This window comes from Gymnoscopelus braueri (assembly GCF_963280865.1).
Source record: "Gymnoscopelus braueri genome assembly, chromosome: 24".
NCBI classification, from domain to species: domain Eukaryota; kingdom Metazoa; phylum Chordata; class Actinopteri; order Myctophiformes; family Myctophidae; genus Gymnoscopelus; species Gymnoscopelus braueri.
The window spans coordinates 6264851-6382350 of record NC_137626.1 but is presented as its reverse complement, the minus strand read 5'-3'; the positions used below and the strand labels follow the sequence as shown (position 1 = coordinate 6382350).

Below are 117500 nucleotides of genomic sequence, written 5' to 3'. Positions count from 1 at the left end.
ATGATTGAGCACAACAACAACTCACCGCTAAAGTGTCTCTTCATTCTGTTGTTGGATCCAAACACTGTTTGATGCATTGGCTAGAGAGGCTGTACAAAGATGGCCTCTAATACAGGGGGTGTTCAACAGGGGGTCCGGGGACCCCTATTGGTTATTCCAAAAATAGCAGATATGCAAGCTTGTGCTCGTCACTTCGTAGGCTGCGCTGCGAGCTTGTATATCTGCTATTTTTGAAAAATTGTGAAAGTGTAACCCATTTTTTTTCACCCAGTGCCAATTGCCTAGGCTGTAATCCTGGGCGCTACTCTCCCTCTGGGGTCCCTGGCACAAAGCATTTTCAGATAATTATATATTTTACAGATATATACATATATATATCAATTTGGGGGTCCTTGACACAAAAAGGTTTGAGAACTACTGCTTTAACAAGTCCTGGGTGTTTATTTTTCTTGTTTTTTTTACAATTTTGCTATCTGAGGTATTTGCGGATAGTGCATTGCTACATTTGTTGTGGTGGATTCCATTCAGGGCCGGATTTATAGGAGTTGAGTAATTTTTTAGGCCCCCCACCGCGTGCGTAGCGTTTTTTCCCGTTTATTTCGGGTTTTTGTTACTTTCATTCGGTTAATTCGGTAGGGTTACTTAACAATTTGATCATAAACATTATTTTTATTTTTATTAAAACACGTTTTTTTTGGCCCCCCCCCAGTTGGGGCCCCCTGGGCTGCAGCCCACCCTAGCCCAACGGTAAGTCCGGCCCTGATTCCATTGGATTGCGTGTAGGGTGTCCTGTGCCTGGTGGTAGTGCTGTCAGGATCATGAAATTCTACTCGACGATTACTTGTCATAGGCTACAAATAAGCAACTGTGATTAAACTGTGCTTGCATCGGACATTGGAACCTGACTTTTTCGCACAGGACAGATAACATACACAAACTAGACGCGTCGCAATTCAGGGCAATTGCAGAGTGTGGTTGCGCCGACGCGAGTCGCGGGTCGCTGCCGCCGGGACTCGAGGAATACGCTGGGAGGAATACCGTCGGAGGCTGCGCCAATTACATTGTCACGCAACTCCTGAGATTACTTGCGTTTCATTTTGAGAGGATTGGTCCCCCCAACATATGGTTTTTGCATCAAAAGGTTACATTTTGAGCATTTGTGGCGCCCCCTATGGCGCCCCCTACGGATCAAAGTGGAAATTATTCTGTGGATTTGTTGAGTAAACCACACTTGACATGTGATTTAAATTTGGGATTGACTGGACGTTTAGTTCGTGATTTGTGGGCTTTTTTTGTAAAACGGGCCCCTCCCACTAACTTTGGAAGCCATTTACGGATGAACGGTATGGACTATCAAAATTCTGTTTCGGTCCAGATTATCGCATGGGTCCAGAGATCATGTGTACCGATTTTTGTGAAATTTGGACAAAATATATGGGAGGAGGAGCTAAAAGTGTGTTTTGAAGAAAATTCTAAATGGCGGAAAATCTATCCTGACGTGGCCTATATGGGGAGTTGCGTGACCCAAGGAATCTAGGGAAAAGGAAATTTTGATTTTACGACCTACGGTTCAAGAGTTATAGGCCAAAACGTAAAGAGGGCTGTTATAGCGCCACCATGTGGCCGATTAGTGTAATTACTTTTTCAATAATTTCGGACTGAATTATGAACCTCCCCTCCAAATCTGGTAACTCTAGCTCTTACGGTTTCTGAGAAAAAAAATACTTGAATTTGAGTTTTTTCACTTTTTCATTAAAGTGGATGGGGAAATTTAATGCACTAATAAATCAATATCAATAAAACTATGCAACCAATCTCTTAGCAAAATACAAGCACACGATTCCCGGTGAGGCCGGTCATTTTGACATATGCCACTAAATTGGGAAAAATAAACTGTGGGAGGAGTTACGATTGGAAATAAAGTTGTGTAAGGATTACTATAGTTAGTGTGGTTGCCCTGTTAGGGCAACCACACTAATAAATGATCGGTGCCAATAATCTAAATAAATAATGGGCAAAATAGGCAATATTTAACACGTTGTGAGCTTGTAGATCTGCTATTTCCACTTCCAAAATAATATAATTCCGATTAGGCGATTATGTAATAATTGTGTGGCGTAACGGAGGGGCAGCAAGTGCTGCGGTGCGGGGGGGCCACCAGCAGGCGGGGCCCCGCCTGCGCTGATAAAAATATTTTTACAGCAAAAAAAAAGACAAAAGTTGATTTATATTGGTCAAATAGACCCGAATTAGACCCGAATTAGACCGAATTAGACCCGAAATTTTTCGCGCGCGTGTGCTTCGCGCACGCGCGCAGGTTTTGCACGCACATGCACGCGTGCGCAGCGTGCGTGCATGTGCGTGGGCCTCACGTGAAACTCCCGCGGGGAGGCCCCGCGATTCTGCGTTACGCCACTGGTGACAAACTGTGCTTTAATGTGAGAATTAATCAATCACTGAAATCAAAATCTTCGACGGAAGGTAAAGCCCCCCCCCCCATTCAGCATGCAGCCATGCACGCCACGCACACACACACACGCACACACGCACACGCACACACCTAGCTCGTCCAAGTCCCTAAATGCCCTTTAGGGAGGGTAGAGTAATTTTGGGATGGAATTGAAAAGATTGAATGATTTCACTCCCTTAGGACTGTTCCAAAATGGGATTCCTCTAGAGCTCTGGGAGTGTGTGTCTGTTTGGACGAGAGAGAGAGAGAGAGAGAGAGAGAGAGAGAGAGAGAGAGATGAAAAAGGGGAAATAGAAACAGGGGCGGGAGACAATGCGAGATAGATTAGTGTCTCTCTGGGCCATGAACCTGTCACTTCCTGTGTGTGTGTGTGTGTGTGTGTGTGTGTGTGTGTGTGTGTGTGTGTGTGTGTGTGTGTGTGTGTGTGTGTGTGTGTGTGTGTGTGTGTGTGTGTGTGTGTGTGTGTGTGCGCGCTCATCATGACAGTTCCCGGAGGACACTGGGACAAAGCAGCAGGAGGAGAGACTCGGCCCCGTCCACGCAGCAGTGTAATGGTGATGGATGGATGGCATGAAGCGTGTGTGTGTGTGTGTGTGTGTGTGTGTGTGTGTGTGTGTGTGTGTGTGTGTGTGTGTGTGTGTGTGTGTGTGTGTGTGTGTGTGTGTGTGTGTGTGTGTGTCCATTTACCGCTCTGGGAGAGGTTCACTCCACTGTGGCACATGGCCCTACACATTGCAGCGGTGGAAAGTACATTTACTCAAGTACTGCTTAAGTAAAATGTTGGGTTACTTTTACTTAAGTTTTTCTCAATACTTCTAATCCACTACATCTCAAAATGTGAGTACTTTTATTTCGATACTGTAAGTATAAATTAATGGAAATAGTTATGGAAAAAGTTGTACATTGTGGTATTTGATACTTTCACGTAAGTAAAGGAGAAAAAAAACCAATACCAGAGTACTTCTTCCACCACTAAGTAGCAGATGGTCTCTGGGACATGCACACAGCGGTGGACAGACCCCTCGTGCTGTGCGGGTCGACGCGCTTTGACCGCTCTGACCCGGGAGCGGACAAAGTTTCCGGTCAAAACTCGGTCACCCTTGTCGTAACGACACCTAAAGCACCGGCACATCGCACCCAATACACGCTTTTAACCCATTAAGACCGGGAACGCATCTGTGTCATTTTTTGATTTCTTTTGGCTATTCAAAAATAGCAGATATACAAGCTCATAACGCGGCACCGAGTGCCGCGCTACGAGCTTGTAGATCTGCTATTTTTTTTTAATCGTGAAAATGTTTGCAAATCGTTGAATATATATATATTTTTGAAAGCAAACATTTGTAACTCAAATCTTTGCTTCTGGGGGGGTCCCTGGAACAACATACTTTGAGATGCGGGTCCGCGGCCAAATGTATATTTTGGGGGGTCCTTGACGTCCTTGAACCACTGATTATAGCAACATAGGTTTTTCTTTTAAAAAAAAATGATTTAGAAGACATTTGTAGAATCCCCCAGAAGCAAAGATTTGAGTTACAAATGTCCAGTTTAAAAATATATATATTCAAAAGTGTGCACATTTTCACGATAAAAATAAATAAATAGCAGATCTACAAGCTCATAGTGCGGCACTCTGTGCCACGCTATGAGCTTGTAGATTTTTGAATAGCCAAAGAAATCAATAATGACAGAGATGCGTTCCTGGTCTTAATGGGTTAATGTGTCTCTCAAGGTGCCTGGTACTGCAGATCAAACATGACGACCATGTGTGAGTCGCGAGGACCCCGAGTTTGAGTCCGACTCCCATCCCGTGTGGCAACTTTCCCCTCTCTCTGCCCTATAGGTTTCCTGACTCACTACACTCTCGGTCTAGGTGTGTTCAAATATAGTGTTTTCTGAATGGACCATGCTCTATATGTTGACCATGAAATGGACCAATGGAAAAAGAAACTCCGAGTTATTTTTGCGTTCACATTGTTGTCAATCGATTGTCCTCCTTCTGTGCACACTATAGTTAATTTTTAGTCTATGGCAAACCTTGAGGGATGAAATACAAATGACAAAGTGAACCTGGAGCGTGTTTAGGACCTCAAAAAACAGAGAGGAGCTGAGGATCACGTTAACTTCACTTAGTGGACAATCAATGCTGATTAACAACGAAAATTACTTATTTTCTATCAATGACAATTACACACCACATGAAGCCTTGAATTCATGGAGACTTTTTCGGTTTTTTTCGCACATTCCTGAGCCAATAATTTGATGACCGGCGAAAAAATGCTTATGTCTCTTGTAGGAGGCTCAAAGAGTCTCCATTGAGTCTCCTACCGGAGCTGCTGCCGGTCATCAAATTATTGGCTTAGGAATGCGACAAAACCTAAAAAATATCCATGAATTCAAGGCTTCATGTGGTGTGTAATTGATAGAAAATAAGTACTTTTTTGGGTGAACTATTCCTTTAACACCGGCAACAAGGACACTGACACTCATGACCCAGGACTGAAGTGAGGACAGACTATGAAACGGCAGTATTTATAGTCTCAGGAGCTCATCACTCAACCAGGCTCAGCTGGTGCTCACAGGTGACGGCACTCAGTGCCAATCAGACTCCTGGAGCACAGCGAGGGAGGGGCAGAGGGGCACCGCGGCACACAGTCACATCAGGGACAAAACGGGCACACTGACATCTTTCCACCGGTGGCCACCGGCTTCGAACGCTATCAATGCATTGAATGGGAGATTATCACGTTTTATCAGACCATTGAATGGGCCGAGTAGGGCGACACACTGACCATTTATCAGACCATTCATCGTGCGTAATGAGGAGATACTGACCTACTCGGAGGCAGAGCAGTCCCCACAACATGATTTACCATTCTGTGCCTATCGGTAGCCTACATAACTCGGACGGTGCTGAGTAGGCTCAAGCGAACGTCACAACGTTCGGGACGGCAACTCGCTCGCTTTAGCTCGCTCGGCGGTCCCTCACGTGGTTCCAGTTCGCTTGAGACTGCGCGGCTCCGTCATGGTCCCAAACCAAAACCAAAACTGAACATTTTAAGTCATCTCCGTCGGTAGGTCAGTATGTCTTGATAACAACACCCAATGAATGGTCTGATAAATGGCGGGTAGGTCAGTATGTCGCCTACTTCGCCCATTCAATGGTCTGATAGAACGTGATAATGTCCCATTCAATGCATTGATAGCATCAGAATGGGGTGCACCGGCAGTCATTGCCTTTGGGCTGCGGAATTCTAAACAGCGACAGTGACTCCCTCCCTCCCTCCCTCCCTCCCTCTCTCTAAGGGCCCTTCCAGGCCATTGATCCTTCCAGACCAGTCAGGGCCATCTGGGGGCCCCCCCACCCCCCCCACCTCCCCCTCAAATCAAAGCAGTCCACACTTTGTGCCGAGTGCCAAGTCCCTTGTAATTAACGTCGCCGGGTAGATTAGTCACAAGCCCCCGTGCACTCTCCTCCAGTCACTGATGTCATTTGTCACAAGTCCAGTCAGTCAGCAAATCACGTCTGGGCTAATGTGAAACGAAAATAATGTGTCCCCTCCCTCCCCTCCCCTCCCCTCCCCTCACGGGCTGCTCTGAGGTCTTTCGGTCATACACGAAGAAGGACTCCAGTCCGGTGGTACTTTTTAAAACCCATTTCTTTGTTGCTGTAATGAGGCTGCCATGTTGAAACGGCAGCACTATAACTCAGTGGTTTCCAAACTAGGGATCGGGACCCCCAGGGCTAGTCGCCAAATTATTTTGGGGTGGGGGTCCCCGGATTATTAGCTTAATGTGCAACATTAACGAAAATCACGATAACACTATATATAGATCACTATAACTAAAACTAAAAACATGTTGCAACTCAAATGGATGTCAGCGTCACAACTATAACCACAACTATAGTCACGGGCAAGCGTGGAGATCCCGGGGGGGGGACGGGGGGGATTCGTCTCCCCTACCTTCAGATTGGACCCCCACCCCCCCAAGTCCATTTTAGAATAATACAAATAAATGTTAAAATGATTAAAATACGTATTTAATAGAACCTGAACCGACTTATGCATCGTAAGTAAATTAATAGTGAATAATTAACATAACACAGTGTCAAATTAGCTAGATTAGAGGGAAAAAAAGAATAAATAACTGAACATTTTGAGCACGCGCGCACGATTTTGGCGCCCGCGCACGACCCCCCCCCCAACCTCAAGCCAGATTTCCGCCCCTCACGGGCGATATCGTTTGGATCACTTTCAGCACGTTTTAATGAACGATAGCAAAACATTGACAGCCATTCAAAATTCATCAAATCCACCATCGAGGACATGGAATGCAGTCGGCCTCACTGACCCTCGGAAAGTCTCGTTATAAACGGAGAGACCTTTATGAATAGCTAACGCTAGCTGGTATCACCGCAGGTATAGGCTCACCTGCTCATAATTAATAATCAGTCAAGATTATCCATAATTATATCCCGTCTTTCAGCGCCACAGAGGCGGAGATCTCTCTCTCTCTCTCTCTCTCTCCCCCACCATGTGGGCTGGGCTCTCTGACACAGCTGGACGGTGTTTGATGCAGTGTTTACATAACTTTATGGTTGTTCAGAGTGGACGCCAACCTAATATCGTTATAGTTATAGTGCTTCAGAACGGCCCTTGAAGCGGTGGGTCGGTAATTAAACGCGGCCTGTGGTGGTGGGGGGGGGGGGGGGGGGGGTGTAAACAGGCCTCAGGTGTCAACAGCTTTGTGGTGGCATCCATAACGACCTTGCGGCGTTGCCAGGTTTTGCGAGAGAAATAAGCGACCAGGTTTATGAAAACAGGCCAAAAAGAAGCGACTATTACAGGCCACATGACATGAGCACTTTAAACCTATAGGCATCGGCTATTTGCGACACGTGAGCTTGTAGATCTGTCATTTTCAACACAAATCTTGTTCAATTTTTGAATATATATATATTTTTTAAGTCAACAACACATAAGGTACGGGGGTCCCTGGCACAACAATATGTTTAGATGGGGTGTTCCGTGGATAAATACAGATTAAATTGGGAGGTCCTTGACATGAAAATGTTTGAGGACCCACTGGTTTGCAAACAATATTTAGGAAGCAAACCCAAACAAGCAACAACAATTTTAGAAACAAGCCCAGAAAAAAACACAACCGCAATTAATTGACAAGCAACTTTGCAGAAAGAAAAACAAGCCCAAAAGCTTAGAATAAGTGGACATGGCAACACTGCTGATGACAGGTGTCAGACGCAGGGTGGAGGGAGGGAGGGGGGGGGGTGGTCTTAATGCTTCAGAGAGGAGGGGGGGGGTGGGGGGGACCCCCGGCTTGTCATTAGGTGGTGACGGGTGCGGTCCCATCACAGGGTCTTCTGTGTAAACAACACACAGAGCCCTGTGGTTTGGTCAAGGCGGGGCTCACACAGGCTTAAAGGGACTTGGAACGCAAAGGATGCGGAGAGCGACTCGTCTCCCTTTGTAGTGTAAAGTAACCAAGTACATTTACTCAAGTACTTAAGTACAGCTTTGAGGTACTAATACTGTGATATTTTTGGGGGGAAATAATAAAAAGGTTAAATCACTATATTCTGATAATAGCCATTGCTACAATTTATTCACCTGTTTCCTAGGCTGTGTGTTTTCCACTTCCTGTCAATTTCATTGGTCATCTGACCAGTTTCATTGGATTTCATTGGATCAAATCGACAGGAAGTGGAAAACACACAGCCTAGGAAACAGGTGAATATAGAGCAGTGGTTTTCAGCCTTTTTCATGCCAAGGACCCGCGGCATTCGGTGCCGCGCTATGAGCTTGTATATCTGCTATTTTTGAATAGCCAAAGCTAAGTGGTCGAAATGATTGTGACGCTATGTTAACTCATTTAGCTGGGGACCCCCTGGTACCCCCCCCCCCCAGGACCACTGGTGGTCCCTGGACCACTGGTTGAGAACCACTTGCTATAGAGTGTTTGTTCAGTAACAGGGGTCTCCACGTCTCTCCAGCTCTTCAGTTGTTTAGTGTTCCAGTTCCACTTCCCACTTCACTCATTTCTGTGTGTCACAAAATTCACTTGTTTATCCTGTATTATGTGCGAGATCTCTCTCCTGATTGGATCACATTGGTATCACGGCCTGATATTTTTATTTTCTGTTTATTAAAGAGCCGGAGAGACATTTCTGACTAATAAAGTATTCAGTCAATCAAAGTGATACTTTTACTTAAAAAAAATAAAAAATAACATACTTCTTCCAGCACAAGAGACGCCACAAAGTGCTTTTTTTTTTCTCGCTCTCTGAATGACGTCTGAAACTAAAATAAATAAATAAATAAATAATTAAACGCGCCAAATTGAGTTCGCCGACCCTATTAAAGCGCGTCACCTCTCCGGTCAGCGTGTTTAATTGCATATAAAGCCGTGTGTTGTACAGCCTGCAGGAGGTGGCCTTCATTCTGTGCTGTAGACAGAGAGAGAGACCCATAAGCCATTAACGCCTTATCACCGGGAAAGCATTCGTGTCATTTTAGATTTTAGCTACATGCATATGACACATCGGTTGGCTATTCAAAAATTGCAGATATACAAGCTCATAGTGCGTCACTTCGTGCCGTGCTATGAGCTTGTAGATCTGCAATTTTTGAAAAATTGTGGAAATCTTTGAATACTGAATGTAGATATTGTATACTGTATATATATATATTTTTTAAAGGTAAAATGTTTAACTCTTTGCTTCTGGGGGGTCCCTGGAACAAAATATTTTGAGACTGGGGTCCGCGGCCAAATACATATCATTTTGGGGGGCCTTGACATGAAAAAGTTTGAGAACCACTGATATAGAAACATACGTTTTTCTGAAAACTGTCAAATCAGTTGTTCTCAAACGTTCAAGATTTTTGAAAAAAAAGTTCAAAAATAACAGATTCACAAGGTCGCAGAACGGCCATGAAGCGACGCGCTGCGAGCTTGTACATCTTTTTTTGGTTTTTATATAGCCAACGCTAACATCTAAAATGCCACAGGTGTTTTCCCCGGTTAGAATGGGATAAGCCTGAGGTTGCTGGAGATCCTTAATTACATGGGCATCATCTCACATAATTACTGTTTGGCATGCAGGGGCCAGCCAGAGTTCATGCTATTCAACCTCATCAACCCAACCTGTGATGGACTGGACTCTACTCATTCTCATCATTACAGGGCTGCTGCTGCTGCTGCCTGTGGGCCATTATATGCATCTATCTATCCCTCCCTCCTATCTAATCTTTCTTATCTATCTATCGATCTTGTCTTAGATCTATCGATCTATCTATCTTATATCTATCCATCCATCCAGTATCTATCTATCTATCTAGTATCCATCTAGTATCTATCTATCTATATAGTATCCATCCATCTATCTATATAGTATCTATCTGTATATCTATCTATCTATCTAATCTTTCTCATCTATCTATCTTATCTTAGCTAGATCTATCTAAATTATCTATCTATCTGATCTTATTATCTCATCTATGTTATCTATCTATCTCATCCATCCACCTAACTACCTAACTACCCAGAATAGAGACACTTGTTTCATGTGGTTAAGGCCAGTATTCAGAAGAACACATACACTTTAGTGGGAGACACCAGTGCTTCCCAGTACATCATCAGGTTACTGGGGGGATGTTTGCACTTCATAACAAAACATCTATCTAGGTAGGCAGGTAGGCATCTATCTATCCATCTATCTATCGATCGACCTTTTTATTTAGATTTATAAATCTAACCCGCCCCGCGGGTCGTACCTATAATTCTGTAAAATCATGAAGGTTAGAAAATAATCTTCAAGTATAGACCCCAAGTGTATACAAACTGTTTTATTCTTATTCTTATTAGGAATAAAGACAAAACAAGAGCATGTGATTTTTTCTTTTTTTTTTCGTGTGAGAGCGGCTGACCCGCTCACCCGCAGCCCGCATAATTTCCTCTGAAATCCTGACTCGACCACCCGCAGGTTGACCCGCGGGTTACGGGTTGGCATCACTAGTAGGTAGGTAGGAAGGTATCTATCCAGCCATCTAGGTATCAATCTATCTATCTATATCTATCAATCAGTCAATCAAGCTATCTAGGTATAGGTAGGTAACTATCTAGGTAAGTAGTCAGTCAGGCAGGTAGACAGACAGGACAACATGAAGTAGGTATAACCTACCGCATGCACCCTGTTAGGCATGCCTTTTATTTATCTGTGTGTTTAGCCATCCGTTGATCTGCTTCTGCTCGCTACTTAAAGGGAAAAACTGCTGATCCCGCCGGCACCAACTCCAAGGGAAACACCTTTCCAGACCATTACATCATAGAACACCCCCCCCCCCCACCGTTACTGTAAGCAGCACATGTGCTGAAGCACTGCCACAGCGCGCGCACACACACACACACACACATGGACAAGCCATCAGCAGTGATGAGAGAGTAGTCTCCAGCTGAGCCAGAGGGCCGGGGTTCTGGGTTCTGGGAGGAGGTGATGTGATAGCACCCTGGGGAGCAGAGAGCAGAGGCATGGGGAACTCGTACGCGCCAGGCAGGCAGCGTTGCCAGATCGTACGAGAGAAACAAGCAACCAAGTCTAGTCAAACAAGCCCCAAAAGAAGCGACTTTAGGCCAAGAAGAGCACTTTAAACATAATATACATCGGCTATTTGAAAATAGCTGATCTACAAGCTCACGGCGCTATTTATTTGTAGAGCTGCTATTTATTTTCTTTTTAAAGTAAAAAAATGTGGACTGTTTTTAAAACATTTAAAAAACCCACATCTTGTATGGGGGCGTCCCTGGCACAATATTTTCAGATGGGGGTAAACAGACAAATAGTTTGGGTGTCCTTGACGTGACAATGTTTGAGAACCACTGCTGCTTTGAGAACAACATTTGGAAGCAAGCTCAAATAAGCAACTAAACTTTAGAAACAAGCCCCCCGAAAAAAATTCAATAACCCCGTACCTAGCAGTATATTTACAAGCAACTTTGCAGAAAAAACAAGCGTAAAGTTGCTTATAATAAGCAGACATGGCAACACTGGAGGCAGGGCTCTGTGAAACATTTCTCTGGGATCCTACATGGAGCCGAGGACAGTGTGGAACAGCTGGTATTATTATTATTATTTTGTGAAATGTACCCCCATCCCCCAGAAAAAGAAAAAGTTGCCTATTATCTAATGTGTGGGCCTGGCCAGTCCATAGTCGGGGTTTTGGGCAAAATTCGGGAACATGAGCTCAGGTGGCGCAGTGGTAAAGTGGCTGTCCCACTTTGGTTGTGGGTTCGAATTCACGTGGTGCATCCGGCTTTGTCGAGTGTCTACCCGAACACAATTGACCCGTGTTCTGGGTAGGGAAGGCGGGGTGAGGGAGGGTGATAATTGTCACTACATGTTAGGGCTGGTGAATTAATATTCAAATTTCGAATATTCCTCGAATATGGAGAAAATATGTATATTCGAATATGAAAATTAATATTCAACAGGGACAATACAATTATAAAAACAAACAAAATATATGTTTTATTGGATCCGAGCACTCGATACATTGTTTATTGTATTGTTTCTCTCAAAAATAAAAGAACATTGAAAAAAGAAAATCATATATTTTTTTATAATAATAATATTCGAATATATTCGAATATCTGCAAATTTTTAAGACCAATATTCGAATATAATTTCTGAGGAAAGTTGACAGCCCTACTTCATGTACTCTTACGGGCTGGGGAGCGGGGCCTGTCAGCATGGGGAGTGTTGTGCGGGAGGCGTAGGATGAAGGCTCTACGTTCCTCCCGGCGGGGGCTCCTTAGGTGAGTCAGTAGGATACGACAGCAGTGACGACACAGAAATGTGTGACGGGGGCTCTATTATGCACAGCAGCCATTTTGGAGAGAAATTGGTCCTCTTCCTTACTTCCTTCACAGGTGTTACCAATTATACTAATGAAGGCTCTAGTTCCATACTGGTCAAACAGAGTCAGGGTGCTGATATTGTGCATGTTGGCTCACTAGTAATCTCTCAAGAACAGATTCAGAGCTGCGCTACTGAATCTGTCGAGAGCCCCGTTCAGAACGTGTGCGCGTTAGCTTACAAGTGAGCGTGCTATCAGATCAGGAAGCAGGCCGCGCTTTACCCAATCAAATGTAGTGGGCGGGATTTACGTGTGTGCCGTTCCTTCCCCACTAGAAACAAGCCGAAACACATTTAACAATAGCGTCCTCGAAGCCGACAAGACCACGGAAAGTTAGTAACATTTTAAATTGCTCTTTCATCATAAACAAGTGGGCTTATTACCGAAACGATCCATGTTCTTTGGGAGAATTGGTGTTAGTGTTCTGTGGAGAAATATTGTTAGTGGGAATGAAAACATAGTCGCACCACCGGAAGTGGAGAGCTGAAGGCAGACCAAAAACTCTGGTTTCCTTGCGCACGGGTGCTCCGTTGAGCTTGTCCCAGAGCCAAGTGAATAAGTAAAAAACAGCAGAGGGCGCTGTTTCTGTCCAGCAAGGAAGGGGCCCAATTTCTGTCCAATATGGCTGCTGTGCATAAGGCCTATTGGCATAACGACTAAATTGGGAATAAAAAGGGGGTAAAAAGCACAAAAAATAATCCAAAATCGGGGAAATAGCCACAAGTTCTTGGAGGCATTGGGTTAACGGAAGGTTTACCCAAGATATTTTAAGTGCCTTACTGGCAGATAGAGAGTCCCTTGTTACGGAGCAGTATCATCTTCTACCTCGACGACAACATGTTGTGAACTCGTAGGCTTAGCTATTTTCGGGTCGCTGAAACGCCATGGTGCGACGGCCGGACGGAGCATAAATTGACATAAAACTCCGGGGTCACTCTGCGCCTGCATCACCAGAGAGCCGCGTTGTTGTCATCACAGCTCAGCACAGCGCTGGTTGTTAGCATCCGGAGGCATGCGCCTCATAAGGGATTCATTAGGACGGCTGCAGTCCCTGCATGTCATCACCCACAAGCAGTGCCTGGTTTGGGGAGGGAGGGAGGGAGGGAGAGTGGGGGTGTATGGGGGGGTGGGGGGGGGGTCTTCAGACAACAACAACATGACTCACTTTTCCACTGTAAACATAATGGCCCTTCCTCGAAGCAGGAGGAGGAGGAGGAGGAGGAGGGTGGAGAGGGCTGCGCGCTGGAGCACGTTTATGGGTTAGCATGAAGGATCACTGTACCTGGGGAGGAAATGAAAAGTGCCGCTGGGGGGGAGGGGGGGTTGCTGCTTTTTACCGTCAGACTGTGACACATGAAGGCGTTCTAATGAAGTTTTGATGAGAAATCAACGCCGGAGACAGACCATGCCACGCCGCGCCACACCGCTGACTCGTGGCTCTCGGCATGCTGTCGAAACATGAAGTGCCGACGTTGCTTCCTCTTTACTCTTCAGTGGTTTTATACAAACCCCCAGAACCGAGAGGGAGAAGTGAGGGCGCTAAAGTCATGGTGGCCTATTCTGGTACTGCAGCGTACCACAGCTGCAGGCCAGACACGTGAACGAGCGAAAACGGTTTCGAACCAATGGGCTCGACTCACAAGCTTGCGAGTCGACGCGGAACGACTCGGATGAAAAAAAAATGTGTGCAAATCTTTGAATACATATTTTTTATGTGAACATTTTTAACTCCAATCTGTGCTTCTGGGGGTCCCTGGAAGAACATATTTTGAAATGGGGGTCTGCGGCCAAATACATATCATTTTTGGGGTCCTTGACAAGGAAAAGTTGGAGCACCACTGATATAGCAACATAGTTAGGATTAAGAAAAAACATTTCAGATATTTGGCCGCGGACCCCCATCTCAAAATGGTTTGTTCCAGAGACCCCCAGAAGCAAATATTTCACTTTAAACATATACAAAGATTTGCACAAATCAAGATATTTTTTTAAATAGCTGATCTACTGTACAAGCTCATAGCGCAGCACTCGGTGCAGCGCTATGAGCTTGTAGATCTTGTAAAAATAGCAAAAGAAATCTTAAAATAACACAGATGCGTTCAGGATCTTAATGGATTAATCTCATGTAACACACTGATACTCTTGCACTAATGTCATGATGAACAGTATACATACTCACACAACTCATTCCTAAACCTCATGTACATCATGTTTGGATGGATATGCTGTGCAAATATGTAGTAGATATCTTGTCTTTTTTTGATTCCTTCTTTGTTTTCCCTTCCTTTGACAGTACGTAGAATCGGCCTCAGGTCTAAATGGGTGGTCTGGCATGTTTAGTTCATTGACTATGACTCACTGTTTATCTGCTATATTTACTGCTGACTATTTTCCAAAGCATGCGGCGGTTTGGAGGTCTTTCATTTCTCTAAGGTATACAAATCAACGTGTATAGCCTCTAATGCTGATTAAGATAAGCTAATCAACCACTCATTAAGCACACATTGAACATTGACTCATATAGAAATATAGATATTCATTTCATACGTGTTATGGCGTGTCAGGGACCCCCAAATAGCCATAGCCTCTGGCTAAGAACACTTTTGAGGAACATTAACTTGAATATTTCCTTGTTTTTTTCTCCACTACAATTTACTTTGAAGATGTTGATGATTACGAAACATACATTAACCAATTAATTAACTTTGTCAATTCCAAAATAGCTCACAGCTCCGTGAAAACAGTGAAAACAACCATTATGGAAACTGACAAAACGTTGCATGTGAGCATGTAGTTCCATTTTTAGAAAAATCTTGACAATGACGTGCCCAACATACTGCAACATAGTGCCACCCAGTTGAAAGCAGTTAAAACGGTCACAATAAGCTTATGAATTGAATTGGACAGTTTGAAAAAATGTGCAACCAACAGTTCTCAAAACCTTTTCATTGATTTGTCCACCATCTGAAAATATTTTGTGCCAGGGAAACCCCATACAAGATTTGCACGGTTTAAAAAATATTCATCATTTTCAAGATTTGTTTGAAAATGGCAGACCTCACAATAGCAGACCTCACAATGCGTCGCACTGCGAACGAGTGGTGAGCTTGTAGATCGGCTATTTCCAAATGGCTATTTTCAAATGGCCAAAATGCATATAGGCTGAAGTGGTTAATGTATGTTTTGTGATAATAATCTAAATCTGCAAAGTAACTAGTAACTAACGTTTTCAAATAATTGTAGTGGAGTAAAAGTACAATATTTGCCTCTGAGATGTAGTGGAGTAGAAGTAAAAGTATTGAAAATGGGAAATACCCCAGTAAAGTAAAAATGCCTCAAAAGTGTACTTAAGTACAATACATAAGTATATGTACTTAGTTACTTTACACCACTGGTCATAGCTGCTTTATAACAATCTACAACAATCTCTACAAGTTTAAAGGACAAGAAAAGACAAGTTAAGGCAACAGACTGAGAGATAACAGAACACGTTTATTTCTGCTTGTGTCCATTTGTTCCAAACAACCCCCCCGAGAGGCGTTTTTTTTGTGTTTACGCTTTTCCACAAACACTCGCCATTGTTGTTTTTTAAAGTTCTGTAATTTTAAGGTTGTAAAGGGACTGAAAAAAAGGCATCGGCTGTACTGTGTATTGGGTAGAAAATTATGTAGATTGGTTCCATATAAAATTAAAAAAACAAGAAACAAATAAAACTTTAAAAAAATAATAATAATAAACAGAAGGCTCTGAATTCTAAGACATATTCCTAGCTGCGAGACACACTTTAACACAGCAAAAACAACAAACAGATGAAGGGGTCGGCGGGGGCTTGAGCTAACAGACAATACATGCATTGTGCTAAAACAATTGCACAGAAGGGACTAGCCCCGTACTGAAATCTAGCCTAGCTAATCTCTCACTTTTTTTTTTAATAGAAACCATTAAATACGAAGTAGTGTTCAAGGCGTTGTAGTGATGGTTTTAATTCCGGCTATGATCTAAAAGGGGCGAGAGGCAAAGAACCGCTGTTGGAACATGAGGTCAACAGGCTCTTTGCACAGAGGCCAAATGTTTTTTTCCCAATATGGCTGCTGTGCATATAGAGCCCATTACAGATGGTTTGAGCGGTTTAGGCGAATACACGATCGTGTCCCAGGCAAGTTGTATGATGGACAAACGATACTCTGATACTGTGTGACTATAGTGACCCTCTGGTCCACTTGGAAACATGCAGGACGTTTGGTTTTTGGAGAAGACTTTGAGTGCCGAGCGCTCTTCAGTCACAGCGTTCAGTAATTCAATGATATTTGGTTAAAATAAGAGTTAAACAGCTCTATATTCTGATAGTAATCATTGTTATGGTGTTTTTCCTTTTTTCAGTAACAGGTCTCCCCCGTCTCTCCAGCTCTTTAGTAAACAGAAAAAATAATGCATTTTCAGGTTGCAATTTTATCCAATTGGAGATAAAGAGAAAACTCATACAGAATACAGGTTTAACAACTCGGCAAACCCTCTATAGCAATGGTTACCATCAGAATATAGAGCTTTAACTTTTTAACAATTTTACCCCCAAACAAATATCACGTACACACAAGTGGTTAATAGACTTGACAATGTTGAAGGACACATGAATGCCTCCTCGGTATTGCTAAAGCTTTGCTAAAGCTATGCTATGGAGCATCAAAGGACGAGCGTTGTGGGTCCGGACGCCTCTGGCCATTCACCCATGAGTATTGAAGTCCTGACGTCACAAACCAATCCGTACTCTTGGGCGGTGGGTGTGTTTTTCTGTGTGTGAGTGAGTGGCGACCCGACTCGGACGCCCCCCCAACAGTAAAAGTAGTTTGAGGCGATTACAAAACTCCACTGGGAAGAAGGAACGTTGTGACGTTTCTTAACAGTCGAACGTTATACGAGCCACGTCGGTACAGCTTGCATCGGTACCACACGTGGTGAGGAAATTGGCTGGGAAAAAAAGTTTTTTTGTTTCTTTTTTGTACAAGATCAAGACATCATGCTCATGTAACTGTAAAGTAAGGCACGTTTTGTGCTACTGTACTTGCCTTGTTTTTTTCTAAATTCACTTGTTTACTGCTGCTCAGTGGTGGACAGTAACAAAGTACATTTACTTGAGTACTGTACTTAAGTACATTTTTTGATTATCTGTACTTTACTTGAGCATTGATGTTTTTGGAGCGGGGGATACTTGACTTTCAATCACTTACATTTTCAAAGACAAATATCATAACTATTGACTCCACTCCCATGTCATGATCTTCGAGCTCACAATATTAAAAAGAAAATATACTAATCAATTTATACGTTTGAATTTCTAGAAGCGTGTGCTTTAGAATATTAAAAAACCTTTTTTTTTAAATCTATACTTTGACTCAAGTACTGTTGTTGAGCTCTCTATCCACCACTGCTGCACCAGCGTTTTATTACACACGTTCTATGTGATGAGTCTAGACCAAGGGCTCCCACACTCTTCAGGCCACGACCCTCCCAAGATAATCGAATTTGAACTGGGGACCCCTCCCAACAATCCTATTTGAACTGGGGACCCCCCAAAATAATTGTATTTGAACTGGGGACCCCCCCACCCCGACGAGCACTTTGAATTGTAGGAGTTGAGGCATTACATTTAGTTAGACTAGGTTCCACAGATAAATGTTGTGAAAACAGCCGAACGACGATATCTTTTGCCTCTTTCTTACGTAATATTTGACAAATTGGTATTAAAAAGGTCTTAAAAGTCATTAAATTGTAACTTTACAAATGTGCAGATACCCCGTATACACTTATTCTATGTTATACAATGTTGCACATTAACCCATTAATACCTGGAACGCATCTGTGTCACTTTTAGATTTCTTTAGGCTATTCAAAAATAGCAGATATACAAGCTCATAGCGCGGCACCGAGTGCCGCGCTATGAGCTTGTATATCTGCTATTTTTGAAAAATCGTGAAAAAATATTTTTCTGATTTTTTTCAAAAAACTGTTAGGATTTAGAAAACATTTTTAAGAATCGCCTCAGGTCTTAATGGGTTAATCCAATCATCTGGGGCGGCCCCCCAAAAAACGTATAATTGGGGATTCCCCTGGGTGTCCCGGCCCCCCCAGTCTGGGAACCACTGGTCTAGACAAAACAAACAAACAAACAAACCTGTTTCATTGAGTTGTGGCCGGCCAACGTTTTCCTAAAGCATCCAGTCTCATAGAAGAGATGAATGTTTCAATTACAGACAGCGATTCAGTACAATCTATTACAATCCACTGGGTAGGACGCTCTCTCAGTTCCACCTCGACACATTAGAACACATGAATAAACCATCCGTTTGTTTTTTCGTTTTTTTTTTGGGATCATAAGCGTTAAGTTCCCTACAATTCCCAAATTAATCTCCCCCCCAACCAAGACAGAAATATAAAACATGAAAATATGTACCGTACTTAACAAAAAAACAACAACAACGACCTGATTATTCCGTTTCTCCAAAACGTAGAAAGTAACAGTCCTTTGGTTTCAAAGAAAACCACTTTTTTTTTTTTCTTTGCATAATGAGAAGGCTCAGAAGATAAACACTAAATAGACAAAAAAAACATAGTAATATCTGTAAGGTTTGGGTTTGGTTAAGATAAATAAAAAAAGGAGCATCTGACACAAACAAAAATACCCCACAAAAAAAAGGCGAACGTGAAAGTTCTCGATGCATTAGCGGCGATATTAGATATCCCCGGCATCATCAATTCTTTTCCAGTTTGTTGAAACGCAATATAAAAACAAAAGCACTTCCATTGGTTCTCAGCTTCTATCTTCGTGCGAGGCTCCTGGTTAAAAATGGTCTTTTTTTTATTAACCCATAAAGACCTGAGGCCGATTCTAAAAAAACACCCTCTGAATCCTACCTACGTTTTCTGAAAAACGTTAAAAAAAAAAAAAATGTTGCTATACATCGTCTCTGTCGGGTCCAAAACTGTGACTTTTCCGGATTCACATTTAAAAACGGCAAAAGTAGCAGATCTACAAGCTCGAAACGCGTCGCTTCGCGCCGCGTTTCGAGCTTGTAGATCTGCTACTTTTGTGTGGACGCTGTAGTATGATCAAGTACGGCGTTAACACATTCCCTGCCATTGACGTAAGATCTACGCCATTTCAAATCCAACCGTTGACCGCCATTGACGAAGATCTACAGTACGTCAATAAAAAAAAATTAATACAAATAAATTACGCTAGAGGGCGCTCTTCGCTAACATAATTATGAACGATCCCTTGACTGCGAGCGAACGATGTTAGCAGAAATGACGTCATTCCAAAAAAAAGTCACTCCATCCACTCCCATGTTATGAGATTACGAAAAACACATCAAAGTCGGATTTCTTCTTTTTTTTCTCGAAGAAACAAGCCATATTCAACTGCCGATTACAACGGAACGGACGATCGCTGTAAAAATGTTTTTGGTTCCGTTGGATAGACGAAACCCTTCCCCCTCCCCCAGACAGCCTTTGTTTACACCCGTGTCCACATCGTGGCTTCCGTGGGTCTCAGAGGATCGTCAAAATAAGGTTAAAAAAAACGCTGGCAGTAGCGGATGAATTAATTAACCGTGTTTTCACAGAGTAGCGCTTCGGTGCCGAACACGGTCTGAACCTTGTTTTCAGTCTTTTTGGTTTTTTTTCCACACGGGAGGGGCTGGAGCAGCTCTGGAATCACCCACGGTGATTCTGAAAAGGAAGGGCCTTATAGATCACCGTGCCAAAAAAAACATGGCTCCCCATCCGCTTCCGTTCTATCTCCTATCTCTAAAACCCCTATAACTCCGAAACTTTTTTACGTTTGGGGGAAAACGACTCATTTTGTACGCGCGATCGCTGCGCCATTGTGACCCGCGCGAAAGATGTTAACGTTCCAGGCGTTAGCCAGGACCATCGTGCAAAATGCACGCATGCTTCGTTTCACATGGATTGCTTGTCGTGGAGTCTACAGCTTAAACAGCGCTGCGCAGCTCAACGGTGAGATTTCTGGCACCGAACGTAATCTGTTATTAGAAAATTCTGGCACCGAATGTGTCAATTAATACCTGGCAGAGAATGTGTTAAGTTACGGGGAAAAAACCCGATATATAGCAACAACTAAAATAACACAGAGGCGTTCCCAGCCTGAAAGGCATAACAACGTATACAGTAGGTGTTAAAAGGCCTAAAATGGGTTTTTAAAAAAAAGGATTCCTGGTGGATGTTAAGACGCTCCTCGGCCTCCAAGATCATAATAAATACTACAGGTTGGCTGAAGCTATTAAAAAAAAGGCGTTCAGAAGTTCTTAAAGATCTCCAAGTCCTTCTGAGGCACGGGCGCGTCCTTTTTCCAGTCGTCCTCGGGGTAAACGTCGAAGTTGGACGTGTCCCCCTCGTGGGACACCTTGGGGACGATGGGCGGCTGCGGAGACACACGGCAGGGGGGGGCAAAACAAGTTAATGGAACTGTAGTTGATTTGATCTATTTGTAAAAAAAAAGTCAATCATTTAACAAAATAAACAATGAATAATCAATCACTATCTCAGGCATGTTGTAGTTACTAGGACTGTCACGATTACACATTTAAGTTGAACCCTAGCATCCCTTTTCTGAGGAGAAAAAATAGCCGATCTACAAGCTCGCGAGGCGTTGAGCTTGTAGATCGGCTATTTTTGGCAAAGAGCTATCGGTGTAGAGGGAAAAAAAGAGCAGACCACTTAACCCATTGAGACCTGAAGCCGATTCTACATGTCTCCTAAATCTCAACAGTATTCTGAAAAACGTATGTTTCTATATCAGTGGGGCTCAATCTTTTTCATGTCAAGGACCCCCAAAATTAGATGTATTTGGCCGCGGACCCCCATCAAAATATTGTGTTCCAGGGACCCCCAGAAGCAACGATTTGAGTTAAAAATGTTTCGCTTTAAAAATATATATATTCAAAGATTTGCACATATTTTCACGATTTTTCAAAAATAGCAGATATACAAGCTCATAGCGCGGCACTCGGTGCCGCGCTATGAGCTTGTATATCTGCTATTTTTGAATAGCCCAAAGTGTAAAATAATGCTTTTTAGCTCAAATCTAAAAATGACACAGTTACAGGTCTTAATGGGTTAAACAAAAAAAGTTGAATCTTGAAACACAATTTTATACAGTATAGAGGGGGGCCACTGCTTCATCTCTCTCTCAGCTAGGGGGTCCTTGGGCTGAAAACGTTGAAGACCCCCTGCCTTAGGGAAATAATTGACAGTTGCAGCCCGTAGACAACAGTACGCATGAGTTCAAAAACAAGAACTAAACAAACACACTGATCAAACCATGCCATTCCGTACGCTCTCTAACGCACTGCACTCTAATATCCATTTATATCAACATAGTTTTGGAGAGAACAAAAACATAATGACTCAAAAGGGAGCCATTTGCAAAACGCTTGGGATTGATGCCTCATGCCAGCGCAGATTCAATAACAACATTATTGAGATAAGAGTACACCAGCAATAAACCCACCAAATGCCTATTTTTTTTCTCTCTAAGACCACTGCAACACAACAGAGAGACAGCTGCCTTCTCATTTCAATTCAGCATTTCGAGGATCCAATTTTCCTCTCGGGGGGTAATTGATTCTCCGAGCCGTACGTGGCCGGCAGCGCTAACCTCACAGAAATTTCCCCGCTACTCCCGCCGTTAAAACACACCCCCCAAGAGGTGAACAACTTATTGATTCCACTCATTAAATTAAATGAGCTTCAATCATGGGGTGGATTAAAATGTAGATGAAGGATACAGGAGGATTTTGTCCAGACCATGACGTCAGTGGTGTAGTGGTGATTTTTTAACTGGGGGGGGGGCACTATTTCTAATGACGTTACGTGCACGAATGCACACAGACACGCTCCGATCATCATTATGACATTACATTTTTGTTAGGTTTGATGAATTTCTGTTGATGAACTTTTGTTTGGTTTACGTGTGCAGAAGTAGTTGCAGTTAGAAATGTAAGAAAGTAAGGATAATACAATGCATAAAGGCCCATTGGTTCTCAACCAGTGGTCCGGGGACCACGAGTGGTCCTTGAGGAGTTTCCAGGTGGTCCCCATGCTAAATGATGGAGAGTTGGTAACCAAATGGACCCTTATAGATCTTGATCTTATAGATCAAGAGTTACATTATTGTTAAACATCTGCGTTACTGAATTTACAAGAAGTCTACACAATTAGAGAATTTAGAAGAATTGTGATTTTGACAAAATCTCATCCAAGTAGTCTATGGGTCTAAGAGGCTAGATCTCATCAAACGGTGGTCCGTGGCTCAAATGCCAAATAAATAATGGACCTTGACGTGAAAAGGGTTGAAAATCACTGATATATAGGCTATCAACCTGTGATGGTGGAAAAAACTAAAACGAAGATGGACGCTGATAAGATTAGGCTATCCTGACTTTGGCTTAGGAATTGTGTTTCATCTTTCACTCCATTGCCCAGACCAACTATCAGTTGAAAATGTCAATCGGAACTGGACAAAAAATGGGATTGGGGCAGGGTTCATCGCCATGCCCCCTTGTGGTGGACATTTTTGTCAAAATATTGTATTTGCCATGGACATACACATATTACCAGAAACAGAGCTATAGGCCCTAAATGGGTACTACTAGTGCTGTGGTCCTGAAGGTGGGCTGAGGGACCTTTTTTGTTCCTTTAAGGTGGTCCAAATGGACCATTGCAGGTCTGTAACTCTGAGATCGTACAAATGGAACCAAATGGACGGGTCCATTTGGTTCCATTTGCACACTCTCAGAGTTATGGGCGTCCTTGAAAATTAAAGGTTTGCGAACCACTACACCACAGTAAATCAGTGTCAGACATATTCTGAGGAAAACCTGGAGACTGACATTCAGTAATTGGGTCTTGTGATACAAATACGAACATTATAATGTTCACGGACAAGGACAAGTGTAGCCACGGACACATTTGTCCGTGTAAGGACATATTGATGATAGAGCTGACCTTCGATTATAATTTTTGAAATCGAAGTTGCCTGCCATGAGCGTGAGGCTGCGCTGGACTGCGCTGTTGCCCTATCTCTGCAGTCTGCAGCCAGCTAAATTAATACATTTTACATGCACTGCTAGGTTGGATTGGATATTCTACTTGTCTTAGTTGGATTAAACCCAAACTGACTCAATATTAGCCACATATTCTTGCTAGTCAAAACAAAACCTCTCCCTCCGCTGTATAGCTCCGACAGCGGAGGGAGAGGTTCCGTAGGGGCTATGTCGTGCGCAGTAAATAGCAGATCTACAAGCTCACAACGCGTCACGAATAGGACGCGTTGTGAGCTTTCTGCTATTTACGGCATGTAACACCAAGTATGTTGTGCTCCGTTCCCCCTCTCATTAATTTATGACTTAAAGTAGCACGGATTTACCACTGTGAAGTTATGGAAGGTTTCCAAAAGATGAAATCCCAGGAATAATGGAAGACACTGGAGTTTTAAATCGAAAGTGGATTACGCCACGTAGGATCGAATTATTTGTTGACATGGAAGGACCAGCAGTAATAGCCCCTTTCGGGACCCTTTTTGTATTTGGGAAGGCGGTATCCAGGGTCCCTTGACGCTCAAATCACTCTCTCTCTCGTACTCGCGGCTACCACTGTCTGGTCTTGGGCAAATAGCTCGTCGCTTATAAGTTGCAGAGATTTCTCAAATTACCCAGAAATGCAGTAGTAACGCGCAGAAAGCTGCATTGATCCGCGCGGATCGGCGTTGCCGTTTAACATGTTTAATAAATTAGTAAAACTTAAACTCCTCTCTCACACTCTTCTCCACTGCCCATGTCCCGCCTCCCCGCGTTGTGACTGTCATGTAAGCATGTAGGAGCTCGGCTAATCAGAGGCAGTAACGTAGGACGCGCAGCTTGTCAGTCACAACCCCCCCAGTTCGCCCTGGAATGTCACCAGTAAAGCTTACCCGCTTGCCTCACATGTTAACTAGGTGTCCGGAGTATTTGTGCAATATATTAGTCCATATTTTTCAATTAAGAAGTGTTTAAATCCCGTCTGTGACCGATTCTGTCGGAAGTTCCCAATGGGCGGTACTGACGGGGCGCATCCGGTGAAAGCCGGAATTACACACAATGTAAACAGGAATTAAACGAGGAGGGAAAATGGCGTTCGTCCACAGACGGGATTAAAACACTTCTTTATTGAAAAATATGGACTAATACATTGCACAAATACTCCGGACACCTAGTTAACATTTGGGGCAAGCGGGTAAGCACCTTATATTTTGCATTTGTACATGTTTGGAGAAAAAAATATCAAATAAAAAAAAAACGGCCAATTACTCGATAAAAAAAAAAAAAAGTTTGAATCTTGTGCCATCGAACGAAGCTTCGAATATTCGAGTTATTTGGGTCAGCCCTAATTGATGACCCCTGGATTGGGGTGGTCAGACTCTCACCTTGAGTTTTCTCAGAGGCACCGCCTCCCAGTCAATGGTCTTGAACCACCTGTGTTTCTTCACGTCATCTGCCCCGTTCTGACAACAACAAGAAGAAAAACACATCAGTGGAATGTCATGCACAGTTAACCAAATTAATACATGTAATCTATTATTTAAAGCAAATCTATTTTAAAGGTAGGGTAAGAGATATTTGCTGGTATTTTGGGGGGGTTTTGGTTAGAAAGGTTAAAGTACTATATTGTGATAGTAATCATTGCTACAGAGTGTTTGTTCGGTCACAGGGGTCTCTCCAGCTCTTTAGTAAACAGAATATAAATACATTTTCAGGTAGGTGACAACATTTAAGCCAATCAGGAGAGAGCACTGAAAATGCATTTTCTGTTCATTAAAGAGCTGGAGAGACATGGGAGACTCCTTTTACTGAACAAACGCTCTAAAGCAATGAGTACTATCACAATATAGAGCTATTTAACACTTATTTTAACCAAAGTAAATCACTTACCCTACCTTTAATACAAAAGAAATAAAATAAAAGATACTAAGTACATACATATACACTAGGGGTGGGACACAAAAAAAAGAAAGAATGTATAACACTTATTCTAACAATACAAATGTCCCTTACACCACCGTTATGTGATCAGCACCAGTGTAAAAGAGCGATCTGACAGAGTGACCGGTGTGCGTTTATTGGCAGCCTTGAATCAATATCTCAAAGTGTGGTCTGGGGGACCCCGAGGTGGTCCTTGAGGGGGGGGGGGGTTCCAGGGGGTCCCCAGCAAAATGTGTTAATAGCTTCACAGTAATTTTAACCACTATAACCTTTTATACTTTATACCGCGCTATGAGCTTGTAGATCTGCTACTTTTGAAAAATTGTGAAAATGTGTGCAAATCTTTGAATATATATATATTTTTCAAGCGGACATTTTAACTCAAATCTGGAGGGGTCCCTGGAACAAAATGTTTTGAGATGGGGATCCGCGGACCAAATACATATAATTTTGGGGCTCCTTGACATGAAACAGTTGGAGAACCCAGTGCCTTTTACACCACATTTATGTGATCAGCACCAGCGTGCGATCCGACAGTGTGAATGGATATCAGCAGCGTGTCTGCGTGGTGGAGTAAATCACACTGCTTAGACCAGCATTCGTTGTATTGAGGGGCTGCTGTTATTTACCCCTGACTTTTTCATGTGCTTATTGTTATTTTTTGTGAGTAAAGTCGATTCAAGCACTCTTCTCCTTCGGTTTTAATCCAGTAAGACCGGGAACGCATCGCTGTCATTTTAGATTTCTTTGGCTATTAAAAAAATAGCAGAGTGCCGTGCTATGAGCTTGTAGATCTGCTATTTTTGAAAAATCGTGGAAATTTGCACAAACGTTTTTAACTCAAATCTTTGGGGTTACTGGAACTAAATATTTTGCGATGGGGGTCCGTGGACAAATCCTTATCATTTTGGGGGTCTTTGACATGAAAAAAGTTTGAGAATCACTGATATTATAGCAACATACGTTTTTTTTTTCCCCCAAAAAAACTGTTAGTATTTAGAAGACATTTGTATAATCCCCAGAAGCAAAGATTTTAGTTAAAACAATTCGCTTAGAAAAAAATATATATACATTCAAAGATTTGCACACATTTTCACGATTTCCCCCCCAAAAAATAGCCAAAGACATCTTATGCATCAGATGCGTTCCTTTTCCGGTCTTAATGGGTTAAATAGGGAACACTTATCCACGCTGATGAATCAGGAAAATGGCAGGCTCGCATGCAAGGCCAGGCAGCCTGCATGAAACCGACACGCTTTCCAATTTTCCACTCTGCAATTCTCTCACTCAATTGCTTTGGGAATAACAAATAAATAAACACAATAAGTCTTGCAAATCCCGCCGCACACATAGTGACACGAGTCAAAAAACTCTAACCGACTCCCAAGATGCTCCCCCCCCTTTTAAAGATGTGGTGAAATGAACTAATAATTTAATAATAATAATAATGTTTATTGTCCCCAAGGGGAAAATTGTCTTCACAAGGTCTGTTCGTTAAGACAACAAAAACAACATATCACAAAGACAAAGACACGAGGTCCCCACTGTACACAGAAAACCCTCCTATGGACGGGGCAGTTGGTTAAATGCCGCGACGGCTGAGGGGACACAACTCCTGCTAGAACGAACCTTTTTCCACTTTAAGGTTCTGTATCTCCGACCAGATGGCATGAGGTCAAAGTAGCGATACAGGGGATGATCAGTGTCACTTGTTATCGAAAGTGCTAAGCGTGTGATGGCCTTATTGTTCATATCAGCAAGTGTGGGTGTGGGAAGTCCGATGATTTTGGAGGCAATACGGGTGATACTGTAAAGTTTGTTTCTGGTAAAAAAATTACCTGCCAACAACGAGTATAACCGTTGTTGAAAAATACACCCGTTTACTGCCAACAACGAGTATAACCGTTGTTCCAAAAAAATATATATATATATATATATATATATTTTTTTTTTTTTTGTCTTTTTTTTTTCAATTTATCCACACAGAACCAGAGATATCACGATCCAAAGATTTCTAGCTCCATTCACTCCTTGGTTAACTTATTACTTTAAAATCCTGTATCTCGGCTCCTGTGTACTTTTTTTTTTTACCATGTTATTTTGGGAAAAACATGCTATTTTCAACTGGCTGCAATTATGGAACGGATTACCGCAATCGGATTATTTTTTTCCACGATTCTACGAGACTCCTGTGTGTGTGTAATGAGGGGATCACCGTGAGGACGGTGATCACGGAAAATATTTTGTGACTACTTAAAAAATGTTTTTTTAACATTGCAAACAATGCTGGCAGTGGGGGAAGTAAAAAAAAAAAAAACCCTCTGGCAGGGAATGTGTGGGTTAAACTGAAACAGTACATAAAATACAAATATAAAAAGGTAGACGCCTCCTCCTCCTCCTCCGACTCTGGGGCGTCTGTATCACGGCCGCAGTATTAGAGGAGGCGCGCTTCCTGACTGCTGGCCAATCACAGCGCGTCTTTTCCCGGGACTTGGCAGAATCTAGTCGTATAAAAAATATATAATAATATACAACTAGATTGTGTCAAGTCCCGGAGAAGACGCGCCGTGATTGGTCCAGTAGTCGGGAAGCGTGCCTCCTCCAATATGGCGGCCTCGATACAGGTGACCAATGAGGTATCTAGGTTTCTATTAGGGGTGGGACGATATGGGTACCTCACGATACGATATATATCACGATATTAGGCCCACGATAACAATATATATCACGATATTAGGCCCACGATAACAATATATATCACGATATTAGGCCCACGATAACAATATATATCACGATATTAGGCCCACGATAACAATATATATCACGATATTAGGCCCACGATAACAATATATATCACGATATTAGGCCCACGATAACAATATATATCACGATATTAGGCCCACGATAACAATATATATCACGATATTCGACAATATTCGATATATTGCGATATCACAATATTCAATATATATTGCAAGAAATTTCACCAACGATATATCACGATATCTGAAAATATCGATACATTGCGATATCACGATATATTGCATGAAATTTCACCAACGATATATCACGATAGTCCTTGTATTCAATTCATAAACACATAAAATAGCACCAAACAGTTCAAAATCATCATTACACAAATACAGAGTAGGAAAAACAACGTATCACAAACTTTAAAAATAAATAAATAATAATAATAATAATATCGATATTTTTCGGCAGTATATCGATTAGTTATCGCGGGAGAAAGTATATCGATATATCGTCCCACCCCTAGTTTCTATATCTATGGATGGGGGGGGGGGGGGGGGACACCTTCCGATTGGTTCAGAAACACACAGGCTACCGTTTCAGACTGAAACTTCAAAACAAAATCACAGAAAACCCCATTTCACCAGGATTTAAGAAATGGAGTTTACTGTATTTATGCAAGGCAGGAGTCCGAGCAGGTTGGGACGGGGTCGCACGGGGTCAGAACCGCCTCTGTGGGCTTCCAGCGAATATTATCCGGCGCTAAGGCGTCGTCATCGCTATTTGAGCCATTTGAGTGAGCAGTAGCTCCCTGTGTGCAGCGCTGTGGGTTATTGCTGCCAAAATCACACTCGTGCAAAGACTGTGTGTGTGTGTGTGTGTGGCGTCGGAGTAAAGATTTCATTCCACTGAGAGGAATTAAGGGTTGTTTTCAAAAGAGGAATAGCTATATTTACTTGCCAAATAGGTTACCGTCATTGCCACACACACACACACTCGCGCACACACACTCGCGCACACACACACACACACTCGCACACACACACACACACACACACACACACACACACACACACACACACACACACACACACACACACACACACACACACACACACACACACACACACACACACACACACACACACACACACACACAGTGCAAGACGACCTCTTCTGCAAGCCTCCCTGAGCATCCAAACTAATTGGAACCAAATGTAGACGTGTAGTCAAGTCTACTGACGTCAAACTACCTGCTGAAGTCATCACATAATCTATATTGGAGGGACACACACACACACACGGACACACACTTACCTTCATGTTGCCCAGCCGTCTGGCCCGGTCGATCACCAGGAACTTCTTGATGAGGTCCCTGCCAGCAATAAGAACAACGCAGGCACGTCAGCACAACCACAAGTAATCAGTGTCGATTTCGTCGACTAAAACTATGACGAAAAAAATCTTCATCGACTACCATTTTCCACTGACAAAAACTAAATAAAGACTGAGCTACGATGACTAAAACTAAGACTAAATATATCGACAATTTCGTCAAAAAATGAAGACTGAAACGTTAGTGAGATCCGGTAGAACTAAAAGACAAGTCTTTTTATGTTTGGTTGCGCTCAGTGTTTGGTTGCGCTCTGAAAATAGCAGATCTACAAGCTCACAACGCGTCGCACTGCGACTGCGTTGTGAGCTTGTAGATCGGCTATTTTCAAGCGCAACCAAGTGTTAAATCAGCCATTACGACGCCATCAAAGCCCGTCAAAATAATTTTTTGTCGGCCAAACTGTATACTTAGTCGACTATAGTCTTATGATATTTAGTCGACTAAAACTAGACAAAAACCAAAACATTTCAGATGACTAAAATAGGACTAAAACTAAATGGAATTTGATTCAAAAGACTAGGACTAAAACTATATGCAAAAATTGCTGTCGAAATCAACACCGCAACAAATATATATATATATATATAAAAAGACGGAGAAAAAAAAGGTAAAAGTTCCTTCCAGAAGTGTCAAGATGACAGATGCTCTAGCGGAGGCCCGTAAAAAAAGAGAGGTAGCCGAGGAGGAGGCCCGGGGGTAAGTGAGTTGTGTCCCTTTGACAATCTTTTAATTGGAGAAAGTGAGCGTCCCCCGTCCCCCCCCGCCTTGTTTTCCTCCTCTCCCCCCCAAAGCGGACAGGAACTTTTTCTATGACCGTAAAGATGGGAGAACCTGTGATTCACGGCGGCTTAAAAATGACACAGTGTGTTACTGTAGCGCTGTGTTTCTGATGAAATGTGATACCTGCCTCTACGAGGGAGGGAGGGGTGGGGGGGGGGGGGGGGTTCAATGGAGGCAGCGTTATTATGTGGCTGTCGGGGGGTGAGAATACCTCCTATGTCCAAAACTGTTACTTTACAATGAAAACGGGGAAAGAAAATAACCTGTGTTCCAATGAGTCCAATGTTCTTGTTAAGATTTTCATCGTTTTCATTGGAGGAAACATCATTATGTCTAGGGGTGGGACGATATGGGTACCTCACGATACGATATATATCACGATATTAGGCCCACGATAACAATATATATCACGATATTCGACGATGTTAGATATATTGCGATATCACGATATTCGATACATATTGCAAGAAATTTCACCAACGATATATCACGATATCTGAAAATATCGATAGATTGCGATATCACGATATATTGCATGAAAATTCACCAACGATATATCACGATAGTCCTTGTATTCAATTCATAAACACATAAAATAGCACCAAACAGTTCAAAATCATCATTACACAAATACAGAGTAGGAAAAACAACGTATCACAAACTATAAAAAGAAAAAAGAAAAAAACTTTTTTTATTTTTTTATTTTTTAACACATCCACTGCCAAGGGCTAATCTCATAATGTACTCACCAGTGCCAAGGTGTTTTTGTTGTTTTTTAGTTTTTTTCATGTCGCCATAGATCTTGTTAAAATCCTTAAGATTGAGCGCTACACTGTCTGTTTACATCCGCGAGATCTCCCTGTATCTCCCAGTGAAAACCACGTGTCAAACGGGGCAAACGGAAGTGGATCAAAAAAATTCCGAAAGTGCACCCGGACCGCGCATGCGCGAAAAGACCGCAGCCCGTAGGGCTACGGTCTCGGCGCTTAACAGTTGGATTTAACGGCCCGTAGGACTACGGTCTTGGCAGTTAATGTGTTAATATCGATATTTTTCGGCAGCATATCGATTATTTATCGCGGGAGAAAGTATCGCGATATATCGATATATCGATATATCGTCCCACCCCTAATTATGTCCAAAACTTTTCAGGATTCAAATTCAAGAATAGCAAAAGTTTTTGATACGTTTGTGTGACACTGGCCTCGATCTCCAGGCTTTTTTTTAACCCATTGAGACCCGAAGCCGATTCTACATGTCTCCTGAATCCCAACAGTATTCTGAAAAAACGTATGTTTCTGTATCAGTGGTGCTCAATCTTTTTCATGTCAAGGACCCCCAAAATGATATGTATTTGGCCGCGGACCCCCATCAAAATATTTTTTTTCCAGGAACCCCCCAGAAGCAAAGATTTGAGTTAAAAATGTTTCGCTTTAAAAATATATATATTCAACGATTTGCACACATTTTCACGATTTTTCAAGAATAGCAGATCTACAAGCGCGTAGCGCGGCACTCGGTGCCGCGCTATGAGCTTGTATATCTGCTATTTTTGAATAGCCCAAAGTGTAAAATAATGCTTTTTTAGCTCAAATCTAAAAATGACACAGTTCCAGGTCTTAATGGGTTAAAAGTACAATATTTGCCTCTGAGATGTAGTGGTAGAGTAGAAATACTCAAGTAAAGTACAACTACCTCAAAATGTACCTCAATTACAGTTACTTTCCACCACTGCACTCTTGAACAACGAAGTAGGGCATCGATTTACGAAACAAAACCATAAAAAAGTTGAAAACATGGAGATACAAGGTTACTGCCTGACAGACACAATATCTCACGTTCCCACCGGCTGCTGACAGGCCCATAAATACGCCCAGGCACGGATATCGACACGTCAGCTATTTTCGCCAGAAATTCATATTTTATTTTATTTTATTTGCATTTAACCCATTAAGACCTGAGGCCGCTTCTAAACATTTTCTAAATCCTAACAGTTTTTCGGAAAATAAATATAAAAAAAATAATTTTCACGATTTTTCAAAAATAGCAGATCTACAAGCTCGTAGCTTGTATATCTGCTATTTTTGAATAGCCTAAAGAAATCTAAAAGTGACACAGATGCGTTCCAGGTATTAATGGGTTAAATCCCTCCTGTGCTCAAAGTGTTCCGGGTGATAATTTACTGGGAAACATTAAATTAAATTAATTACAAAATATATATGTAAATCAGCCTGATTGGAGAGAGTATTGATATTTTATATATCATATTTGATCTTAGCCTCACACTTTTAATTGCCTATTCTGTTTCAAATCATGAATACATTATATTATATTATATTATTATAATTACATGTTATGAATTATACATTTAGTATTATGTATAATTAATTGTAGTATACGTTATAAGACAGGAAATGTTCAATATAGCTCAGCATATTATATCATACATTGCAGTCTATTGTATACTGTTTTTAATAAATAAATACAATAAATAACTTGAACAGAAACTATTAAATTGAAGCTGATAAACGCTCTCTCTCCTGATTGCATAAAATTAGTATCCCACATGAAAATGTATGTTCCGTTTATTAAAGAGCTGGAGAGATGGTTACTGAACAGACACTCTATAGCAAAGAGTACTATCAGCATATGGAGCTTTAACCTTTTATGATGAGACGCGTTGTGAGCTTGTAGATCTGCTATTTTCAAATAGCCTGTGTATAAAATAGGGCTGAAGTGGTTACTGCACGTTTTATAATATAATTATTTATATACGCAAAGTAACTAGTAACTAAAGTTTTCAAATAATTGCAGTAAAATATTTGCCTCTGAGATGTAGTGGAGTAAATGTACTGACAACTGGAAATACTCCAGTAAAGTAAAAAAAAATACCTCAACATTTTAAGTACAGTACTTGAGTACATGTACTTAAGTTACTTTCCACCCCTGCCAACTACACACACACACCCCCCCACAGAGCGTGCCGAGCCTGTAATCTCATCACATTCCTTGTGCCTTCCAGCTGTTTGGGTAATAGCGGCGCTCGAACCGGCAGGGGGAAGGAGCAGAGTCCGGATCATTAGCGTAGCCGCGGCGCGCTCTGCGCTCCAGCCTAGAGAGAGCGTCTCTTTAACTCTATAACTGCTGAGCTAATTGACTCTCCCGCCCGTTAGGGAGCCGCGGCCGGTCGAGGCGGTTAAGAGAGAGCCGCCGGCGTGCGGCGTCTGGCTGGGAACCGCGGCCCGCCTGCTTTTGAAGTGCTAATGTAGCCCCGCTTTTAGAAAAGGGTTGGCGTGCTGGTTTTGATGAGAGGCGAGGAGTTGGTTTGAACGGCCTGGCAGGCATTCGGTGCAGACCAGTGGTGTAAAGTAACTAAGTACATTTACTCAAGTAGTGTACTTAAGTACCATTTTGAGGTATTTGTACTTTACTTGAGTATTTCCAATTTTTCCAATACTTTTACTTCTAGTCCACTACATCTCGGATCCAAATATTGTATTTTTACTCGACAACTTTAGTTACTAGTTACTTTGTAGATTTGGATTATTATTACAACACACTTCAGCCCTATATATATTTCGGCCATTTGAAAATAGCAGATCTACAAGCTCACAATGCATCGCGATGCGACGCATTGTGAGCTTGTAGATCGGCTATTTTCAAAAGATGTTTATACATATGAAAACTTTAAATGGGACCTTCTGCATAATTAGTACTTTTACTTTTGGTACTTTAAGTACACTTTGATGCCAATACTTTTGTACTTTTACTCAAGTACATTTTGAATTGCAAACTTTTACTTGTAACAGAGTTTTTCTACATTGCAGTATTGATACTTTTACTTAAGTGAAAAATGTAGTACTTTTTCCACCTCTGGTGCAGACACAAGTACAGAACAGCTAAAAAAAGGTACAGAAGAAGACCATGGCTCACTAGGCCTGGGCGGCGGTATGGAAAAAATAGAATTCACTATATTTCTGGTGGAGATTCTACCTCAATATCAACAGTGACGATACTGTCACAATGCTGTCGTATTGTGACAATAATATCAATGTGAAGGACCCCAATGGAAACAAGCCTAGGCTTTCTTGCGTTTAAAATCCTCTCAGCAGACCTTGTATTGAACTGTACTTTCCTGTGCTTTCTCTTGCAAACTGCTAATAAAGTATTCAATCAATCAATCAATCTAACCCCACCCCACCCGTGAGCTTACTTTACGTAGAAGTCCAAATGTCGGGGGAACTCCAGCTTCCCGGCCAGGATCTTCTGATAGATGCCAAATGGATTGTCGTCAAAGAACGGCGGGTACCTGTCCAAGAGGAGAGAGAGAAGAGAGGAAGGTCAACTCCAGCAAGCTCTATTACAACACGGGTTCCCTGATCTTTTCAGGATTGAATCGGGGACCCCCCACCCTGACAAGCACTTGGAATTGTAGGAGCTGAGGCGTTTACATTTACATGTTGCGTTTAGTTACAGTTTGACTCGATTGCACAGATAAATATTGTGAAACTACAAGATCAGAACCAACTACAAGATCAGAACGCCTCGCAACGCGAGGTGTTGTGAGCTTGTAGATCTGCCATTTTCACAATGTTTGCCTCTTTCTTACGTGATATTTGACAATTTGGTATCAAAAAGGGGTGCCAGAGGTTTATTAAAATATTATACGTTGAGTGCCGGGATTTTTTTACAATTTTTGAACCTTTTTCAAGTAGTCACAAAATATTTTCAGTGATCACCGTCCTCACGGTATAAGGATAAGGATAAATCCTTTTAACAGGTCGTTCATGAAAGTCCTTGCGGTCTTGTTTCCAATGAGAACCTGTGAGCAATTGGGGTTAAGAGTCTTGCTCAGGGACAAATTTCATATCATCGGCACATATGCTGGGATAGCCTGGAATCGAACCTGGGGCAACCAGGGCCTCTGGTTCCCTAGGCGGGCTCACTAACCACTCAGCTATGGCTGCCCCATTACGGTGATCCCCTCATTACACACATAGAGGTCTCGTACAATCGGGGGAAAAAAAATTAAAACATTCGGTAATCCGTTCCATAGTTGCAGCCAGTTGAAAATAGTCAAAAATACATTGTAAAAAAAAAAAGTACACAGGAGCCGAGATACAGGCTTTTGAAGTCATAAGTTAACCAGGAAGTGGATTGGAGTCTAAATCTTCGAAAAATTATATCTCCTGGTGCTGTGAAGGAAAAGATTTAAAAAAAAATGAAAAAAATAAAAAAGAATTTCTTTAATTAAATTTTTAAGTAAATATACGTTTTTGGCACTCAGAGGGTGTATTTGCAAAAACGTATATATACGTTTTTGGCACCCTTGTGACTTAAAAAATGTGCAGATACCCTGTATACACTTCACTTATACCAGGGTTCCCCAATAGGCGGCCTGCGACGACTCCTGTCATAAGAAAAAAAAATATATATTTTTATTTTTTTACTGGACTTATTTTTTTCAGTATGTACAACCGACTGCTGTTAATCATCTGTATTACTTTTTTTTTTTTTTTTTTAGCAGACTGTAACAACCAAATATTTTAAGTAAATGGTTGATTCTCAACTTATTTTGTTTCCAGAGTGCATTTTTTCCATGTGTGACCCTCAACACAGGATTTAAGAATCCCAGGCCTAAAATAACACAGTGTCAAATTAGCTCGATTAGAGAAAAAAAAAACGAATACAAAACTACAAATGTTGCGCGAGTGCACGATTTCGGCACAATGCCCCTGGCCCTCGGCTTGGTACGCGAGACATAATTTGGCCCTTGGGGAAAAGTAATTGGGGAACCCTGACTTATACTGTATGTTGGTTTGTTTACTGTTGAGTGTACTGTTTGGGGTGGTCCACCCAGGGGTTCCCGACCCACAGCTTGAACACCACTGTATTACAGCACCCCTCCCCTTCCACCTGACCCCCCCCCCCGCCCGTTCCCAGATATAAAGGCAATACAGACACGTAGTACAAGGTACCAGGTCACCGTTACGCTCCGCGGGGTCCCTGACAGATCGGAACCTTGTGAAGGACCCTCGCCCTGCCAACACAACCCCCCCCCCACCCACACTACCTCCACGGTTCACTTCTGCTCGGCGGCCACTCGCCATTTCTTTGTGTGTGTGTGTGTGTGTGTGTGTGTGTGTAGGCGACGCGCATGTGTGTGTGTGAGCGTTTGACCGGAGATCACCGGTCCAACGCTCCCTCCAGACAGAGTGTGTTGTTAACACATTACGATCGGGAACGCATCCTGTGTCATTTCAGATTGTTATAGCTATAACCCATTATTTTATACTTTGGGCTTAGTATTCAAAAATAGCAGATCTACAAGCTCCCGCGCTACAAGCTTGTAAATCTGCTATTTTTGGGGGGGAAATCGTGAAAATGTGTGCAAATCTTTGAATTTATAAAAAAATTTAAGCGAATATTTTTAACTAAAATCTTTGCTTCTGATGGGGATTCTACAAATGTCTTCTAAATCCTAACAAAATATTATGTTGCTATAATATCAGTGGTTCTCAAACTTTTTTAATGTCAAGGACTCCCAAAATGACATGTATTTGTCCGCGGACCCCCATCTCAAAATATTTTGTTCCAGGGACCCCCCAGAAAAGATTAAAAATGTATATATATATATTCAAAAATGTGCACACATTTTCAATATTTTCTTTTAAAAAAAAATAGCAGATCTACAAGCTCATAGCGCGGCACTCGGCACTCCGGGAGGGAGGAGGGAGCGTGTGTGTGTGTGTGTGTGTGTGTGTGTGTGTGTGTGTGTGTGTGTGTGTGTGTGTGTGTGTGTGTGTGTGTGTGTGTGTGTGTGTGTGTGTGTGTGTAATGGCCTGAGTGCCCCCCAGGACCCTCCGCTCCTGCTGTTCTACTCTGTGCTGTGGTGGCTGTGACCATGTTGGGCCTGAGTGATTCACCTGCAAACACACGTTCTGTCTGCTTTCTTTTCTCTCATCTTTTACCTTCTCTCTCTCTCTCTCTCTCTCTCTCTCTCTCTCTCTCTCTCGGTCTGTCTCTCTATCTCCGTCTCTATATATCCGTCTCTCTCTGTGTGTGTCTCTCTCTCTCTCGGCCTGTCTCTCTTTTTCCGCCAGATTTTGCGAGAGAAACAAGCAACCAGGTCTATGAAAACAAGCCCAAAAGAAGCGACTATTAATAGGGTCACAAGAGCACTTTAAACCTAAATGCATCGGCTATTTGAAAATAGCAGTTCTACAAGGTCACAGCGCGTCGCACCGCAGAGCGCCGTGAGCTCTTATATCTCAAAAGAAAATCTTGGAAAAAAAACTAAACATTTTTAAACATTTAAAATTAAACAACACAAATCTGGTATGGGGGTCCCCTGGCACAAAGCATTTTTAGATGGGGGGGTTGATGCACAAATACATATTAATTTGGGGGGTCCTTGACATGAAAAGTCCAAATAACTAACTACACTTGAAACTAGAAACAAATCCCCCCAAAAAAACACAACCCGCAAACTACCAATATTTATAAACGACTTTACAGAAAGACAAGGACAAAGCCGCTTATAATAAGCAGACATGGCAACACCGTCTCTCACCCTCTGTCTATCTCGCTCTCTCTGTCTGTATATCTCTCTCTGTCTGTTTGTCTTTCACCCTCTCTGTCTCTCTCTCTCTCCCCTCAGGCCTGGACAAGTCATTACCCATAGATTACATAATGGGAGCGGGCCCTGAATGCATCACGCATGCAGACAGACAGACAGACAGACAGACAGACAGACAGACAGACAGACAGACAGACAGACAGCCGCATAATCGCACCAGAGAGCTTGTCACACGGCGCGGCGCGCCCGCCGTGCCGGTTGAAATCCCCCAGACTGACTACCCAGGAGGGAGGGGGGGATGGGGGGGGGGGGGTTGTGGGGTATAAGAGCCGTTCTCCTCTGACGAGAGTCCAGTCCCGGAGAGACACTGCATGGATAGCAGTGTTGTAAAGTAACTTAAGTACATTTATTCGATTACTGTACTTAAGTTGAATTTTGAGGTGTTTTTTTTTTACTTTACTGGAGTATTTCCAATTTTCTGTACTTATACCTCTACTCCACTACAATTACTTGAAGACTTACTTCGTAGATTTTGTTTATTATTACAAAACGTACATTAACCACTTCAGCCCCCATATACAATACATTTCGTCCATTTGAAAATAGCAGATCTTCAAGTGAGCATGTACATCTGCTATTTTCAAAATAGAAAATTATACATTTGAAAACTTGTGAAACGGGACATTTCTGCATAACGAGTACTATCTACTGTTGGTACTTTTAAGTACATTTTGATACCAATACTTTTGTACTTTTACTCAAGTCAAATTTTGAATTCCGAACTTTCACTTGTAACAGAGTATTTTTCTACATTGCAGTATTGATACTTCAGTAAAAAAAGGTGAGTACTTTTTCCACTACTGATGGATGGATGGATGGATGGATGATGGATGGATGGATGGATGGGTGGGTGGCGTCATAGCTGGGGAATCTGGGTCATTACGGAGGGGAGGGTAGGGGACGGGGGGGGGCTTGATAAGACACAGCCGTTTTCAGCAGAGCACAGTCGCAGCAGTTTGCAGGAATAGGTACTGTATCTGTATCACATGGTAGTCACAACAAAGACTGTGAAACCAAGGCATAACTAAAGGGAAAGTGAAAGAGGGTCGACGTGCGGAGGAAGAGAGGAAGATTCCTTAAGAGCTGTTGCTTCTCAAACCTTTTCCATGTCAGACAAGGACCCATCCATAAAGATATGTATTTGGCTGTGTGGACCCCCATCTCAAAATGTTTTGTTCCAGGGACCCCCTCTTCCAGAAGCAAAGATTTGAGTTACAAATGTTGGCTTTAAAATATATATATATATATATTCAAAGATTTCCACAGATTTTCAAGATTTAAAAAAAAATAGCAGATCTACAAGCTCATAGCGCGGCACTCGGTGCCGCACAATGAGCTTGTAGATCTGCAATTTTTTTATAGCCAAATAAATCAAAAAATGACAGATGCGTCCCCGGAATGAATGGGTTAACTAAATTCAAATGAAGAATATTGAAGAAAAATAGCAGATCTGCAAGCTCATAGCAGCTTGTATATCTGCTATGTATGAATAGCCAAAGTATAAAATATGGTTACAGTGGTTAAAATGATTGTGACGCTATATTAACCCATTGATACCTGGAACGCATCTGTGTCACTTTTAGATTTCTTTAGGCTATTCAAAAATAGCAGATATACAAGCTCATAGCGCGGCACCGAGTGCCGCGCTACGAGCTTGTAGATCTGCTATTTTTGAAAAATCGAGGAAAAAAATTTGGGGTTTTTCTTTCAAAAAATTTTTAGGATTTAGAAGAAATTTCTAGAATCTTCTCAGGTCTTAAAGGGTTAACTGGGGACCGCCACCCTCAAGGACCCCTGGGGGTACCAGGACCCCTAGTTTGAGAACCGATGCCTTAGAGCCAGACCGATATATCAGTCTGATATACATCGCTCATGAGGACATCTGTATCTGTGATTATGAAGCCTATGTTTTCCGTGTCAAGGATCCCCAAATTGCATAAAAATGTATATGGGTCAGGATCTTATATTACTGCTGCTATTCTTTTTTGTTTTAGTGCAGGAAGCCAGGCGACTGCCAGCGAGTGACATGTAATGACATTAGCAGCAGCGTTGCCAGAGATTTGCGAGAGAAAACAAGCAACTAGGGTCTATGAAAACAAGCCCAAAAGAAGCAAAAATAAACCTACATACTTTGGCTATATCTGCGAGCTTGCACACACCTGCTATTAAAAAATATGTCCCCAAAAAGTCCCCCAAAAAGTTATACATTTTGAACATTTTAGAGACATTTTAACAACACAAACATGGTACAACATATTTTCAGATGGGGGTCTGTGGACAAATATATGTATTATTTTGGGGGTCCTTGACATGAATGTTTAAGAACCACTGGTTTAAACAATAATGAAAACAAAACAAATTGGAAGCTAGCCCAAATAAGCAACTACACATTAAAAACAAGCCACACAACTACCAAATATTTACAAGCGACTTCACAGTATAGCAGATCTACAAGGTCACAAAACTTCGCATCGACACGCGTTGTGAGCTGTTTTAAAATAGCCAATAGTGTTCATTTGGCCTATAGTCACTTCTTTTGGGCTCGTTTTCATAGACCCGGTTGCTCCCGCAAAATCTGGCAACACTGGAGGGAGGGAGGGAGGGAGGGAGGGAGGGAGGGGCAGGTTTGGAGGCGGGCCAGGACAGTCAGCCAGGCCAGCAGCTGCTTCAAGGAGGAGATGGAGCCAAGCCTCCTTTCTCCTCAATTCATTCACAATTTTCCACTGTACAGAAAAAAAACTAAACTGCCTTTAACCTAGGGGAAAAAAAGGAAAAAAAGATCCTAGCACCACGTTGGAGCGGTACAGAGATGGCGTTTGTTTTTGTGTGTGTGTGTGTGTCATGTCAAGGACCCCCAAAATGATATGCATTTGGCCACGGACCCCCATCTCAAAATGTTTTGTTCCAGGGACACCTCTCACCTTCAAAGATTTGCACACATTTTCGAGATTTTTTCAAAAATAGCAGATCAAAAAGCTCATAGCGCACTCGGTGCCGCGCTATGAGCTTGTATATCTGCTATTTTTGAATAGCCAAAGAAATCTAAAATGACACAGATGCGTTCCTGGATTGAACGGGTTAACTAAATTCAAGTGAAGTTGGTGGTGTTTTGTGTGCGTGTGCGTGTGCATGTGCATGTGTGTCCTCTGCCATGGGTTCCCAACCGCTGCAGATTTTGAATGGAAATCTTCGCGAGGAGTTTCGGATAAATTAAGACAATAAGAAAAGAAAAGGCTGATTTGTATTCACACCTTTTGTTTAACAGGATTACATTAACACCCTTTTTTTGGGGGAACCACAAACGTAATGAATATGTAAAAAAACACATTAACTCATTCAGTGCCATTCTTATTTATGGCAGTTTGGTTCTGAGTGCCACAGCCAAAATTCATTGTAAAAAAAAAAGTGCTTAGGAGCCGAGATACAGCCTTTTTCAGTAAGAAGTTAAACAAGAAGTGAATGGAGCAGCAAATCAGAATATCTTGGGTTCTGAAAAAAAAATTCAAAAAAAGAAAAAAATTATGTTTTGTTTTTTTTCCATGACGTCTTAGATGTCACGTGGCGCTCAGGGCGCTCAGGCCACGACGTCTTACGTCATGTGGCACTGAATGAGTTAACCCATTAAGACCCGAGACGATTCTTAAAAAAAAATCAAATCCTAACAGTTTTTTGAAAGAAATATCAAAAATCTTTTTTCACGATTTTTCAAAAATAGCAGATCTACAAGCTCGTAGCGCGGCACTCGGTGCCGCGCTACGAGCTTGCAGATCTGCTATTTTTGAATAGCCAAAGAGATCTAAAGTGACACAGAAGCGTTCCAGGTATCAATGGGTTAATGGCTTCAGAATTCATGGCTGAGACATCAATAGGTGTAATTGATGTCACAGAACAAAACACAAAAACTCTTTTAAGATTATGAAAATCTCTTCTGGGTTTTGGGACCATTCACCACTTTCAACACTAGGTTCTAGATAGGATTTAGAAGACAATTTCAGAATCGGCCTCAGGTCTTAAACCACTGTGTCAGGCTCTGAAAATAGCAGACCTACAAGCCCATAACTTGTATAGGTCTGCAATTTTCGGTACGTGACGACATCGGATAAAGTATAAAATCGGGGCTTTAGATACAGAAAGACAGCCCTCCCTTCCCCCTCCCGCCTGCTAATCATCCAAAGCTGGCCTGAATGAACCCAAGCGGGCCGTTTTTTTTCTTCCTAAATACCACTGGAAGCCAAGATCAGTTTGGAAAATTGCTACCATGCATCACCTAGCTTCCACCTCCAATACTGAAGATTGGTTTATGTGCAGCTCAGAGAGAGAGAGAGAGAGAGAGAGAGAGACACTAGCAGAAATAATACAGAAGACTACGAGAGAGAGAAACAGAGAAAGAAGCGATAAAGTGAAAAGGAGAGGAAGGACAGGAGAACAGAGAGATGAGAGAAAGAGATAAGAGAGGAAGAGAAGAGACTAGAAAGTCAATAGAAAATGATCCAAGAAAAGAGATGTGGAGGAAGAGGAGAGACGAGAGAGAGAGAGAAAACTAATACCTGTCATGTAGACAGATGCCAGGCTCATTTTGTAGACCTGGTATCCTATAGTGTGTGTAGTTTCAATGAAATGTACATATTTATGTTTAGAGTAGATTGATGCTAGGTTCTTGGTCTATACCTATGATCCTAGATTACTGAGGCACTACACTGTCTTCGTGTTTACCTTGCTTTGCCGTAAATCACTCTGGATCATGTCTAAAATTGTAAAAGGAGAGAGAGACAGAGACAGAGAGAGAGATGAGGCGGTGATCAGGAGAAAGATGTCTCCTCTCCTCTCTGGGTTACATCAGAGGAAAGGGGGATATTGCGTCCCCTATAAAAAGTGCAGTGTGCAGGTTAACACAGAGACAATGGAGCGCCTGTGGTAAGAACATGTCATTACACCCACCAACTACAACCAGGCTGACTGGCTAATCCTGAATGCTCCCTGGAGTAAGGCAGCACTGGTGCAGCGCACACACACACACACACACACACACACACACACACACACACACACAGGCTGGCTTTCAAAGAGGAGGGAAATCGGCCCCTTAAAAAGGTAGAATTAATTACAGGAAGACTTAAGTCATGTAATCACACACACACACAGGCCAGAGCTGCGTTTTGTGACGCCATCGCGAGGGGGCCTCAGGTGGAGGAGAGGGGGGCCCCAGGATCCGTTCACTTTGTGCCCCCCCCCCCCCCCCACCCCCACCACCACCACCACTATGCACTCGTACCAGGAAGCAGAAAGGCGCACCGCCATCCATTGGGCTTTTGAGACGCAGCCGTTACATTCTTGGGAGGGGGACCTTTGGCCAAAAAAAAAAAGAAAACGGGGCGCGATGCAGCCAGGAGAGGCTTTTATGAAAAGAGAGCTCTTTGTTCTGGGATGGGGGAAATTTTGGGGGGGGGGGCATCAGCGGCTCTGAGCCTCGCCCTACATTAGCCAGGACAGGAACCACTTCACAGGAACCCCCCCCCCCAACTTCCCCCAAAGGAGGTCACATTCTTCCGTCTACCGGAGGTCACGCTACTTTTTTTCCTCGCAGTACATAAAAAAGAAATGGATGGAGGGCAGGCACACACACACACACACACACACGTGTGTAGAAGAGGAGAGGTCCCATTACTTTGACACCATGAGGACAGGTCCAGGGAGGGAGGGGGTTTTCCCCAACGATTCCACAAGTGTTTAGCCATGTGCCACCATGCACGTGGTTTCAGGGTTCTAACAGCTGTGCCACTAGGGGGCTTGCCATGGGATTAGAACCGACCCGCTCAACCACTTAACAGCGGATGGCCACTGGTCTGAAACTTAAAGGTTCTAACTTCTATGACATTCATTTTCACTTTTTTTTTTTTTTTTTTTTTTTTTTTTTGGGGGGTTTTATGACCTCAATTACATCCAAAAAAACGGAACTTTGAACATTCAGTGGATTTTCTGTGGTCTGGGGTTTTCTGAATAATTAGGCTGAAAAGTAATCTGAGATTGGCCCTTGGAGTGTGAAGTCACAGGCCATTAATCCCGCCCACTCTCCTCCTCGCCCCTCCCCTCCCCTATCCTTTCCATGGGGGGGGGGTTGGAGCAGAGGTGATGATTGACATGCAAAATCCCTCAACAGCGTCACCCGCAGGCAAAGATTTCTTTGTTCGTTGCAGTTGAAAAGGCTTTAGAAATGTGAGAGAAAAACACCTGCAATGGATCACTGGAGTGGAATTTTCGGTTAAAACTTTTTAAACACGTTTGAAGGACCATGACAAACACTTTTAATGTATTGTAAAACTGAATGTCATGAAACCTTTAAAAAGGTATATCTTCTGTCTGTCTGTCTGTCTGTCTTCCCCAGGCCGTCACGCTGATGAGACAAAGACAACATGGACAGCACAGCAGGGCTGGAGGACGGCGCCATCGACTGCATCCTCCAAACTCTGATGAGACCAATGGCTCATTTCAGCTAGAAGAGCTTAGGCCTCGTTTAGACTGCCAGCCAAATCCCATTTATTTCTCAAAATAAGTGTACAACAGGGTTCCCCCAATTACTTTTCCCCAAGGGCCAAATTCTGTCTCGGGTACCAAGCCGAGGGCCAGGGACATTGTGCCCGCGCGCGAAGCCCACAGAGCTCGAAGCGCGCGGGCGCCGAAATCGTGGTGCGACGCGTTGTGAGCTTGTAGATCTGCTATTTTCAAATAAAATCTTGGGGTGAAATTATAATAAGCAGATCTGGCAACACTGATCACAACACACACTCAGCTGCATGTTGGGAGGATGCCGCACATCCAATCGACCGCAATGTTCGTACTTTCTCCATGAGACAAACGCATCACGTGCCGCAAGGCAGGAGTCAGGAGATACTGTACTACCGGTGATGGACTGCATACTCTACCCTCTGCAGGTGATTGAATTGTTCGCTATTTAACCCATTGAGACCTGGAACGCATCTGTGTCATTTTTTGATTTGAGCTAAAAAAGCATGAATTTACACTTTGGCTATTCAAAAATAGCAGATCTACAAGCTCGTAGAGCGGCACCGAGTGCCGCGCTAAGAGCTTGTAGATCTGCTATTTTTGAAAAATCTTGAAAATGTGTGCAAATCTTTGAATTTATATCGTTTAAAGCGAACATCTTTAACTCGATTTGATTAGTTCGACTAGTCTTTCGCCCCTATGCCCTGGTCGGACGACCGATTTGCACGTCAGGACCGCTGCGGGCCTCCACCAGAGTTTCCTCTGGCTTCGCCCTGCCCAGCCATAGTTCACCATCTTTCGGGACATTTGTAGAATCGGAACCTCAGTTCTTAATGGGTTAATGACTGCGGCGCCTAGAAAAAATAAAATAACGCCTCTAACCCCAGCAGAGGCGTTCCCCTCTGTACTTGGCATCCAACACAGCCTTCTGCATCTCCTACCTATGTGGCGGGATGCCATGAATGCTGAATAGCAGTGTGTGTGAGGCCCTTTGTTGGATTAGTGCCACACCTGGGACCTATATTCCACACACACACACACACACACACACACACACACACACACACACACACACACACACACACACACACACACACACACACACACACACACACACACACACACACACACACACACACACACACACACACACACACACACACACACACACACACACACACACACACACACACACACACACCTGTTTACCTAATAGCACAGCTGGCCCGGTGATGTAATGATACGCTATGAGCAACATTCGCGCTAGCTAGGCCACAGATGGCCCGGGTTTATGTTTTTTTTTCTGATATTTTGGGAATAATATCTTTGTGGTCAGAGCCTGAGGTGGGGCTGAGCCTGTTCCTTTTCCAGATAAAACAGAATGATTGAGCATTACGGAATAATAAGTCATAAAGTAGGACAAAGGCTGTGGGAACTAAGTGGTTTTCCCCTCCTCCTCTGTCTGTCTCTCTCTCTCTCTCTCTCTCTCTGAATGCCTGCTACAATATCCAGTGGTGTAATGTAACTAAGTACATTTACTCAAGTACTGTACTTTTACAAGTTTTAGGTATTTTTTACTTTACTGGAGTATTTCCCGTTTTCAGTACTTTTACTTCTACTCCACTACATCTCAGAAGCAAATATTGTACTTTTACTCCACTACAATTATTTGAAAACTTTAGTTACTAGTTACCTTGCAGATGTAAATAATCACATCATAAAACATACATTAACCACGTTAGCCCTATTTGGCTATTTTATAGCAGAAAATAGCAGATCTACAAGCTCACAACGCGTCACATCGCGTCGCGTTGTGAGCTTGTAGATCGTCTATTTTCAAACATTTTAGTCCTTTTGTACTTTTTCCACCACTGCACACATGGAATCAAGCAAAACTACATATCACGACTGAAAATGTAACGATGACGTTCAGGTATGATCAGTCATTCTAAACCTATATTGCTGCAGACATAGACATTGCTGCTACATAGAGACAACCCGTTGAAATAAATCACAGATTGAAGCTTTTTATGAAAAAATGTCTGAGGCCATTCATGTTTATGCATTTCTGAACATGTATTCTATTGCTAGTTTGACCACTTCAAATAACGAATAACCAAACATAGCCGATCTACAGGCTCACAAAACGACACAGCGCAGCTTGTTGTGGGGTGGTAGGTCCGCAGCCAAATACATATCATTTGACAATTATGAAAAAGTTTGAGAACCACTGATATAGAAACATATGCTTTTCAGAAAACTGTTCAAATATATATATATTCAAAGATTTGCACAACATTTGTGCAAACATTTTAGTGTTCAATGTTCATGATAAAACCAACAAATAGCGAATCTGCAAGCTCATAGCACGGCACTCGGTGCCACGCTATGAGCTTGTATATCTGCAAAAAAAATGTATAGCCAAAGAAATCAGAAAATGACACATATGGGTTAACCCTAACCATAACGTTTGTCTGACCATTGGGACGTCGGGAATAATGGGAGGCCGGCATTACGAGCAAACCCCTGGGAAGAGATACGGTTCCTCTAATCAAGTTAATTGTGCTTTGACTGGACAGACCCGATAATCACACGGACGGAGTCCCATGATATTAGGCTTACGTGGATGAGAAGAATCCCGTGGGACTTCACTACGGGGCTAGGGTACACAATTCTCTCTGCTCCAGTCAACTTCCTTCTAAAAGGGGGAGATTTCGTCATCCCACGAGAGTTGTGTTGTTTCCCTCCCGAGTCGACCGACCGGGCGTGCAGAGTGTTTACACGGTGCACGTCACAACTCTCTGGGGGGGAGCTTCAGTCATCTACCTGGAGCGGAGCTGCTCTACAGGAGAGGACAGGAAGACGTTTCACAGCCACACGCAGCAGCAGACAGTGGGCCTTGCTCCCAGTGTTGATTTTGACAGCAAATTTAGATATAGTTTTAGTCATAGTCTTTTGAATCAAATTCCATTTAGTTTTAGTCACATTTTAGTCATCTGAAATGTTCTAGTTTTTGTCTAGTTTTAGTCGACTAAATATCATACGATTTTAGTCAACTAAATCTACAGTTGATTTAGTCGACTAAAATGTATGTTGGCGGTGCCTTGATGGCGTCGTAATGGCTGATTTTACACTTGGTTCCATGCTGAAAATAGCAGATCTACAAGCTCACAACGCGTCGCACTGCGACGCGTTGCGAGCTTGTAGATCTGCTATTTTCAGAGCGCAACACCCGAGCGCAACCACACAAACATTTTAGTCTAGTTTTTATTTGTTGGCAAAATTGTCAATATATTTAGTCTTAGTTTTAGTCGTCGTAGCTTTTTATTCAGTTTCTATTTAGTTTTCGTCAGTGAAAAAAGGCAGTCGACGAAAACATTTCGTCACAGTTATTTATAGTCGACGGAATCAACACTGCTGGCTCCTTCTCCGTGTGACCGCCGCTACCGAGATGGATCGGCAAACGCTACCCTCTTGGCAAATCTAATTGTCTGGTGTGTCGACCTGAGGCCCATTCTAAAAAACCACCTTCTAAATCCTGACCCAAGTTTTCTGAAAAACTTCAAATATTTATTCAAAAATTACAACAAATGTACGTTTCTATATACTGTACATAGCAACAAGAACCCCAAAAGGGCTTCCCGTCCTGAACGGTATAGTTACAAATAGGGGTTCCCGCCCAAAATGGGTTAAAGCTCGCAGAAAGATCGCCCAACTGAAAAGGTTTGTAATGACCAAGTCTCGGTTCCAGATAAATATTGTGTAAACTACAAGCTCACAAACGCCCCTCAGTTTGCCCTCTTTCTTACATGATATTTGATCATTTGGCCAATTTGGTGTTAACTCTTTGACTGCCAGAGTATTTTCATAAAGTACTCCCCCAGTGCCAGCAATTTACGTGTTTTTTTATTTTTATATTTTGAATTTTTCTCATGAAAATAATTTAAGGACACATAATTTAAAGACCCAGCACAAATCCGCCACTAGAGAGCAGCACATGACAGCTTGATCAGGTCGTTGGGTCTCTCTCACCCTTCTTGATAGATTAGACAGGGAAAAACATGAAAACGGATGTGACGTCGTCCCAGATTGTTTTGATCGGCAAAAATTACGATGTGATACACGACGGCGATGACTGATCGTCACCCAGACCATAGATTATAGAAGAGAACCTGTCCGTTTGTCCGTTATACCGTGTGAAAAATCGTTTATTTACCTATTTTGGACGAAAATGACTGGGGAAAAAAATCAAAAACCGGAAACGGAATCCAGGTCATGAAACCGGATGCAGATGTCCGTGAAGTAAGCGGAACTCGAGAATAACATTGAATATAAAGCAGCATAGCGCAATCAGAGATTAAACAATGAACGCGCGTCAAGCGCGTAGAACGCGTCGACGGCCAACTGGACAAAGTAGCACTTGACGCGTTATCGCGTCGTCCGCAGTCAAAGAGTTAAAAAGGTTTTAAAAGTCATTGCAACTTTAGCAATATGCATATGGATACCCTGTACACAATTATAATGTATGTTGGATTGTTTACTGTTGAGTGAGAGAACGATATTCCACATTAACCCATTGAGACCGGGAAAGCATCTGTCATTTTAGATTTGAACCACTTTAACCATTATTTTATACTTTGGCTATTCTAAAAATAGCAGATCTACAAGCTCATAGCGCGGCACCGAGTGCCGCGCTATGAGCTTGTAGATCTGCTATTTTTTTTAAACTCATGAAAATTGGTGCAAATCTATATATTTATATATTTTTTGCGACTGGGGGTCCCTGGAACTAAATATCCACGGTCCGTGGCCAAATACATATAATTTTGGGGGTCCTTGACATGAAAAAGTTTGAGAACCAGCTGGTATTATAGTAACATACATACGCGTTTCAGAAAACTGTTAGGATTTAGAAGACATTTGTAGAATCGGCCTCAGGTCTCAATGGGTTAAGCTTATCATCTGGGGACCCCCCAAAATTATGTGGGGACCCCCCCATGGGGGTCCCGACCCCCAGTTTGGTCACCACTGCCATAGAAAACATGCATGGCTTCAATGGCATCCAAATGACTGAACTCAGTCAGTCAGTGGCGCCTGAGAACTTGAATCCATTCAAGAGTGACTGTGCTCAGCTGAGCCACAGGTTGCTGTGGTGGAGGGAGGAGGGCGCCCCCTGGTGGGGGGGGAGGGAGGACATACAGTAACAGTAACAGCACGTACCCGGCCAGCATCTCGAACACCAGGATGCCCAGGGCCCACCAGTCCACCGCCCGGCCGTGGCCCTTGCTTTGGATCACCTCGGGGGCCAGGTACTCGGGCGTGCCGCACAGCGTCCATGTCCTATAGGGGGGAGAGAGAGGGGGAGAGAGAGAGAGAGAGAGAGAGAGAGAGTAAGGTAAGAGAGAGGAGTTGAGAAGAGAAAAGGAGAAAGGTTATGAAAGTCAAGAGAAAAGGAGAAGAGAAGGGCAGGGAAGGGAGTTGTGGAGAGAAAGAGTGAGAGGTGGTGGTCAGAACATTAACCCTTTAAGACCTGAGGCCGATTCCAGAAATGCCTTCTATATAATCAGTAGTTCTCAAACTGTGTTGTGCCAGGAACCCCCAAATTAATGACATGTATTTGGCCGCGGACCGAGCTACCTTTTTAACTCAAATCTATGCTTCTGGGGGGGTCCCTGGAAGAGAATATTTTGAGATGGGGGTCCGCGGCCAAATACATATCATTGTAGGGGTCCTTGACATGAAAACGTTTGAGAACCACTGATATAGCAACAACTTCTTTTTCAATAAACTGATTTGTAGAATTTGAATATTTTCAAATGAACTAAACTGAGTATGGTATTAACCCATTAAGACCTGAGGCGATTCTTAAAAATGTTTTCTAAATCCTAACAGTTTTTTGAAAAAAATGCCAACGTTTTTTTTCGTCAAGATTTTTCAAAAATAGCAGATCTACAAGCTCGTAGCGCGGCACTCGGTGCCGCGCTACGAGCTTGTATATCTGCTATTTCTGAATAGCCCAAAGAAATCTAAAGTGACACAGATGCGTTCCAGGTCTTAATGGGTTAATTCCGGGAAAAAAAAAACACAGTTAGAATAAGGAGATAAGAAGTCTACAGCGACGATACATAAGAGTATATCTTGTTCTTGTGTCACATGTCTAAAGTGAGGTTTCCCCGTTGAACGAATGAGGTTGCCCCGCCCCTCTTCCCCGCCCAGCTGCTGTGTGACATCTGCATGTTATTCATGTCCTCCAAGACCAGAGCTGCTCTGACCGTCAATAATTCACAGCCTGCGTTTCCCATCCCTCATGTCGTAAAAAAACAGTGGGTGGAGGTGGGGTCTCCCGTTAACACTGCCGGGGGTGGGTGGGTGGGTTGGAGGCGAACGCATGTAGTTGAAGCACAAGGGGGCGGGGGGGCGGGGGGGCGGGTGGGGAGAGAGTCAGCGCACTGAAGTCAAGGCACAGACTGCTGTGTTGTTGACAGACAACGGATGCACGCTTATGAGAAACAACAAAAATAAAACCTGGCAAAACAGTTGCGTGCATTAGCGCAAGATGAGGGTAAAGGAAACATTCAGTCTAAATGTCCAGTAATTCGCACGCGAAAAGGAAACATTAATGTCCAGTTTGCTAATCCACAACTACTGTGCCAGATAATCACCAAGAGAGTTAAAAAAGAAAAAACGTTTCAGTCATTCAGTCCGACTTCACTGTATTAGCCTATATCCTTTTCATAAATTATAATTTGTATTAGGCTGTCCTGAGAGTTTATAATATTTAGAGAAATGTAAAGTTTCAAATACAAAAGTATTGGTAGTAGTTGCGAATTACTGGACATTTAGACTGAATGTTTCCTTTATCCTCATCTTGCGCTAATGCACGCAACTGTTTTGCCAGGTTTTATTTTTGTTGTTTCTCATAAGCGCGCATCCGTTGTCTGTCAACAACACAGTAGTCTGTGCCTTGACTTCAGTGTGCTGACTCTCTCCCCACCCACCCCCCCGCCCCCTTGCACTTCAACTACATGCAAAAAGGCCGTTCGCGGGTTGGAGGGGGGTTTGGCGGACGGGGGCAGGGGACATCTTCAGGTAGAGTAATCCCCAGGGTGCCATTCCACCATTCATTTGTTGTGTTTGTCCACCAGAGAGCAATATTGCTTACGTAATCATTTATAGAATCTCAGTGGAGTTACGTGAAAACTGAAATGAAATTGAAATTGTTTTTGCTGGTTTGTTTTGTTATGTTTTGTTTTGCGTTGGAACCCGTTGTGTGAGCTTGTAGATCTGCTATTTTTGGCGTAATCTATTTGTGAAGCGTGAAATAGGAGCTCTTTTTACAGGGTCAATTTTAGAGGGTTTAAGAGGTAGTGAATTTGCAGCTGAACACAAGCTAATTCATCCTAGTTAGACCCTCCAGAAAAATGCGATTATTGCGATCGCATAATTTACAGCATAATCAGCAAAATGGCGCATAATTATGCGGGGGTAACGTTTTTTCAAAAAGGCCGCATCGCATAATATGCGCATCGCATCGCATAATGTGCACATCGCATAATATGCGCATCGCATAATGTGCACATCGCATAATATGCGCATCGCATCGCATAATGTGCACATCGCATAATATGCGCATCGCATAATGTGCACATCACATAATATGCGCATCGCATCGCATAATGTACACATCGCATCGCATAATGTGCACATCGCATAATATGCGCATCGCATCGCATAATGTGCACACGCATAATATGCGCATCGCATCGCATAATGTGCACATCGCATCGCATAATGTGCACATCGCATCGCATAATGTGCACATCGCATCGAATAATATGAGATTCGCATTGCATATTTCACAACTTTCCGCATCTTTCACAACTTTCCGCAATTTCACTGCATAAAATTATTTTAAAAAAAGCATTTTGCATCGCAAAATCTTTTGCCTGCATAATCAAGGATTTTTGCCCGCGTTTTTTCTGGAGGGTTTGCCTAGTGTAAAATCTCTGCGATAAGATTATTGTGAGTGTTTTTTTGTTTTTTTTTATATCACGATAATAACGATAATAACGATCATCGTCCCACCCCTACTGCAGAAGGAGGAGTGATAGGTGTGTTCCCTCCTGGCTTGTGTTGCAGAGCCACTGTGCTCCCATCCCGGCCGGGCTTGTGTGACAGAGAGAGAGAGAGAGAGAGAGAGAGGCTGATTGACGGCAACCAGTGCAGCGTGTAGCAGCACTACAACACTACAGAGTGAACATCCTGATGAAGAGCCTCCTTCACTGTCTGCCTGTCTGTCAGCCATATCACCTGGATAATCACCCCACCCCCTTCTGCTCTGCCCGTTGCCACGACGACGGTTCATTTGTATGGAAATGACAGGAGAGGGGCGGGAGGAAGGGGGGTGTAGCAGGTAATCAGAGGGTGATTACCAGTGGTGGAAGAAGTACGCGTCGCGATGTGAGCTTGTAGATCTGCTATTTTCAAACATTTCAGTACTTTCACTTTTGGTACTTTAAGTACATTTTGATACCAATACTTTTGTACTTTTACTCAAGTATTTTTTTTAATCCCGGACTTTTACTGACAGAGTACTTCTACATTGCAGTATTGATACATTTACTTAGGTAAAACATTTGAGTACTTTTTCCGCCACACACACGCACACACACGCACACGCACACACACACACACACACACACACACACACACACACACACACTAAAGTCCCACATCCACACAGCAGGGGTCACTGTTGCGCAGTGTGTGGAGTGGAGGGCTGCAGCTACAGCTGTTTAAACCCCCCCCACCCACCACCCACCTCCTGAAACAGGCAGCAGGCTGAACCAAGTACTTGTCTCTCCCCCACCCACCCTCACCCCCCCCCTCCCCCCTCGAACCCTGTCTCAGGCAATTCCGCTGTCCTCCATTTATATAAGTGGGTCACTCTCACATCAGAGACATATCAGCTCCCCATCTGTTTCTCACTTGCCATCGAGTGTGTGTGTGTGTGTGTGTGTGTGTGTGTGTGTGTGTGTGTGTGTGTGTGTGGGGGGGGGGGGGGGATGTAATCTTACATTGTGTTGACATGTCAGCGGGTGGGGGGTTGGGGGGGGGGGTTAAACTCGGACAGAGCTCTGGTGTGTGGATGTGACACTGACCATATAGACGCCGTCTTCGTCTCTCTCTCTCTTTCACGGTTTCTTTCTTTCTCTCATTTTCTACCTCTCTCTCACTCTGTTCTCGGTCTCTCACTCTCTCCATCTCTCTTTCTCGCTCTCGGGGGTGAACTTTCCAATTCCGCAGAGGTCAGCGCAGGGGTCAGCTTCGGCGTACATCTAATTCAGACTGAATGACATAAATCGGGAGAAATTTTGTCCTTGATACGCGACGTGGTGGCTGGGGGGAGGGGGGATCCTCGGGGGGGGGGGAGTATTCCCTCAATTTCTTCAACTGCCACCCCTTCCCACACAAACATCCGTCCTCTTCTCCCAAGAACAGGATCGTTCTCCCATTCCCCTCAGTCCAACCAATCGGTAACCTTGTTCATTACAGCGTGTGTCACGGTGGTCAAGATGTTAAGGGAATTGTGGGGGGGGGGGGGCAGTGATGGAAGAAGTACTCACATGTTTATTGTAGGAATTGTCCGGTATGAAAAAATTACTTAAAGGGATACTTCACTTTCGGGCCGGGGACACATTTAAAAAAAAAATTAAAAATAAATGAAAAAAGTTATGGAAAATTCATGGCCCCCTCACACATTAGTAGGACACTGCGTGTCGTGAGGGGGCCATGAATTTTCCATAACTTTTTTCATTTATTTTTAATATTTTTTTTAAATGTGTGTCCGAAAGTGAAGTATCCCTTTAAGTAAAGGTATTTCGACAAAAAGTAAAAGTACTCATTATGCAGAATGTCCCATTGCACAACTTTTCAAATGAATTAAATGTATAAAAATCCTTTGAAAATGTCAGATCTACAAGATCGGCTATTTTCAAATTGCCAAAGTATAACACCGTAGGTCTGTGGTTTTGTAAAAATAATTAAAATCTAAAGTAACTAGTAGCTAGTTTTCAAATAATTAGAGTTGAGTAAAAGCACAATATTTGCCTTTAAGATGTAGCGTAAGTAAAAGTATTGACAATTGGAAATACAAAAAAAAAATTGTACTTAAGTACAGTACTTGAGTAAATGTACTTAGTTACTTTCACCACTGGGGTGGGGTGGGAGGGGGGTTGCAGGCAGAGCTTGGATGAACACAAAATGAGTTTTTCGGGTCATGGGGGAGGGGCGCAGAATATATATATTTTTCATAGGTCTGGTGTTTTTGAGATAAGCATCACTTCAAGCTTCAAGCTCTGAAGTGCTTTCATTATCTCTTGTCACGAGCAAAGGCATTGGACACACACACACACACACACACACACACACCCCCCCACCCCCCCCAGGTTCCCCGTCTAATCGCGCAGCCGCCTCCTCTAACAAACTTCTGAAGAGGCGACTCACTAAAAAGTTAATCAGAGAACAGGATAGTGTTGCCAGACAACAATTAAAAATTGAGCGACTACTTTCATCCTTCGGAAGAAAAAAAAAGAAACGCTGTGCGGCCGCGCGGCTTTCTTTCTTTCTTTCTTTCTTTCTTTCTTTCCCCGCGACTGGCAGACTGGCGGGACTGGTGGCAGGACTGGCACGGGGGTTTGAAAGCGATGCCACCAGGTCTCCACGTGGAAGAGGAGGGCAAGGGTGATGAGACGAGACGGGGGGCTGGCGTCTAGCTTCACATGAAGTGGCTTCTATGAGAGTAAGATTATTTAATTTGTCCCTTAATTAATCAGTTGGATAAGGAAACGCTCCACGTCCACGGGAGACCGCAAAGGCTTCCAAGAAGCTCGCGCGGGGGGGATAAATCTGAAAGATCACACGCTGGTGCGTTGACTTAACCCATTAAAACCGGGAAAGCCTAATACGTGTACACGTTTTCCACCCGACAACGACATCATAGCAACATGATTTAAAATGACGACGATAATTTGAATCAAAAATAGAAGTTCTTCAGAACATTTTTTTTTTAATCAGCCTCAGGTCTAAATGTGTTAAAACATTTGGGAAGAGGATGTGTTTTTCCATCAGCACAGATGAAACAAGCGCGTGCTGCTAGGCCTCTACAGTGTGCTAAATAACCATCAAAAACAAGAACTACAGTAGGTTTGACTTCATACTTATGTTGGCTGATGATACTGGTCTTCATTTTTTGTTTCATGTTTTGCTTTGGCAATGTAAACATGTGTTTTCTCATGCCAATAAACACCCATTGAATTTAATTGAATTGAAACGATACTAAAAAAAAACTACAAAGGTAATTCATTTTTAGTGGGCTTTTTATGCTTTTATTAATTTAAAACGGTACCAAAAAGACTACAAAAGGTAATTCATTTTTAGGGGTCTTTTTATGCTTTTATTGATAAGACAGTAGTTTGACAAGAAATGCGGAGAGAGAGCGAGAGATGGGGAGTGACACGCCTCAAAGGCTGTCGGGATCGGGACTCGAACCAGGCTACATTGAGCCCAGGTGCCCGGACCGCTACGCTAGCCGCCCGGGGCCATACGTTATGATTCTACTTAGCTGTACTCCATTACGTTTTGTAGAATATTCTATATTGTATTGTCTGTATCATATATGTATCGCTGATGAATTGAGTACAAAGGAACACAATGGAAACAAGCCTCTGGGGCGTTGTCCTTTGTAGCATTAACCTTTGACTGTACAACCTCTACTGCTAATAAGGATGTTAATAAAGTAATCAATCAATCAATCAATATGCTTCATTGACCCCCAGGGGGCTATACTAGGCACCCCCTCTAAACAAAGATCAAAAGCTCACAGCAGGTCATGCTGTGATGTGCTGCGAGCTTGTATATCGGCTGTTTTCACCGGGAACGCATACGTGTCATTTTAGATTTTCGTCATATTCATGCTTTGGCTATTCAAAAATAGCAGATCTACAAGCTCGTAGCGCGGCACCAAGTGCCATGCTACGAGCTAGTAGATCTGCTGTTTTTGAAAAATCGTGAACATTTGTGACAAGAATCTTTGCTTCTTGGGGGGGGGTCCCTAGAACAAAACAGTTTGAGATGGGGGTCCACGGCTAAATACATATCTAAAATTGTTTTCTAAATCCTAACAGTATGTTGCTATATCAGTGGTGCTCCAACCCCCAAAATGATGTGCACTTGGCCGCAGACCCCCATCTAAATTAGTTTTGTTCCAGGGACCCCCCAGAAGCAAAGAATTTAAAATGTTCACTTAAAAAAAAAAAAGATTTTCACAAATGTTCATGATTTCTCAAAAGAAATATAGCAGATCTACAACCTCATAGCACGGCACTCTGTGCCAAGCCATGAGCTTGTATATCTGCTATTTTTCAATAGCCAAATAAATCTCAAAATGACACAGCTGCGTTCCCGGTCTTCATGTGGTTAAAGCCCCTTCCATTACGGTAACGAGGGACGTCTAAATAGGATTGACACACGCCAAGAGGGAAGACGGATCCACTGCGGGGCTTCTTGGCAGACAGTGTGGGAGGGTGACAGCTGCTTTGTTAACCCTTTATGGCCGGGAAGGGAAACATGTGTCATTTTAAGATTTATTTGGGCTATTCAAAAATAGCAGACCTACAAGCTCATAGCGCGGCACCGAGTGCCGCGCTATGAGCTTGTAGATCTGCTATTTTTTAGAAAAATCCTGAAAATTCGTGCAAATCTTTTATATACATTTTTAACTCAAATCTTTGCTTCTAGGGGTCCCTGGAACAAAATGTTTTTTTAGATGGGAGGGGGTGGTTTGAAAACCATTGATAATATAGCAACATAAGGAAGAAAAAAAAAGAATACAAAAAAAACTTTGGAAAAAAGTACTTTAGGATTTAGAAGACATTTGTAAAATCCCCAGAAGCAAAGATTTGAGTTAAAAACTTTCGCTTTAAAAAAGTATATAAATATTCAAACTAAAGATTTGCACACATTTTTTCCCCCAAAAAATAGCAGATCTACAAGCTCGCTATGAGCTTGTAGATCTGCTATTTTTATATAGCCAAAGAAATCTTAAAATGACACACAGATGCGTTCCCGGTCTTAATGGGTTAATCGCTGGCATCAAACAGTGGTTTTTGAACAAGAGCACAGCGGTTCACCTCGTACCACAAGGAGCCAACAGCTTGCCCTCCTATCGCTGCGCCAAATTATGTAAAAAAAGAAACACAGAAGAAGGGGAAGAGTCCTAGGGATGCCAAGGAAGTCAGAATGCAAAAACAGGCAACACTTTACTAAAGAGGTCGGGTATATTATGCATTCTAAGCACATTTATAAGGCATTATGTAACACTCGTTATACATATTTATAATCATGTACAGTGGTGGAAAAAGTACTCAAATGTTTTACTTAGGTAAAAGTATCAATACTGCAATGTAGAAGTACTCGGTTACAGGTAAAAGTCCGGATTTCAGAATTTAATTGAGTAAAAGTACAAAAGTATTGGTATCAAAATGTACTTAAAGTACCAAAAGTAAAAGTACTAAAATGTTTGAAAATAGCAGATCTACAAGCTCACTGCTACGCGTTGTGAGCTTGTAGATCGTCTATTTTCAAATAGCCTAGGTATAAAATAGGGAGTATAGACAATTGGAAATACTCCAGTAAAGTAAAAGTACCTCAAAGTTGTATTTAAGTACAGTACTTGAGTAAATGTACTTAGTTACTTTACACCACTGAGTATGACAACGTATAACAATATTTATAATATTATATTAAGATCAGGTCATAATGCATTATAAACTCAGTGGCTCAGCACATTATAACTACCTTAACTTAGTTAGTCATAAAGTGTCTTTGTTATAAGTTGTTATGCATATTTACAAACATGTATAACGTAAGTGTTATAATTCCTTATAAGTGCATCGTAATGATGCGTTGTAGACCAGACCTTAAAATAAAGTCTTACCCAAAAGTAATTGAGGAGGGAGACCACTGCTCAATGTAAAACAAATAGTTTGAATGCCTACAAACAAACAAACAGCTATATTTCACTTGACGACCATGCAGTCTCATGCAAAGGTTAGAATGTCATTTAGATAGCATGTTATTTAGACAGATGCTAGATGCATTTGTTTCCCTGGCATCCTTTAGTTTCTATGGTTTCAATGTACAGATTATTATTGATTTGATATATTGCTTAGAGACTGATGCTTGGTTCCGGGTTTACCTATGACCCTGGATAACTGAGGCACTACACCGTCTTTGATGCATGCCGTTTACCTTGTACAGCATGTCTCTCTGAATAAAGACTGTCTGCTAAATGCCTAAATTGGAAGGAAAATTGTACTCGAAACGCGTTGCTGATTGAGTCTGTCATTTTAGATGACGCTTTTTTCAGAACACTCTTAGAACAGTGGTTTAACAGATATAGCAGATTTACAAGCTCACAGCACGTAAAAATCTTCAAAAAAAATCTTATCTTCTGAGGGGGTCCCTGGCACAAAACATTTTCAGATGGGGGGGGGTACATATCAATTTGGGGGTCCTTGGCTAAATATGTCTTTTTTTACACAATAACCCGGCGTTTTCTTTATTATAATTTACAGTAGCCCTTCTAGTCCCCAATAACTCACATCTGGCCATCAAAGACCACAGGACCTTTTTTATTGTGTAAAAAATGCATATTTAGCCACCGGACAGAATGCCCCCACCCACTGTAAAAAATATCGTGAAAATTGCTAAAACTATAGAAAGCAGTAAATGAAAAGAAAATAACACTCATCTTTTTTTTACTTTAATTACAAGCTAAAATATAAACCTTGGTTGTAAAAAACCAAAGTTGTCCTTTAACAAAAGAAAGTTGTACAATACAGCTGTTTGAAGACATTAAAACTATTGTGTACAACGCTACAGTGGTCTCCATCCTCAATTATTTTGTTTTTTTTTGCAAACAAGCAAAACACACCTTCTGGATTTGCCTCGCACACAGAACAAATGTGATGTGGTGCGGTGTGGTTATCGTCCACATTATTTTTGTAAGTGCCCAGATAAAAAAAACATGTTCTGCAATGAAAACCCTATCAGCGTTGATTGAAGCAACAGTTCAATCACAGACGCCGATCTCATCGCCCGCCGTTTCCAAACACCCTGGAGCGGATGATATTTAACCCATTAAGACCTAGAAGGATGATTCAGCAAATGTCTTCTAAATTCTTATGTTTTCTGAAAAAAACGTATGTTTCTATATCAGTGGTGCTCAAACCTTTTCATGTTAAAGGACCGCCCAAAATGATATGTATTTGGCCGCGGACCCCCCCCTCCCCATCTCAAAATATTTTGTTCCAGGGACCCCCCCCCCCCCCAGAAGCAAAGATTTTAGTTAAAAATGTTTGCTTAAAAAAAAAATATATATATTCAAAGATTTGCGTGAATTTTCATGATTTAAAAAAAATAGCAGATCTAATCTAACAAAATAACCCCCAAAATCATATGTATTTGGCCGCCGACCCCCATCTCAAAATATTTGGTTCCAGAAACCAGAAGCAAAGATATGGTTAAAAAATGTTAAATGTTAAAAATATATTCAAATATTCGCGCCAATTTTCACGATTGTTCAAAAATTCGTGCCGCGCTATGAGCTCGTAGATCTGCTATTTTTGAGTAACCCCCAAAAAATGGTTAAAAGTGGTTAAAATATAGCAAAAAAAATCTAAAATGACGCCGGTGCTTTCCCGGTTTTAGTGGGTTAATTATGTACCGCTGAGATGCCAGGGCCATGCAGGGTTTTCATTCCAACACATCACCAGATGATTCCACTAATTAAATCCTCTCTCTCACTCTCTCCTCTCTCTCTCTCTCTCTCTCTCTCTCTCTCAAAGGTGTTTTCATTTGGTGGAATCAGCTGGTTTGCTGTTTCGGGCTGAATGAATGAAACTAAAATCACTGCAGCACCATAACTGAATAATAAATACATACTGCAAAGACATATTTATCTATATTGTTCCTGTGATTGAAATGGTATTCTAACTTGTTTACATGTCCTCTAAAGCCAGTGGGTTCCCAAAACGTTTTAGCTCGAGACCCAAGAGAGAAATTAAGACGTTTGCCACAGGACCCAAACAAGTGAAAATAGCAGATCTTCACAAGTTCACAACACGGAGCTTCGCACCGCGTTGTGAGGTTTAAGAGCTGCTATTTTCACTGCGTCTTAAACATTTGTTTTTTGTATTTATTTATGGAAATGATTTGATTTATTACATTTTATTTATGAAATACTTTTGATATATATATATATATTATATATATATATATATATATATATATTAACTTTCTGCCTGCCAAAAACGTTTATAAAAGGTTTTTTTTGTTATTCAAAAACAGAATAAAAAATCTAAAATTATTCGTAATTTATTTGTTTTTTCCGTTTTTCCGTTCTTCACAAAGAACCAGGAGATAACATTTTCCAAAAAGTTGCTGCTTCATTCACTTCAATGTTACAAAATAAACTGAGAAATAAATAACATTTTTCCTATGTTTTACCATGTAAACTGCCGGCAGTTTTTGAGTACTATTTTTTTTAAAACCCTGGCAGTTTTTGAGTTAATGGAAGACACAAAAAAGGGGATATTTAGTCACGACCCATAACAATCAGTCCGCGACCCAAACATGGCTCCCGACCCACTGTTTGGGAACCACTGCTCTCACGCTTCCTTAAACGCACATTAAAAAAACATTGTTACACGTCCTCTACGCTTCCTTAAATGCACATTAAAACAATATGTACTGTACCTCCACAACCCTATTGACGGAAGTGAGACTTCTGCATATGGACGGTTTAACCCAATGAGACCTGAAGCCGATTCTACAAAATGTCTTTTAAATCCTAACAGTTTTCTGAAAAAAACGTATGTTTCTATATCAGTGGTTCTCAAACTTTTTCATGTCAAGGACCCCCAACATGACATGTATTTGGCCGCGGACCCCCATCTCAAAATATGTTGTTCCAGGGACCCCCCCCCCCCCAGAAGCAAAGATTTGAGTTACAAATGTTCGCTTTAAAACAATATATATTCAAAGATTTGCACATATTTTCACGATAAAAATAAATAAATAGCAGATCTACAAGCTCATAGCGCGGCACTCGGTGCTGCGTTATGAGCTTGTAGATCTGCTATTTTTGAATAGCCAAAGTGTAAAATAATGCTTTTTAGCTCAAATAAAAAAATTACACAAGATGCGTTCCAGGTCTTAAGGGGTTAAAGGGGGAACAGAGAGGAGATCATTTAGGTGAACTGTATTTTCTCTGATGCTGCGTTCACACTACTGGTGACAAAGACACATGCCAAGTAGTAATTAGTCAGCATTTTCAATGGAAGGGACCTGCTTCCATTGAAATCAATTGAAACCATTGAACCAACTGAAGCTACAAACTAAGTGATGACACAGTTCACGGCTTCAACTTTTTCCAGCGCTCCAACCGTTTCACCAATTTTACCACCATTTTCCTTTCACCAAAAGTCCTGCACCGTTCAGTAACAGGAAGAAAACTAGTTCCCTGTGCTCTTCATTTACGCCCTGCGGCCATGAGCAACCCTTCCAACGGCGACTCGGCAGTAATGTATACTGTAGCTGGCGGCGCTTGTTTGTTTTTGTCACCGCTAGTTAGGCCTGCTGTCACAATTATTACATGATTGTCTAAATCGCAATTATTTTAGATAATCGCATTTAAATTGCATAATCGTTTCCATGTTGAACATTTTTCATATATTTTCAAATACAAAAAAAAAAAATCAGAAATAGCAGATCTACAAGCTTACGTGTCACGACACGGTGTAAGCTTGTGGATCTGCTATTTCAGTTTTTTTTTGTAAAAAAATAAATACAAATGAAAGTATAAAATTATTAAATATGTCAGTAATATCTTTGTATATTTAAGTTTTCCATTGCAGTTCTTTATTACGAAGCCTATAAGGCAAACCAAAATAAAACAAATATTTATATGTTCCACTGTTCAATGTCAAACACAATTAATCGTTAATCGCAATTATTAGTGTGAAAATGTATTGTCAACTTTAAAATGCTGTAATCGTGACAGCCCTATCGCTAGTGTCAATTACGTCCGGTCGGTTTACCTGTCCGAGAGTTTCTTGGCGAAGCCGAAGTCGGTGAGCCGGATGTGGCCCTCGCTGTCCAACAGGATGTTCTCGGGCTTCAGGTCGCGGTAGACGATCTCTTTGGCGTGGAGGTACTCGATGGCGCACACGATCTCCGTGGTGTAGAACAGCCCCGTGCCGTTGCTGAAGCGCCCGCGGCTGCGCAGGAAGCTGAAGAGCTCGCCGCCCGGCACGTAGTCCATTAGCATGTAGAGGAAGCGCTCGTCGTGGTGCGTCCAGAACCTGGGCACGGGGAAACGGGAAGGGGTGTTATAAGGGTGTTGGCGGTGGGGGTTGGTGGAGGGAGGGCATGAAAAAAAAACAGGACGTATGGACCTAAAACATTTATTCATCAACAAAGTGTCTGTTAACACATTGAGTGCCAAAAACTACTATAGTCGTTTTTCCAAATCCAAATGTATACATTTTTTCACAAGGGGTGCTCTAATGCAACTAAAGCCCCCTTTCCACTGCAGCTTAAGCACCACACCACACTACACCACACCACACCACACCGCATCAAAATATCTACCTTTTCCATTACACAAAAGTACCCCCTCTCAAATCCACAGGTATGAGTAGCAGACTCCGGTCATTGACACTCATTTGTAATGTAAACATAGATGGAGGTCATTGCTTTTTGTCTAACAATGTAATGTAAATGAGTGGCCAACTGTCCTGTATACAAATGCAAATCACCTGTGCATGTGTGGGTGAACCATTTGGTTCGGTATGAACCAAATGGATCCTTATAACTGTGATTATAATACAATATAAATTATAATGTATTACAACTATGCTAATTATAATACACTATAATGCATTATAACTGATTATAATACAATATAAATTATTATAATTTATTACAACTATGATATTTAGAACACACTATAATAGATTACAACTGTGATCATAATACACTATAAAGTAGTATAATGTTTTACATATGATAATTATAACACACTATAATAGATTACAACTGTGATCATAATACACTATAAAGTAATATAATGTTTTACAACTATGATAATCATAATACACTATAATAGATTATAACTGTGATTATAATACACTATAAATTATTATAATGTTTTACAACTATGATAATTATAACACACTAGAATAGATTTTAACTGTGATTATAATAATATATAAAGTATTATAATGTTTTACAACTATATCCTGTTCTAAATAAAAAGTCGGTGAGTGATCAGTCATTATGAAGTGTTTGGCCCCGCTTGGCCTAGCTCAGACCTACCCAGGACTGGGTACTTTTTAGGCACCAGTTTAGTACCACTTACACACCACTCTACCCACTTCATTGTAGTGGAAACCGAGGCACAAGTGGACGGTGTGGTGTGGGGTAGGGTGAGGCCATGCATATGGAAAGCCGCCTTTAGAGATGATCCTAGGTCCCTGTTAAATGGAATGGACGGATGTGAATCCAGTCCAAAAAATGTCACTTCCGTCCACTCAGTGGTGGAAAGTACATTTACTTAAGTACTGTACTTAAGTATATTTTTGAGGTATTTTTACTTTACTTGAGTATTTCCAATTTCCAATACTTTTACTTTTACTCCACTACAATTATTTGAAAACTTTAGTTACTAGTTACTTTTCAGATATAAATTATATTATAAAACATACATTAACCACTATAGCCCTGTTATACCTAGGCTATTTGAAAATTGCCGATCTACAAGCTCACAACGTGTCGCATCGCGATGCGTTGTGAGCTTGTAGATCTGCTATTTTCCAATATTTTAGTACTTTTACTTTTTGTACTTTAAGTATATTTTGATGCCAATACTTATGTACTTTTACTCAAGTACATTTTAAATTCTAGACTTTTACTTGTAACTGAGTATTTTTATATTGCAGTATTGGTACTTTTACTTAAGTAAAACATTTGAGTACTTTTTCCACCAATGCGTCCGCTCCAATGATAGGATCTTGAGGAAAAAGGTCCGCATCTCCATATATTGTTGCAGTGGTGAAAACAAGCCATTTTCGACATCACTCTGCAATGGCGGAATCAGCTGGTACTCGATGTGTTAATACTTGATTCCTTAACATATTTAAACCAGGAAAGCATCTGTGTATTTTATTTTATTTTAGCTAACATAAGTTTTACAGAAAACTCTTCTCAAAAATAGCAGATCCACGTTGCGAGCTGGCACATCTGCTATTTTTTGAAAAATCTTGAAAGTGTATGAAAATTGAAAAAGTGTATCAACACATTTTCAGATGGGGGTCCGCAGCCAAACACATATCATTTTGGGGGTCCTTGGCACAAAAAAAGTGTGAGAACTACTGATTTAGAAGACATTTGTAGAATCGGCCTCAGGTCTTAATGGGTTAAGAAACGTGACACTGACTAGTCCAACAGAGATTAGTATAGCTCCAGACAGACAGACAGACAGACAGACAGACAGACAGACAGACAGACAGACAGACAGACAGACAGACATACAGACACACACACACTCTAGAACTTGCCTTTAAAAGGATTGTTAATGAATAACTAGTTTACAGTATAAATTGTACATTACTGTCCAGGCCTCAGTGCATTTGAACAAGGTGACTTTGTCAACATTAGTTTGGGGGTCCAGCCCCCCCCCCCCCCCCCCCAGGCCTCACCTGAGCTCCCAGGTGTTTGCTCAGCCTCAGAGTGCATCACGCTGCACAGCTGTTTGTTCACGTTGGAGGTGAAATGTTGAGAGATTTAAACGGCTAGAATGTCAAATGATTGAACAGAGCTGCTGTGAGAATGGAATGCTAATAAAACCTCAGGCAGGCTTCCAGAACTCGATTGTCATTTCAAATTCTGCCGGTTTTCATTTCAATTCAATTTCAATGGCCTGCCGATACCGATATTTAGAGAGCAGGGCAGCCAATCGCCAATATGACATTTTATTGTGTTTGTAGAGACAACAAATAAGCCACAATAATAATGTATTACTCATTGAAAAACAATTCTACGACTGCGTGAGTGTGGCCATCGAGCAATGCCAATGTTCTCAATACGGCAGATGTTGGCCCGATTAATCGTCCGTCTGATACAGAACCAGAACCTTCTCTCCTGTGCTTCCCAGTGCAGTTACTGTATCAATCCCTGTCATTCCTACTGTCTGTCTCAATAGAGAAAAGAAAAATACAGGGGAGAGAGCAAGGCCGAGAGCGGAAGCTGTCATCTGTTACACATCGTGTGCCAGAGGTTTATTAAAATAGGGTACATCTAGTGCCAGCATATCTTCCATCCACTTACGCTGATATGTTTCGTGCTGTAGAAGCCCCGACGAGGACGCGCATGTAAACAAAGCCTGCGTGCGAGACGGCAGAGGGTCCCGACTAACGCCTGGAACAGTAATATTTCTAAGGCGATCCTCCATTGCAGAGTGATCGCCGATCGAAAACGGCTCACTTCCACCACGTTAAAAAGAAATAGGAGATATAAAGCTTTTAGTCAAGGAGTTGGACGACCGGAAGCATTTTTTGACATGGATCCGGCCTCTCCTTCTTAGAGACTCCTTGGATTATCCCAAAGTTTCGTTAGAGCGCCCCACGTGGGAAAAATATATTTTTTTAAAAATGGGCCAATGGCACATAACGCATAGCTTCTCAAAAATGGTCCAGACCGTTTTTGGCACTCAATGTGCTAAGTCATTTCCTTAAAACATTCCATGCCAGAGTTTAATATCATAATGTACTCACCAGTGCCAGCGTTTTATTGTTGTTTTTTTGTTTTTTTCACGTCGCCACAGATCTCGCTAAATCCGTTAAAATCGCGCGTTCAACTGTTTCTAAACACACAGGGAATCTGCGTGAGACGAGCAGTGAAGACCGCTTCGATTTGCGATCCGCCATCTTGAAGCTACAGCGGTGAATGCTAAACAGCGATCAGCGAGGGGAAAAACAGCAACCGAGATAATCGACTTTTAGTCTCCGGTTTAGAGTGGAAGCGGATGGGATCGGAATTTCCGGATCCCGGATAATTCCGTTTCCGGTGTGCTACAATGAAATGTGTCGTGGCGAACGAGGCCTACAATGCAATGTGAACCTGTGAGTGAAAAAAAAAAGAAAAAAGACCACTTCGCGTATATCTACGCGACTGGCACGTTGCGCAATTGACTCTTTGACTGCCAGAGTATTTTCATCCAATCCAATCCAATCCACTTTATTTGTATAGCACATTTCACAACCAGGGTTAAGGGTTTACAAAGTGCTGTACAGAAAATCATACAAAATACTAGCTAAAATATGCTAAACACAGAAAACACCATCAAAAACACAGAAAACAAATAAGACACAGACCACAGAAAACTCTCAAGCGGGGTTAAAATGCCAAGGTGTAAAGGTGTGTCTTAAGCCGAGATTTAAAAGTCTCAATGGTGGGGGCCCTTTTAACATGGGGGGGGAGCGCATTCCATAGGGTGGGGGCTATGGCAGCAAAGGCTCGGTCGCCTCTGGTCTTTAATTTGGTCCTTACTGTGACCTCGAGACTTAGCTGGCCAGCAGACCGCAGTGACCTTGGGGGGGTATAGACCTTTATGAGGTCAGAGAGGTACTGAGGTGCCAAGCCATTCAGGGATTTAAAAACAAACAATACAATTTTTAAATCAATTCTGAAGCGAACAGGTAGCCAGTGGAGTGAGGCCAGCACGGGCGTAATGTGCTCACGCTTACTGGTTCCTGTCAGGAGGCGTGCCGCAGAATTTTGGACTAGCTGCAGGCGTGCCAAGGAGGCTTGATTTAGCCCGACATATAGCGCGTTACAGTAGTCCAGACGTGTGGAAATAAAGGCGTGAATGACTCGCTCAAAATCATTGAAGGACAGAACTGATTTAATTCGGGCAAGCAGTCTCAGATGGTAGAAGCTGGAGCTGACCACAGCATTAACCTGTTTATCCAATTTGAGCAGATTGTCAAATTTGACTCCAAGGTTGGAGACAACAGGTTTCACATAAGACTGTAGGGGGCCCAGATTGGTGGGTATAATGCCAGGACCACTAGGCCCAAACACTATGACCTCTGTCTTTTTTTCGTTGACACTTAGAAAGTTAAAAGCCATCCAGGTTTTAACATCATTGAGACAATCTAGAAGTGGTGTCAGGGAGCTATTACTTTCCTTCTTTAAGGGCATGTAGATTTGAGAATCATCTGCATAGAGATGGTATGAGATGCCATGCTTCTTAAAAATTAGTCCCAGGGGGAGAAGGTAAAGGGAGAACAGTATAGGTCCAAGGATCGAGCCCTGGGGGACTCCGGAGGACAGGAGCGTGGAGGATGACACAAAATCTCAAAATTTGACTGAGAAACATCATAAAGTACTCCCCCAGTGCCAGCGATTTTCGTGTGTTTTTTTGTTGTTATTTTGTAATTGAATTTTCAAATAGTTTGTCTTTCTGCGGTTTTAAACACATACGACAGATCGGCCAGCAGAGAGCAGTAGATTGACACCTCAATCACTCGCTGACTCGTTTGACCCCCCCCCCCCAATTCCCAAAGAGGCTCAAACAGTCTATACGTCATAACCGGCTAATATATTTAAAAATAACTTTACATGAATTTCCATTTCTGATAAGCTATATATATATATACGCTTTGATTATTTATATTGGCTCGCATGACTACATGTTAGTGATGAGCGGGTCGACCCGTAACCCGCGGGACCCGCGGGTCAACCCGCGGCGCGGGTGGGTCGAGTCAGGATTTCAGAGGAAATTATGCGGGCTGAGGGTGAGCGGGTCAGCCTCTCACACGCAAAAAAAAAAAAAAAACCCTATTTTGAACAACATGCTTGTTTATTCAGCCCATGACAATGTTGTGCTACTGTAGACATTTAAAGGGACTTTGGGTACTTAAAAGAGCGTTATATATTTATATTCCCACCGCGGGTCGCGGGGCGGGTTGAGCCATAGATTTATATGGGGTCGCGGGTCGCGGGTTGAGGCGGGTTGGGTTCCGTGGCGGGTTGGGGCGGGGCGGGTCATGAAAAAACCTGACCCGCACATCACTACTACATGTCTATTAAAGTTAATGAAATAGGTACATGATCACTTAGTTGAGGTGCTGGGTTAGGAATGATCATCAAAAATCATCAGAAATCAAATCCCGCACAACAAAGTATAGTGGAGCATGAGTGTGCAGGCTTTATTCTTAATCTTTTCCCCATTTCTATTAAATAAATAAAACGTATCAGGACGTAATGGAGGTTAGGGGTCAGACTGTGGGGTCAGGATGGTGTGTGTGCGTTTGCATATGTGTGTGTGTGTGTGTGTGTGTGTGTGTGTGTGTAGACACTCACAGGCGTATGAGGAAGGGGTGGTTGATCTCGCTCAGAACCTCCTTCTCGTTGTGGACGTGCTGCTCCTGCTTCAGGCGGATCACGTCAGGGATCTTCATCTGCTTCAGAGCGAAGAAACTACGGCTCTTCTTGTCCTTCACCAGGAACACACGGCCGAACGTCCCTGTGCCTGGAGAGAGAGAGAGAGAGGAGAGAGGAGAGGAGAGGAGAGGAGAGGAGAGGAGAGGAGAGGAGAGGAGAGGAGAGGAGAGGAGAGGAGAGGAGGTTGAGACAGTCAGTCAATGTCGAGTCAGACACATACATCACGATGTCTCCTCCAGTGTGGGGGGTGGGTGGCTGTGTTGATTTCGTCGACTAAAACTATGACGAAAAATGTTCGTCTACTAGCTTTTTTTTTTCACTGACGAAAACTAAATAAAAACTAAATAAAAACTAGGCTATGATGACTAAAACTAAGACTAAATATATTGACAATTTCGTCAACAAATAAAATCAAGACTAAAATGTTAGTGAGGGATCTAGTGGAGAAGAGATCCAGTATAACTAAAAGACAAGTCATTTTATGTTTGGTTGTGCTGGGGTGTTGTGCTCTGAAAATAGCCGATCTACAAGCTCACAACGCGTCGCGGCGCGGCGCGACGCGTTGTGAGCTTGTAGATCGGCTATTTTCAGCATGCAACCAAGTGTAAAATCAGCCGTTACGGCGCCATCAAGGCACCACCAACACACATTTTAGTCGACTAAACCAACTGTAGATTTAGTCGACTAAACCAACTGTAGATTTAGTCGACTAAACCAACTGTAGATTTAGTCGACTAAACCAACTGTAGATTTAGTCGACTAAACCAACTGTAGATTTAGTCGACTAAACCAACTGTAGATTTAGTCGACTAAACCAACTGTAGATTTAGTCGACTAAACCAACTGTAGATTTAGTCGACTAAACCAACTGTAGATTTAGTCGACTAAACCAACTGTAGATTTAGTCGACTAAACCAACTGTAGATTTAGTCGACTAAACCAACTGTAGATTTAGTCGACTAAACCAACTGTAGATTTAGTCGACTAAACCAACTGTAGATTTAGTCGACTAAACCAACTGTAGATTTAGTCGACTAAACCAACTGTAGATTTAGTCGACTAAACCAACTGTAGATTTAGTCGACTAAACCAACTGTAGATTTAGTCGACTATAACCTTATGATATTTAGTCGACTAAAACTAGACTAAAAGTAAAACATTTCAGATGACTAAAATATGACTAAAACTAAATGGAATTTTATTCAAAAGGCTATGACTAAAGCTGAATCAGAATTTGCTGTCAGAATCAACACTGGTGGGTGGGTGGGTGGGTGGGTACAGTAGTAAGGTTGGGATTTGGAAACCGGAACAACCAGATCCAATGCAATACTGTATTATGTATGATTGAATGTGTGTTTATCCAACATTATAATGAAGGCCACAATGTTATATATTTTAAAAAAAAAGGAATAGTAGGAATACAGACAGACAGACTGAGGCATTAGAGAATTTGTAATTGATATTAGTTCATGGTAGAATAAACCAGTGGTTCTCAACCTGTGGGTCGGGACCTCCAGGGAGGTCCTCCACATGATTTTTGGGGGTTCCCCAGTGATGTGAAAATGTAAGGACTTTTTAATACCTCAAAAAATAAAGAAATTAAAGGAAAAAAGACACATACAGCATCAAGTAACAAAATGTACTACAAAACTGTGTCAAACATTGGCCAAATAACATAAGAAAGAAAAAAATTCTACAAGCCGATCTACAAGCTCACAACGCCGTCACCTCACGTTGTGAGCTTGTAGATCGGCTATCTTCACAATATGTACCTGTGGAACAGAGTCAAACTAAATGTAATGCCTCAACTCCTACAATTCCAAGTGCTTGTCAGGGTGGGGGGTCCCCAGTTCAAATGTGATTATTTTGGGTGGTCCCCAGTTTGAAATATGATTATGTTGGGCGGTCCCCAGTTCAAATATGATTATTTTGGGCGGTCACAGCCTGAAAAAGGTTGAGAACCACTGGCATATATAAGCCATAATCTGAACTTAATCCAAACACTCTCAATAGTCAAGCCAAGGTCAGTACACAGCAACAGAACACTTAAGTACTAATACAAAATGCTACAAACAACACTACCCTTGAAAGTGCAGTATGATGAATCAAATCATAAATAAAAGACACATTTTTCACCCACCCCACAGGCTTTTTGATATCCTTGGAGGGAGGGAGGGGATGGTCTTTTGCCCTTTGCCCCGTCTATCTATTTATCTATATGTGTGAGTCTGGCTGAGAGGCAGTGATAAAACATGGGGGACGTTTGGTGTGGTGTCACAGAGGAGAGAGAATAGCTGCCGGGCAAAGAGGTTACCATCTGGCTACACGCGCTGGCCTCCCGCGCCATGAATAAACACACCATGCAGGCAAATCATTCTGTATATTAAAAACAACTTCAAAGCGAGGGGTTGCGTTTTTTTTTTTTAACCCATCAAGACCGGGAACGCATCAGTGTGTAATTTTTTGATTCCTTTGGCTATTCAAAAATAGCAGATATACAAGCTACGAGCTTGTAGATCTGCTATTTTTGAAAAATCGAGAAAATGTGTGCAAATCTTTGAATACATAATATATATATTTTTTTTTAAGCAAACATTTTTTACTAAAATCTTTGCTTCTGGGGGGGTCCCTGGAACAACATATTTTGAGATGGGGGTCCGCGGCCAAATACATATCTAAAAATCCTAACGGTATGTTTCTATATCAGTGGTGCGCCAACTTTTTCATGTCAAGGAACCCCAAAAATTATATGGATTTGGCCGCGGACCCCCATCTCAAAATATGTTGTTCCAGAGACCCCCCAGAAGCAAATATTGGAGTTAAAAATATATATATATATTCAAAGATTTGCACATCTTTTCACAATTTTTTCAAACAAATGGCAGATCTACAAGCTCATAGCGCGGTGCCGCGCTATGAGCTTGTAGATCTGCTATTTTTCAATAGTCAAAAAAATCTTAAAATGACACAGATGCCTTCCTGGTCTTAATGGGTTAATGTTGATGGGACCAAATTGGATGGTAATTTCTGGGGGCCTGGCAGTGCTCCCCTGACATCTTTCCTCACTTTTACCCAATTCAGGACCGGAGCGTTCCATTCTCGCCATCTGTGCCATGTTATATCAGTGGTGTGAAGTAACTAAGTACATTTACTCAAGTACTGTACAATGCAGGTATACATATATTACAGTATAAAACACATAAAACATAAGCATCGCGACGTGTTGTGAGCTTGTAGATCTGCAATTTTCAAACATTTTGGTACTTTTACTTTTGGTACTTTAAGTACATGTTGATACTTTAACAAAAATAACATTTTTTTAATTCTGGAGTTTTACTTGTAACAGAGTACTTCTACATTGCAGTATTGATACTTTTACTTAAGTAAAACATTCGAGTACTTTTTTCCACCGCTGATCACATGTGGGGGAGAGAGAGAGAGAGAGAGAGAGAGAGAGAGAGAGAGAGAGAGAGACACAGAGACAGAGAGACAGAGAGACAGAGAGACAGAGAGAGACAGAGAGAGAGAGAGAGAGAGAGAGAGAGACAGAGAGACAGAGAGACAGAGAGAGACAGAGAGACAGAGAGAGAGAGAGAGAGAGAGAGAGACAGAGAGACAGAGAGAGAGAGAGAGAGAGACAGAGAGACAGAGAGAGAGAGAGAGAGAGAGAGAGAGAGAGAGAGAGAGAGACAGAGAGACAGAGAGAGACAGAGAGACAGAGAGAGAGAGAGAGAGAGAGAGAGAGAGACAGAGAGACAGAGAGAGAGAGAGAGAGACAGAGAGACAGAGAGACAGAGACAGAAACAGAGAGACAGAGAGACAGAGAGACAGAGAGACAGAGAGACAGAGAGACAGAGAGAGAGAGAGAGAGAGAGAGACAGAGAGAGAGAGAGAGAGAGAGAGAGAGAGAGAGAGAGACAGACAGAGAGAGAGTCAGTAGCCTATATGACGGAGCCGGACGTGAGTCACGATACGAGACGATGGTGCAACCGACTGACTGACTGACTGATGGAATGCTGCCTGTACCTACAAGGAGCCTTTGTCTCGGGGCTCTATATACGGGCGTTGCCACGACAACGCGCGCTAAGCGTAGTAGTAAACAAGGAGTGGAAGCAGGTCTTTGTTTTTTTACGTTGACGGGACAGGTGGGAGCTGTCAGGGATATATTATGCCCCCCCCCCTCCTCCCCCCCATGAGACGCTGCTGTCCCGATCGGTGTGATATTTCGCTCGCGGCCAAACTGCCTGCCTCGTGTTCTCTCTCTCTCTCTGTGAGTTTTTCATCACATTATGAGGCATGGGTTAACCCATTAAGACCTGGAACGCATCTGTGTCAGTTTTTAGATTTGAGCTAAAAAAGCATTATTTTACACTTAGCTATTCAAAAATATTTTTGAAAAATGTGTGCAAATCTTTTAACACATCGGGTGCCAAACACGGTCTGAACCGTGTTTGCGCAGAGTAGCGGTCCGGTGCCGAACACGGTCCAGACCGTGAAATATGTCTTTTTGTTTTTTTCGTTTTTCTCCACACGGGCGGGGCTAGAGCAGCTCTGGGAGTACCCATTGTGATCTTGAGAAGGATAGGCCAGATAGATCACCGGAAACAAAAACATGGCTCCCATCCACTTCCTGTCTATTTCCTTCTTTAAAACACCTATATCTCCGAATCTGTTTCCGGTGGGGAAAACCGGTCATGCGCGATGCGCGATCCCCCCCCATTGTAACTCGCGAGTGAAATGTTATCGTTCCAGGCTGTAGCCAGGGTCATCGCGCAACATGAATGGATGTTTTTTTTTACATGGATTTGCTCCTCGTGGAGTCTAGAGCCTTAAACAGCAAAACGCAGTCAATGGGGAGAATGCTGGCACCCAACGTAAGTTGTTATGAAAAAATGCTGGCACCCAATGTGTTAATATATATTGTTTTAAAGCAAAAAAAAAATTACTCTAATCTTTGCTTCTGGGGGTGCCTGGAACATATATTTTTAGATGGGGGTCCGTGTCATTTTGGGGGTCCTTGACATGGAAAAAAGAACCACTGATATTATGGCGACATAATTTTTTTTTTTAAACTGTTGAATCGCCCAGAAGCAAAGATTTGAGTTACAAATGTTTGCTTTTGTAACTCAAATCTCAAGATTTGAAAAAAGATTACGATTTCACACGATTTCACACGCATGCGCACACACACACACACACACACACACACACACACACACACACACACACACACACACACACACACACACACACACACACACACACACACACACACACACACACACACACACACACACACACACACACACACACACACACACACACACACACACACACACACACACACACACACACACTCTGGAAATAAAACCAAACTGAACATTAGTGAAGCAAGCCCAAATACGCCACTACACTTTAGAAACAAGCCCAACAAACTACTGTACCAATATTTACAGAAAAACAAGCCCAAAGTCTCTTTGTAATAAGCAACACTGGCGACAGACACTATGAGGCATGTGTAAGGCATGGGGGGGCAAAGAAGCCAGGGGTTACACCTCCACATGCATGGCTATGGCTATGGGGCTATAAATCACCAAGGCCCATAAATCATGGGCGTGCTCGTTGCAGATTGTCTGGTACAGGGGGATGTGGTGAGAACACATAAAGAGGGTCGTTCATCCATCCAAGGCGGGGAAAGACATTGCGGTGTTAGCATGACATCAATATCGTCCCCCCAAACCCCTATTATTACTGAAGAGGAAGGATGGAGGAAAGAAAAACAAAAAGCAAAAACATGTCTTGAGACTGGCTCACAGGACACGCTGTTTGCGTGCTACTAGATCACAGTGGGCAACTTTGATGATGGAGAGGGCCACTATATTTCCACACTCACTCCAGAGGGCCACATTGTATATACTGTCGGGCCATTCTATGTCACAAAAAAGTGTCTATGTCACATAAAAAAATAGCTTTAAAAAATCTGAATTCCAATTTAAAAAATAGCAAAAATAGCAGATCTACAAGCCTGCCGCCCGTGACAGGAAACTGTAAATCGGCAAATTGGGCATCGCTCTCTCAACCTTTTTGTTTTAAACCAGTCTTCTCCTCTGCACACCACTTAACCCATTCACTCCTGGAACGCATACTGTGTCATTTTAGATTTTTTTTTGCTATAACCATTATCTTATACTTTGGGCTGTTCTAAAATAGCAGATCTACAAGCTCATTGTGCAAATCTTTGAATATAGGACTTTTTATTTAAGCGAACATTTTGAACTAAAATCTTCGATTTTACAAATGATGATTTTTTTAAAATCAATGATTTTTAAATCATCATTTATTTATTTTTTATTTTTTTACTTATGTTGCTATAATATCAGTGGTTCTCAAACTGTTTTCATGTCAAGGACCCCCCAAAATGACATGTATTTGGCCACGCCCCGCCCCCCTGCCCCCCATCTCAAAATATTTTGTTCCAGGGACCCCCCAGAAGCAAAGATTTGAGTAAAAAATGTACGTCATATATATATATATATATATATATATTCAAAGATTTGTACACATTTAGACTTTTTTTTCTCCAAAAATAGCAAATATACAAGCTCATAGCGCGGTACGAGTGCCGCGCTATGAGCTTGTATATCTGCTATTTTTGAATAGCCAAAGAAATCTAAAAAAATGACACAGATGCGTTCCCGGATTGAATCGGTTAAAAAACACACATGGCACCGACAGCACGCCAACGCCGGGCGAAATAATACTCTCTGACGGCGGGCGAAGAGTCGCCTCATGATTTCAATGACAATTAAACAACAGCAGAACAGATAAGGAGAGCTTTAGCTGATTTGTTTCAGGCAGCCAAATCCCCTCTCATCAGACAAAAAGGCATGGCAAATTGGATTTTCTACGCGGGGCTCGTAACTAAGCCCCCCCGCCCCCCACCATCCTCTTCTTCTCCCACCACCACCAGCGTGGGATGACCTCTGTATCCCGCCGTCCACATCCCTGGCAGGTATTAACCCATTTTAGACCGGGGAAAAAAATGAAATCGGTGTAATTTTTTTAATTTATTTGGCTAATCACAAATAGCAGATCTACAAGCTCGTAGCGCGGCACTAAAAGCTTGTAGATCTGCATTTTTTTTTTTTTTTTTTTTTTTTGTGCAAATCTTTGAATATATATATTTTTTTAAAGTAAACATTTTTAACTCAAATATTTGCTTCTGGGGATTCTACAAATGTCTATCCTTACCCATTTAGACCTGAGGCTGATTCTAAAAACACCTTCTAAATCCTGACCTAAGTTTTCTGGAAAACTAAATTTATTAAAAAATTACAACAAATGTATGTTGCTATATACTGTACATAGCAACAAGAGCCCCAAAAGGGCTTCCCGTCCTGAATAGTTACAAATAGGGGTTCCCGCCCCAAAATGGGTTAACTTATGTATGTTGCTATAATATCAGTGGTTCTCAAACTTTTGGATGAATGATATGTATTTGTCCACGGACCCCCATCTCAAAAGAAGCAAAGATTTGAGTTAAAATGTTATATATATTCAAAGATTTGACACATTTTCACGATTTTTTACCCTAAAAAATAGCAGATCTACAAGCTCATAGCGCGGCACTCGGTGCCGCGCTATGAGCTTGTATATCTGCTATTTTTGAATAGCCAAAGAAAAATGACACAGATGCGTTCCCGTCTTAAAGTTCAGACCTAGATGCCCCCCCCCTCATGTGGTGGATATTATTAAGCTGGATGAATTCCATAGATAGAGCAACGCATGCAGGCAGCAGCGTGCTGAACAATAAATCAGAGCACCTGTTTCAACCAGGCCAACAGAGGAGACGCTGTGCATTAAAACAGGTTTGACACACACAACACAAGGCCTCTTGGTACAGTCAGTTCTGTTCTCAATGTCCCCCTTTTCCACCGTCTCATTTCCACCGTGTGCCCTTCAGGATAAGGCCCATAGTGCAATAGGGCAAGTGGAAGCTGGTGTTCCGTTACGCAGAGTGGCAGCATTATTTGGTGTCAGCCCTGGTACCATTTACAAACTTAGAACTATTTCACATCGGTACCAAAGACAGATGTCAAAGTTGCAGGACCCATGCAGGCTCAGGTGCCAGTCACACACCTGTGAATGGCACACACCTGCCAGCAAATGGTACCAGGTCCAGGTCTGACACCAAATAATGCGTAATCTGCGTTACGGAACACCAGCTTCACTTGCCCTATTGCACGGGCAAACGTGGCATCTTTCCATGGGGGCAGTGTTGCTGCTTGGGGCACACACAAACTCAACAAAGTTGCAGCAGAACGCATGCTCAGGTGCCAGGTAACCTGAACACCAACCTGTGGCCTGATAACACCTGTGACTGGCACACACCAGCACACACCTGCCAGCAGGTGTGTCCAGCAGGTGTGTGCAGAAGTAGGAGTGAGGCTGACACTATACTGTAGGTAGATGATGGGGCCTGGGGGGGGCGTGTGAAGTGAGCTAATGAATATTTAATTGGGACGCTGAAGTCTCCTCTTTGGCCCGGGCTCCCAATATGCTTTTAGGATAAACATAGAATGAAACTGAGACGGGGCTTCCTCCGATAATGCAGGCCAGCCAGCCAAGCAAGCAGATCGGGACCCTCTCTCCTCCTCACGCCTGGTCGGTCAGTCGGTCGACGCGAACGCTTTCAAAAACCAATCAGCTAGATTGAGGAGGGACCACTTGTCTCGTGGAACGAGGGAGCAGCCTTCTCTTTGGTTTAACCCATTAAAGACCATTAGCTTGTACTTTTGGCTATTCCAAAATAGCAGATCTACAAGCTCATGAGCTTGTAGATCTGCTATTTCTTTTGAAAAATCATGAATATTTGTGCAAATCTTTGAATATATATATTTTTTTAAGTGAACAAATTGTAAGTCAAATCTTGGTTTCTGGGGGGGTTGTAGAAAGGTCTTCTAAATCCTTCTAAATGAAAAAAAGAACACTGCTATTATCAGTGGTTCTCAAACTTTTTCATGTCAAAGACCCCCAAATGTGTTTGGCCGCGGACCCCCATCTCAAAAGGTTGTTGTTCCAGGGACCCCCCAAGAAGCAAAGATTTGAGTTAAAAAAAATTGCTTTAAAAAAAAAATATATATATATATATATATATATATATATATATATATATATATATATATATATATATATATATATATATATCCAAAGATTTGCACAACTTCTCACAAATTACAATTTGTTTTTGCAGATCTACAAGCTTGTATATCTGCTATTTTTGAATAGCCCAAAGTATAACATAATGGTTGAAGTGGTTACACAGATGCATTCCCTGTTTTTAATCGGTTAAGTACACCTCCATCCCATAGAGCTACATCAGCGTTCACCCCTGTGTGAACCTGTCCTGTCCTGGACGGACCGTCTCGTTCCAGTCTTCCTGTTGTTAGACATCAGAGACGGAAGCTGGTCCCATCAGCATGCTGCATCATGGCTAACATCATTACTTCTTTATATAATAAGAGTAGAGGAACACCCTCCAGGATGCTCTAGTCCCGGTCCGGAGACTTCAACGTTTTTCCCTTAAACCCATTGAGACCTGGAACACATCTGTGTCACTTTTTCATTTGAGCTAAAAAGCATTATTTTACACGTTGGCTATTCAAAAATAGCAGATATACAAGCTCATAGCGCGGCACCGAGTGCCGCGCTATGAACTTGTACATCTGCTATTTTTGAAAAAATTAGAAAATGTGTGCAAATTAATATATTATATTCTTTTAAAGCGAACATTTTTAACTCAAATCTTTGCTTCTGGGGGGTCCCTGGAACACAATATTTTGAGATGGGGGTCGGCGGCCAAATACACATCATTTGGGGGTCCTTGACATGAAAAGGTTTGAGAACCACTGATATAGAAACATACGTTTTTTCAGAAAACTGTTAGGATTTAGAAAACATAAGTAAGAATCGGCCTCAGGTCTTAATGGGTTAAGGCCAAGGACCCCTTAGCTGAGAGAGAGATGAAGCAGGGACCCCGACCTCTACATGAAGGACCCCTTAGCTGAGAGAGAGAGATGGAGCGAGGTTGTTTGACAGTACTGTCAACAGTGTTGAGTATGTTTTATTGTTTGTTTGATTACACATTATCTCTTCTATTAATATGTTGGATTCACGTTAACGTGTATTTTAACAACTTAAACCCTCAATACTTAGTAAACTTGACCTTTGGCTGTGTACTTGGTCTGCTCTTTTTTCCTTCCACACCAAAACTCTCTGCCCGAAAATAGCCGATCTAAATAGCCGAGGCTCACAACGCCTGGCAGCGCGAGGCGTTGTGAGCTTGTAGTTCGGCTATTATCACCTCATGTTCCCCTCAGAATAGGGATGCTATAGGGTTGAAGTGGTTAATGTAAAAAACGTACAGTATGAATGCTTCTCATAAAAGGGCTGTTGGTAAAAAAATACGAACACAACTGAAAAAAGAGAGTATCAAGGCCCACCTCATCCCTAACCACTTCAACCACATTATGGTTGCTTGGTCTGCACCACGTTTTCCCTCAGCGCCAAATCTCTTCGCTGAAAATTGCCGATCTACAAGAGAGTATAGGGAAGGATGCTAGGGTTCATGTGGTTCAATGTTAAAAGGCATGATATGTAACTTTGCCCTGTGTTTACATAACAAATCGATGATACACATTTTTACCCATCATTTCCGTCTATACCAGCAGTCATCAGCCACAGAAGCAGTGTGTTAGTGTTTACCTGCAGAAACACACTGCCCTCTCGCTGTATTTTGAGTTTTTTCACTGTTTGTTTTTGTTTTGCAACTTGTTTTTTCCAACCAAAACTTGAAAATACAGCCAGAGAGCAGTGTGTTTCTGCAGGTAACCACCACCACACTACTCCAGTAGCGGATAACTGCTGGTAAAGAGGGAAAGGCTTGGCAAAACATTGCATTTATTGTTTTGTTACGTAGACACAGGGAAAAGTTAATATAAAAGTTATTACATAGACCTATGTATTCAACAGTGTGAGCAGAGGCTGACCCTTCTTCACGATCCATGTTGACAATAAACTGGACCACAAAAACCACAGAGCAAAACAATCCCGCTTTGTGACTTTAACTTCCCTCCAATCACAGAGCGGAGTAGAGCTCACCCCAATGCAGTGGTGGAAAAAGTGCTCAAATGTTTTACTTAAGTAAAAGTATCAATACTGCAATATAGAAGTACTCTGTTACAAGTAAAAGTCCGGAATTCAAAATTGACTTGAGTAAAAGTACAAAAGTATTGGTATCAAAATGTAATTAAAGTACCAAAAGTAAAAGTACTAAAATGTTTGAAAATAGCAGATCTACAAGCTCACAACGCGTTGCGATGCGACGCGTTGTGAGCTTGTAGATCTGCTATTTTCAAATAGCCTAGGTATAAAATAGGGCTAAAATGGTTAATGTATGTTTTGTAATGTAATCATTTATATCTGCAAAGTAACTAGTAACTAAAGTTTTCATATAATTGTAGTGGAGTCAAAAGTACAATATTTGCCTCTGAGATGTAGTGGAGTAGAAGTAAAAGTATTGGAAATTGGAAATACTCAAGTAAAGTACAAATACCTCAAAATTGTACTTAAGTACAGTACTTAAGTAAATGTACTTGGTTACTTTCCACCACTATGGTCTGATGATGATAACATAATCATAACCACTACACCACCATTATCTGGCTATATCCAGCTGGAAGCATGCACTTCACATCTTCAGAAAGAAAAGTTTATGAAATAGTCACACATTCCAGCCTCAAAATATATACATATATCTTTATTTTTTGTATGCCAAAAGTTTGAATTCTGTCTTCATCAAGGCATGGAATCTGTTTCAATCTTTCCCATACTAAATCCACTGCAGACAAAGCAAACATCCCCGCTGTCAAAAAAGCCTTATTAAAAATGGGTGGGGAGGGCTAGTTTCAAGGCATTACAATTCTACCCAAGTCGGGCCTGAAAAATGTAGAAAGATTAGGACTGAGCCGAATGCTTTGAGCTCCAAAGCTTGCGTTTCGTTGGACTGGGGGTTCGTAACACATCCCAAATTCACATTTTGCATACTGTAGTTCAACTTGGGAGCGCTTAGCCTACTTATTTCTGCTTGTTTTATTTATACCACACCCAGTGTGGAAAATTACATGAAGTCCAGAGTTTATGCAATAGGAAAATGGATCTGAAGGAAATGTCATCCAGCCATCCTAGACCTGCATTCAACACATAAACATGTAAACACTGTCACCGTTTATGACCTATTTATTCATAACGTGCATTCATGATGACCCAGTAGAATTCGCAAAGCGTACTAAATAAGTTGCAGACTTTAATTAACCTCATGAACCCCCCCTAGTGTTCCTATTCAGTGGCGAAAATAGCAGATCTACAAGTTCACAACACGTCACACCGCGACACGTTGTGAGCTTGTAGAGCGGCTATTTTCGGCAAAGATATTTGGTGTAGAGGGAGGAAACGAAACAAAAAAATGAGGAACATTTTCGTGTTCCTCATGTTCCTCATATATATATGGCTGCGGACCCACCACATGAGAATGTTTTGTGCCAGGGACCCCCAAAAGAGACACACACAAACACTTTCAAGATTTTTCAAAAATGGCCAAAAATAGATTTACAAGCTTGTGCTTTCCATGTGTATCTATCTGGCTTAGAAACGCTGTCTGATCATCGACGTGTCTTTACAGTGCAGCGTGTCCATGATTTCTTGAGTACCTTTGACATTTTGATTAGTTAGCCTACTTGTAACGAACAGATCACATGATCGTCTCCCAAGTACATACACGGGGCAACTTTAGACCTACGCTCAGTGGCGGAAAAAGTACTTTTTGACCTAAAAAAAAAAGTATCAATACTGCGTTGTAGAAATACTCTGTTACAAGTAAAAGTCCAGAATTCAAAATGTACTTGAGTAAAAGTACAAAAGTAAATGTACAAAAGTAACTGTATAAAATGTATTAAAATCTTTTCAAAATAGCAGATCAACAAGCTCACAACGCGTTGCATCATGTTCCGAGAGTCGATGTCACACCAGTAGTGTGCTATTTTCCACACAAGATTTTTTTGTTAACAACAAGGTCACATAATGTCATCCTTCATTCACGCGTTACTAAACTAGATGAGGGCAACACCCAACCGACTGCACGCATCTAAACTTGTTTTCAAGGACCCAGAAAGAAATATTTGACATACTATGTTGACTACACTTTTCATACCAGTAACCTGTAAGCTGGTTGTATGACGTTCTGTATAGTAGTGTGTATATCTGTCTGTCTCTTATATGTCATCATGATTTGTGTGCATGGGGATCTCATCTTAAACAAGCTTTAGTGCTTTAGTAGACCTTGTATTGTGAATCTGTACTTCCATGTATTGTTGTTCTCATGTCTTACTAAATAAAGTACATCAATCAATCAATCAATCACTAACTGTTAAAAAGATAGAAAAATGCCAATGAAGTTTAAGAAATGGCACAGCCCTATAAAATACTGAGCTGAACTAATAACTGAATGTACTGTAAATGGGCAGAAGCCAGAACAGAACACTGATCTCATAAGGTTATTGCATAGTGTTGGACTTGCTTTAGAGACATGGATTGATTTGTGATAAAGGTGACATTCTGTCTGTGCATGAAGTGTTATTATTATGTTGTTTGCCTCTCACAACAGTGAGATTACACGTCCTGGAGGCTATGTGGCCTTTAATGTAGGTTTGAATAACTCGGTGGCTCTCAGTCTCAAACCATTTAATTTCAAAGGACCCTCATGTACAGTATGTGTAATGCACGGGATTCGAACCCGGGTCTCCCGCGTGGAAGGCCAACGTCTTAAGGGATGTTTTGTTTTTGTCACATTCCTAAGCCAATCATTTGATGACCGGCAGCGGTTCCGGTAGGAGATTCAAAGAGTCTCCTTTGTGTCTCCTAACGGAACCGCTGCCTACCGGTCCGCTGGTCAACAAATCATTGACTTAGGAATGCGACAAAAACTAAAAAATATATACAAAAAAATAAGTCTGCATGAGGTGACTAATCAATAGAAAATTTGTATTTTTTGGGGTGAACTATCCCTTTAAAGGCATACTAGGTAACGTTTTCAACAAAAATAAAGTTAAATTGTATATATTTTGTGAGTGGCAAAAGTTTCACAACACTATTATTAATATTATATATTTACTATTGAACGGTGAAGGGGGGGACTTTCCCGGGGAAATTACGTCATCTGGCCGGAAAACGGAGGCGGAAATGCACTGGTTTCCTGTTTGGCCAGGAACTACCGCAACGGTTTCCTGTTTGGCCAGGAACTAGCGCGCTAATAACAAAAAGGAACCTCACGCTGATTTTAAGAGAATGTAGGATTGGAAGATCGAAAAAGAACAGAAAAAGAAAGCACAGCTCATGGTAACTAATGCTCCACTGGCTAAGAGAAACGATCCGTAGATAGTATAAAACAATTAAAAGATCGCTTTTTGAAACGCTTCCGGCTTCCGGTGAAAACGAATGGAATTCTGGGTAATCGAGGAATACGGAAATTGTATGCAGTGACGGTAGTGACCAGCAGAGGTTGCTAAAAATCGTTATTTGTGATTTTGCATTGTACAACTTTAACCACTAGCCCCTTGGCAGGGGGAGATGTTAGGCTTGTGGTCATCAGGCAAAGGCTCTGAGCCACTATACTGCTACACACTCATCCCCTCTTTTGACCTCCCTCCCACCGGGCAACCCCATCCGGGTCACGGCACCATTGTAACGGCCGGGAATCAAACCGCGTGGAAAGCCATTTGTAGTACAGGTCTGTAAGAGTCCCATTGATTCCTCACTAACAATCATTTACCTGGGACCTCCTCAAGGACCTCTCAGGGGGTCCCTGGACCACACTTTGAGAACCACTGTGCACAACGGGAGTCTATCTATGTTCCCGGGTTCTATGTTCCCCACTAACCCTAAGGTAAGTGGGGAACATAGAACTCGGGGAACATAGAAGCCGGGGAACATAGAACCCGGAGAACATAGAACCTGGGGGAACATAGAACCCGGGGAAACATAGAACATGGGGGAACATAGAACCCGGAGAACATAGAACGTGGGGGAACATAGGGATGACCTCCGGATCAACTCACCCACTGTGGCGATGTTGTCCAGGTCGTCCAGACAGAAGGTGCGGCTGTTGGGTGCCGTTTCCCCCGGCGAGGAGGAGGACACCACGACCACGGAGGAGTTGGCGCCGTTGCTTCTCCCGTCTTTCACGCCGTTCATCTCGTTGTTCAAACCGACCTTTGCTTTGGATGAGGCCATTTTTGTTTTGTGTTTGTTTTGTTGGCTTCTTTTCAGGGTTTTTTTCTCACGTATACGTGGGAGGAGGGACTATAGGTTGTAGCTGACTACTTTGAGGACTGATTATCCACCATGACGCCAACAAATATCACCGGCTTTGCAAAAGAAAATGAGACTTTTTTTGGCAGCGGTGACAGTGACAGGAGCGGACCTGCTTTCAGTTCATGTTTCTTTGTCTGGGCTATTTCAGCAACCTCAGCATCAGGCTTCAGGTTTGGACTCGGACCCCGGGATAGCTCGGTACGGTATTATAGGTTCGGTACTATAGGTTCGGACTCAGACCTTGGGCTAGCTCCGGTACTATAGGTTCAATACTACAGGTTCAGTACTATAGGTTTGGTACTGAAGGTTCGAACGCGGACCACGGGCTAGCTCGGTACTATAGGTTCTGTACTGTAGGTTCGGACTCGAACCCCGGGCTAGCTCGGTACTATAGGTTCGTTACTATGGGTTTGGTACCATAGGTTCAGTACTATAGGTTCGGACTCGGACCCTGGGCTAGCTCGGCACTTATAGGTTCCTCTTTTTAGGGTCAAGTCATTTACTTTTTTGCCTCATTCACATAAACACCATCACATTGACCATAACCCCGGCATTAGGGCGAACAAAAACATAAAAGCAAACGAACCCTGCAGCGCTATAGGCTCTATAACAGTGACAGCAGGTGTAACCTGTAAACCAATGTAAAAACGTTTAGCAGCCGGGCTAACGCTAGCGGCTAACAACCCTACCCCTCCTCGGTGGTTCTAGTTTAACAGCATGTATGTCCCATAACGTTTAGTTTGAGAATGTGGGGAAAGTCGGTCAGTACGGAGCTATATAAACACGGTCTCAACGGGCGTCGTGGTGTGGTGATGGAAGTGGTGGTTGTGTCCGTTCCTAGCCTCCATTGTTGTCCTGTCCATGGAGAGCCTCACCCAGCGCTCTCCCCTCTCTCTCTCTCTCTCTCTCTGTCTGCTCTCTCTGCGTCCTCTCTCCACCCAGCGCACCCGGAAGAGAAGCAGCACGGCACCCACTGTTGACAAACACACAGCCAATGGGAACGCAGCCCTGAAACATGACGGTCATACCATGACAGTCATGGACCCACTTGTTCTTGGTTTTCGATGTGTTTACATTTACAACTCTCACATGTACATAAACGTTCATATTTCAAATATAAAGTGCTTACTCCCCGAGCCACGGATGTAACAAGTTGAGCCGGCTCACGATAAGTACCCGTATTTCCCGTATTGTTCAATAAAAAGCATTTTAATCTGATTGGCGGCCATTTTTTATTTTATTTGTAATGTATCAGAGTGCAATATACCTCCCAACCGGTAGTGTCGCACAGTTGAAAGCATCGGAGAAAATGGCTGGTGATCGGATTAAAAACCTTTTTATTGAACAATACGGAATATACAGATACTTAGACCTTGTGCGGCTCAACTTGTTACATCCGTGGCTCGGGGTTCAGCACTTTATATTTGAAATTTGAACGTGTATATAGATGTAGCAGTTGTGAGTGTAAAACAAATCGAAAACCAGGAACTAGTGGTTCCATGACGCTTGTGACAGACGAGCGTCATGTGAACCATGGCTAATGGGAACGCAGCTTTGGCAAGGGAAGCCCAGAGAGCCGTATAAGAGAGTTATGACACTATAGCGTTGACTCCCAAAGGTAAGAATGGAATGCGGAAGTGCTCTGTCTATCTCAATGAGATAGTTCCATTGTTTGGAACTAATAGCCCATAGCAGCATAGCAGCCCGCTTTGCGGCGAGATCAAGGCGTGACGTTTCTCTGAGGGAAGCCAAGCGAAGCTTGACCAATGGCGTGTCGGGGGAGGGGCGCGGCCATCCTCGAAGACAGTTACAGGCAGATTGCCCAAGGGGAGAGCAATAGTTTGACACGCACGCACACGCACACACGCAGAACGCACACACACGCACGCACACACACACACACACACACACACACACACACACACACACACACACACACACACACACACAGGCAGACAGATGGATACAGGATAGGTGGGCACAAGGGACATCTGGGCACCTAGATGTAAAACTGGCTATTTTGTCCAGAATGTTAAAAAATTAAATATTTGAATAATGGTCTCAAGTAATGTAAAGTATACATGATGTGAACATGCACGGTACATAATAATAATAATAATAAGTGTAATAATAATAAGGGTAATAATAATAATAATAATAATAATAATAATAGTAATACTAATAATAATAAGTAATGTAAGTATACATGATGATGTGAACATGCACGGTACGTCATTATCAGACTTACTTTTATCCTTCAACTTCTTGTTTATGCCCCAAAATGACTGGATATACAGGTTTTATAGCAATTATAGAAATGTTAGACCTTAATTGTCGACTGTTTAAGTGTGTTCTAATCGTGTAGGCCTATAAGATAATGTTTAAGTGTGTTCTAATCGTGTAGGCCTATACTTTACTTTAAAAACATTTTCAAAATATTAGATTTTTTTTACATTTTGGGGAAAAAAATGCCAATGTAACACCAAGGTGCCCACTCTTCCTTGGTGCCCACCTATCCTGTTACCGGGCAGATTGCCTAAGGGAAGAGCAATAGTTTGACACGCGCACGCACTAAAGAAATGTCTCCCAGTGTCATCATCATTTATTGTGTTTTTATTATAGGTTTAAAAGTGTCTCCTTTTCCCCCTATTGTTTAAATGTTTCTCCCTTATCCCCGGGATTCTCATTGTGGTTCTCAGGCCTTTTCATGTCAAGGACCCACAAATTAGTATGTATTTATTTGGCCTCGGACCCCCATCGGAAAATGTTTTGTGCCAGGGACCCCCCCCCCCCCCATACAGGATTTATGTTGTTAAAATGTTTCAAAACATAAAAGGTTTTGAAAACAGCCGAACCGATCTCCAAACGCACATTTTTAGGCTATTTTCATGTATACAGGGTTAAAGAGGTTAGACTGATTTTATGCAATATTAACTCATCTTGAACCCCCTCAGGGACCCCTTGTGGGTCCCCAGACCCCACTTTGAGAACCATTGGTAGAGTACAGTTGTGGGATAATATGACAAAAAGCATCGTTTTAAATCAGGGTGGGGAACAAACTGACTAAATGTAATCTGGATTATGTAACCGGATTAGGAAAAAACAACTATTATCAGACCAGATTACAATGGGGGGGGGGAAAACATGTAATTAGATTATAGTTACATTATCAAGGAAGCTTGATTAGATTTTTGATTTGATTATATTACTTCCTTTTTCTTTTTTTCCCCTTTTTTTAATATGTCCATTTTCAAACCCCACGCCCAAGAGTTCAGAGCCAGGACAGACAGAGTGCCTTTAACTTCAGCGGTTCTCAAACGAGGGACCCCCAAATTGATGTATTTCACCGCGGATCCCCATCTGAAAAGGTTTTGTGCAAGGGACCCCCAGAATAGAAGATTTATGTTTACTCAATCCAGACCACACACAACTCAATGTTTTTGTACGGGTAATTTGATTGATGACCACAAATAGAAACAGAATGTGCTAAATGTGTTTGCATTGAAACAGTCTTGAGATGTTTAAAGAGAAAAGTGAATATTTGTGGAACTCCATTTTCTGTAACTGCATTATTTCTTTAGTATAGGCAATATTTTCGATTCGGAAGTAATCCAAAAGTGTTCAGATTATTAAAAAATAAAATCTAATCTAATCCAGTGGTCCCCTTAGGATACAAATGGAACCAAATGGACCCTTACTGATCTGTAACTCTGAGAGGGTACAAATGGAAACAAATGGACCCTTATACAGATCTGTAACTCTGAGAGTGTACAAATGTAACCAAACGGACCCTTACAGGTCTGTAACTCTGAGAGGGTATGTAAGCAAATGGACTCTTACAGGTCTGTAACTCTGAGAGTGTACACATGTAACCAAATGGACCCTTACAGGTATATAACTCTGAGAGTGTAACACATGTAACCAATTGGACCCTTACTGGTTTGTAACTCTGAGAGTGTACAAATGTAACCAAATGGACCCGTACAGGTCTGTAACTATGAGAGTGTACAAATGTAGCCAAATGGACCCTTACTGGTCTGTAACTCTGAGAGGGTGCAAATGTAACCAAATGGACCCTTACAGGTCTGTAACTCTGAGAGTGTACAAATGTAACCAAATGGACCCTAACAGGTCTGTACCTCTGAGAGTGTAACAAATGTAACCAAATGGGGGTCCATTTGGTTAAATGTTTACCCTGCCAGAGTGACAGTGATCCTTGAAGTCTGAGAACCAAACCACTCTAATCCAATGAACAACAATTGCCATGTAATGTGTGTTCAGTAAACTGAGCACGTTTCAAAGTAATTGGACCCAGCCCTGCTTAAAATAGCCCACGGTCGGGTTGGGTTACATTTTAATTCGGGGGTTGAAGGCTCATTGGTGGAAGGAGGAAACCCGAGACGTGTGAGCTAGCCTACTATAACCTACACTCCAAATACTCCTCGTCATCGCAGCTGTTCCCCGGTCAGTCCTCACATGACTTCACACAATTCATGCAGGTGCAGAGCAGTGTCAACCAGGCACGTGCAGAGGGGAGGGGGAGGGGGGGCTTTTTGGCGCTTGAGCACCTGCCCTTTTCCCTCAAAGTGCCCTTTTCCCCAAAGACAAAAACATAAATGGTCTGCACAACATCCGTTATCAAGACGAACATTTGATAATTATAATTTCACTATCATAATTATTATTTCTAATTATTATTTAAATGAGCTGGCAGCCATCAGTTAGTCTTAATTTCACTTTTCACCTTTATTTATTACTTACTGTACTATATCGTTCACCAGTATATATTTTTTCATAGTTGGTGTGAACTCTGCCATCCACTTGACTTGATATTTGTATAGTTATAGTTATAATGCTCAGTATGAACAGCCCTATTACGTCCTTTTTTTCCCCATTTCCTACATTTCTTCATTTTTTTCCAAAAGGTTAAAAAAGTGCACATTTTCAGAAATAAAAGTTTATTAAATAAGCCTTTTAAAAAAGTAGTGAAAATAGCAGACCTACAAGCTCACAGTGCGTCACATGGCGACACATTGTGAGCTTGCAGATCGGCTGTTTTCAACTAGTTTGAGTCCCGGGGGGGGGGGGGGGGGGCATAAAATGTCTCTTTTGGGTCTGGGGCTGAAAAGAAAAGCTATTCTAAAAGTTGGGTGGGATATACTGTAACCCACCCAGTCTACATACACCACCTAGAAGCCAATACTATACATCACTGCAGGCTTGAAACCAGAGCCTAAATGTGTGTAACGCCCGGAAATCGAATCCGGGTCTCCCGCGGGTTAAGCCAACACCTTAACCACTAGCCTAAGGGGGAATTACCCCTTGGGAAGTGGGAGGTATTAGCCTTTTGGGTCATCAGGCAGAGGCTATGAGCCACTACTACTGCTATGCACCTGGGTCTCTGAAATTAGTACTTTTACTTTTGTATTTTTGAATGTAGGCCTCTTAACAGTAGTATGATTTTGTGTTATTATTGCTACTTTTACTCATGAAAAAAACATCCTCTTCCATCACTGCTAATAGCCTCATTCAGTTACAGCCAGTCTCTAGTCTTAAATATATAATTCTTATGCATATAAATCATACACGGTCTCCAGTGGTATCTCCAAAAAATTACAGATTGTGTGTAGCGCGACCCCATAAATCAAATGAAACACAATTTAGATATCCTCATTTTCAAGTGCCCCCCCCCCCCCCTCCTTTCTTTCTCCTCCCTTTAACTTCAAACTTTCCAGACATATTAGCAATGCAGAACAGAGCAGAAAGGGTTTTTTAGTATTCTTTTTAACCCATTAACACCGGGAACATATGAGCTTGTAGATCTGCTATTTTGGGAAAATCGTGAAAATATGTGAAAATCTTTGAATATAATTCTACAAATGTCTTCTAAATCCTATTTTTTTTTTTTTTCAAAACGAATTTTTCTATATCAGTGGTTCTCACTTTTTCATGTCAAGGACCCCCATAATTATTTGTATTTGGCCGCGGACCCCCATCTCAAAATATGTTGTTCCAGGGACCCCCCCAGAAGCAAAGATTTGAGTTACAAATGTAAAATTTGCACACATTTTCAAGTTTTTTCAAAAAATACCAGATCTACAAGCTCGTAGCGTGGCACTCGGTGCCACGCTACGAGCTTGTATATCTGCAATTGCTGAATAGCCAAAGGGTAAAATAATCATTTTTTAGCTCAAATCTAAAAAATGACACAGATGCTTCTCCCCGTCTTAATGGGTTAAAGAAAGTTTGCAGGCCATGAATGGAATAAAGATACATTTGATGTCAAGCTGAGGTGGCCTAACATTTTGCACTTCTGTCCTCGGGCTGTGGAACAATTTGGCACTCCACAAGCGTATCTGTCTAACACGGGGCGATACACACGGTGGAGAACATTAAGGCTGGGAGATGAATTTGGGGAACACGGTGTCTGAAAGTTAAATTATTCTGCTGGTTGATTCCTATATTCACCTAACCCATTGAAACCGGGAACGCATCTGTGTCATTTTAAGATTGCTTTGGCTATTCAAAAATAGCAGATCTACAAGCTCATATGAGCTTGTAGATCTGCTATTTTTGAAAAAAAAAAAAAAAAACACTCGTGAAATTGTGTGCAAATCTTTGAATATATATACATTTTTAACTCAAATCTTTGCCTCTGGTGGGGGTCCCTGGAAAAAAATATTTTCATATGGGGGTCCGTGGCCAAATACAAATACATAAGTTTGGGTGGTCCTTGACATGAAAAAGTTTGAGGACCACTGATTATAGCAACATAAGTTTAAAAAAAAGAGTTTAGAAGACTTTTTTTTTTAATCCCCCAGGAGCATTTATTTTAGTTAAAAATGTTCGCTTTTAAAAATATTTTTCGGGGTGCCAGCTGGCCTAGCGGTCCAGGTCCAGGTGCATACCACATACAATTCAATTCAAAGGGCTTTATTGGCATGAGAAAACATACGTTTACATTGCCAAAGCAGAAAGCATAATACAACAATACAGCAATACAATCAAAACAAAAAATATGTACATTTGAAAGTCAGAATCTTCAATAGATCAATTTCTATGTACCAAGATCACTGGGTGCAGTTATAGTGCCGGAATATACCCAATGATTAGTCTTTAGGGTGGTTGTGTTCCGTTTGATATCCTTTTCCTATCACAGCAACTCACGAATCTTGCTGCTGTGTTTGCACATTGTTGTACTTCGCCCAGCAGATATGGGAGTTTTTTGTCATTGGTCATGTTTTCAAAATCTCCGTGTGTGGTTGTAATCTGTGGGAAGTATATGTCTCTGATGTCTTGGTACAATGGACAGACGGTTAGGAAGTGTAGCTCGGTTTCCACTTCATTTTGTGTGCAGTGGGTGCATAGTCTGTCTTCTCTCGGGATACAGGTCTGCCTGTGACGACCTTTCTCGATCGCAAGACTGTGCTCACTGAGTCTGTACCTAGTTAAGATTTTTCTTTGTTTTGGGTCAGTCACGGTGCACATACACTGGTAAACCAGCTTGACAGCGTGTCGTGGGTTCAACTCCCGATCCCGACGACCTTTGCTGTGTGTCTCTCCCCATCTCTCTCCCTATTTTCCTATCAATAAAGGCCAAAAAACTTTCCGCGATAAAAAAATAAATAGCAGATCTACAAGCTCGTAGCAAGGCACTCGGTGCCGCGCTATGAGCTTGTAGATCTGCTATTTTTGAATAGCCCAAAGAAATAAAAGAAATGACACAGATGCTTTCCTGGTCTGAATGGGCTAATGCACCTGAATGCAGCCCAACTTATCTTGATCTCTGAGCCTTCAGAACGCTGTGTATTTAGTGAACACTATACAGATATGATACAGCATATTATGTTAACTACTTATTAAGCCCCGAGGCAGATATGTCCAAAGTCCGGCCCTGGGGCAGGGGGGGGGGGTGATTGGATATGGCCCGCGGCTTCCTTTCTTTAGTGATGGGACTTTTATACATTGAGTGTTTTGAAAGTAACCTGGGGCAGATATGCGATTTCCTAGTGGTGGGAAGTAACTAAGTATATTTACTCAAGTACTATACTTAAGTACAATTTTGAGGTATTTGTACGTTACTGGAGGATTTCCAATTTTCAATACTTTTACTTCTACTCCATTACATCTCAGAGGCAAATATTCTACTTTTACTCTACTGTAATTATTTGACATTTTTAGTTTCTACTTTACAGATTTAGATTATTGTTACACAACATACATTAACCACTTCAGCCCTATTTAAACCTAGGCTATTATTTGAAAATAGCTGATCTACATGTTCATAACGCGTCGCTTTGTGACATATTGTGAGCTTGTAGATCTGCTATTTTCAAATGTTTTTTTATACATTTAAAAACAGGACATTCTGCATAATGAGTACTTTTACTTTAAGTATATCTTATGCCAATACCTTTGTAATTTTACTTAAGTACATTTTGAATACAGTACTTGCACTTGTAACAACCAACAGTGTTTCTATAGTGTGTTATTGATACCTTTACTTAAAGGTAGGGTAAGTGATTTGCGTTGGTTAAAATAATTGTTAAATAACTCTATATTCTGATAGTACTCATTGCTATAGAGTGTTTGTTCAGTAAAAGGAGTCTCCTTGTCTCTCCACCTCTTTATTAAACAGAAAATGCATTTTCGTTTCAGTTTCAGTTTCATTTCCAATTTTATCCAACCAGGACAGAGAACTCAATCAGGATACAGATTAAACAAGTGAAATTGGAAGTGATGACACTAAGAAATGAGCATGCAAAATTGGAACTGGAACACTATACAAATTAAGCTTAAAAATGGGTACTTTCTCCTGATTGGCTGAGATTTTGACACCTACCGAAAAATTTATTTTCTGTTTATTAAAGAGCTGGAGAGACAGGGAGACATCTGTTACTGAAAAAACACTCCATAGCAATGATTACTATCAGAATATAGTATTTTAACCTTTTAACAAAATACTTTTTGTTTTAACCAAAAAATATCACTTACCCTACCTTTAAGTAAAAAATGGGAGTACTTCTTCCACCACTACTAAATTCTTGGAGATCGGGTTGGTGTGGAAATATCCTTATGGGCCGAGAGAGAGGGAGAGAGGGAGAGAGAGAGAGAGAGAGAGAGAGAAAGAAAGAGGGAAAACACCATGTGACGAGAACTGACGAGTGATCTGGTACACAAACGTGCGTTCTATCCACTCTAAGTTTGATGTCCGTAAACAAATAACAGTAAACGTATTATGCTGATGTGCATCTCCAGTCTGTCTGTGCTGCTGTCAACCGAGCTGGGCAATGCTGATCTGTCTGTGTAGTGTGACTTTGTGCCTGACAAGACAGTATTTAACTCAATGAGTGCCATTGACGTGTTTCATGTGTTTTACCGCAATGACGCTGGGTGCCAATGACGTTTTTATTTATTTTATTTTTTTAACGTTCAGAACCCAAAATATCATCATTTGAAGATGTGCTGCTCCATTCACTTCTTGTTTAACTTATTACTGAAAAGGGCTGTATCTCGGCTCCTGAAAACCTTTTTTTTACTATGTATTTTTGGCTGGCAAAATGTTTAAAATAGCAAGCTCACAACGCGTCACATCGCTTTTGGAAAAAAACGTTCAGAACCCAAGATATCATCATTTGAAGATTTGCTGCTCCATTCACTTCTTGTTTAACTTATTACTGAAAAAGGCTGTATCTCGGCTCCTGAGCACTTTTTTTTTACTATGTATTTTTGGCTGGCACAGTTCACAATAATTTTTTTATTTCATTGGCACTGAATGAGGTTGATAAACCGCGGTGCTCATGAACATGCCATGGGCATTATGCGCACCACGTGCACATAATGCCCATACAAAATTCAAGAGAGAAATGTGAGCACTCGAGAATGTCCAACGTCAAAGCATACAATGCTAAAATCAAAACACACACCTGACCTACCAACCGCAATGGCACCCTGCACAAATTGGCATCGTTAGACAAATAAAAGGCAACACTTTGTGTTCTGTGTGATGTCAGACCAGAGCTCTGGTCTGACAATATAAAGGTGTGAAGATGTTTATGCAATGTTCATACAAGTCCTGTTTGTACGTCTTAAAGAGAAGTGCTGTGAGAGATACAGAGAGATATCATTTGAGAGAGAGATACAGGGAGAGTTCAAATTGACAGGACTTCACCAACAGGCTTACAGTTCTGTGTCACCCCGTCCCCCTTCACTGACCATGTATGGAGCGATGTCCCAATCCTGCCAGATGCAGGCCTCCTGTCCCGAGTGTCCAATTGCCTCCGCCTTCACGTTCTTCCTCCAACACGTGAAGAGGAGCCACAACGACCTCTACTGCCAAATAATGCGTAACGAACTGAACCCCTCAGCAGCCTGTCGGCAGATCTCCGGACCCGAAGCCAGCCAGACACAAGGAGACCCAGAGGAACCGAGAACTCACGGTCATCAACAGCTTACCAAGGCGTTAACTCAACCGGAAGAAGTAAAGAAGACGTTTACCAAGACGTTAACTCAACCGGAAGAAGTAAAGACGACGTTTACCAAGACGTTAACTCAACCGGAAGAAGTAAAGAAGACGTTTACCAAGACGTTAACTCAACCGGAAGAAGTAAAGACGACGTTTACCAAGACGTTAACTCAACCGGAAGAAGTAAAGAAGACACTTACCAAGACGTTAACTCAACCGGAAGAAGTAAAGAAGACGCTTACCAAGATGTTAACACAACCGGAAGAAGCGAACACACATCGGCCGACCCACGCGGAAAAGAAACCCCACATCTGTGAAGAGTGCAACAAGCTGTTCCCTCAGTTAAACAAGCTAAAGAGACACCAGCTCACCCACGCGGGAGGAAAACCTTTCCCTTGTCAACAGTGTAACAAGAGCTTCAGCCGGGTGGATAACCTGAAGCTGCACCAGCTCGACCACAGCGTGGAGAAACCTTTCCGGTGTCAACTGTGCGACAAGAGCTTCCGTCAGTTAAGCAGGCTGAAGATACATGAGCGCGCCCACAGTGGAGAGAAACCGTTCCGCTGCCAACAGTGTGACAAGAGTTTCCGCCGGTTGGATAACCTGAAGTTACACCAGCTCGCCCACAGCGGAGAGAGACCTTTCCACTGTCAACTGTGTGACAAGAGTTTCAGTCTGCTCGGCGGCCTGAAGACGCACCAGCTCGTCCACAGCGGAGTGAAAGCTTTCCACTGCCGACAGTGTGACAAGAGCTTCAGCCGGGTGCACAACCTGAAACTGCACCAGCGCGTCCACAGCGGCGAGAGACCATACCTCTGCACGTGGTGCGACAAGTCCTTCATCCAACTGTGTCACCTGAAGACCCACCAGCGGCTCCACACCGGGGAGAAACCCTTCTACTGCAAGCAGTGCGACAAGAGCTACAGCGATCTAAGTAACCTGAGGTCTCACCAGCGCTTCCACAACGGAGAAAGACCTTTCCACTGTGAGCACTGCGTCAAGAGTTTCAGCGACTTCAGCGGTTTGAAGAGACACCAGCGTGTGCACACCGGAGAAAAACCCTTCTATTGCACGCCGTGCAATAGAAGCTTCAGTGAATTCGATAATTTGAAGAGACACCAGCGTATCCACAACGGAGAAAGACCTTTCCACTGCGAACATTGTGACAAGAGATTCATTGAGCTCAGTGACCTGAAGAGACACCAGCGTATCCACACCGGGGAGAAACCTTACCACTGTAAACAGTGCAACAAGAGTTTCAATCAGTTGTCTACTCTGAAGAAACACCTGCTTGTTCATAGTCGAGAAAACCCTTTGACCACCGAGAGCAGTCAGGCCGTGACCCCCTAAAATAATCATACTGGGGACCCCCCACCCTTACATTTAGTTTGACTCGGTTCCACAGATACATATTGTGAAAATAGCAGATCTAAAGCTCACAATCCCTCGCATTGCGAGGCATTGTGAGCTTGTAGATTGGGAATTATTTTTTAAATGGATCTTTCTTATATAATTTTTTACAATTTGGCCAATGTTTGACCAGTTTTTTATTTCAGTATAGTGTGTTGATTACTCTTGATGCAGTAATGGTCTTTATCTTTTCTTCCTTTTCTTTTTCTTTAGGCATTAAAAAGATTACTTAAATTGTCACTTCACCCTCATCTGGGGACCCCCCAAAATCATGTGGGGACCCCCATGGGGGTCCCAACCCACAGGTTGAGAACCACAGCTCTAAGAAACAGCTGCGTATTCATAGTCGAGAAAACCATTCGACTACAACTCTGTCCACCAGAGGGGTCACAAGAGACTGAGGTACTATGCCTTATTTTTGTTTATTGTCTCCGCCGGAGGCGGAGAGTATGTTTTCGCTTCGTCCCGCTGTGTGTTCACCTCCCTCCTTGCCAAGCTAACATTGGTCAAGCTCCACGTGACACGTGTCAATATGTTGACACCAATGCCTTTGATTGGCTAGAGGGATGCATGACGAAATAAAATCCTATAAATAGGTGTGTCACTTCAAAAAGCCATTTATGGTTTTTGAAGTGAGGTAAGACAGGATCAATCAGTCTTGATTGGAACAGTACCTTACAGTACAAATCACCCGTCCGTGCGTGTGTGTGTCCCTCTGAGAATAGCCTTGGAAACCCATGCTTTTTTTTTTTTGTTACAAAAGAAAAAAAGCCTGGGGGAGCCATGCAGGAACGATGGTCTTAGGACCTTGTTATCTCCTAACCAATCAGAGTGCAGAGGGGCGTCGCTCTAAATTTGGTGACGTCAGCGTGCTCCGTGCACAGGCCGGGGGGGGAGGGGAGGGGAGGCGGGGACATAGATTGGTGAAGCAATAGGAAGCCCTGCACGAATCCGTGCGGCTGAGTTTGGATCCGCCCTTAAAGACCATCGATTGGGCTCGTTCTCTCAGTCTACTCTGAGAACACCTAACATTGGTCAAGCAAAGGCGCAGAAGGCCAAAGCTAAGAAAGCATACTCATCTACAACAGTAACACAGAAGAGGACTATAGAGTTGAATTGATCCCACAACAAGGCCGAAGTCTTAATACTGTAACAATTGGCCGCCTTGATCAAATACATTATGTAGCACTAGAGAAAACTGACATAGATCAAACACACCAATCAACTGCTGAAACTGTTCAAGACAATGAAGATGAAGAAGACAGACAAGCATTTGAACAAACCAGTCAATTACGACGACTCCCATATGACACATTGCTTCAAGAAGAACATTCTTTAGATGCAGACACTACATATTCAGTCGCCCCTGCAGAACACCAAAAACCACGCGCATTCTACCAAGACGACCCGTTCTACCAAGACGACCCGTTCTACCAAGATGACCCGTGCTATTAAAATAGCACGGGTCTGCTGGCGGAGACTTGTGCTCCGAGGAGCACATTTTCTAGTTTTATTTACTGTATTTAGTGCTGACCAACACCAACTCATGTCCAGGGGGTGTACAAGTACATCAAGCGTGATGTACTTGTACATCAAGCGTGATGTACTTGTACATCACGCTGCCTCACGCTACAGCAACAGGAGAGAGGCTCCTGTTGCCCCAATGGGCCACGTGGCTTGGCAAAGCTTACTTACTTTACTTACTTATGCTTGCCGCCTGGATGTAGTGCAGTACCTCTTTTTACCACAAGGGGAGGTACATCCAGAGAGAGAGAGAGAGAGAGAGAGAGAGAGAGAGAGAGAGAGAGAGAGTAGGGCGAAGTCTCTACGTCCTCCTGGTGGGGGCTCCTCACTGGCAGGTTATAACGACTATTATTGTGAGAGACAAAGCAACAACAAAAGAAGCTAAATAAAAAAAGGATTTGAATATAGAGCTATTTAACACACACATATTGATAACAGCCGGAATCACCACATTATATACCTTATATGGGCATAAAAGAGACAGACAGACAGACAGACAGACAGACAGACAGACAGACAGACAGACAGACCAGACAGACAGACAGACAGACAGACAGACAGACAGACCAGACCAGACAGACAGACAGACAGACAGGCAGACAGACAGACAGACAGACAGGCAGACAGGCAGGCAGACAGGCAGACAGGCAGGCAGACAGACAGACAGGCAGACAGACAGGCAGACAGACAGACAGGCAGACAGACAGGCAGACAGGCAGACAGACAGACAGACAGACAGACAGACAGACAGACAGACAGACAGACAGACAGACAGACAGACAGACCAGACAGGCAGACAGGCAGACAGACAGACAGACAGGCAGGCAGACAGACAGGCAGACAGACAGACAGACAGACAGACAGACAGACAGACAGACAGACAGACAGACAGACAGACAGACAGACAGACAGACAGACCAGACAGGCAGACAGACAGACAGACAGACAGACAGACAGACAGACAGACAGACAGACAGACAGACAGACAGACAGACAGACAGACCACACAGGGATTTCATCCATTTATAGAGATTTGCCTCTCCTTTCCTATAGAGGCTATGAGCGTGACATCATCGTACAATGAAGTTATATGCGGGAACGCCTACTGAGTGTCAAAAAGATACTTCCTGGCCTTGACAGCCCATACATCCAAACAGAAAAGTCCTATCTGATGTATTAAACAACGTTTAATCAACTCACCAACATGGCAGCTGTACGGAAAGCTTGAATTATCCTCTTTCTATCGTCTTTTCGTTTTTGTTTCATAAAAACCCACCGTAGAGACATGTTATGAGATACTTTCTGTCAATAAACTGAGGTGATTACTTGAGTTTGGAAGCGCTCGTTTTTAATAACGCGACGTCCTGCTGCCTCCTGCATTATGTGACATTTAGAAACAGGTGGTACGCATGGACCGCTGAGTGATTTCCAACGAGCGCCTCCAAACTCCAATGCTCCATGCTGCTCAATGCAAGCATGTGCATACTCTCTATTGACCCCCCCAGGGGGGGGGAATTGGAGCGGCATGGAGCAATTACAGTCGACAACATCATTTTCGGTGTTGTTTTGGACACAGTTCAACCTCGTGAGCACGTAAAGCAGCCAGGCAAATGTTAACCCATTCAATCCGTGAACGCAATCTACTTAATGTCTTCTAAATCATGACAGTTTTCTTCAAACCGTATACGTATGTTGCTATATCAGTCGTGCTCAAACCTTTTCATGTCAAGGACCCCCCAAAATGATATTTGGCCGCGGACCCTCATCTGAAAATATTTTGTTCCAGGGACCCCCCAAGATTTGAGTAAAACATGTTCCCTTTAAAAATATATATTCCAATATTTGCACAAAATGTTCACGATTTAAGAAAAATTGCAGATCTACAAGCTCATAGCGCGGCACTCGGCTTGTATATCTGCTATTTTTGAATAGCCAAAGTATAAAATAATGGTTGTAGCTAAAAATCTAAAATGACACGGCTGCGTTCCTGTATTGAATGGTTTATAAGCTTGGTTTCAAAGACATCACTTAACAAGGTTAATGGAACAAACATTTATTGACGGATGCTATGTTTACTGAGGAAATCCAGATGTTTAACTTTTTACAGCGCATAATAAAACAAGTCCTCTTGTCAAGACATTTTGGCATAAGGGTTAAGCTCTGGCATTAGCGGGGTGAGGTCGGGTCAAGACAACTTTGGCACGACTCCGTTTTTGGGCGGTTTGCCATAAAGAGTAAAGTGCACCGTGCTGAAAAGCCCTCGCTCAACCCGCTCCTCTGCCTTTTGTGATTCTGTCCATTATGTCTTAAGATAATGCGTGATGAGGACATGATGAACTCTTTTAATCTCTGTCTCACCCTCCTTGCGCATCTTTGCTTTAACTCTGTGGATGACTGGCAGACAGTGTTGCCATGTCCACTTATTATGAGCGACTTTGGGCTTGTTTTTTTCTGCAAAGTTGCTTGTAAATATTGGCGCTATAGTTGCCGTTTCCTTTTTTTATGCTTGTTTTTTAAAGTGTTCCTTACTATCAATAATTTTGCTGGGGGACCCCCTAAAGGACCCCTGGGGGTCCTTTGTGAACCAGTGATATGTTGCATTGTGTTTGGCCCCGGGGCTCACCTTGAACTCAAGGTAAGCAGGATAACACAACATTTTTGTCTCCCACAGAATGTGTCCAAACATCACGCAAATAGGTACACAGTATCTCTATGGTCATGTGATCAAGACAGATCTGTCCGAGCTTTCATATTTCATCCTGATTGGCTAAGATCGGCATCTATGTTGCAGAAGTGGCTCGATTTGAACAAAATGCCTCAAATCATGAACGCAGCCACCGATTGCCGTGAAACTTTGCACGTACATTCCCACTAGGTTGAGGAAAAAAAAAACACATTATTTTTGGTATTTGTCCAAACATCACGCAAATCGGTACACATTATCTCTATGGTCATGTGATCAAGAGATCTGTCTGCTTTTTCATATTCGATCCTGATTGGCTAAGATTGGCATCTAAAGTTTGCAGGAGTGGTTAGCTTTGAACAAAATGCCTCAAATCATGAACGCAGCATCCGATTGCTGTCAAAGGCGGAGGGAGATACCGCCCTTTTCACGGCTATTACAGCGCCACCAGGAGGCCGATTTCTTTTAATTACTCCTACACATTTTGTCCAAACATCACCCACATCGTTACAGAGTCTATACGCCCACAAATCAACATATTGTGTGCAATAACTTCATCAACATAAATCCCTCAACTTCTACAGATTCCACTCACCTCCATAATGACTGAATCCCGAACATTGCTGGCCCACAATAACCTGAATCACTGACCTGGCGGAGACCTGTGCTCCGAGGAGCACTTTTTCCAGTTTTTATTTATGAAGCAAATACAGATATTTTGCTCTTCTCATTCAGACTAGGCATCATTTAAAGAATGATGAAGTGCTTTTGGCCTTGAAATCGACAGGAATGGATGGCAATCTCGGTCAGTCTGTGCAACACTTTGGGTCTGCACAAAAAAATATCTCTAAAACTACAGTGGATTGAAGTGATTTTTTTTGTGTGCACCTGCATACTCGCCAGTAGATAACTTTGTGTTGACCCCAGTGGAGCAAAGTAACTAAGAACATTTACTCAAGTACTGTACTTTAGTAAGATTTTGAGGTATTTTTTAGGTATACTTTTACTACAACTCCACTACATCTCAGAGGCAAATATTGTACTTTTACTCCACTACTATTATTTGAAAACTTTAGTTACAAGTTACTTTGTAGATTTTGATTATTATTACAAAACGTACATTACCCACTTCAGCCCTATATACATTTCGGCCATTTGAAAATAGCAGATCTACAAGCTCACAATGCGTTGCCATGCAACGCATTGTGAGCTTGTAAATCTGCTATTTTCAAAATATATTTTTAAAACATTTTATACATTTGAAAACTTGTTAAATGAGTACTTTCTACTTTTGGTACTTTACGTACATTTTTATTCCAATATCTTTGTACTTTTACTCAAGTAATTGTTTTATTCTGGACATCAATTTGTTCAGAATTGATACTTTTACTTGAATAAAGAATGTGAGTACTTTTCCCACCACTGGCATAACCCAATGCATGGCCTTTGCTTTAGACCAAAAGTTCTACTTTAGATTATTTATGAATCTAACGGGCAGGTTGCCATGAAATTGTCCGAGTGCATTCATGCTCACTCCAGGGTGAACCCTAACCCCTTCAGTTGACCTATGACCTTTACTCCAGCACCATCCACAGGACAAAAATATCAACTTTTTCACACACAGTATTTTGCATCTAACGGGCAGTCTGCGGGGTCAGCTAGCTTCTTTATGTGTTTTACTCTTTAAAGCAGTGGTTCTTAAACTTTTTCATGCCAAGGACCCCCGAATTGATATGTATTTGGCCGCGGATCCCCATCTGAAAAGTTTGCCCCCCCCCCCAATGTACAAATGATCTACATTTAAACATTTTCCAAAAACTTTCAATATTTTTTCAAAGATTCTCAAAACTAGCAGATGTACAGGCTCGCAGCGCTGCACAAAGTGACGCGCTGTGAGCTTGTATATCTGCTATATTATAGCCAACGTATAAATGGATGAAGAGGTTCAAATGATTGCGATGCTATATTAACTAATTTTGGGGACCCCCTGGATCACCGATATCTAGACCACGTGACTCGCGCCTATATAGTTCACTTTGCTATAACACTGCTGCTACAGATAATTAAAAGTGCTTTCCATTTGGTTTAATGAGTAAGTTATGTTTGGCTCTCTGGCCAGCTCTCCCATACAGGAGCAGCGTTGCCAGATTTTGCGAGAGAAATAAGCAACCAGGTCTATGAGAACAAGCCCAAAAGAAGCGACTATCATGAGCACTTTGAAAAAAAAAGCAGATCAACACGTCGCATCGCGATGCGTTGTGAGCTTGTAGGGGGTCCACGGCCAAATAGGCCTACATATTCATTTGGGCGTCCTTAACACGAAAATGTTTGAGAACTACTGTTTTTTATTTTTATTTTATGCCTTTATTGATAGTGAACAGTAGACTGACAGGAAATGGGGAGAGAGAGATGGGGAGTGACACGAAGCGAAGGTCGTCGGGATCGGGAGTCGAACCTGCGACACACTGTCAGGCTGGATTAGCAGCCTAGGTGCCCGGACCGCTACACGAGCCGGGCCGAGAACTACTGGTTTAAACACCATTGGGCACAGCGAGCGCTGTCGCCTCACAGCTAGAATTTCCTGGGTTTGATTGGGGGCGTGTCCTCTCCTCCATGTCATCAGTGCCCATACCCTAGGTGGGGTTGGTGAAAGGGCCTTTCTGTGTGGAGTTTGCATGTTCTCCCCGTGTCTCCTAGGGCAATTAATACTCTCACAAAAAACATGCAGTAATCCTGGTCTCTATACTGCCTCCCCCTGGTCAGCCGGGGCGCCTGATGGAGGGGAAAGGAACTGGTTGGAATAACGTGTTCCTTACACGTAGCCTCGCGTATGGAGCGGTGCCAGACCCAAATCTCAGAGTGCAATTTTTTTTTTGCACTTGCAGATTCGTCTGGTCCCAGGCTACCTTCCACGCGCTACGTCCAACGGGGGGAAACTCCCCCCTGTCGGGTGATAAGAAGCGGCTTGTTAGCTCTCATGCATTGAAGCAGGCACGAGCTTGGCTCTGGGCTCTCCCTAGGCTGGCAGAGTGAGTGTAGCTCCCAGGATTACTTAGACAATTGGTACTGGGTGAAAAAAATGGGGTTGCAAATATCGTGAAAAAAAAAAAAAAAAAGGAAGCACGCCCCAAAGAAACAACTACTACACATGGGTGACTTCACAGAAAAACAAGACCAAAGTTGCTTTTACTTAGCAGACATGGCAACGCCGTCTCTGGCCAGCTCTCCCATATAGGAGTGCCCATTGTTTCACACTAACACTCTGATTGTCTGACCATCTGGCGCTGCAGAGGAGCCAGCCAAGGAGGTGCATGGTGCTCCATGAATAAGAGGAGCTGTCGAGGACTCCAGGGAATAAACTATGTGCAAATCTGGCTGCTTTATTTAGTTATACTTATTTACCACTTCAACCCTTGGCAGATGCTATAGGTTCATTGTTTACCTGGTATATTATCCAGTGCTGTAGTCTAGGTTTTGTCCAATCTGGGAACCCAAATCCAACTGAAAATGAAAAACAGCGACCTCTGCTGTTAGAGGTCTGCCTTCAGCTTTCACTTCCGGTGGGTGCCGCTATGTTTTCATTCCCACTAACAATATTTCTACACGGAACACTAACACCACTTCTCCCAGAGAACATGGATGGTTTTGGTTATAAGCCCACTTGTTTCTATGATGAAAGAGTAAGTTAAAATGTGAATATCTTTCCGTGGTTTTGTCTGCTCCGCGGACGCTATTGTTTAATTAGTTTGGGTTTGTTTCGAGGGGGAAAGATCGACGGACATGTGAATCCCGCCCACTACATTTGATTGGGTAAAGCGCGGCCTGCTTCCTGATCTGAATGCGCACACGTTATGGCGAACTTCCCCGACAGATTCCAACGCAGTTGAGAGATTAGGTTTTGTCCAATCTGGGAACCCAAATCCAACTGAAAATGAAAAACAGCGACCTCTGCTGTTTCTTGAGAGATTAGGTTTTGTCAGACGGTATACCATGATTATTCCCTCGTGCACGGCACATGCACGTACACATATACGCAAAGTAACTAAGAACATTTACTCAAGTACTGTACTTTAGTAAGGTTTTGAGGTATTTTTTTTACTTTAATCGAGTATTTCCAAATTTCTGTACTTTTACTTCTACTCCACTACATCTCAGGGGCAACTATTATACTTTTACTTCCCTACAATTATTTGAAAACTTTAGTTACTCGTTACTTTGTACATTTTGATTAATATTACAAAACATACAGTCACGACTTCAGCCCTATATACATTTCGACCATCTAAATACTTTTATACATTTGAAAACTTGTGAAATGGGAGATTCTGCATAATGAGTACTTTCTACTTTTGGTATTAGTACATTTTGATGCCAATACTATATTTAGTTACTTATTTACCACTTCAACTCTTGGCAGAGCCATTTTGGTCTGCCAGGGTTTCTTATTCTAATGTGCAAGCTCACAATGTCAGATGCTATAGGTTAATTGTTTACTAGGTTGTAGGCTAGGTTTTTCAGACGGTATACCATGATTATTCCCTCGCACACGGCACGTGCACGCACACATATACTCACACGGTCACAGAACCGTGTGCAAAAAGTTATATCTAAATATATTAATATACTGTATATAAATAACCCATCACCCATCATAGGCAGGTCAATGGAACACTATTATCTCAGACCTACTGTTCCATTGATACTGTATATAGAGAAGCCAAGTTCCTGTTCCTAACCTCCATGTATGTATGTATGTATGTGTGTGTGTATATATATATATATATATATATATATATATATATATATATATATATATATATATATATATATATATATATATATATATATATATATATATATATATATATATATATATATACATCACAACCTTCCCCTCTCATCCACAGTCACCAGGGTGTGAAAATGGACCCTCATCTAAACCCTAAAGGCACACATTAGACATTATTCTGTGTCAGACCTCTCCTTCTTCTTCCACCTCAGGAACATTGCCAAACTCCACCCCACACTCACCCTGCTGCCAGATGCTGAGAAACTGGTCCAGGCCTTTGTCTCCTCCAGGCTGGATTATAAAGCAATGCACTTCTCATCTGGATCCCTATAGCAAGAGCATCCAGAGGCTCCAGGACTGCTGGGGTCCTGATGAGAGTGTGAAAATACCACCATATTATTACACCCACCTCTGTTCACGCCACTGGCTCCCAGTGGTGGAAAAAGTACTCACATTTTTTACTATCAAGTATCAATACTGCAATGGAGAAATACTCTGTTACAAGTAAAAGTCCGGAATTAAAAATGTTTTCAAATGTTATTAAATGTGTACGATTCTTTGTAATAATAATCAAAAACAAAAAAGTAACTTCAATCTAAAGTTTTCAAATAATTGTAATGGAGTAAAAGTAATATTTGCCTCTGAGATGTAGTGGAGTAGAAGTAAAAGTGATGAAAATTGGAAATACTCCTCAAAATTGCACTTAAGTACAGTACTTAAGTAAAATGTACTTAGTTACTTTCCACCACTGCATATTATTATGCATATATGCTTCAGTTGAGAGTGTTTTGTGAATATACTTGGCACAGAAATCAATGTAAGTATCACTTTTAAGCCATTAAGACCGGGAAAGTATCTGTGTTACAGGTACCAGGATATGGCACCTGGTAGCAGATATATATATTACCTGGAAAACAGGTTAAAGTGGTTTAGAAGAATAGAGGCAGAGAAACATGGTCTGTTTCCACCCAGTCTTCTCTCCGTTATGAGAGGAACTAGCAGCGCATGCGCACTAGACTAACTAGACGACAAGCTCAGAAGGAAAAACAGGTTAATACCATGGTCTTAGACTGCCACCTATTGACCAAGATTATTATTGTTTTTAGGTGAAAACATAATATTGCAGCGTCCTCATTTCGCCACAACTTCCTCCACTGAGGTATCTAGGTTCTTTGGCGCAGGGGGTTGTTGACCGGACTGTTGAGCCGTGGGTCATGGGTTCGACTTCAATTTGGGGCGATGCAATTCTCGGCCATTACATTATAATGACATAACATGGGTTTAAAAGGAAAATAAAACACAAACTCTTCTGAAAACACAGTGACAAATAAAACAATCACACCTCAGTGGGCACCACATCATTTTAGATTTATTGGGATATTCAAAAATAGCGGATATACAAGCTCATAGCGCAGCACTTGTAGATCTGCTATTTTTTTTAAATCATGAAAATGTGTGCAAATCTTTGAATATATATTTTTTAAGCGAACATTTGTCAAATATTTTGTTCCAGGGACCTTCAGAAGCAAAGCTTTGAGTTAAAAATGTTGTTTAAAAAAATATATGTATTCAAAGATCTTTCAAAAAAATTGCTGATCTACAAGCTCATACCGCGGCACTCGGTGCTATGAGCTTGTATATCTGCTATTGAATAGCCCAAAGTATAAAATAATGGTTATATAGCTAAAAATAACACAGATGCGTTCCCGGTCTTAATGGGTTAATTGAAAAGTAATCATCTTAGAAATGTGATGTTTTTCAGCCACATGCAGGGCTGGCTGTCATTCTCAATAGAACTGCATTCACAGCATGAGCTTAGTAAGAACAAAGCAAGTCAGGTCACATTTTCCTGCTGTATCAACTTCAATGTGATTAAACATCAGCCTTGAACATATGATGCAATTCAGTCGTATCCTTAATTCACAGTGAGGGTTTATTTACTGTAGATACTGTCACACACGTTCTATGAAGGCTGTGTTTGTAATTATGCTCGTATATCTTCCAGAATATGCTACAAACATGTTTTGAACCTGTGGCGTTACTAAAGACCCTGTGGGGATTTGTGTTCTGATACTGTACGTACCCCATTTATATTGTTCTACAAATATTTCATCACTATTCATATGACATACAGTGGTGGAAAAAGTAGTCACATTTTTTACTTAGGTAAAAGTATCAATACTGCAATGTAGAAGTAGGCTACTCTGTTACAAGTAAAAGACCGGGATTCAAAATTTTACTTGAGTAAAAGTACTTGGTATCAAAATGTACTTAAAGTACCAAAAGTAAAAGTACTAAATGTTTTGAAAATAGCAGATCTACAAGCTCACAACGCGTCACCATGCGACGCGTTGTGAGCTTGTAGATCTGCTATTTTCAAATAGCCTAGGTATAAAATAGGGCTAAGGTGGTTAATATATGTTTGATAATGTAATAATTTATATTTGCAAAGTAACTATAACTAAAGTTTTCAAACAATTGTAGTGGAATAAAAGTACAATATTTGCCTCTAAGATGTAGAGTAGAAGTAAAAGTAAAGACAATTGGAAATACTCCAGTAAAGTAAAAGTACCTCAAAATTGTACTTAAGTACAGCACTTGAGTAAATGTACTTAGTTACTTTACACCACTTGTTTTATATGCAAGTCCTAACACATACAGTATAGTTCACTGATGATTCATAGGGTGTATAGTTAGTTTAACAGCCTGTACTGTATACAGCTTCCCCAGGGCCTGATGTAATGTTACATATCACCATAGTGACGCATTGCTTAGTCAGCATGTTGACACGCGCAACGTGTCACAACACCGTGAGCTTGTAGATCTGTGATTTTTGTCAGATGTGCGCTGATTATTAGGGGTGACAGTGGCTCAGGGGTAGAGTGGCTGGGTATGAGTGAACTGGAAACCGCAGTTCGATCCCGGGCTGGGGGGCTCCCCCAGAGTTACTGCTGAAGTGTCCATGAGCAAGACGCTGAACCCCTAATTGCTCCCGATGAGCAGGTTGGTGCCTTGCATGGTTTCCTCCGCCATCGGTGTGTGAATGTAATGCACAATCTATGTAAAGCGCTTTGGATAAAAGCGCTATATAAATGCACCATTTACCATTACTTGATGTTTTTTTGTGACAATTATGAGTCAATAGAGTTTGCATTGGCAAAAGGGGGGTTGGAGTTTATCTATCTATCCTATCTATACGCACACACACAGACGCGCACGCACGCACGCACGCACGCACGCACGCACGCACGCACGCTCACACACACACACACACACACACACACACACACACACACACACACACAAGCTCTTTCATTCTACTATAATGGCTGCAGTAGCCTAGTAATGTAACATTACCATGCAAAATGCATAGGGCTAATGTAGTCTGAAGCTGCTGTGAGAACATGTAATTAATTCCTGCCATCATGAATAAAGAGAAAGCCAGTCTACATGTCACAAAGTGATAGAATACTGAATAATGTAATGTAGTCATATAGCAAAGACAGCAGGCGTGCGTTCCTCCAACAACACTAGGAGCAAACTGTACGATACTGATGGCTTATTGTTTATGACAGATGATAAACGTGCACGTACATTCTTCATGCATGCCACAATTAACCCATTAGGACCGGGAAACGCATCTGTGTGTCATTCTAAGATTTATTTGGCTATTCAAAAATAGCAAAGATTTGAGTCAAAAGTGTTCGCCTTAAAAAATAGGGGTCTCCGCTGGCCTAGCGGTCCAGGCGCATACTAAATATGCTGGTAATCCAATTAGACTGTGTGTTGCAAGTTCGACTCCCGATCCGGACGACCTTTACTGTGTGTCACCCCCCCATCTATTTCCTGTCATTATACTGTCCTGTCAAATAAAAGCCCCCAAAATATATTTAAAAAAATATATATATTCAAAGATTTTCACGAATGTTCACGATTTAAAAAAAATAGCAGATCTACCGAGTGCCGCGCTATGAGCTTGTAGATCTGCTATTTTTGAATAGCCAAAGAAAAAAAAAAAATAATGACACAGATGCGTTCCCGGTCTTAATGGGTTATCTGTAACATAATGGAAAGTGAGCCTCACTTCATCTCAATATCATCATGGCTGATGGCAACAACTGGCATCTAATGTTGTCACATCTATCTAAGCTGTTTTGTACGGCGTAATGAGAGTGTTTGGAAAGTGCACAGCTCCGGACGGACAGTGGTGGAAGGTAAAGGCCTAAATGTACTCAAGTACATTTAGGCCTACTTAAGTACATATTTGAGGCATTTTTTTTACTGGAGTATTTGTAATTTGCAAGACTTTTACAGTACTTCAACTCCACTATACATCTTAGAGGCAAATATTGTACTTTTACTCCACTGCAATGATTTAAAAACTACTAGTTACTTTTTATTACAAAACATACATTACCAATTTAGCCTTTGGCCATTTGAAAACAGCAGATAGCAGCGGCCCAAGACACCATCACGCCAGAGTGAAATGTTTGGAGCGGGGGAGTCTGGTGCAACGCTCAGGTCCTAGACCTGGTGAGACGAAGGAGGAGCCTGGCCAGGAGGCCATCCACAGAGCTTAGCCCCTCCACGTGCCAGAGCCTCTCTTCTACCCAGCCCCGGCAGAGTAGTTCCGGGGAAGCGAATTCAGTGGCCCTGTCTTTCCCTATAGAGGACTGACCGTGGGGTAGCTACTGGGAAGTAAGTCGGGGGCTTGATCAACCCCGGCTGGGTCACCTGGGCGAGGGTGTATGTTGTTGCGAGACCCGAAACACCCGTCGACCCCAGGCTACAACACTGATGATACGTCCCAGGTGCATCCATGTGATGTTTTTGTATTTATAGTGAAATGGGACATTCTGCAGTCTGCAAAATGGGTAGCCTACTTTTACTTTTGATACAGTACTTTAAGTATATTTTGATGCCAATACTTTTGTACTTTTACTCGTGTACATTTTTAATACCGGACTTTTACTTGGAACTGAGTATTCCTAGATTGTGGTATTGATAACTTTTACTTGTGAAAAAAAAAATGTGAGTACTACTTCCACCACTGGCTCCTGACAGACACGCACGCACGCACGCACGCACGCACGCACGCACGCACGCACGCACGCACGCACGCAGGTACACACGCACGCAGCACACTCACAGATGGCTGGCCTCATGCAGGTTCATGCCATACAATCGTGTCGTATAGCTTACTGAGCATCACAGCGTCTTCATGTGAAAATGCACGTAAACATTTCAACCAAAGCAAACATTATCACCTGTCAAGTGTATCCAAATCACGCACACTTCATTTTAGATAAGATTCATGGAACAAAGGACAAAATACTACAGTTGAATCCTTGAGCTACAATGTTCAAGGCTCTCTAAAATCCAAAGAGTGATTGGGTAGCCTATTCAAGTACCCCAAAAAAAAAAGGATATTTCATCTCTCTCTCTCTCTCTCTCTCTCTCTCTCTCTCTCTTACTCTCTCTCTCTCTCTCTCTCTCTCTCTGAATAATAATAATCATAACAACAACAACAACAACAACAACAAAAATACAGAAACCTGTCAAACATGAGCCGGGGCATTTCGACTGGAGCTGAATCTGGGTGTGGGGGGAGGGGGGGGAGGGGGGGGGGCAACTAGTTTGATGTTCAACACAGATGCTCTAATGAGAGAAAGTATTTTTTCGCCCTGAAGAAGAAAGATTGTTATGCAGTCATGCTGAGTTTAGAGGTGTGCGTCCCTGAAGCGCATCACATTCGCCTGATTGGAAGGGATTTAAGAAAGCAGCTGAGTCAAGTTGATGATGCACTCAGCGGTGCTAATTTGCCAGTGAAATGAACGGGACTTTGAAGTTTTGGAAGATGCAATAACTAGACACTACAAAAATAGATCCATGACAGATTCCGCATTGAGCCGCCTCGAGCACATATTGACACCAATATCACAGCAATGTCTGCAATGTTAGACCTATGGCCGCGAACAGCAAAACATGGGATAGGAGATCTTAGCTTTTATAGGACCACATTGGAAAGAAGACCCCAGGACTTTTTTGGTGCCTAAATGTCTGACCGTATCATGTACTATTTACATTTCTGACAAATAAAGTCAATCACGTTTAAGTGCTTACGCCCTATTATACTTCATCTCAGGACGGATACCAAAATTAGCCTCACAGCATAGTGCTGATGTGACACACTAGATGTTGATAAATAATATGCGAATATACGCAAAATTCGGACTCGTTCCGAATAATTAAAAGACGCTTTTTCGCTTTTTCGCTCCATGTAAGCTTGCATTGACTTTATAAGGTTTTTAAAAAAAAACATATTATTTGCATGAAAAAAATCGCCCCGGTGTGTAAGGACCTTAAGAGTCAAAGTTGTTTTCATCTTGTTTCTGTAAAGCGACTTGTATTATTATTATTATTATTATCATTATTATCATCATTATAAGAACATTACACACAGCACCTTTTGAGCATTTTAACCACTAGAAGGGGTGGGCAACGTGTACGCGTGCGTGCGTGCGTGCGTGTGTGAGGGGAAAAAAAACGAGCTCTCTGCTTGACTTTGATAAAAGCAGAAAGAGACAAGAGTCTTTCTGCCATCAAACACTGCAGGCTTATCTACCAAACGCTCGTCTTGGAGCGGTCGTCCCCGACTATAGTGGCCCTGAAGCTATCATTTAATGTCCTGCATGGCAAAGAAAAAGGTAAATAAATAAACCACGTTGACACACTTAAAGGTATAGGGCAAGTGATGTATATATTTTGTGGTTAAAACAACATGTCTTTTTTGTTGAAAGGTTAAAGCACTATATTGTGATGGTAATCATTACTATAGAGTGTTTGTTCAGTAACAGGAGTCTCCCTGTCTCTATTTTAATAAACAGAAAATACAAGAGGCTGTTTGTTCCCTCTTTTAACTTTGAGTGCCCAGATCTTCCATGTCTTTATCCGGTGATGAGTGCACAGACCAGTTTGTGCAACAAGACAAGTACAAAATAAAAAAACTCTCATATTTGCCAGCGCACACTGCTTTGGTTGGGTATTGTTGTCCTGTTATTATTACAACTCAAGAGAACGTCAGGAACACTGTCAAACTTTATTATTCACTCTAAACTCTGACACAGGACTCCTCTTCTATCATGTGACATCTCCTAAAGCCCCATATAGTCCACAACGTACTGGGGTACGGCAGAATCATGACCAATGCGAATGCTGGCCAGATGGGAGAGCTAACCCTAACCCGAGTACGACTGCACTGTGGAACGATTTGAATCAATCGGACCCAGTCTGAATCCGCCCTAATTTACTACAGGGTTTAAGTACTTAAATCCTATGCTTGCTAGGATTGACATGGTTAAACCCAACATACGGATGCGTATTTGGCATATTCTCCCCGTGTCAACCTAGGGTAGGTACCCTCACAAAAACATGCTGTAGTCCTGGTCTCTATAGTGCCTCCTCCTGGTCAACCGGGGCGCCTGATGGAGCGGAAAGGAAGTGGTTGGAATAACGTGTTCCTTCCACACGCTACGTCTAACCAGGGAAACTCCCCCCTGTCAGGTGCATGATAAGAAGCGGCTTGCTAGCTCTCATGCATTGAAGGAGGCATGAGCTCGGCTCTAGGCTCTCCCTAGGCTGGCAGAGGGAGTGTAGCGCCCAGGATTACTTAGATAATTGGCGCTGGGTGAAAAAATTGGTTACAAAAATCGTGGGATGAAAAAAAACAAGAAACAGATGCGTATTTGCCTGTGGCAGTTTTGTATATGGGGTGTTTAGCCATGATGCTGCCATATCATCTCACCACCCCGCACATGCATTCAGGTAATAAGGCAGACGTTTTATTCCCACGTTAAGTGTTATTATTTTTTCTTGGTGACCCGTGTTTCTACAATGACACGTCCAGCAGCGTGAGCGGCATTCTCCCCCGTCGAGAGCGGTGCAGATAAAGACATATCCCAGCGTTCTCAGGGAGAAAGCAGGTAATCCGGCACAGTTCTGCTCCACGCAGGAAGCTGTCAGGAAGGAGTCTGCACCAGATGATTAAGATACGGAGCCTGCTCTCTTCAATGTGTTTTTTTTGTATTTGTATCCTCCCTCCTTACTGTTGCTGCTGCTGCCAGACAATAATTACATTCAATTCAATTCAATTTCAAACTTAGAAAATAAATACATATTAACTGCCCTATTTCAAACATGCAGATCTACAAGCTCAGCTTGCAGGGCTGCAATTTTCACTGTCTTAACCCAGCCTGATCTCCAGAGATTACCGTAACATTGCACGGAACGAGTGCACTTCATTCCGTGGATAGTCGCCTAGAAACCCCGAAATTGCGTGCATATGTACGGCGAGTCCCACGGTGGGCGTAACCAGTCGCAACCCGGAAAAACCCGGAAGCAGAGCAGTCCCCACAACAAAATTTACGATTCTGTGCCTATCGGTACATAACTCAAACGGCGCTGAGTAGGCACAGGCGAACGTCACACCGTTCAGGACGGCAACTCGGTCGCCTTAGCTCCCTCGGTGGTCCTTCACGGGGTGACAGTTCGCCTGTGACTGCGCGCCTCCGAAATGGTTTTGTCACAAAGGGAGCGCCGTACATATGCACGCAATTTGGGGGTTTCGAGGCGGCTATCCACGGAATGAAGTGCACTCGTTCCGTGCAATGTTACGGTAATCTCTGGAGATCGGGTTGCTTAACCCTAGAACACTAACCATGGGAGAAATTAGACTGCCTTCACTGGACAAGGCTCACATGTCCCAGGAATGGATGGACCAAAGGAACCAGCTCCCATTATTATTTTGTTTTGGAATATTTTTTTAACAATAGTAGGTTGATTGGAGAAGTGTCCACAGGTGTGTAATGGGCGTGGCACTGCTGGGCTGATGAGGGAGTGTGCACAGGTGTGTGACTAACATTGAGAGATGGAATGGAATGTGGGAGTGGCCGAAGTGGAGACATGGTCTGTGGAGAGCAGTGGTGTAAAGTAAATCAGTAATGTAAGTACATTTACTCAAGTGCTGTAGGCTACTGTATACGAACAATTGTGAGCTTTACTTCTTTTACTAATACTGGAGTATTTCCAATTTTCAGTACTTTTACTTCTACACTACATCTCCAAAGGCAAATATTGTACTTTTACTCCACTACAATTATTTGAAAACTTTTAAGTTACTTTGTAGATTTTGATCATTATTACAAAACATATATTAACCACTTCAAACCTATATATTTATTCGGCTATTTGAAAATAGCCGATCTACAAGCTCACAATGCGATCTGCTATTTTCAAAAGATATGTGTTATGTATACAGTCGATTTGAAACATTTGAAAACGTGTGAAATGGGGCATTCTGCATAATGAGTAGCCTACTTAGTAGTGGCAGCGGTGGCCTAGTGGTTAGAGAGCGGCCTTGATACCGGAAGGTCCCTAGTTCGATTCCCCAATTCATCACATCAATCATGAATCACTGCTGAATAGCCCTTGAGCAAGGCTTCCATGCAGGGTCTGGCTGTAAATAAGTTTCGCACTTAGTCCAACACCCTGGGTAAACAACAAACTTTGCTTTACTTTCTACTTTTGTACTTTAGGTACATTTTGATACCAATACTACTGTGCTTTTACTCAAGCACATTTTAAATTCCAGACTTTTACTTGTAACAGAATATTTCTATATTGCAGTATTGACACTTTTACTTAAGTAAAACAGTTAGTATTTTTTCCACCACTGGTGGAGAGACAGAATGTGACTTGCTATGTGTGCTTGATATATTAAGCACCATGAGGGGGCGCTGTGGCACTTCCTGTGCTGCTGCGTCACCGTGTTGATGCGATTCCAGCAGCAGAGAGAGAGAGAGAGAGAGAGAGAGAGAGAGAGAGAGAGAGAGAGAGAGAGAGAGAGAGAGAGAGAGAGAGAGAGAGAGAGAGAGAGCGCGCGTGCGAGAGAGAGAGCGCAAACGATGTGAGCGAGGGAGAGAGAGAAAGAGAGAGAGGGAAAGGGTAAGGGGGGGAGAAAGGGCGCTCTCTCTCTGTATCTCTCTCTCTCTCTCTCTCTCTCTCTCTCTCTCTCTCTCTCTCTCTCACTGTAAGTAAAAGGCTACTTTTTCCACCACTGGTCTAAACTGTATATAAAACATAAATAACCTGTACTGTACATTGAAACTATACAAATGCACAAGATCTAAATGACATTTTAACCTTTTGCATAATCCTGCAAGGTGGTCAAGGCTGGTGGACCTCATCCCGTATGTCTGAAGAGGTGAGTCTTCAGACTATGGCGTTAGATTGGGAGTGAGCAGGGGGGTAGAGCGTCATGGGGGGGGGGTTTGGAGTTATACGGCCGCTCGCCGGGCCCCCGGACCCCAGGGGCCCGGCCCTCCAGCCGTCAGATCACGTTCACACAGACCTTTACTCGGTCGCACTTTGCGAGCCCTTCCTCTCGACATGTGGAGCAGCAGACAGCGGGCCCATTTAAAGCATTATCATCATTTACCCCTAAACCAGGGGGTCTTCAACGTTTTCAGGCCAAGGACCCCATAGCTGAGAGAGAGATGAAGCAGGGACCCCCCTCTGTATTGCATACAATTGTGTTTCAGATAAAACCTTTTTTGTTTACTTGGTCTGCTCTTTTTTTCCCTCTACACCTATACCTCTTTGCCAAAAATAGCCGATCTGCGAGGCTTGTAGATCTGCTATTTTAAGGTAAAAGTGGTTAAGGTAAAAAAAAATAATCATATCACACAAAGATTTGGCGGACCCCCTGTAGTAACTCTGAGGACCCCCTAGGGGTCCCGGACCCCCTGTTGAAGACCCCTGCCCTAAACTATCAACAGTATAGGTGCAGGGCCTATTATGCACATTTACCAATAAAAGCCTCCATTGTCTTCAACAAATGTGTTTTGCGTAAAATCGTCATCAACAGCTACCCCCAAAAAAGGCCATTCCTGCTACGTCATCATCAATCATTTTGTCAACAGTGTGTGGATGGGTTCCGCTGGCTGCACGGTGCAGCGTTGTCAAAGATGTAGGATATCAATCTAATCATAAACGGAATCGCTCAGTGGATAATGTCTGATCCAAATTAGGTGCATATATATTTTTTCGCTCTCATCCTCCACCTGTTTTAACTCCATGAGCCTGCCTGATGTTACAGTGATTAATCCATTCAACTAACATTAATTTCAGTGATTTTTCCCCCCCTAATACATAATCATCAGGTATTATGGTTATACTAGGAGGAAGATTTTTTTCAATAAAGTGTACAGAAAGTGTTCAAATTTTGTTTTTATGTGGACACGCCTCCAGTTCATTAAGTGGTTCTCACCTTAGCACCTCCTCCACCACCTTAGCACCACCCACCTGTCCTAGTCCCTCCTCCTCCTCATGCCCACACCTGTTGTGTTATGGTAATGAGGGGGAGGGTGTATTTTTACTGTGTCATTAAAGGGCTGTTTTTCTATTGGCACGTTTGACCCTCAAGGTTTCAGCCTCCAGGAAGAAACTCAAAATAGTCAGAGAAGACATAAAACACCATAAAAACACCACCAGGGGGCTTAATGAAGCTCTATCAACCTCATAGACACATGAAAAACAGAAAAAGAAACCAGTAGCCGAGGCATGTAAAAGACCTGCAGTTGCGGGGATGCTTTTGTTTGTTTTAAAGCGATGCAACGTCAAGCTTTGATGGGTTATTATATCGCACCATAGTGAATATCTTCTGCCCCCCCCCCCCCCCCCCCGGCCCGGTATTGACTTGTTCCGCCAGTGGGAGTGAGTCTGCAGTTCTAACTGCAATGGAGGAATTCATGCAACGTAAATAGCAGATGCTTATGTGGCCTGTAATAGTTGCTTCTTTTTGGGCTCCTGGTTGCTTGTTTTCTATCGCAAAATCTGGCAACGCTGGTAATGGTAGTGTGGTGGCTAAAATGTCAGAAGCGGAGTGAAGCGGGGGGGAATAGTGGAGCGGAGTGAAGCTGGGGAGGATTAATGCTTGTGGCTGGGAGCCATGCAGCCAGATTTTTCTGCTTTAGTGTGACCTTGTCCACTAGCTGCCACTCCACCGCGGACCCTCTGAGGGGTCATACGGACCCTCTGAGAGGTCATATGGCTCCTTAGCCGCGGCCCTTCA

General features: G+C 42.3%; 1 protein-coding gene across 1 annotated transcript; it reads right to left on the bottom strand.

Moving 5' to 3' along the window:
- Positions 1-19468: 19468 nt before the first annotated feature.
- On the bottom strand, positions 19469-84422 carry prkx (protein kinase X-linked). The gene is made up of 8 exons (XM_080422188.1): positions 84244-84422; positions 68993-69161; positions 62665-62928; positions 49724-49843; positions 34577-34672; positions 29505-29562; positions 24881-24958; positions 19469-20839 (listed from the first exon to the last, which is right to left on the bottom strand). The coding sequence occupies exons 1-8, from the start codon at positions 84416-84418 to the stop codon at positions 20714-20716; spliced, it is 1086 nt and encodes a 361-aa protein (XP_080278314.1). The 5' UTR covers positions 84419-84422; the 3' UTR covers positions 19469-20713.
- Positions 84423-117500: the final 33078 nt, after the last annotated feature.

Excerpts from the sequence above, each read along its gene's own strand:
- prkx (XM_080422188.1), bottom strand. The coding sequence starts at position 84,418 with ATGGCCTCATCCAAAGCAAAGGTCGGTTTGAACAACGAGATGAACGGC. Across the intron at positions 62,929-68,992 it reads CACCCCTTCCTCATACGCCT|GTTCTGGACGCACCACGACG; the intron begins GTGAGTGTCTAC and ends CCCCGTGCCCAG. Across the intron at positions 20,840-24,880 it reads TGCCTCTGAGAAAACTCAAG|CCGCCCATCGTCCCCAAGGT; the intron begins GTGAGAGTCTGA and ends GTGTCTCCGCAG.